General features: G+C 36.9%; 1 protein-coding gene and 1 non-coding gene across 3 annotated transcripts; both read right to left on the bottom strand.

The window, feature by feature from the left end:
- Window positions 1–12,113: 12,113 nt before the first annotated feature.
- LOC131874689 (small nucleolar RNA U3) lies at window positions 12,114–12,326 on the bottom strand. Its single transcript, XR_009372111.1, has one exon. It is a non-coding gene; the product is annotated as a small nucleolar RNA U3 (small nucleolar RNA).
- An 18,140-nt stretch (window positions 12,327–30,466) lies between these two features.
- On the bottom strand, window positions 30,467–110,212 carry LOC131048310 (RHOMBOID-like protein 10, chloroplastic). 2 transcript variants are annotated; one of them, XM_057982214.2, is made up of 9 exons: window positions 109,968–110,212; window positions 88,493–88,761; window positions 61,788–61,842; window positions 61,635–61,715; window positions 61,391–61,487; window positions 61,212–61,279; window positions 60,815–60,913; window positions 31,259–31,300; window positions 30,467–31,126 (listed from the first exon to the last, which is right to left on the bottom strand). In XM_057982214.2, the coding sequence occupies exons 1-9, from the start codon at window positions 110,121–110,123 to the stop codon at window positions 30,980–30,982; spliced, it is 1,014 nt and encodes a 337-aa protein (XP_057838197.1). In that variant the 5' UTR covers window positions 110,124–110,212; the 3' UTR covers window positions 30,467–30,979. The 2 variants fall into 2 exon arrangements, with proteins under 2 accessions (XP_057838197.1, XP_057838198.1); XM_057982215.2 differs by lacking the exon at window positions 109,968–110,212 and having other exon boundaries at window positions 88,528–88,761.
- Between the last annotated feature and the right edge of the window lie 33,967 nt (window positions 110,213–144,179).

Here is a 144,179-nt window from a genome sequence, read left to right as displayed (position 1 = left end):
AAATAAACTTCTTACTCATTTATGAGCATCTTTGAATAGATCAAGCCAATAGTAACCAACCCTTATAATATTAACCTACCAAAAGTGATAGTAGATGTTACTTTTAATTTGAGATGCCCATTTCGGGTGGGATTGATCCTTGGTTGTAGATTTGACATTGCTGCAGTGCCACAAGTTGGAGTTAGGTTCCCTGCTACTATCATAATGAATATTGTGGTCTTGTTTTTTTAGCAAGTTGGTTTGGTGATGGTCTTGAGACACCTAAGATTGTCAATGTGTTGTAGGCCAATCATAGATGCTAGTCTAGTTCTTTTGGTTTAAGTATGAACACATGGAATTAAGAGAGATAATATTGTAGGTGGATTTCATTACACAATGTCTCCATGATGGTGTGTAAATATCCAAGAGGGTTTCTTAATTGTAGCTAGGCATTTTCCTTTGCCACATTTGTTTTTATGAATGCAATTTTTGGTTAGATATATGTAATAACATTTTTAAAATGTTACAAGCCTTGTGGCGATTTTTCTCTTATTATGCATGGTATGTGTAGTTCATATCTTTCTCTTGGTATGTATTGTATGTGTAGTTCTAATATGAATTAATAAGTACACTCTAAAACAAATTCCATGATCTTTATTGTATACAAATGTATAGCTCCACACTTTGTGATTCTTGTTTGTTTTCATTTGTATGAATTGTGACCTTTTTCTCCAAGGAATAGGCATTTGTTTGGGACCATGCAAAAATATCACACCGTAAAAAAATAGAAATTGGAGTAGGAGTAGTTTTTTGCATTCACGACCTCATAATATAACTAGGGATTCATCTTCAAGAGAGCAATTCAATTGAGTTTATTTCATGTGGATCATGAATGCATAATTTTATTAGCTACATAGGAGTTTTAAGATAGCTAGTTGTATTAGGGTCAATTCAATAGGTTGGGTTTGATTATCAATTGGTTTTTATATTTTATTTGACTGTAATAGTTTTTAAGGTATACCCTTGAGAACACCCTCTTGAGTCTAGTTGAGTTCAAAGTGTAGTAAAAGAAACCCACTCTCGTAGAGTTAGAATTTAACTATACATGATCTATTGAGCTAATTTCACTTGCATGATGACAATCCTAGCCTTGTGAATGAGATTTCATTTTAGAAAATAGAACAATGGTTTGGGGACCAAACAATATCTTCTGATAATTATTTTATTTTAATATTATAATAAATATTATATATTTATATGTTATTTTTAATAGCTTGATTTTTCTTTTTTCATAAAATATTTTGAATATTTATTTTTTTTATCAACATTGTAGAGTTTTTTTTAATATGGTCACAATGCTACATTGCACCCCTTCTTATTACTATAGGATATGCCTCTTGACATAAAAATAATAGTTGCATGAAGATGGTAATTGTAGAGGATCTATTAATATTTTTAATCTTTATTTCTTTAATTTTCCACCATTCATTTCTTAGAGCATCATCAAACATATATGTCTATTTTAGATTTGATCACAATTTCCAAAATTATTTTTCTCTCAATCATTTTTTTAAAAATGCACACGAAGATATCAGAAAGGTGATCAACAACCAAAAAATCATGATTTTGTCTACACGATGAACCCCCACTTTATAATAAAAGGAAAATACAGAACCATTGTGACAAAATAAAATTGTTCCTTAATAACAATTAATAGTTTTCTCACAATTGGTAGAATTTAGATCCACTTCCAATTTCTTTTTAGACTGTTCTACTACATGAGGGAGGCGTCTTAGTAGTTTTATAAATAGGCAGTTTGTAATATATAATATTAAATGCACCAACACAATGAACATGTATAAACAATTTGATGAGATGAGCACACTTTTTCTTCTAAAATTGCAAGTCAATAATAAAGGAAATGCAATAGTCCATTTTAATTAAAATTAAAAATGCAACATAATTTATATTAAAATTGTTATAAAGTTATGTTTTAAAGTGTAATAATCATAACCATATTTATTAGGTTTGGTGAAAATGGGCATAGAAGATCAAATAAAAGAGAAGTGCAATTTTTTTTGGAATACGTATGAAGTGGATGTAGATGTTATTCATTTTGATTCATTCGATACAGCTCTTTATGGTAATTATATGTTGCAAATAAAATTTTAATGAAAAGGATAACAAATATAAGTGTTTCTAAAATGGAATTAAAGTTATCATAAATAGGCATCAAAGTAAATATAAAGTTTTAATGGTAAATTTCAATCAAGCTATCAAAATAATGCAAAAAAGAGGAGTTGTGTATTTCTACTTGATTAATAACTCTAAATTGGAAGTCTTCTAATTTTTCAAGTGTTGTATGAGCTTGAGGGATTTCCATCAACAAGGCTAGTGAAGTATGAGATTCAACTCACACCCAAAGATCCAATATAAAATATATTGTATCAAAATTCACATTTAGGAAGTAACAAGATCAAGAAAAATCCTCAAGAAATATTGAAGCAAGGGATCATTCACCTAACTACTTTTAGCATGTCGTTTTCCTATTGTGATGGTATGCAAAAAGTATAACTCTTGGAGGATGTGCAAAATTATAAGACATTAATAACATCATCAATAATAAATATCATTTCCCACATATAGATCATTTGTTGGGCCAACTAACATAAAAATTACTTCACTTTAATATAGATCTAAAGTTTGGTTATCACCAAGTTCACATGGAAGATACTTGGAAGATCACTTTAAAAAGTAGTTTTTTTAAGAATGTTCATTTCTTCTATTTGGATTATGTAATATACATATAAATTTTGATTTTAATAGTTCATGTGCTAAGGAATTTCATATATTCATGTATAATTATATATCTTGATGATATTGTAATTTTTAGTGCAAGAAGGGAAAAACTTGTCTCATAAGGAAGTCTTGTATGCCTTGAAAGAAAAATAACTTCTATCTAACATCTAAATGTGCACAAGTTTTGAAAATGGTTGTATTGATATACGCAAGACATGTAGCTGGAGGAGGGAGTTAATAATGAATCCTTCTAAGGTGAAAGCTATAAAAAATTGGTCGAGTTATCTAGTATATTATTTAGATCTCCTTCTTAGTTGGCCATTATAATATGATCATAGTTCAATTTATGATAGATGCCTAAACACGTACTAAATAATTTATTTTGGTAAGGTGTATAAGTTTAATTATTTCTCCAATTCACATTTCATTTTAAGTAAGCCTAATGTTAAACATGCCAACTTATCAAGATTTTCTAGGGTAAGGGTGATAATAAAGATAACCTAAAACCTCCTACAATGACAATTTTAGTACATAGAGAAACTCAAATGATTTTCAAGAGCCCAAATGTCTACCAACTCATAGAACTGTCAATCATTCAGTATATTTTATTCCACAATCTTCCTTGCCAAATTTTTAATGTACTATTGCACAAATTAAAAGTGTAATAATAGAGAAGAATAGAAGATCCAACCTAGCACCTCTCATTGTGGTTCTCCAACCTTTATCATTTCTTAAAAGAAAAAGGATGAGTGGAGGATGGCCATTGACTATAGAACCTTGAATTAAATCATGGTTAAGAATATACGTCCTTTACCACATATTAGCGATATTTTGGATCATATCAAGGGACCTCAATATTTTATAAAAATGGATCTTACTTTAATAAATCTAAATTGGAAGTCTTGTAAGTTTTCAATAAGTGTTCTATGAGCTCAATGAGTTGCCATCAACAAGGGTAGTGGACTAAGATTCAAATCCTACCCAAATCTCCTCTACCAAACATCAACTTGCATAAAAATTCAATTTTATAGAGTAGATAGATTAAGAAACAACTTCAAGAGTTATTGGAGCAAGTGACCATGCACCCAAGTACTGTATCATGTGGTTTTCCTATCGTGATGGTATGCAAAAGGGATAATTCTTGGAGATTGTTCATTGACTATAGGACCTCAATAGCACTTTCATGAATAGATACCTTTTACCAAGAATAGATTAAATGTTGTACCAAATATAGCATGCAAATTACCTCACAAATATTGTATCTCAATTTTAGTTATTACCAATTTCACGTAAAAAGGACACTTGGAAGATCACTTTCAAAAAATAACATTTTTATGAATGATCATTTCTTCCATTTTGATTATATAATGTACATATAAATTTTGAGTCTAATAGATGATTTGCTAAGGAATTTCATAGATTCAGGTGTAATTGTGTGTCTCTAGAGATCATATCATACGTTCTTTTACTTGCAAGGTGTGGAAAACATCTCATCAATACAAAGAAATTCTTACATCTCTAAAAGAAAAACAATTTTTTATGTAACATGAAAAACTAAATGAGTTTGGAGATCAGAAATTGATAATGCCTAAGACATGTGGTTGGAGGTGGGAGTTGATAATAAATCCTTCTAAGGTGAAATCTATCAAAAATTGGTCTATACCAAAGACTACAATAAAAACATGAGTTTTGTAGGCGTTGCTCAATAAATGAGAGAATTTATTCCAACATTTTCCTCTATCGACCGAGCTCTACACTAAGTTATAATAAATGAGAAATATTTTTCATTATGCTAAGTAACATAGTGAAGCATTTGAAATATTGAAATAAAAGATTAGCTATGCTTTTGTGTTTATGATTCCTAATTTGCAACTACATTCCAAGGTAGGAATAGATACAAGTACATATGTTAAGGGTGCCATCTTGATTAAAAAAAAAAAGCCCATTTCTTATCACCTAAAAGCTTATACTTTAGTAGTTAGAGGTTATTTATTATATGATGGAAAATTATATGATAGAGGAATGATGTTGAGATGTGAAAAAAAATCCTCTAAAACTTCCCTTTGTGTGGATATTTCACATTAATATCATAATCAATGCTCATTGAAAATATTAGTTAGCATTTGTATCAGTTGCAACAACAATTGATATAAGCCTAATAAACAGGCAAAGGTGACATACAATGCCCCTAGGGGAAGCGAACTAGTAGCCTTTATAGATAACTTCATGCATCCACATATCCTAGACAATACATCAAATATCAATGATTTGTTTTTTGTGTAAAAAACATCTCTAAAAGAAAAATAAATTTTTATGTAACATGAAAAACTACATGAGTTTGGAGATTAGGAATTGATAATACCTAATGATGCGGGAGCATCCCCGATCGATGAGCAATCTTTCATCAACCAAAAATATTTGTTTTCAGTTTTGTTCCTACTCAGTTCTGTGTTGTAGTTTCTATGTTTCCTTCAACATTCTCCAGTAGTTGTTCATTTTCCATTGCGAATCAATTTTTTGGCTTCCAGACTTGTTCTTGTTCCTTGTTCTAGATTTTCAGTTCATTTGGACCCTTTTCCAGCAATTTATCGCTTCCGAATTGTCTGTTTCTTGGTTTTCAGAACAGTTTGAGCCTAGTGGCTAGTTGGAGATTTCTTCTCTTATAGAGAATTTTCTTGACTTGTGGATCTAATTGGCACCACACACGATGTTCCCATGCCCTTGGCCAACCTTCCTTGGTGGTCTACACCTCATTCTTGTCCTTGTCGAAGGAGATCTTCACACTTTGGGTCCGACCTATTTTACACGTTTCATTTTCCTGTCTTGGAGAATGCAATCTTTTGTGGCTTACCCGGATGTGTTCTAGATGCTATATATAATGTTGCATTTGATTCTTTGGGGGATACTTAAGGGATATGATGATATCGATTCTTGATCTATAATTAGAACACCTCTTGGAGGTCCAGATGAGTTGTAGTCTGGAATGTATGTTGTACCAGGCCGGTAAGCCCGCATGTAAGGCCACATGTTGTCGGCTAATTTATGATGAATCCATGATATTGTAGATGTCTGAACTTACATTTTATCTATTTTGTGTTGGTGCTTCTGTGGCATTACTCATGTTGCATGATCTGGATTGTTCTCCTTGAGGACCCTCTGGATCATGGCTGTATCAGATGGTATCAGTGCTGATAGACTTATAAAGCAATGAGAGGGGGGGGGACCTGAATCAGTGACAACAAAAACAATACCACTTGAAACATAGACCGGTAAAGACATTTAACCAACTTACTAAATACTATGCATGCAATCCAAAATGATATTAAAGAATCCACAACAAGTAAAACATCCACCATAACACAAGTGTTTATACGTGGAAAACCCAACTGGGAAAAACCATGGTGAGATGGGACTCACAAGTTAACTATAAGCATTAATAGGTAGTTGATTTGTTAAGATCTACAAAAGTGCTCTGCTAGGATCGAATCCTGTTAAAGATCTCAAAGCCCTGTTAGGAGCTATACCCTGTTAAAGGTAGTACCTTGTTAAGAGTAACCTCGATAGAAGATTTCAAACCCAAACTAATGGATCCCCTGGTTAGAGGATTTGTACAATGAAGCTTTTTAGAGCTTACCTGGTTAGGGGATTTGACTGTTGTAGTGATTAGAAAACAACAGGTGGTGTGATCTAGAAGTAGCACATCTTGCTTGAATAGATCATCTTCCACTCACTCAAAACGGCATCACTGACATACTCTGCAACGCCTTCAGTAAATCGCAACAACTTAACACTTATATCTCGCAACATAAAAATAGTTTATCATAATGTCATTATATAGACATTAGATTTCATGTCGGCTCGGGAAATTCATCACAATTTCCTAGGTGCAGTGTATCTGGACAATCTTGCATAGCACATCACAAATTTCCACCAAATCTGTCGGTTAGGGATAACTCATCACGATCGGTGATAACTCATCACACAATCAGTGAAACTGGTTGGAACACCGATACCGGTTAAGAGTTAACCTCTTCCAACTCATAAACCAATTGTCCTCCATTTGCTTCCTTGTTGATCGTTGTTGAATCTCCAAGCTGGTGTCATGCCATTCCTACATATACTGGTTAGACACCCTCAAAACCGATTGAACTTCACTATACATATAATATTGCATTTACAATACAAAGACTTAGGAGTAATACCAGTTTGTCTTAACTAAGATGACTAAGACAATGTGAGCATATGTGTGTGTATACATTTGCCATCAATGACAACATATGAAGTCATCCATTACAATTATCATCAAGCCAACAAATGCTCGTTGTGAACCTTGAGGCATTCCTTCAGGTGAACAGATCGTTGATTTGAGGCAGGCTGCAAGTGTGTTCAATAGATCGTCGATTGTGAGGCAATTGGGAACTTTGTAGTCAGACCACCAAAATGAGGTCGTTGCATCGGATCAAAGGAGGAGATGTCACTGAGAAGGATGAACTCTAGAAGGGTAGAGCAGATGATGGAGGATTTCAGAAATGAGATCCGAAATGCAGTTAGCTAGTTTGCAGAGGAATTTGAAATCGGAGGAGGAGCATGAAGATGCAGGGGAAGAACTGGAGGTCGAAGAGGTTGAAGGACCAACAAACGAGGGAGAAGATAGATTTCTTAGAGCGGTGGCACAAGTGAGTAAAATTCATAAAGTTGAGGTTTCTTACTTTTCAGGTACATTGAATTCGGAAGACTTGATAGATTAGATTGGAGAGTTGGAGGACTACTTTGAGTTTGAAGATATTAAAGATTCATAGAGGGTTAGGTTAGCACAAACTAAGTTGAAAGGGCATGCTTCTTTACGGTGGAAAGGGCATGCTTCTTTACGGTGGAAAGAGCTACAAAGGGATAGAATGGAGAATGGTGAGATGCAAATCACCCGATGGAGGTAGATGGTTGGAAGATTGAAGGCTAAATTTATTCCGGGAGATTATGAGTTGGAATTGTTCAAGAATTTGTAGAACTTGAAGTAGAAGGACATGAGTGTGAAAGAGTATATTGAAGAATTATACAAGGTGATGATCAGATCTGGACATCGAGAGATGGATAGGGAGAAGGTGGCTAGATACATAAATGGACTTTGATTTAACATCTTGGATGAGATGAGTATGCTCAAGATTTCTATAGTTGAGGAGGCTTACCAATTTGCTCTGAAGGCCGAAGATAAAGTGAAAAGAAGACAACAAAATAACCCTAGAGGAAGAGAGATATGTAGTGACTAGAGGGCAGATGAGTGCCAGTATGGAGAAGCAGACTACTGAAGAGGAGTCAAAATATAAATGGAGTAAGGAATTGGATTAGAAGACAAAAAGAAAAGGAAATGGCAATAGCAACAGGGAATTCTTAGGTAAATGTTTCAAGTGTGGAGAAACTAGACATAGATCTTATGAGTGATCTTAGGGAACTAGTAAGAAAGGAATGGCAAGGAAATTCAAAGCACATGAGGACCAGGAAATTGGAGCTACAAATGAGAGTGTGGTAGAACCAAAGCAAGGAGAATCCCTTATGTTTAGAAGAGTCTTGGTGGAGCAAAGCAGAGAGGAGACCGAACCTACACAAAGGAAGAATCTTCTCCAAACTGTATGCAAATCAGGAGGTAAGTGTTGTAAGGTTATTGTAGATAACTTGGAAGTACTGACAATCTTTTATTTGAGGAGATGATAGAGAAAATTGGTCTGAAGAGGCTTGAGAATCCTTGTCCTTATAAGGTGAGTTGGTTGAAAGATGATCATGCGGAAGAGGTGAGAGAGAAGTGTTGGGTGAATTTTAATATTGGACCTTACAAAGATGAAGTCTTGTGTGATATCGTGCCTATGAGTGCTTGTCATGTTTTACTGGGTAGATCTTGGCAATTTGATAAAGGAGCTATCTATGATTGTAGAAGAAACCTGATCATAATTGAGAAGGATGGGTAGAAGTTTACTTTGACTTCTTTAAAGTAGAAGGATAAGGAAGTGAAGAACTTGAGTCGTGTGAAGAGTTGTTGTGCTGAGAAGCAGGATGCAGAGGATGGCATAGATTTGAAGAAGGACCTTGTGGATGGGTCTGATAGCAAGTTGGTACCAGATGACAACAAATTTTAAGTTATGGTGGCAGATAAGACGATTTCATGTGGAAGAAATAAATCAAATTTGCAGAAGAAGGAGAGTGGTGGTAAGAGACTGTGTACAGGTATGAAGCAAGGAAAGAGAGGAGAAGAGAAGAAGTTGGAGAATCTAGCCGAGGTACAGGAAGAGGTAAGGAGAAAGAGATTTGCAGACAAAGAAGACATTTGGATTAGAAATGAGCATGAGATCTATATCTTGAATCCTTCTAGATGTTCATAAGTTTCCTCTCATTGAACATCTTTTTCTACTTGGGGTGTTTGATGCAGGAGCATCCCCAGTCGATGATCAATCTTGCATCAACCAAAAATATTTGTTTTCAGTTTTGTTCATGTTCAGTTTTGTGTTGCAGTTTCTATGTTTCCTTCAACATTCTCCGGTAGTTGTTCATTTTCCATTCTGGATCAGATTTTTGGCTTCTAGACTTGTTTTTGTTCCTTGTTCTAGATTTTCAGTTCATTTGGACCCTTTTCTAGCTAGTTATCGCTTCCAGATTGTTTGTTTCTTGGTTTCCGGAATAGTTTGAGTCAAGCTGCTAGTTAGAGGTTTATTCTCTTTCCGATCAAATTGGCACCACACACGATGTTCCCAAGCCCTTGGATGACCTTCCTTGGTAGTCTGCACCTCATTCGTGTCCTTGGTGGAGGAGATCTACGCACTTTGGGTTCAACCTATTTTACACATTTCATTTTTCTGTCGTGGAGAATGTAATCTTTTGTGGCCGACCCAGATGTTTTCTGGATGCTATATATATTGTTGTATTTGATTCTTTGGGGGATAGCGAAGGGATATGATGATATCGCTTCTTGATCTGTAATTAGAACACCTCTTGGAGGTTTGAATGGGTTGTAATCTGGAATGTATGTTGTAACCAGGCCTGTAAGCCCACATGTTGTCGACTAATTTATGATGAATCCATGATATTGCGGATGTCTGAACTTGCATTTTCTCTATTTTGTGTTGGTGCTTCTGTGGCGTTACTCTTGTTGCATGATTTTGATTGTTCTCCTTGAGGACCCTCTGGATCATCGTTGCATCACCTAAGTGATGCAGGAGCATCCCTGGTCGATGGGCAATCTTGCATCAACCAAAAATATTTCCTTTCAGTTTTGTTCTTGTTTTGTTTTTTGTGCAGTTTTATGTGTTCTTGTTGGTTGGCACCGGTAGTTGTTTGTTCTTTGTGGCAGATCTTGTTTTCGGTTTCCTAGCAGTTTCATGTGGTTGATTCCAAATTTCTAGTTCATTTGGGTTCTTTTTCGATCAGTTATCACTTCCGGTTGGCTATTTCTGGGTTCTTGGGATAGTTCTTGTGCTTACCGGTTGGTTTTCCTTCTTCACCGATGCGATTCTTGGTGTGTGGATTCATTTTGGGTCTTGTCCGATGTTCTTTGGCGTGTGGCCGACCTTCCTGCTGAACCACATCACTTGGTTGTTATTTTTCAGAAAGATTTATCTAATTCTTAGGGCCGACCTAATTACACATTTCATTTTCCTGCATTGGTGAATTAATCTTATGAGGTCGACTCGGATGTGTTCCGACGGGTATAAATATGATGTTAGGTAATCATTTGTAAGGGCAGAGGAAGTAGAATGAAGAATAAGGATTAAGATTCGCATGTTGTGATTCAGTTGGTTCTTAGAGTTCCAGTTGGATTGTATCTGGCTTGAAGCCTGCATGTAACCGGTTAATTACCGAATGTTCTTGGACGATAATATAATGATTGTCAGAAGTTCTATGGCTTTAATATGATTTGTTTACGTGAATTTCTTATGTTTTCTTGCTAGTTCCGTTGTGTCTCTCTCGTTGCATAAGTCGAATGACTCTTTTGAGGGTTTTGATCGGTTATGGCCGCATCACTAAGACATGTGGTTGGAGGTGGGAGTTGATAACAAATCCTTCTAAGGTGAAATCTATCAAAAATTGGTCTATACCAAAGACTACAATAAAAAAACAAGACTTTTGTAGGTGTTGCTCAATAAATGAGGAAATTTATTCCAACATTTTCCTCTATCGACTGATCTCGACACCAAGTTGTAACAAATGGGAAATATTTTTCATTAGGCTAAGTAACATGGTAAAACATTTGAAATATTGAAATAAAATATTAGCTATACTTGTGTGTTTATGATTCCTAATTTGCAACTACGTTCCAAGGTAGGAATGGATACACGTGCATATGTTAAGGGTGTCATCTTGATTCAAAGAGATAAGCCCATTTCTTATCAACTAAAAGGTTATATTTTAGTAGTTAGAGGTTATTTATTATATGATGGAGAATTATATGATAGAGGGAATGATATTGAGATGTGAACAAAAATCCTATAAAACTTCCCTTTGTGTGGATATTTCACATTAATATCATAATCGGTGCTCATTGAAAATATTAACTAGAATTTGTATCAGTTGCAACAACAATTGATATAAGCCTAATAAACAGGCAAAGGTGAGATACGGTGCCCCTAGGGGAAGCGAACTAGTAGCCTTTATAGCTAACTTCATGCATCCACATATCCTAAACAATACATCGAATATTGATGATTTTTATTTTTTATTTTTTTGTCTCCGTAAGTGACTTAACTACTTATAGCTATTGTTTTGGCTTTTGGTTAGTAACAATGCATGTTGAGTGATTCGTCATGCATGCAAGGTCAAAAAGTACACATTGATACAAGCCTAATAAACAACAAAGGTTATGTACAATGCCCCTAGAGGAAGCATAGGAGTAGTCATTATAGCTTACTTTATGCACCTACATATCAATAGCTAACTTCATAGCTAACTGCTTATAGCTATTATCCTGGTTTCTAGGTAGGTAACAATGCACATTGTGGGGTCTTGGCTTCTCGGTAGGTAACAATGCTTACTTTATGCACCTACATATCAATAGCTAAGCCCCTAGAGGAAGCATAGGAGTAGTCATTATAGCTTACTTTATGTGCCTACATATCAATAGCTAACTTCATAGCTAACTGCTTATAGCTATTGTCCTGATTTCTAGGTAGATACAATGCACATTGTGGGATCGTACCTACTTAAAGATGTACCAATAATTGTGTAGTTTAAAATGCCAATACTTATGTACAAATACCTCTAAATAATGGTGCACAAATAGAACAAATATAATCTAAATTTTGGGACTATCACTAGATGTGCACTCATTAAAATGAGAGTCAAAAGTCAAAAGGATGGATCTGTCAGAACGCTCCCAGGCCTTCACTGCATGCTAGTAATTAGCAGGCAGGACGTTCATCGGGAGGCTAACTGCGAAACACAGTGGCCTCAGTATTCGCGCTCTGGGCTGAGAGCCATATTTCATCTTCCAGATTTGTGTGCTTGTCTGAGTTTGATACGCAGATCAAGTTGTACAACCTTCAGAACAGATCCTGTTCAAGTAAGGTCGTGCTTTATATGTTTGTGCCCTCTGTTTATAAACAAATTATGTACCAAACGCGCTATAAAGGTGGGATATTAGACACAAGACTATACGACGATGACCCAAATGCAGCAAACACTGTTAACAATGCAATGCTGGGATGTCTGATGCGCAGGACATTTGGGTATGCTACAAAACCCTTCCTTCCAATCCACGCCTAAAAAACAAGAGTCCAGTCTTCACTGTTATGTTTCAATATTCAAACAACAACCTAATTTTGAAAGGATTACGAAAATTCTCAACCACATGCATCCTGGTGATCTCCCAGGGAAAGGAGGATGAGCATAGCTGTGAAAGTCAAGGGATTGACTGAATCGCTTAGGATGTTCAGAACCATTCTCCCATTTGGGTATGCTAAAACACGTGTTGGTGTATGTTATTAAAATTATTAATTTATCTAATGTTCTTTTATCATAGTGTTGTCTCAATTATATTGAGTTACAATTTCATAAATTATATGAATATCAATTATAAAATTATTCATTTTTAATGAGCGCCAATATCATATATCAAGTAGAAGTCATAAAAAAATATTTTTTATCTTCACACTAATTCAAAATCTAATCTTACACATACAATCCAACCTGCTCTATCAATAATGACTTACAACAATAAAATTTCAATGCTACAATTTTTCCCTAGATCTATATAGACAAATCCTATAGTCTCTTCTCTAGATCTATGTATAGACCCATGCTTGTAGGACCCTTGTAGGACCCTCAATGACAACACTCTACACTATATCCCACAACCTCTCTCTCTCTCTCTACTTATTTTCCTTTCTCTACATTCTCTCTATTCCTTCCTACTACAGTAACATTACAAAAGACCACTTTTATTTTTTAAGTTAGATGATAACTACCTAGCTACATTTTCCCCCTTCATTAATTGTGCCTCTTGGTAACCTCCTGATTAAGAAAAACTATTAATGGATTCAAGGATAAGGGTGGTTGCGAAAGTTGAGGAATTGATTATATCACTTGGGAGGTTGATAGCCATTCTCCCAATAGGGTGCACTAAGACACATCGAGTGGGCGCCTCTTAGGGTATGCTATTAAAATTACTAATTTATTGAATGTTATCTTTAGAAAGTGTTGTGTCAATTGTACAATAAATTAAGTAATTATTCTTCTAAAATTCATAGTTTCACAAATTAAATGAGAATTGACTATTAAACTATTAATTTCTAGATATGTTAAGTTGAAGTCACAAGTAATAAAGTTTAGCTTCACTAGCTATAATAAGCTAATGAGAAGCCTAATGCCTACCCATACAATCTAGCATACTCTACAACAATAAAATCTCAATGCTACAATTTTTTTCAAGTTTTGTATAGACAAACCCTATAGTCCCTTCTCTAGATCTATATATAGACATATGCTTGTAGGCCCCTTCAATAACAACGCTCTACACTAAACTCTCTCTCTCTCTCTCTCTCTCTCTCTCTCTCTCTCTCTCTCTCTCTCTCTCTCTCTCTCTCTCTCTCTCTCTCTCTCTCTCTCTCTCTCTCTCTCTCTCTCTCTCTCTCTCTCTCTCTCTCTCACACACACACACACACACACACACACACACACACACACACACACAATGATCTTGTTTTCCTTTCTCTACTTTCTCTCTATTCCTTTTCACTACATTAACATGAGAAAAGACAACACTTTTATTTTGTAATTTAGACAATAACTACCCAACTATATCATTTCCCTCCCTTCATTGATTATGCCTCAACACATTCTTTTAATTATATCAAATAAAATATTAAGAATTTTAAACTAATGTAAACTAGTAATTTCTATCATTTTTTTAATAGACTCGTAGCTTAGATTTAATTTTAACACAATAAGCATATTTATATTTTATAATTTAAACTTTTAATTTTAGTGAGCATCTCTCTCTCTCTCTGTGTGTGTGTGTGTGTGTGTGTGTGTGTGAATGATCTTGTTTTCCCTTCTGTGTGTGTGTGTGTGTATGATCTTGTTTTCCCTTCTCTCTCTCTCTCTCTCTCTCTCTCTCTCTCTCTCTCTCTCTCTCTCTCTCTCTCTCTCTCTCTCTCTCTCTCTCTCTCTCTCTCTCTCTCTGTGTGTGTGTGTGAATGATCTTGTTTTCCCTTCTCTACGTTCTCTCTATTCCTTCCTACTACATTAACATGAGAAAATATATTCCCCCTCTTCATTAATTATGCCTCTAGACTACCCTTAGTAACCTCCTAATAAGATGAAAAAGAAAAAATATGACCCTTAACTAGCAGCCAACCCTGGAGCTTCATGGGGTGGAAGTCGAGTGTGATTTTTGAGGTCAAAATTTTCTCCCACCTAGTCCTTTCTATGTGAAAAACACTAGAGTTCGACGTGGAACTAAAGATAGGAGTTGAGTGCATGAAAACTTATGGTGTGCAAGCCAAAAATTGCCTTAAATTGTAGTCTTCTACTCAAAACATGTGAACAAACTGCTAGGTGTGATTAAACACTTAGAAAATTTCTCTCACTTTCCAAGATTTTATTGAGCTCCTTTGTATTGTTGAACTTGTAATAAAACATCAACATTGTCATCACAAATTAGCCACTGCACCTATAGGGATGCCTTATTGAAGGCATTGACAATTGCATTCAAATCTTCCAAGTTTGGGGTCTTAGTGTATTTGAACTTAATAGTTTGAGACCATCCCAATATTCCTAATTTCCTTTCCATTTCCTTGAGTTGAGGGAGTTTTGTTTGCATCTTCATTAATTATGCCTTAATTAACACCATTTAAGCAGTGCTTCCCTTAATACATTGCTTATGAAAACAATTTTGAAATCTACCACAATGACTTCGGCTGGATGCATCTTGATCTTTATTTCCCAAAACAAAAATGAGAGCATCCTTACAAATTCTTCTCTAATCTACAAAACTGTGGATGTCTCATAGTTTTGCAATACTTTTAGTAACAATCATCTTAATGGTCTTCAACCACTCTCTTGGCATACCTGTATTTGTTCCATCCATCATAGTATCCTAAAGCAATTGGTCTCCATTAGTGGCTTTTATTATACCCGAAATGGGGATGTAATCTTCCCACGTGAGAATATTTTCCTCTATACCTTTATTACCATCCTCTCCTGATTGCATTCACTGCAAAAGATTCAAATAGTAAGTGATTGAATGATAAATTTTAATAGCCTTTTTTCATTGTCTCTTCTCTGAAAACTTCAATTCCTTGTCTCCATTGTAGGGCATCTATGAGAAAACCATCCATATTCTTAAGTCTTTCTTTTGTGGATAAGGCTGCTTCAAGGCTTGTAGTATGGGCATCAGAATCCACTAGTCCCATAAGGTTATGGATGTAGTTCTTCAATTCATCAATTCAAGCCTTTAGTTCCTCTTTCATGGTCTCATCTTTCTGCATCCTTTGGAAGATTGTGTCCATTGGTTATTGCAATTACTATTTTTCTCCTGCCCTTGTTTGTGCCAAGGTTAATTTCTTTCATTTTGTAGTCTCCTACTTGCATTTATCCTTCAATCTTGTCTACTAAAGGAAAAATTGTCTGGGCACGTTAGTGACCTTGTTCATTTATTGTTATTGAAGATATCTTTATTTCTCTTTTCTTCTTACTCTCATGTGTTTTTAAGGTTTCCTTCAAGATGGTGAAGTCCTCATCCTTCATCACCTCTTTATGCCTCCTTTGTCTTTTTTGAATAGTCTAAGTTAACTAGATAGGATGTTGTCCATGTGTAACACTAAGTGAAGTTTCATGTCCTTTTGAGGCTTCTTCCTCTTGTTAATCAAACACCTCTTCCTCAAATACCTCTTCTTCTTCTTCTTCTTCTTCAAATATATAGTCTTCATATTGTTTTTCTTCATTGACTTGAGTCATGTCTCCTTCTACTCTCTTCTCTTCCTCTTTGTTCACCTACTCTTCGTTGTCTATTTCTTTTTCTTTCATTTCATCATGTTCATCCTCCTCCTATTATTTAAGAGCCTTTGTCTCTATATCCTCTTTACTAGGTACTTTCACTACCTCGTGCTCATTTAAGTAGCCTTTTCTTGTTCAACTTGGGTGGATGAAGGGGGAGAAACATCCTTACGTGGTAATGGTGGATTATATGGAGGCGGAGTAGGCACCTTAAGAGGTGTGGAAGGTGGCTTGTCTTTTTGAGATGAAGGGTATTCTTCAATGATGGAAGGAGATGAAGAAGGGATATCTATTTCCCACTCTAAAGTAATTGTGGTTCTTGTCCCTTTCCTTCTTTGTAATGGTTCTTCTTCTTCTTCCTCCTCCTCTGAGAAAGATTCAACTATTAGCCTCATAGCAACTCTTGTTCTCTTTTATGTTTGGGGCTTCTAAGGTTTCTTACCACTATATTTTCCTTTAGAAGGCCTTTCTTCCACTACTGTTGTTGTTGCAACTATTTGATTCCTTTTGACTAGGAGTGGCATATTTTGAGGACTCCTCAGCTTTAGATACTTTATTCATCTTACTAGGTATCTTTATTGTAGTAGGCCTTGCATGAGTGGAAGGATTTGAACTCTTATCAAGCACTTTGGAGGAAGATGATTTCTCCTTTTTAGAGGTGGTCTCTCCTCCTTTAAAAGACTTAGCTCTTAGTTCTAGAAAATCTAACAATGCATAGGGTTGTGCCACCCATTCCTAGTTCTTTGAACCACTTCCTTTTCTCTTTGATCTATATCTTCAAGTTCATATTGAATGGGATCATTATTAAATATGGCTTGGTTATATACTTTCTTGGTCTCATAAGATGGATGAAGTCTCTTTCCATTTTCTTTCAAACCCTCAGGGATCCAGATCCTTGTAGCCAAGTTTGCTAGCTTTAAGCCCTTTATGCAAAAGTATCTTATTATCATATCATAGTTATCAATGCAATTGTCCTAGTGAGCTTCTATTTTAGGCTCATGTCTAAAGCATGCCCCTGTGATTGGACTGATTTTCTCAATAGAATCAAATCTATCCTTGAGCATTGATAAGGGCTAGAGAGTGTAAGTTCTCATCTATGTTTCTATTGTCTTAGCCATTTTCATATCTAAAAAGTTGTGGGCACCTATTTCAATAGGAAATGTCAAACAATATTTATGCTTTATCAATATGTGCTTCCATGCTTCTCCCACTTGCCTACATATCTACAAGAGAGTTATCTTATCACATAGGTACCTAGGTAACAACATGGGGCGTATCTTCTCTTGTTGTTGCTCCGCTGCAACAGCCTGTTGCCGCTCTGCAACAACAGTCTAGCAGTGACTCTGCAGGGTATTCCCCGCTTGTTTCTTCTTTGAAAGTTCCTACTGATAGTGTTTCCTGGACGGTTGTTTGTCATAGGCGGAAAGGAAAATCTAACCACCTTTCCCATGCCCTCCTTTCTCAAGATTCGGGATTTTCTCCCCCCTCTTGATTTGGATTGGGTGTTGATGGTTTGACTGGTTGGTTAGGCTGGTCTGACTTTGTCCTTTTGGGGTTTGCATCCCTGCTTGGTCTTTAAATCTTGATATCCTTTGGCTTTGTAAAGGGCAAATGCCCTTCTTAACACTGCTCTATTTAAAAAACAATTAGCAATAATTTTCGCTAATTGTAGAGGGATTAAGGTCTCTTTGCTAAGGGTCAGCACCCTTGTTAACACTGCTTTTTCAATCAAAAACATGGGGCCCTTATTACATCCTACAACCCTTATGTAAAGGTTTTGAAATGAATATAATACTTTTCAAAGTTGTGAATTCTTGACGCAACATCCATTGAAATCCTCACCTTAAAATCTCCTTCTAGATGCCTAATTATTGCAAAGTGAAGGCATCATTTACAATACAATAATCAACCTTACTCATTGCCAAGTCCAATTGATAGTATCTTAGTTTCAATGGTTGAGCTTCAACAAGTAGAAAGTCAAAAGTGATAGAGTGATCACTATGTTAGTTGGTCGACTAGGTTGATGTTCCAGATTGATGCACCAAAAAATTGTAATGTGCACTACTCGAAGATAGCATGTAAATGTATATTGGGGCCAATGGAACATGCATTGCGTAACACATAGTGTGTCCCTTCTTCTAGAGTAATGTGTGGTCTTTTGGATTGCACCTAATACACGTTCAGTGTAAGGTTTATTTTGTGGCCGACTTGCAGATCCAATAATCTTGGTCTAGGTCGACATGTGAATATAATTATCATTGTAATGCATATATATAGTTATTCTAGGTTCATTCCTAGTGTGTCCATTTATGTGATATTCATAAGGAGTGGTTACTGAGCGAATATGTGAGTGATGCTAAATGAGTTGCATCTCAATCATTGTGTGGTTTCAATTGAAGATCATATGGATTGTGTGAGGAAATTCTGAAGTTGATCATATCATTAAGAAGTTGTGTGGTCAACCCTAAAGGTCCGCATTTCATTTCTTTTGTATTTTGATGAGATTAGTGTCTCACATGCTAAGTTGGTGCTCAAAGCTTGAATGAAGGGATTGGTGTTTCCTATAGGTTGGTGCCTGCAAATGTAATTAGGGATTGACATCTCTTATAGGTTGGTGCCTTCAAATGTTTATGTATTGGGGATTGGTGTCTCCAATAGGTTGGTGCCTACTTCATATTGTAAATTCATCATTACATTCTTGTTTATTATGAGGTTGGATTTGGGCAGTAGATCCAAGCAACTATTCTCACCATGGTTTTTCCCTTCGAGGTTTCCACGTATATTTGGTGTTCTCTTGTGTGGATCTGTGTTTATGTTTATCATTTGGTTAGTTATTTTAATGATAAAGTAAGATCTGAAAATGCTACTAATGATAAGTTAGATTTTAAGTTGAGAATTTGCATAGACTAATTCATGCCTCCTTGCCCCTCCACCCCACTTTGAGTATAATTGTGATCTTAACACTCAAATAAAATGTAGATGCTACAACTTCTAGGTTGCAAAAGGATAAGAAAAAGAAACAAGAACTTAAGAAGCATATCATGAAGCTTCGAAGGTATTTGCAATAGTCGACTAGGCCTTTGTAATCTATCTAAGATATTCTCATAGCTCCAATTCTCTCTCCCAAGACCAAGCCTCTTCTTTAGATAAGATGAAGAATATTAGTACACTAACAAGAGAGTGGATGAAGAAAATGATATTAAAAGGAGAGGATATACTCAAAAGGTGCTTCACAAAAGTGGGGAGGATGCAAACGATTTGGGTGAGAGAATAAGTAAACTAATATAAGATTAGGATGAAAAACTAGAACAAAATGAGATAAAATTGCCCAAGTTGTTGGTATTGGAATGTCTAAGTGACCAATTTCTCTTTAGAGGGAGAAATTTGAGAGATGAAGCAATGCCACATATTAGAAAATGGATAAAGTAGTTGAAGTGAGAAGAATGATTTCTCAAGGAATGCATTGATAGAATGAAGGAATTACAATAGTCAACATTAGATCTGAAGTTCAAAGAATTAAACATCATTGAAAAGTTGACAAGGCTATGTCGTAATCCCAATGATATTGATGAGGTAATTTTAGCAAAAATTAGAGAAGTCTACAATGACACCCTTGGCAACAAGGCTGAAAATTTTGGAAAAGTTAATGAATCAAATGGTCAAAGCTATGAATTAAATAAATACCATAGAAAAACAAGAATGAAAAATACAAAATATGCAAAAAAATCAACTACTTATCGAACCTATTGACATAGGTGAAAGTTTATGCAAGATCAATATAGAAATGAAATGAATAAATCCCTTATTGCTTTTGGAGACCACAAAAGAAAGGAGCCTATAAAAGGAGGTGAGACCACTATTGAGATAGGCAATGAAGCAAAGAGGTAAACTACAAAATAAGTGCCAAGTCTTGCATAGTTTTGACCCTCTACCAATTTTGTAGGATTTCGACATCCAACCCTCACTATGTGATCTTTACTTCTGAATTCCTTTCTATTAGCTATTTGCAAGGAATGTGTCTTCATTACGTATATGTGGACTGGTTGGTGTTGAAGAAGACTTTACCAATTGGCAAAAGAAGATTCAAATGCGTTTTTGGATATTCCCTTGAATTTTGAATTGTAGTCATCTATTCTTTGAATGTAATCTCAATCGTAGATCTGTAACTTTGGCACCTTATTTCTATAAAAGGCCACCATTCTTCAATTTTGAAGACTTGAAATTATTGATACTTATAGAGCTAATCATAAGGAATCATAATTATTTAGCTTCCTTCATGTTTTCCTTTCAACTAGATCATTAATTTTATTCACGTGTACTTACAAAATTGCAACTATGATGTCAATTGAGTCTTGTATCTTGAACATTTCAAATGATTTATAAATCTCTACTTTTAATATTATGAAATATCATAGCATTGCACTATTGTTTGGGTATGTTATGATTTCTTTTAAGGTTTGAAATTTTTCCTTTCAAGTTCACAACACTTATGTGTAACTGTGTGTGACTATAATGAAGCATAAATTGATTATGATGTCTCTTTATGATTTTGAAGAATATTTGTGCAATCTTTCTAAGAACTTAAATTCCTAACCCTTCCTCCCTTCCCTCTCCTTCAAATCTTTTAGAAGTTCATTCAGAGCATTGATAACTCTACAAATCTAATTAATATTGTTTGATCTGTAAATTCTTGGATGTAATTTTATCAAAATCTTGTAAATCTTTCATCAGTTGATCATGTTCTTATGATTCTAAAATGTAAATGCACTCTATAAAATAATACAAAACAAACATGAGTAACCTAGTAAATCAAGACCCATCAATTGAAACCTTGGAATAATTTAACTTTGTTTTGCAAGTAAAATTGCCAATCTAGAAAAGTACAATCCATTGTGGTTTAAAACATGTCAACATGAAAGTTATCTTATTTGTACAATTTGTCTTTTCAATAATGTTAGTAAACAATCTTTGCAATTATAAATTTTGTTACTTTAGGGATGAAAAAGTGATTTTCATTTTTTCATTTTTTTCTCTTCATACAATTAAATTTCTTGAACGGAATGAAATATTTTTACATCCTTGGAGGATGCTTGGTTTTAATGATAGAACTACCTCGTAAGAATCATGTGAGTATAATAATTTCAAGTGAGACTCTGCAAAATCATTTAAAGTCAATCTGTTTTCCAAACATCGACGTCATACATCACTATGTGTGGCTTGACAATGATTGACAATTTTAGTTTTTACCATACTGAGAATGAAGATTAGAGTTTCACCTTTATTTTCTATGTGGTGGATCCTCTAGTTTTTTATATATATTAATATTGAATTGTAATTTACACTTTAGTTTCTTAGTTTATGTGTTGAACACTAATATGTTGATTTTTTTTTGGAAGCGCCTTAACATTATTGTTGAAGTTTTCCAATATCCATTCAAACTTGAATTTGATGTTCTTTATCATTCTTCTCTTGAAACAACTCTTGTAGTATGTATTAATAAGGTTCTCACAATTGTCATTAATATTTTTGTAATTTATGTTTTATTTAATGCGTCAAGTTCCTACTAATAGTATGGTTAGTTTAGTGTAGTTAAAAGTAGAGACGAAGATAGAAGGAGAGAGGAAGAGGGAGAGAAATAGATAGAGATATATAGAGAGGTAGAGGGAGAGATAAATAGAGAGATAGGGATAAAAAAATAAACAGATAGAGTTCAAGAGGTAGAGGGAGAGAAATAGATGGATAAATAAATAAATAAATATATAAGGAGAGTGAGAGATAGAGAGGAAGAGATAGATATAGAGGGAGAGGGAGAGGGAGAGGGAGAAACAAAGATATATATGGGACTATGATAGAGTGATAGAGAGATAGAGATATAATGATATAAAGAGAGGGAGTGAGAGAGATAGGTAGAGAGGGATAGGGACAGAGATATGGGGAGTTCATAATTTTGACCATGATGTTGTTTGTGCAACAAAGATTTCAATGGATAAGCAATAACTTCAAATCAACTATGCACCCAATTATAGAGATCAAAACACAACCAAAAGAAAACCTCTAAATGGGGAAGATAATCAAGCTAAGTGTGTGCGAGGGATATAAAGAGTGGGGGGGAGAGAGAGAGAGAGAGAGAGAGAGAGAGAGAGAGAGAGAGAGAGAGAGAGAGGATGGGGGTGTAAGGAGATAGGAGAAATATAGAGGTAAGGAGATAGAGATAGAGAGTATTTAATGGGTAATTGTGTTAAGATCATTGATTTATGTGTATTTGAACATACTTATTTTCTATTGACTTTTAGAAGTGAAATTGATATTTGAACATTTGATCTTCTTTCAATTGGAGGATAATTATTTGTTTGAATACTTACAAATTGAAACAAAATTTGAAGCAATTTTGGTCAATACCCCATAAACACATAATAGAAAATATAAATATATAGTTTTATAATATGAACAATATTTTTAAAATATATATAAAATAAATATATTATGTTAATTTAAATAATTTTATTATTTAATTACCTCAATTTCCACCTCACATGGACAATTAAATTCAATTAAATTCTAAATTAATGCTTATACTAATTACCAATAAATATTAATATATAAATTTTAAATTTAATTTTTACTCAATACTTACCATTTTCAAATAATTCACTCACTAAATTATAAAAACTATATACAAAAGAAAATCAACTTTCATTAAAAATATAAGCTTCAAATTTAAAAAATATTTATAGTTAAATTAATTAAAAATAAAATAAAATTTTATTATATTGATTATAAAATACTTGAATTATTTCTAATTACAAAACTATCAAAAATGTTGATATCCACCTCTATTTTAGACCTAATTGTGGTATGTAACTTCTAATTAAGATATTTAAAAAAAAAATTAATGTCAACATAATTTAAATTCTCATTTATATCAACCCACAATTTGTGGAGAAAGAATAGGTGAAATTGATATTTAATCTTTAAAAAAATAAGATTTTGAAACTTTTTTATTGTGTATGGGGCCATCCATGATGTTGTGGGTCCGGTTTAGCATTATATATGTTTTTTTTAATTATTTATAGACAAAGTATATGAGCATATATCATCCATGTTTGAGAATGTAATGAGTTAAATAAATTGAAATTTGTAATATAAAAAAATAAAAAATAAAATTTTACACTCAATTTCTAATCTTGGTCTACAAAATAGAGCGAATGTCTACGATTTTTCGGACTTGATGCAATTTCTCCCTGTCGAAGGTGGAAGCATAATCGAGGTGATCAGGAGATGACGTGGGAACCTTGGCGTTAACGTGGAGGAGTTAATCTCCTCCACCCGGTTTGCGCTCTCTACCCCGTCCACTTGCTTTTCTTTAATACTTTGTGGTTTAAATGCTCTGCAACTTTAATTAAACCTAACTCCACCGCCTATCTAATCAACCGTGTGACCCAACCCTGGTTTCCGATGGAGCCAGAGTCAGATGGAGGTGCCATTAATGGCCCTAAATCTGCCACTCAAACAAACCCATCCCTAAAAAAAGCTTTTGCGGAGACTGTCGCCCTGCCTGCGAATAGAGTCCACCCGTCAATGTAATTCCTTAAGGCTCCTGAAGACAAAGGACCCAGTAAGGATGGTAAGTGCCCTCGCATTGCCTCGGACTCCTTCTGCATTTCACCAAATATTGAAATGTTGAATGAAATTGCCTCGGAAAAGCTTAGGTTATGTAACACTGCCATCTTTTTTGCGTGTGTTGATATTCAAAAATGCCCGCCTAGGAAATTCTTAGATGATTGGTTTAATAATCTTTGGAATCTGAAATTAGGGCTTAAAATATCGTTCTGTAGGCAAATACAGAGAGGTATTTTCCTTATTTTCTTTAACGCGCATGAATCCCAACTGGAAGCCCTCAAACACCAATATTGGACGGTCGGGAATACCTCCTTTCAAGCCCTAGCCTGGTCTCCGGAGGCGGTTAATGAGGAAGTTCTCGCACTGTCCTCCCCTAGATGGGTCATCCTTAAAGATGTCCCTCCCTTTCTTTGGCGTTTTCTTCCCCAATTAATGGAACCGTTTGGCATAACAATTCAGATTGATGAGACTATTCGCTTGGTGCCCAACCTTGATGCAAGAATGCTTGTATCAATTAAACCTGGAATTGACATCCCTTCGTGTTTAAACTTAAATATTAATGGAGATACCTTCATCTGTCCTATTGAAATACTTGGAGGCTTGAACGTATGTTTTCTCTACAAGAAAGAAGGGCATATTTGTAAAAATTGTCCAATCATCAATCGTAGGAAACAAAAGAATAATGTAGTCGATGCTTCGGTAAACCCTAAAACCATTAATGACCTAAACTCAACTCCCATCTCTGCTAACGAAGAGTTATCGGCACCCGGCACCAATCTTAATGAATTAAATCCAATGCATATTGACCACACACCTCTGGTCCCTAAACCTCTCATCCCTGTTTCCGACCCCTCAAAAGGTCCTAAAGAATCGCCTTCTGACTGCTTTCAAGTGGTTACTTCAAGAAAGCGAAGATGGAAAATTGCCCATCAAAACGCCCTAAACCATAGCCGCTCTAATGTCCAAAATACCAACCAATTGGCCGTTACTAGTGAATCCCCCCCCCCCCCCAGCGACTAATGACTTCCCTTCTACTTCCCAAACCCTGGTTAATTCTATGGTTAAAAAAATGGTTAAAAATTTGGAAAACCCTAATCGTGGTGCTGATGATGCTAGCATAAGTGATAACCCTACAAAGATGATACTCAGATCCGGAACCCCCAAACAAATGGTCTCCTCTTCACTTGCAGGACTTACCTCTGATGTTAGCACCACCAACCCCTCGACAGCATCTATGCTCAATGAAATTGAGGACAATCATGTTATTGAAGTTATCTATGCCAGTAAAGGTCTAGATGACATTAGGTCTAGCACGATGCTCCTTGGCTTTCCAGGCTCCCAGTTGTCTGGGTCCGACATAGGAGGAAATGCAGATAATAAAACTGAGCCATCCGAGATTAGTGAAGATGATGAGGACCTTATGAAAGGATCCTCCATGAATAAGAAGAAAGGAAGACCTATGGGCTCCAAAAACAAGAAGAAGCCTGGAGATCAACACGGTCTCCCTACCAGCCCTTCTTAATCCTCTTTTCTAATGAAGTACATATCATGGAACATTAGAGGCCTTGAGTCGCCTGACAAGAAATTTGTTATTAAAAGATTTCTGGATTATCATAAAAATTTAGATTTTCTAATGCTACAAGAACTTAAAGCTGTTGGGTTCTCTCTCGACACTACACTCGATTTCATTTGGAGAGATGCAATCAAAATTTGCACCAAGCACCTAAGAGGAAAGGGAGGAGTTGGCCTTCTTATAGCCCCTAAATGGGCAAGTTACCTCTGGGATAAGGGAACTTCCCCATGTAATAGAGTGGCCTGGGCTACATTAGATGTTAGAGGAACTTGCTTTGGCATATGCTCCATATATGCACCTAATGACTATAAGGAAAGAATGTCCCTCTAGAATTGGCTGACAGCCCTCCCAAATATCACCTGGGTCATGGCTGGAGACTTTAACATGACTGAACACCAAGATGACAAGGCTGGGGGCCTTCCTTTTGAATGGAAGAGTCTAGAAAAACCTCACTGGGACAGGTTTAAACAACAACTGTAGTTGTTTGACCCCCTGAAAGGCACCAAATCTGATACCCCTAACCTATGGTACACTTGGTGCAACTTTCGGCAAGGCACTAATCGAATCTACTCCAAACTAGATAGGTTTTATGTTAATAATGATTTCTTCTCCTTCTCTCCTAATCAATTTGGGAACGCGGTGGTTGTCCTACCAATAACCCTTTCTGATCACTTTCTTATCCTAGCCATCATTAACACTAGAAACTCCATCACCTCTAACTACTCTCGCAATAAGAAATTTTTACTCTCCACCTCCCTGCTGCAAGACAAGGAAGTCCTAAATGCCATCAAAATAGTTAGACTCTTCAACATGCAGCCTCAGCATCCCCAATCCCACATTCTCAGATGGAAGAGGAACATTTCCTCCTGGCAGAAATTATTCCAAACCATTGGCCAGAAGAAAGCCAAGGATTTTAGATGCCTAGAGAAAACCCTTACTCATCAGCTTCACTCTCTGGAACAAGAAATACAAATGCAACCCTCCTCCCCTACCTTGGCCAAACGGGTCTCCGAGGCTAGAGACATCCTCAGAAAACATCAACAGGTCAAAATCAGAGGTGCCTTCATCAGAGCCCGTAATCACTGGCTCAAATTTGGAGATAAAGGCTCCAAAATTTTATTTAATCTTCTTAAACAAAAACAGACCAAAGAGAAAATCGACAGAATAATGGTAGAAGATAAGGAACTCCTGAATATCAATGATATCAAAGATGCCTTCGAAGTGTTTTACAAGACTCTGTTTACCTCAGAGGATAATGAAGCCTCGAAAGATGCTCGGATTAAATGTAGTACCATTATTCCAAATAGAATCTCTAAGGATGAAGCTCTCCTCCTCAAAGCTAGGATCTCCGTGCAAGAAATTGATGATGCCATTAAGGCTCTCAAGGATAATAAGGCCCCAGGGCCCGATGGACTTCCTGCTAAGTTCTACAAAACCAACATTGACTGGATCACTAATGACCTCTATGGTATTTACAATGAAGCACTTGACACTGGCACCCTGGGGGAGTTCATCAATATGGTATTGTTAAACTTATCCCAAAAGATGGGGACAAAGCCCTCATTAAAAACTGGAGGCCAATTACCCTCCTCAACGTCTCCTACAAAATCTTAGCCAAAGCCTTAGCCTCCCGCCTTGAGAAGATCCTTCCCAAGTTCATCTGCTCTACCCAAACTGGATTCATTAAAGGTAGGTATATCTCGAAGAATCTTGTAACCAGCTAGGAATCCATGGAATGGGCCAGAACCTCAAACCAAGACTCAGCCATGTTCCTTGTCGACTTTGAGAAAGCCTATGACAGGGTGGAATGGGACTTCATCCTCATGATGCTCAAAGCCTTTGGCTTCCCTAGCGAATTCTGTGATTATGTTCGGATCCTCCTCAAAGATGCGTCCGCCCTGATCGAAGTCAATGAGACTCCTTCCCAGCCTATTCCTCTTTCTAGATCAATTAGGCAGGGTTGCCCCCTTGCCTCTGCTCTGTTTGTCATTGCATCAGATGCCCTATACTATCTCCTTAGAGATGACACCCTGTCCCCTAGAGTCCATGGCATTAAGATGTCGAATGACTCTGAATTGCTCGACATTCAGTTTGTCAATGATACCTCGCTATTCCTAGAGCTCTCTAGGCATAATATCGATTCCCTCAATCAAAAACTTGACACCTTTGGTAGAGCATCTAGCGCCCGGATTTCCAGCTCCAAATCCATTCTACTTGGGTGGGAAGATAAACCTCCGGACTGGCTTCAGTAGTTTGGATATGCATGGGGAGGGCCTAACAAGATAGTTAGATACCTCGGTATCCCCTTCTCTGTATCTCCCTCTCTCAGAGACATGTGGAGCTGGGTCAAAGAAAAAATTGATAGAAAGCTCAACAAGTGGGACAATAGGGTCCTCTCCCTAGCTGGTAGGATTCAAGTCTGCCAGAAAATCCTCTCCTCCTACAGTATTTACTATTCCTCTGTTTGGATGTTCAGCAACTACCAAGTGTTTGAAATCCAAAAGGCTATCAGACGATTCCTATGGTCTGATGGCAAGGGCAAAAGGAAAGCTTACGCAATAAAATGGACCTGGTGCCACTTAGACAAAAAACTTGGTGGGCTGGGCCTTAAGGATCTTAGACTGCAAGGAATCTCCCTCATGGCCAAATGGATATTCCCCGCACTGGAAGGTCAAGAACCTTGGAAGGTTCTCATCAGAAACAACATACAAAATGGTGTTCCCAAGACTGCCAAATCCTGGAAAGCCCTCCCGCTTAGTGACTTGATTGCAAGCGGTTTTTCTGTGTCTGTCCAAGGCACCTGGGTGTTTAAATCCATTTGGAAAGCCTGGGAGCATGTGTGTAGACTTATTGACAACTCTAGCATTGACTGTGATAGTACCCTCCACGGTGAAAGGTCAATATGGTGGAACCTATATCATAACTCTAAACCCCTTGCCTTAACCCAAGGATGCTCTGCTAAGTACTGGCACAATAAAGGAATTAAGTATCTTATGGATATCCTAGAACATGATAATCTTATCAGTTGGGAGAGTCTTAGCAATAAGTATGATCTCCCTGCCTCTCATAAGAGGACCTACAACATGATTAAAAATGCATGCACTCCCTTTAATCTCCCTAGGAACACGCATGTAGATGCTCATAGGTACCTTACATTCCTATGGAAGGATGGCTCCACCCTCCCCAAGATCAAAGCCAAATCTATTTATAACTTGCTCAACAATGACACCTCGGTGATCGATCATATTAATACTCTGTGGTATGTTGACCATAACCCCCACGCATGGCAGAAAACCTTTGAGAAGTTATGGCGATCCCCCATCCCCCCTAAGATCAAATGCTTCAGATGGCAACTTATACTGGACAGACTACCTATTAGGAATAAATCGGCTGCATACGACCTATGCTCTGTTTGCAGGAAACCTAAAACTGCACGCCACATTTTCTTTGACTACCCTTTTGCTAGAGAAATTTGGTTAATGTTTGGAATCTCTATCACAGAACATGCATGTACTCTTGATATAATTACTGGTTTTATTCATGGACTTAGGAAGGATGCTAATCTAGTTTGGCAAATTCTATCTTCCTTCATACTTTGGTTTATTTGGAAACTTAAGAATGAGGAGAAGTTTCAAGGTAATGAAAAGGAACTTACTGGTTTTTTTTAAAAACTCACACATTACAAAATTGTTGTTCAGGTTTGCTTTCTAATGAACATTGAAAGGAACAAACTGCTGCGATTCCTCAAAGACGGTAGAGCAACCATGTTTGTCTATAAGATGCAAGACGGCTATGAATGGGTCAGGCTCGCAGAGAACCAAACCTCCTTTGATAATGCAGTGAAGAAGTTAATCAAGGAACTACAGGACAACAAGCCTCCACCCTTCAACAAGATAGAGATGTGCTCCCAAATCCTAGAGAGAAAGAAGGTGGTCTGGATGGAAGGAGCACAAGGCTGGACCACATGGCTGGAGGATCAAGATAAGGTTCTGCAGTAGTGTCTTTTGATAATAAATTCTATATACTCTTCAGCGTCCCCCTTTTTTTGTTGTGATAGGAGATATATGTATATGCTGCTTGCTTAGTCTCACTGGTTTCACAGTTTGGTGGTTGAGGCTCTGCCTCCCGTAATCTCTTTTGTATAAACTCTCTGATTATCAGTCTCTCGATTTCTAATACAAAAAAAAAAATTACTCATTGTTTGCAATATAGAACAATAGAAAGAAAGAAAAATGAAATTTGCCTAATAATGAAAAATAAAAAATAAATATAAACAATAAAAATTGCTTTTAAAACTTTTAATTGTGATAATAATTAGTCAAGAAAACAGAAAAATTGAATGCAATGGATGCATAAGTATCCTGCCTTTGACAGAAACTAATAAGATTCTCACATTTGTTATTAATATTTTTGTAATACATCTTTAACTTCAAATTGAAATTTAATTTCTTGACTTATGAGTTGAGCACTAATTTGTTGTGGTAAAATTGTTGTATTCTTAGCTTTTTGGTCATTCATTTTTCAGATTTCCCACCATCTCTCATTTTCTAAATAGCATTTTTTCTGGATCTTTTACGTCGATCCTGCTTTTAGTTTCTTAGCATGAGCTGAGTCCCAAGTATGTTGTGGTCGATTGTCGAGGGCAACACTATTATTACTTTCACTTGTATTGCATCTTTTTCTCTATCTGGATTTTAGTTTCTTATTTTAGAAGCACACAGCACTAATATGTCAAGGTTGATTCTTCAACAAAAATCATTAGGTGCTAAAGTTTCCTGCCGTCAATCTTAATTTTGTCTTTGTAGATTTCAAGAGTTCCTCTCTTTTACAGGTGATTGTAATATGTATTCATTTTTGTTTTACATTGCAAGTTTACCCTACCTTTAGGATTCAATTCTCGTTTGGCATTGCTCTCTTGGAACAGCTGATTTTAGTATGTATCCATACTACATTACAACTTAATCCTCTGTTCAGGATTCAATTATACCACTTCAATCAATTTCTCCTTTTGGGACACAGTCATATATTTCAGTTTTGAATTAACTGCTTCTTTGGCATTCATATATAACTAATTTTTTATACATTTGTCATCACACTTTTGTATTAAATTATAACTTTACCCTCTGTTTGGGAGTCAACTCCTCCAATTGAATCCATTTCTTGTTTTAGAACGTCAGGTGTGGGTTTCAATCTGTACGCTTTTGGAGCCGCATGAGGAGGCTTGTGTCCAGCAGCTGTCATGGTGATTTGCGCCCAGGTCTTCAAAGTGACAATGCTCAGTCTCTACTACAAAATCACACCAAATGGACAAATTTCATGACTTTTAACATGATATGGGGCAGGGAAGCATTTGCCAAGTTAAATGACATATAATTGTCACAGGCATCCCCATACATATTCTTGCAATATGATGATACATTAATCAACCCAACAAATAATTGTAATTAGATACATTCTTTTCAAATGTCAATATAATGCACAATAATATGCTGAATTTTGCTCTTCGTGATGATTGATTATGTAGAAACCTCTCCACTACTTAGGGTGCCTTCCCAAACCAAGTAAGAAAGAAATGGGTGGCTTGTCTACAAGGACTCTATTTCTTCCCCCTTCTACAGACTCATATGAAAATGCAGGCCCTATTAACCATGACAAAGAAGCTCCACCAATCATCCCTCCCACCTGAAAAGAGGAAATTCTTAGCACAAACACTTAAGCCTGATGTAAGGTGTTGTAACAGAGATTACATTTCATGCAGCTATACAACGATAATTAGAATCAACAGATGTAAGAATATATAGCAAGTAAACTTACATGACCCCACTTGTCTATTCCTTGAGATAGATGTCCTAAAACCTGAAGCCAATAAGAACAATTAGAAGCCACACAGAGCGATTAGACATCTTGTCAAGGATATCAGTTTATATTAAATTCACTAGTTGCAAATAAAATGAAGCCGCAAAGAAGCCTGCTGCATGAAAATTTTTATTGATGCCAAGCCTTAACTTTCTCCAAGGGCGTTTGACTTAAGTCACCAATCCTACCCTTTTACCAAATTATTCCTCTTAAGGACATATCTAGATAAGTTCCACATGTTAGAAATCAACATCGATTCATTACACTGTCACATGGAAATTGAATTGAAAAAGCATGTATTGCAAACCGACTTGATAAACTAAGGAATGCACTTCACAACTACCAAGACAAATATATAAGATCATTACTCTACTCAAGTATGGGAAGGTGATTCAATTTGCAAATTCGCATAGTTGACTCCGTGGTACATAGTTTATTACTCATTAAATAGCAGACAGCTGAACCACCACTTGACTCTATGTGGTCAATCTGTGTTGTTTTGTAATTTGCCTGGAACGTTTTTATGGTTCTCAAATGAATACAATGTAATAACCATCACTCAGATCAGGAGGTCCCTTAATAAATAAAATATTAAGATGTAATAACCTTAAAAAAATTATTCTACTCCATAATTATTTAAAATAATAGAAACCGCCAGTACCTTTTCCAAATTAGTCACCTATTTCCACTTTTTTTAATGCATACAGATCATACCAACAGAATAGTTTGCAACCCATTGCTTGTGATCTACATGTATGTATTCGAAACAGGCTTTGTACTAATGAAGGCAATACCAATGTTTTTTTTATAGGTAAATTATGGATTCCATAGGGCCCCACACCTGAAAATATTGATATTAGAGTTAAGGCCAAACACAGCCTTAGCAAAAACCAACAGGGCAGCTAAAGAAGAACAACAATAACTCTATGTAAGACTATATATTTGTAACACAGCATCAGTCCACGACAAGAAAAATAATCACTTTCAAACCATCAATAACCAGCCAAGAGCAGACACTTCTGCCTAAACCATCACTGCACCACCAAACCACACAACAGAGCTTCACACAGCCCTAAGCTTACCATACTGACTCCAGCAAAAGCTCTCCACCACCTTTGTCTACAGACACCACAGGAATTTTTTTGGCCAGCACCCCATACTCTAGAAATTTTCTCCTCCACAGCCTTGAAACCCTCCTCCAGCAGTCCTGACATTGTGTATGCACTTGAGATTTTCAACTCACAATTCAGGCAGAAATGTGAAGATGTCAGATGTACTTTTTACATCAAGGTAAAATGCTGCCAGATCCTTGTTCTGCTCAAAGACTATTCAAATTACTAAGGGCAGGGACTTCCTTTCTTGCAGGATTCCTTATTGACACCTACCCTTCTTCCTCTTTGAACTCAGCACAAAATTCAAGCCCAGGCAGCATCAGCTCTAGGATCTCTTCTCATCATTCCATCTCATCTTTCATAGCTTGAGTTTCCTTCAAAATAGAAACTCAACTACCATCAAAATAGACATGTAAAAGAAACACCTGCTTTCCACCAGAAAAACAGAGGCCTCATCATTCCATCTCATATTTTATAGCTTGTGTTTCCTTTGTCCAGGGTGTCGCCTTTGTGATGGGTTGATATATCTTACACAAATAATATTTTGTCTATCATTTCTACTTTGTCCTCTATTTCTTCCTTGATCTTGGCTTTTTCTTGTTCTTCTTCAGACGCTGTCACAATAGATTGCCTAAACTCTATGTTCTTTCACAATCATTTATTCTTTGCAGCATTTGAAGAACAAAATGGATAAAAGCAGCAAATAATTTGATAAAATGTAGTCTTGAAACAGCCATATCATAAAAAAAAAACTTTTTTGGTGGATTAAACAACAAACAACAAAACCAGGCACCTGAGCAACATTTAACAATAGCAGAGGATAATGATTAAGGGCAGAAAACTAGAAAAAATGGCTGAAATTGAGCACTGAGATCAAATAATGGTGAAGTTTGGATGGGCATTGTAAATGGTATCAACACAACAGGAGACGATGAAGGGAAAAATGGCAAGAGTGTGTCCAAGTTCGGCCCAAGCAAAAAGTGGCAAAGTATTTTAAGTTTTCCATCTAGCAGAACCACTGAAAAATTTCACCTACATGTGAATTCAACATGGCAACCCACTAGACAATTCTACCTGACATTTAATCAAGGCTAAGTCACTGAATAGTTCTGAATCCTGATTGCTCTTGAATACTAGAAGATTGGCATGAAACTCTGCTTGGCAAGATCACTCTAAAACTATGCCTGACAATCCCGCTTTATATCTGCCACATACCTTCGAGATGGCTAAGTTTCTCCAAGTTCTACCAAGACAAAAAGTGAAAGCCATAAACAAATTGCTTCCCAGGCCATTGGTTGGGTAAACCACTTAAAAATCCTGCAACCTCATAAGTAATGTACCAGCCCAAAACTCCGCCTCATTCAAAATTGGTAGTAAAACCCAAAGTGCATACCTGACTCACTCAAACCCAATACAGAATACAACAGTGAGCACTACTTCAAGTTCGTCAACGAAGCCACAAATAGTGTGCACTTCAACAAAATTGCCTAGCATAAGCATATGAATGAAAAGAAATGATTTTAATTATTTCCACGAGACCAAAACAGTCAGTCTATGGGACTGTGGATTGCACCGGCTGCTGCAACCTATAAAGATTCATAGGATATGTGGTGTCCTTTAGAAGACTTCTTCTCTTGTTGATTTGGATTGGTATTTTTGCCAAACCTTTTAATTTGCTTTCTTCAAATAGTTCTACCATGAAGCCCACTTGTAATGTTTCGTCATATTTGTCTCAGATATCCTTGTACCTTGAGTATTCAAAGATAAAATGTTCCTCTATTTCTACTACCATTGTGGTGCAAAAAATAGAAATCCTTTCTTCCCATTCTTCTGTTGATGTTAGCCATCTTCCTATCTCACATCTGACCCTATGTTCATAAGGATCTTTTGATGTTGTCCATAGTCCTTAGTTGAGCAATGAGGATTGTTTCTGTCTATTTGATTTCAGCCCTTATATAAGCACTTTCGCAATGTTCATAAGTCGGGTTGAATCCTCTAATATAATGTTGTCGTTTTCTAGTTGTTTTCTTCCTCCAATCACCACTCTAAACTTCTCATTCACTTAGTTTTTTAGGACTTTGTTGAGACTTGGACATTTGTTTAAACCAATATTACAATACTCTGGCTCGCCTCAAATTCAGCAATGACGTTTTCACACATCGCCCCATTGCAAATGGGGACCCCCACTTTTTTTTTGCTTTCTAGGTTAGTTGTCTTAGTTTAGTTGTCTGGCTTGGTTGGCAGTAGTTTTAGTGTCTTTAACCTTTTACTTGAGGAGGCGCAGTGCCTTAGTTGTCAGGAAGTGATCAAGTCATGTCTCTCTCAGATCTCTTTAAGTTAGAATGAGGTCAGTTTAGCTCTCAAGGTCTTGGAAATGAACGATTTGTGATGATCATTTCATTTGATCATCATCATCATATGCCTTCAGGATCAGAGATTGAAATGTTGAGTGTGTGGAGAGTTGTCGGACAAAGTGGAATGCTTGAGGAGAGGGTAGTCAGAGCATAAACAATGATAAATAAACCTTGTTAATGATGAAGTTACTTCTGCAAGATGAAGGAAGAAGCCCTTGAAACGGATGAAGTAAGTGATAGAAGCAGCAAAATGGGACAAATCTAGTCACTTCCAGTGACCCCCCAAATCCACGCCTTGCTTCATTACCACTTCTAGTTGGTGCCTAAATCCCTGACCAGCTTCTTGGAGCCACTTCCAGTGACCCTCCAAATGTCCGACCACCTTGGGATGACTTCCAATTGGCTATCAAATGCCCGGCTAGGATGAGCATGTCCTCCTCCTTGGCGAGATCAGCATCTGTTCAGGTAAGTATTTGATGTTTTGAAGGATGATGTTGCTTGAGGTTGGTAAGTTTGCTGAGTTTGAGTGAAAGCGCATTGAAATGATCATTGAGCAAGTGATATTGACACACTTCCTGTGACCCTCTAAATCCACGACCAACTAGTGAGCACTTCCACTCACCCTTCAAATCCACGACCAAGCATGAATATTTCCACTTAAGGGTGAAAAGTCCAACCAGCTGCTGATCACTTTCACATGGTGGACAAATCCACGACCTGCCTGAGGTTATTTCCAGTTGCTAGTCAAATCCACGATCTACTAAGGGAGACTTCTAGTGACCTTACAAAACCACAACTAGCCCTTTGCAACTTCCAGTTAGCACTCAAAACCCCACCCAATGACATAAAGATATAATGTTGGTGCTGCTAAGAGACGACGGGTTTCAATGTTTAAGCAAAGTGATTGATCCAGATGATGAAGGAATGCAAAGGATTAGGGAGGAAGATGTTACTGTCAGTGGACTCTAAAATCCATGACCACCTTATGTTACTTCCAATGCCCCCTTAAATCCGTGACAGCTTATGGTTACTGTCAGTGACACCCTAAAAGTCCAACCTTGCTGTGACTTCCAGTAGGAACCTAAAAGTCCGATCTGCTAGTAAGCACTTCCACTTCATGGCAAAATCCCCGATCTACTATAGTGCACTTCCAGTGCCTCTTTAAGTTTAAAACCCCAACCTTCTATAGAGCACTTTCAATTGCTCCTAAAATCCACGATCATGCATGTATCTAGATAAAAATCAGGCTTCAAACACACAAAAAAAACCTCAGACTTGTAAATCAGAAATTTGACCTTCAAACATCAAAATCAGACTCAAATTGATGGAAATCGGACCAAAAGAAGAACAATCAGACATAAAATCAGAAGATTAAAGCACTTAGAATACATATCAGATTAAGAGATCCATAAAAATTTGTCTACATCATATATGATTTTATGCCATCTTTGTTTGCAGATATGACTGAAGAGAAAGATGAAGGTGCAAATTGTTGACACCATTAAGGAACTCATCAACGGATGAAGCTAGTATCAAGGTCATCAACTGATGAAGGGAGCAGGTCAAACTTCACAATTGGGATGCAGCCACATAAAGGAGTGCAACGTGCTGAAGATCATCACAACTGCAAAGTAACAAGAAAGACTTCAAGATCAACATAAGGATGGCAGCAAGTGCAAAGAACATGATCAGCACAAAAATACACTAGTGTATTCCAACTACAACATGTGACAGGAGTCATAGGACATGCATAGAAGGCTTTACCAGTGGGTAGAAGGATACAAGGAAGCTGCTCAAAAGAAAAGATCACACAAGGAGTAAGATCAAATTCAAGGCAAGAAGGAAGGATCAAGCATAAGCATCACAAGGTCTACATCAAATGCAAAACTAAGGCGGAATTCCCAAACAAGAAGATGAAAAGTGAGATGATCAAGAAGAATTACAATCACACTTGTGATGAGTTACACAAGCAAGTAGCTCAAGTGGCACCCAATCATCGATAACTCACCTTCACACATCATTCCAATTCAGGGCGTCCAGATTCAATGCACCCGACTCATCCAACGAGGCGGATAACTACCACATTTGGGCACAAAGTTCGATGACCTACCCTCATCATTTATTGGTTGGAATCCAAGGAAGGACATGTGTCCTATTTTTTTAATTTTATCATTGGTCAAGCATTAAATGCTATGTAATGGGTGTAACAAACCTTAATCAGGGTTTTTATCTTGTAATCTTGACCATTAATGTGGATTTGATCCTGGCCATTCAAATTGTATAGAGAGCACTATATAAGGCTCCACTTCCTCATTTGCTAAGGTTAATGGTCAATAGTTAGTAGGTAGCAAGCTGTTAGCAGCTAGAGTAGAGTGGAAGAAAAGGGAGATTGTTGTCAAGACTTTGTTGCAAGAAACAAGTTAATTTCATTGAAGATATGGTGAACTTCATGTGTTGATTCAACATTTTGCATGGTCTCTACTTCTCATTTATTTTCATGTTGATTAGATGGATGAAAGCTATTGTGGATGACTAATGGTGAAATTTGCATGTTCATACTACTAGTATTTTGCTGATTGTAAAGTACCTTGAGTGGTCAACTAACCTCTCTATATGAGCTTAACTTCGATTGCTACTCACTCATTGATATGCATCATCTCGATGGTGTCTATGCCGTTGGTAATAATTTGAACATCATTTTGCTCTCCTTAGAAGATCACACCAACTTTGCCTAGTTGTTCCTTGCATGGCAAAACAAAGCATGGTTGAATTTCACTAAGTCATCTATAGTCTCTTGCATTCCTGGGATAAGATTAGCTTTCTCAACCCTTCATCCTTTTGCTATTTTTTCAAATCAAGTAAAATCCTACGTTCCAGCAGCACTCAACAGCAACCATTCATGTAGAACGTAAGGCCCCCTTGTGATTACAGCAAATCACATCATAACACTAAGTCTATCCAAATATAACGTCAAGACTTGACATTTGGAACCTTCGAGTCATCCCACATGATCATGTAGTTTAGCACTTGGGAGGTCTTTGTTCAAGAGAGGATAGAATACCTTGGTATTTTATTCTGTGTATGAAGTGCATAAAAAACACATCAACGGGACTCCACACCCAAACTCCCAAATTGAAAAAAAACGTGAAAAATAGAGATTTTTAAGGATTCAAAATTTGTTCCAAGCACCCTTTAATAAATAAACTTTAACGACATAATAAACTAATCAAATAGAAGCTACGTTGACCATATACACAAGTATACATCAATTAAAAGTATAAAAATGAATTTTATTTTTTAGCTAAAGGAAACAACATTGTTGGATATGCAAATTTAAAATTATAAATATTTTTTGTATACAAATCTCATGGATTATGAAATCCATGACATCAAAACAAATATCAAAACTAAAAATTTAAGTATACCGCTTGAAGGAGCTTGCATCACTTCTCCCAACATCACAAAAAGTCATGTGTTGGCATCTAAGACATGCCTGACTAGTGTGTATTTTCAAGTGAGGGATTTATTATTAAATTTTTCTAGAAGCCTTTAGAATTAGAGTACATGTTTTGTTGTCAAGACTCAAAATCATTAACAAAGAGGAATGGTTAAGTAAAAAAATAATTGGTTATGTTCCAGTTTGGTCTTAGTGGGGATGCTAATAGATGGAATTGTTCTATGAGTTGTTTGTGCAAGGAATACATTTTTGCATTATGAAAATGGAATTTCCTACCAACTATGACTTAACTTGTATTCAGCAACATAATGATTGTAGCATGCCAACTTTGTTTATGGAAATCCTTGTATACTCAACAAGTTGTCCAATGTATGAAATAAGATAATCCTTGATTCTACCATTGACTATGAAGACTTTATGTATTTTGTAGATTTTGTGATCATATTCATCATTGGTTTATTACTTGGTTAGACTTATAGCTTGATGGGGATTCAGGGGCAATGCCCCTCATGGAGGTCTAGGGATAAGTTAGGGCAATGTTCCTAGTGGGGTCAAGATGCAACACCCTCACAAGGTCCAAGAGCAACAACCTTGGTGCATTCCCTATCATGATACGCAGCAAGGTCGAGGGGTAAAGCTCCTGCCACCAAGCCCAAATGAAGACCTTCAAAACCACACAAAACTTCATGGCGCACACCACTTTCATATTTTTTTGTAAATCCTAGATGGGCATGTCATAAACCACAAGTATTTAAAGTTGTAGGTTTATTTTTAGAAAGTAACTAAAATGTCAAATTAACACTATTTTTTTATTATTTCTTTTTAGTTTTTCCTTGACCTTGTTGTGCCCGAGTCTAGACCGGAGGACATGTCGGATCAGGCGAATTTAAAAAACTTGACGAGTCTCCAAAACTCATCATGTAACCAAGTCTCAAGGCTTCGGGACCTGTTGATGTGTTTTTCATGCACATGCGAACACAGAATAAAATACCTTAAGTATCTTATCCTCTCTTGAACAAAGATATTTGAATGCTGAAGATTTGCCTAAGGATCAATCGAAATAACTCAAAGGTTCTTATATGTAGGGTCTCTACGTGTGGATAAGCTTTGTTGGTGTGATGTGATTATGTTGGAATTCACAAAGGAGACTTACATTCGAATACCTGAGTGCTTGATTTGCTGGAACTGGATCATCTGATGTTTCAATTGGGTGATGCTCTTTGTCCTAGACTAACTTGAATTGAAAAAAAATGGCAAAAGACGAAGGGTTGAGAGAATTTATTCTAATGTAGGAAGATGAGTAAATGATCAAATGAAATCCTACTGAGTGAGGTCTCACCATCAAACTGAACAATTTGACACAAGCTCAGTGCAATCTTCTAAGGATATTTCAAAGATGTTTGAATCAATACCATCAAACATTGATCACCATTCAAGTTAATGCATAAACAATGAGTGTAGAATGATTCGAAGTTAGGCTCATATCATTCCAGTCGACCACACAAGGCGCACTTACAAGCAGCAAGAGGCTAGTGGTATGGATAAAACGGATTCCACATGAATACATTCAATATAATCAACATGAAAATAAATTGAGAAGTAGAACCATGAGGCTTGTTGAAATAACAAATCTCACCATAACTTCAATGAAAAGAGTATCTCATTTACAAGTCATACCAACAATTCTTTCCTCTCCTAATCTACTCTATTCTAATTGTTGTTCTTCTATTAAGACTATCTATTGACTATTAGCTATTCTACTCGCTATTTTCTGACTATTAACTATTAACCTTTTTAAATGAAGAGTCTGAGCTTTATATAGAGAGCTCATTACAATTCAATAACTAGGATTACAAGATGGAAACCCTAATTAGGGTTTGTTACAATAAACTCTCTTAGCCAATGAGAAAATTACATTCAATGTTTGTGAACCAATAGGAAACCGGGGTAGGTACATCGGAGTTTGTGCCTTCATGTATAAGCGTGGTTCACTGAATCTGGACATGCTGATGAGAACCTTTCTGACTGGAGGAATAGTGGCTAGGATGCCACCTTGTCTTGCGTTTGTGTTTGGTCAAGAAACGTTGAGCAATATCTCTTGATACTCGATGTGATGATGATGAGAAGAGGACTTTGATTAACTCTTCTGAAACTATTTGCTTCTTCGATCATGTTCAACGTACCCTTGTGATGTCCTTGGTTAATCCTCCTTCGTCCTTGGTGTACTTGATGAATGATGTACCTTTCCTTGACTCTCTTGTGTTTGATGAAGCTTCTCCACGATCAAGTCATCCTTCTTCTCTAGTAGCTTATCTCGCCTTGAAGTGTTTGTAAAACCTCTTTTTTTGACATCTTGTGATTTCTTCATGTGATAGAATGAGGATCTTGAAGATAGCTTGTTCTATTGCTTACAAATGTTAAACACTTGAAGTCTTTAGCACTTTGAGTCCTCTTTCATGCACTTAAGATGTCCTTGATTCTGATGAAGCATCTTGAAGATCCTCTTGGTCCTTGCTTCCTACAAAACAAACAAAAGATGGTATTAAGTATACATGAAGTTTGTATCTTTGGATAATTGAATTAACATAAAAGAACCCCTTGTGAGAACATGAGACAAGATTTTAAGGAAATTCGCTCGATAAGTGTAGCAAGGTACACGCCATTATTGAAATTTGCCTTAGTCCACGGGTAAAGTACATGAGCGAAAGTCAATTTACTTATTCTTTGAATGTTCACATCGTTTTACTTCACTTAGAAGGTTCTTGAGACAAGCTCGCTCTGGACCCCTTGTAAGGTACATGGCCTCAAGAAAATTCGCTCTTGTACCCTTGGAAGGGACATGAGTGAATTGGCCTTCTTATCTCAATTCATGCTTAAACTTGATCCTGATTTCTATGCTCCTTGATTCTCAACCTTTCTCTTAACCAAGTTGATCTCTAAAAGGGTTAAGTTTAAGTTCCATAGCAAGGTATAGGGCTTCTAAAAAGAATTCGCTCCTGTACCTTTGGAAGGTACATGAGCGAAATCCTCATTTGCACTCAAACTTCCATCATTTCTTCAAATTTGCTGGCTCAATCTTCACATTTGTGCGTGTTCAAAGGCGTGGTCAAGATGATACCTTATTAGACAAATCCTTGAAATTAAGAATTTGATCCAACCAAAGGGCAAGGCACATGCTTTAGGAAAATTTGCTCATGTACCTTTGGAAGGTACATGAGCGAATTAGGTGATGTCTCTAGATTTCTCAATTGAGTATTTCCAAGATGCTTAGTGTGTTTGCATGGTTCATGATGTAGCAAAAGCCCAAATCACCTTCAAGGAGGCTTGTCTAGATAGCAAAACACTCCTCTTCAAGAAATTTCTTAATTTATCTCTCATTTCTCCTTACTTCGTTTTAAACTTGACTTTCCAATCTTTCTTCTTATCATGATCATGTTAATTTGCCCTCAAATTCGCTCAAAACGATATCCATTCAATGCTTTAGGTGAGGAATGAAGTATTTCCAAGAGTTTCACTCCTGTCCCTCAATGAGGTACCTGAGCTAACTAGGGATATGAAGCTTAGATGCTGATTAAACGCTCACTCTCACCTTTGCTCACATTGCTTTAGTCTTGGTCCATGCTAGGAAGTCACTCTATGGGGTTTCCTTGCTCAAAAGTTGAGGTCAAACATCAAGTTTTACAAATTCGCTTGTGTACCTGTTGACGTGTATTTTGTACACCATCATACACAGAATAAAATACCTAAAGGCATCTTATCCTCTCTTGAATAAAGTCTCTAACTGCTGAAGATTCGCATGAAGGATCAGTTAGGATGACTCCAATGTTCTGGTTAGTAGGGTCTCTACGTGTGGATAAGCTCCAGCGGTATGATGTGATTTGCTGTGTTCTTAAGGGGCCTTACACTCCGAAAGTCTTACTAAACTAAAGAAGCTTTTCAAAAAAAATAACAAAAGGATAGGGTTTGCAAGAGGTTTAATCTAATCTAACCCTAAGAATGACTTCATGTGGACAAGACTTGGCAAGATTCTACCAACTTCAATTTCGCCATAAAATAACAACTCAATTGAAATTGATGCGATCTTCTAAGGTAACGAAATGATTTTCAATGCATCAAAGATCAAAGACACTACCATGAAGGTACATATCCAAGATACAATAATGATTGAAGGTTAAGTGATTCAAATATCTCCAGTTGACCACGCAAGGCGTTCCTACAATCAGCAAGAAGTTAGTGGTTTGGATTACGAATCCTACCAAAGATCAAGTCTCACACTATGTCCTTCAAATTAACACACTACTTTGATTGAGCATGATTCAAATGAATTGAACAACCATGAAGATAACCAAGAAAGTTGCAACAAAACACCATAACTTCAATATTTCATTGATTTCAAAGTCATCATGTACAACAATTGCTTGAATTCCTTTCCTCAAACTCAATCTTGCTACAAAAATAAATTACTTCTAAACTCTAATCTCTCTAATACATCAAACTCTCTCTCTAATCTCTTAACTATCTCTATTACAAATGAAATGAAAATGAGGGTATAAATAGCATCCTCAATTACAATGAATGGTCCAGATTGAAAGCAGATCAACGGTCAAGATCATGACACCTAAACCCTAATTAGGGTTTGTTACAAATGGCCTCCTTTTTACTGAACAATATTAAATGCATAGCCAAATATTAAATTTGGCACAAAAACCTAGGAGACATAAACCAATGACAATTAAGGTGCCATGTCATCTATAACAACCTCTCATCTAGAATCTTATTCCCTTTCCAATGTTCCTTTTTAGCATATGCAATGAATCTTGATACGATTCCTTCAATCTCAGCAATTGGAATCTCGGGAAGATTCTTCATACTTTCTTCCAAGTGGATGACCTGATCAAATGCATCTAGAAGAGCTGCGTCCCAAGTAGATTCAAGTTCCTTTGTTCTTTCAATCAGGAGCATGGTGGCAAACATCTGATCATATTGCTCGTCTGTGATATTAGTGTCCTTGCAAAAGATGACCTTGATTCTATCCTCTAATTCCTGCATATCCACATCTGTCTCGACCTCGATCCTTCTGCCAAGAATGGTACGAAGTACCTCAAATACTCTGTCCTGGATCGGATTGATCACCTCCTCAACTTGACTACATCTAGTACTGATGTCCTCAAAGAAAACACTCTTCATATGGAGTAAGGTTGACCACTGAAGCAAACTGTGAGGTCCTCCATCCATGATCTTTTCCTACGCTAAGACCTTCCTTGATGTGTGTCTAATTACTTTCAAGACAGGAATGATAACATCTTTAGTATGAGCAAATGCGGCTACTGTTATCATCAAATTGTGGATTATCTCAAGAACCTGGATAGCTTGATGAATAATTTTCATCATCCTTGTTACAAATTCTATGGCAACTGTATGAGATTTATCCATCCAAGTACTCGTACGCTGGACCATATTCCTGAATCTTTCTGCCTCATTAATTGATTGAAGGGGAAGTGCCTGCACTGGTGATCTAGCTGGATCCTGACGTCCCAAAGGTTCATTGAGATGACTGAAATATGTCCTCCATGCACCGACCTCTCTCTCGAGCTTTCTACTCTTCTCCATTTCTTCTCTAAGCTTGTCCTTCAATGCCTCAAAGGAATCTGTGGCATCATCTAGTGTCTGCTCAGTTGTGGATGGACCTAGCTCAAATGTCTCTACATCATATTCCTCTGCTAGGATCTCACCTTCGTACTTGTCTACTGCCGGTGTAGCTATTTGTAATTTTCTAGATCCAGTCTCATCTCTAATCATCTTGGACATCTTGGTAGCCTTTCTCTTCTCTGTCACTTCCTGGGAATGTCCAACAAGGCTCTCTAAATCGATTATATTATCTTCGTCCTCTATCACGATCACCTTGGTTAATCTTTCCTTCAACCAATCTGGGATGGCTGATCTTGTCTCTTTGACCTATATTTCCTTATGCACTATTTCTTCTTCTCTGTGAGGAGATGTTACTTCGTCATTATTCTTGTCTTCATGTAATTCATAATCTTGGAGAGATCCACTTGGTGACCCTTGAGGTACCTGTCCTTCTTTATCATTCTGAACCATCGACTCCATAGACTCTTCCACTTCAAGTGTCCTTTTCTCTTGTAGAGAAGATGTACCGGATGAACGATCTCGGCTGGCCTCTTGTTTCTTCTTGGAAGATTCTCTCTTTCCAGGTCTTTCTTTCCTCTTCGAGCCTCTTGGATGGAGATCGCCTTCACTTGCACTTCGAAGGTTACCTTCACCTGAATTTCTAGGATTAGGATTGCCTTCGCTTACACTAGCTCCACCTTCGGCTGGTTTCTCTTCCAAAGTGAAAGTCATAGTTATGCCTTGCTTTCTCAACTTCTGATGCTGTACGTCAACCCATCTGCGAGTACAAGACAAGACTAGAGCCATCAAAGCATCTAAATCCACAACCTCGGGCTCATTCCAATCTAACCTTACTGATTTACTCTCTCGATCATAGGATGACTGGATATGTCTGCCACTGTCCTGAGCTTGGTCGGCCACTCTGTAAATCCTGCATTTCCTGATGAAATCCAAAGGCAATCTAGAATGCATTTTTCGTTTCACTTCAAGATCATCTAAGAGATTCATCATAAAATCTTCAATTGGTACTCATGCTTAAACTTCCTACCGACTGTCTCTTCTAAATATCCATGTGGATCAAAGCTTTCTCTCAAAGCAAAGGATGAAAAAGAATACAAAGCTAACTCCTTCTCTGCGTCATCCATGGCTAAAGCATTAGGACATACCTCAACTGAATTGCCCAATATGATAGGTACCGGAACTCCATTTCCATGTCTGTGTCTGAATGCCTTCGCATAAGCTGCCAACTGTCTTGTTACCTCAAGTAACACTATTCTGTCTGTCGGATATCTCGGCAACATGTATGGAGGTAAAGGACATCCATGTACTCTGATATAAGTAAACTTCGGAAATTGGATAAACCAAGCACCATACCTCTTTACTAGTTCCTGTGCATCCTGAGATAATCTGTTGTGAATCCCACCTTGCAATGTCCTTGTGATGTTCATCGTGAAGGTATCATTAACTAATTTGTAGTTGCTTCCTGGCGGATGATGCAAGTGAACATAGGAATCACAAACTCTGACCTCGCCGGGTCCTCTTCCAATCACTCCTCTGTGAGGTAGTCCTGCGTACTCAAAGCTCCTAATCAAAGCATATATGACGTATGAACTCATGTGGAAGGACTTGGTAGCCTTTAGTCTCCTCAACTGTACGTCCAAGCAATGGCTAATCATTCTAGCCCAATGAATTGTTCCTTTACCCTGAACTATCACCTGGATGAAATAGAACATCCACTTTTCAAAGTAAAAAGCTTGAGGTGCACCTGTGACTCGGTTGAGCATTGTAATCAAATCCCTGTACTCCTCCTGGAAATCAATCCTGTGTGGTGTGTTCGGTACCTTACTCAGGCGAGGATGACTCTTGAGTAACCAGTTCTTGTTGATGATGCTTAGGCAAGCATCTGGATCATCTTCGTACATTGACCTGGCTCCTTCTATGCTCTTGTAGACCATATCTCTGTGCTCTGGAAGATGGAAAGCCTCACTTATAGCTTCCTCTGAAAGATACGCCAAAGTGTTTCCTTCCTTGGACACGATCGTTCTGGATTGAGGATCATAATGACGAGCACACTCGATCATCAACTCATGACACTGTACTGCTGGAGGGAAGTCGGCCGCCTTAATGATGCCACTTTCAATTATACTCCAGGCGACAGGTGATGGCTTGCCAATGTAAGGGACATCTCGGAACTTTTTCATGCTGAAGTTGCCCAAGTTAGTATCTCCAATGTTGCTCCATTTAGACACGATCTTGGTCTCCACTTCTTTGGTCTTTTGATCTTCCTTCATGAGAGCTGGACGACTGGTGGATGCTCCCGCCTTCGGGGTCGCCATACCTACACAACATTTCATAATGAGAAACTAGATCTTTCAATTCATAACATAGATTAGAGAATAAATTTTAGGAAACATCATGATAAGTCTTTGAGTTATCATTTCCTAAAAAACGATTAAGCTAGGGGAATTCAAAACTTCAAAATTCAAAATTTAAGCTATGACGATCAACAATTCAAAATTAAAACGATAAAACCATATCGCCATACCTCACTTGAGAGCTAACTCTAGAATGCAAAACAAATGGAATTCGCCTAGGCAAAATTAACGTTAGAAGCCTTCAACGTGATCTTCAAACAAACGTCCTTCTTATCAACTTCGCCACCCTTGGAGTCTTTGACGTATTCTTCAATGTCTTTCGCCTTAATTCAAACTTCACGTTCGCACTCCTTAGATGATGTTTACGCCTTCCTTTGATGAAATTCGCACCTTGAATACCACTCGCACCTCCTCTTGAATGATAATTTCGCACCACCTTTGGATACTCCAAATCACACTTGAATGTGGATGATAAAATGATAATGTGAAAATGAAAATCTTCACCACCCTTTATAAGCGCTCACACCACAATTACCTTGAGGCCGACTTTTACAAAATATAGCAATTAAAAACCAATTTTAAAATAAAAAACAAGGCCGACTTTTGTAAATAAAAGAATTTAAATTCCAAGCGCCCCATTTTATTTATTTAAAATAATAATTAATTAATTAAATGCCATCGTTTTTTAATTAAACAAATTCGATTTTTTACAAGGCAAAAATAATTAATTAACATCTTGCGCAAATTTTAAATGCTATTTTAATTGAATTTTTTAATTTATCGAATTTAGCATTTAAAATAAATTAAAAAATGTTTGTTAGCGCCAAAATTCGAAGGTGAAAAGTACAAACCTCATCGCCCTGGTCCCTGACTGAGGGACAGGAGCGAAATATCAACTTGGTCTTGGTTCTCGTGCTTTGGACGTTTAAAATCTCCATCCTTACGTTGAAACTGGCGTTTTTGCAAGGGATTTCGAACTTGAGTGACTTGACTTTGAAAATGAATGTCCTTTAGATGTGATATCGCCCTGGTCCCTTGATGAGGGACAGGAGCGAACCCTACGTTCTTACTTGAAATTCTTCGTTCTTGATTTTAACTCCTCGTTCATTACCTTTCAAACGACATTTTAAACCCTTTGCAACTTTGTTTTGACATGATCTTCGAAGGATAACAAGTGTTTTAGCAAATATCGCCCTGGTCCCTTGGTGAGGGACAGGAGCGATCCTGGTGTTTCTCTCCTTGATCTCACTTCTTTAATCACCAATCCTCTTTATATGGCAAGCAATGACATAGTTTCTCCATTCCACGCTTGTTTCACTTGACTTCCACAAGGCATATAGATGTTTGGAGGATTATCGCCCTGGTCCCTTGGTGAGGGACAGGAGCGATCTCCATGTTCTAGTCAAAACTCGCCATCTTTCAACCTTTGTTCTTCGTTCATTGCTTCCTAAATGATGTCCTTGATCTTGCCTATCCTTGCCTTGTCTTGATTTTGAAGGAAAATGAAGGATCCTGTGAAAATCGCCCTGGTCCCTGACTGAGGGACAGGAGCGAAATATCTTCCTTGGCTCAATTGATAGTCATTTGACGTTTGAAACCTTTGTATATCATCTTCTTAAGACACCTTAGACCTTTTATCATCTCACATAACCTTGACTTAACGTGATCTTTTGAAGGATTTGGTCAATATGGTAAATATCGCTCTGGTCCCTGACTGAGGGACAGGAGCGAACTTCAATGTCCTGGGCTCATGCTTGCTTTTAACAACTTGCCATTACTTTCATCGTGTAAAATGAAGTCCTTTGATCCTTCTTGGTCGCTTAATACTTGTTAAACTTTCAAAATCTAGGCCTTTATGAAAATTTCGCTCTGGTCCCTGCCTGAGGGACAGGAGCGAACTGGGTGTCTTGGTGTAATTCCTTCAACATTGGCGACGTTGGATACTTCGTTCTTCATTGAGATGCCTTAAAACGTCCTCACCACCTTGTACTTCGTCTTGTAGTGTCTTGAACTTGGAGGAAAGGCAATATAACCATCATATCGCCCTGGTCCCTGACTGAGGGACAGGAGCGATCTTGCTCTTGTAGGCTTCATCTCACTTTGCTAACTTCAAAAATTATCTTCAATGGTCTTGTAGTGCTCCGTTTCACTCATCCATGCCTTGGAATTTGCTCTTACTTGGCAAGAAATTTGTCTAAGGTAAAAAATCGCTCTGGTCCCTGATTGAGGGACAGGAGCGAACTTAGGCATTTGGGTCCCTTGTAGATGTTTTGTAATCTTCAATTTGTCTTCAACGGGTTCAATTCACCTCCTTTCTTGCCATCAAACTTAAAACTTGCTTGATCTTTGTTTAAAACATGCCTTATGAAGAATTTCGCTCTGGTCCCTGGGAGAGGGACGGGAGCTACAATGGATTTCGCCCTGGTCCCTGACTGAGGGACAGGAGCGATCTTGGCATTCTGGTCCACTTTTCTTCATGTTTGTGCCTTCAAATTATATTCATCTGGTAAAATGCACTCCCTTGGATCTCTCCAAATCGTCAAGTTGTTAAAATCCTGCAAGGACGAGGTGATGTTTGATTTTAAGCTCCAGTCCTTCACTGAGGGACAGGAGCGATTTTGCTTCCTGAGGCATTTCTGTGTTCGTGAAATTCTTCAATTTATATTCAACGGAAAGATCACGCCTTTCTTTACTACTTCCATTCGAAAAATCATCTTGATCCTGCAGAGATATTAAGATTTTTGAAAACGAGCTCCGGTCCTTCACTGAGGGACAGGAGCGATTTTGCTCCTACAGGCCAAAATATCATGATTTCACAAGTTTAATCACTTCACAAGGCAGAAACAAATCATTCCCCATGCCCAGGATCAAATATCAAAAAACTCAAAATTTAGGTCAAAATTACTCAATTGAATAAAATTCACATTTTCATCATCAACACTTAGACAAATTAAGACTCTGCACTCAAAATTCCAATTGAAAATAGACCATTCTGGCGAATTCATTCCATTCAAAATTGCATCCTACAAAAGGAAGCTTAAAAAGCTCTCAAGACTGACTGGACTCTGGCCTGAAAAAATCAAAACGGAAACCCTAAGGCTTGACCCTAATCTAGACAACTGACAAACTACCAAAACCCTAAAAAGCAAAGCGAAAGGCGAGCAAAACGAGCAAAAAGAGGGGGTCCCCATTTTAAATGGGGCGATGTGTGAAATGGTCACAACAGTACCTTAGAGAGGTTCGGAACCCCTTGTGAAATTTGCTCCTGTACCTTTGGAAGGGACAGGAGCGAATTTGGCAATGATGCTCAAATTCTTCACTTCTTGTGATCACAACTCATTCAAATACTTTGTCCAAGGGTGTATCTAAGTTATTTCCACCTCAACCAATGCTTTGGAGCATAAGTTTGATGCAAATTAGGGGCAAAATGGAGGCTTCAAGAGAATTCGCTCTTGTACCCTTGGAATAGACATGAGCGAATTTGACTTTATGGCTCAAATTCTTCACATTTCTTCAATCATATCAAGTTTAGATGCTTTGAGAAGACCTAGAGCAAGGATTCATTTCAAATTTGCTTGCAAATCAAAGATCCTACTAAGTTCGCTCGTCCCTTGGCAAGGTACGCTATCTTCAAATCAATTCACTTTACGTCCTTTGGGCGGTCAAGGTCAAGGCAAGTGTTTCGCTCCATGTCCTTAGCAAGGACGGGACCTATAATGCTGTTCACTCTCTGTCCTTGGCAGGGACAGCTTCAAATGATAAATTTCGCTCTGGATCCTTGGTAAGGTACGCAACTTGGTGAGAATTTCGCTCTGGGCCCTTGGCAAGGTACGCAACTTGGTGAGAATTTCGCTTTAGCTAGTGGCCTCTACATAGCAAGAGTTCATGGGGAAGTTGGTCAACATCATGATTTGTTGGCCTCTACATAGCAAGAGTTCATGGGGAAGTTGGTCAGCATCATTGTCCATGTTTGATTTTTTGTGTGTTTATCACAACACTAAGTGCAATAGGAGGATTTAATAGTCTGAACATTTTTTTGTTGTGTATTCTCACTAAGTCATTTGTAGAAAATAGATGCATTGACTAGTCAATATCTTTCTATTCGTCATTTGATAGTAATTTGTTTGTGCAACTCAATATTACTTCCCAATCATGTTCAATTGGTTCTACATATGTTTTGCAATGTTCAATGAAAGTTAATTTGAGTTTGAGTCACCTTGTTGATGGAAAACTGTTTGTAATGTAACAATAGTAGTGAATTGTTCTCATAGGAATTTGGCATCTAAGTTTGACCATAGTTGCACCAAGTCACCTACAAGAATGATAGATGTCACACCAAAGCACAATTGTTGTCAGTGGGGGAAAGCTTCACGTAATCTACTATCTATTTTCAATAGTAACTTTGGTCCTATGAAGCTCATCTCATTAACAATGTACTTACATGTCTCATGTCTTCTTGAAACATTGTTAGTGACTACCCCTTCAATGGTTGTGTTTATTTTGTTGGAATCTTAAGGGTTGATTGTATATTCGAGGCGTGTATGTTGAATGCAATGATTCTTGTCGGAGCAACAACATGAAGCAGGTTATTTTTTTTTATGCTAAACTCCACAACGCATGCTAGATGCAATGAATTGAATAGGATTTTCCTATACCTATTGTTCCTTGTATGATCAAGTGCAAGCATTGCTTGATGGCATTATCATTTATAGTGTTCATTAATAATGGTAAGTGTTAGTTCTTGTTTGCGAGATACTGGATATGGTGGATCGTTTAAATCTAATTTGGATTTGTCATCTTGTTGGAACATCTTGTTTGTGCTTATGAAATGTTCTACAATATCATGTAAATGTGGTGATATAGTACATTCATCACATTTGTTTATATTATCAAAGTCACCTCTACCAAGCATTTCAAGTGCATGCCAATTTGTGATATCAACATCCATTCATTCATTTTTATTGAATTTCCTATATCTTTCTCATTATCAATGGCCTCATCCTCTCCATGGCTAACCTCCAGATCAAGTAGGCACTCAACATGCCACACACAATATTTATTTATATTCATTTCCTTCCAATTTGCAACAATATCATCTTTAATGAGACCTATATCTGCAGCAATGCCACAAAAATGCTTGTAAGAAGTAGCTCACTCCAACAAAATGTTACAAAATCTTCTAAATCCTCATTTGGAATAGCATAGAATTGAAGAAAGACATTGACAATTGCCTTATTTTTCCTATGCTTCCAGTTGCACCCTTTGTGATTGCAAGAAAATGAGAATGATCAAACACATTAAATCAAAGCTATTGTTTCCATCTCAATAGTGCATTGTATGTAGGAATGTAGATAGCTCACCTATAATGTATTTTCATCTTGATTTCTTTTGATTTGGTGGAATACTTTTTGCCCAACATTTAGTGTCATTAATGGACGATTGCAAACAACAAGTGGCAATTTTTGCAATATATGCCATCTCTCTTGTGCACCTATACTGCAATCTGAAACAATCTTATTCATGAATTTTCTATATGCTGCTCGAGCCTGGCCTTTTAGCACTCGATTTCTAGATATGCATGTTAGCATATCAATACAACTCTCAAATATCCTTTCTGCCTTAGATGCATATTTGGCAATGTATTTAAGACAAGTGTTTTTGAAATGATAAGTTCGCAATCTATATTAACTCTTCATATTGAAATCATTTCTGGATTGTGTATATTTTAACCTGTCATCATTCTATGCAAGGGCATACGTTTTCTTTTTGGATTCATTGAAAGACAAAGAAAAGGTAACACAATCATTCCAAGGAGTTGTGTATCAACACTCTACAACCTAACCCTTCCTACACAAGCATGTTGTTTCTATACATTTTGTGTGCCTTTGAACGTGATTGATTAAATCTTCATAGTCATCAAACGTATTTTTAGAGAAGATCTCATTTGTATTTAGTAAGCAAGGATCATCTTGCACAAATCAATGCCGTGTGTTGTTTTTGTTAGATGGAGTACGAGGGTTCCATGCACTAACATATTTCTCAAAGAATGACTTTGCTCTTTCTACATCTACATGGTTTCCCCATTCAAGGTTGTCCATGTCCATTGCATTGTCAACCCAAATGAATCCATATACATGTGCAGACTCTCGATGTTCCCATTCATATCTATATCAATAAGTTCTTGAACAAAGGAACTTCTCTATTACTTCTTCACAAAAGACTGTGAACCACTGATGCAAGTGTAAGGATGTGGTATGTTGTAAAGTACCCGATGGCACCCCCAACCGTACGACAACCCTACCACTGAAATGAACCCGACGGCACCCCAGCCGTACGGTCAACAGCAGAGAGCACCGAGTTGGACCGCTGACACCCCAATCGTACAGCAACCTCCCCGTACGCTCGACACCCTCCTCACCGTACGGACACCCCTCCACTGTACGGACCACCCCGTACGGACAACATGACCAACATCCACCGTACGGCCAATACACCGTACGCCCAACGCAAGTGACAGTTCGGTGTTGCATAGAGAAAGGGGAAAGAATTTAAATATTCCAGTCACAAGAGATTTTACTTGCTGAAGATATAATCTGAGGATTCGCACATGCAAGAGAAATTATATTGATAATGATCTTACAACAGATTACACAGACTCCGGACAGAAGCAGAATAGGGTGAGGAGGAACTCCCACCGAAACTGCGGATGCCAAGTAGGGAGGATCTCTCACCTTCGAAATGACAGACAAGTTGAACTCCAATTGGAATTCGCACATATAAAGAACAATACCAAAATTCGCATGCCTACGACAATGACAGACTCGGCCATAAATATGGGCTCCATGAAAGTTACCGAAGGGTTACAAATGGACCGACAATACAAAAACTAAACTAATTAAATAAAAGGGCCCGAAAGATTTATTATTAAATTTGGGCCATACAATAAGGTATTTAAATTTATTATTTAATTATATCGGGGACATTACAAATCCTCGCCACCCAAAGATTGCTTGCCCTCAAGCAATCCATCATCAAACGGTTTGCCCACTGCAGAGATCCAAGGTCCCAAACCAAGCGCAGACACCGATAGCTGAAATCTCCATGCCACAACATGACCATGTGCCCACACATGAAAGTAAGTGAGAAGAGTAAACCTCCCTCCAGCTTCCACTACTCCACCCTGATATAAACGTTGCCATGCCTGGAGTCGTCAGGATCCCATTGAAACCAATCATCAAACACATCGATGCCCAGATCCCAAGCTATCATGCCATCATGCCAATCAGTCATTTTCCAATGATGGTCTGGAATCTCAAAACTCATCTGCAACAAGTTCTTCTCATGTAGATGCCGCTCTTCCTGAAAAGCAACACTCATGTCTATCGCATGTTCTTCATACCACTGTGATGTTCCAGAATCCCTGTCACTCCCTATGTTTTGCGGAAGACTATGCACGCAGAATACCTCATGGGAGAACCACTCAGCCACTTGAGCTGCTTGGTATCCGGTGGAGATGGCAAAGAAATGGGCATACTTGGTCAAACGATCTGCCACGACGAAGATGCAATCCTTTCTTTGCACTAGGGGAATCCCGGTAATGAAATCCATCGAGATGCTATCCCATTTCTGGTCGGGGATTGGCAATGGTTGCAGCAGTCCAGCGGGTAAGGTGTGCTCAGATTTGTTTTGCTGACAGGTGGAGCATTCCCGCACGTACTACAGAACGTCATTCTTAAGTCCCTTCCAGGAAAACCTCTCCCAGACCTGTCTGTAGGTTTTCAAGTATCTCGAGTGTCCGGCCAAGGGAGAATCGTGCATTTCCTTCAGAATCGTCTCCTTTATCTTGGACTCAGGCACCAGATAGATTCTATCCTTGTAGTAAATGATGTCATCAACCACCTTGTATCTGTCATCCTGCACTTGACCATCCATCAGTTCGCAGGCAAAAGTATTCTTGGAGTATTCAACCAACAGATGTTCCTTCCAATCCGCCGAAGTCTGGGATAGAGAACATATGGCAGGCCTTCTCATGAGGGTCTGGGAGAGCTTCTGCTCACCACTTCTTAACTCCCTCAACACATCTATCAATCCATCACCCGGTGCCATGATTCTCCCAACAGGCTAGCAGAATTACAAGCTCTGATACCACTATAAAGTACCCGACAGCACCCCCAGCCGTACAACAACCCTACCACTGAAATGAACCCAACGGCAGCCCAGTCGTACGACAACCCCCCTGTACGGTCAACAGCAAAGAGCACTAAATTGGACCCCTAACACCCCAATCGTATGGCAACCTCCCCGTATGGTCGACACCCTCCTCACCGTACGGACACCCTCCTCACCATACGAACAACACAACCAACGTCCACCGTACAGGCAATACACCGTACACCCAGCACAGTACGACCCTCCTTCCATACGCCCAATGCAAGTGACAGTTCGGTGTTGCATAGAGAAAGGGGAAAGAATTTAAATATTCTAGTCACAAGAGATTTTACTTGCTGAAGAAATTATCTAAGGATTCGCACATGCAAGAGAAATTATATTGATAATGATCTTAAAACATATTACACAGACTCCGAACAAAAGCAGAATAGGGTGAGGAGGAACTCCCACCGAAACTACGGATGCCAAGTAGGGAGGATCTCTCACCTCTGAAATGACAGACAAGCTAAACTCCAACTGGAATTCGCACATATAAAGAACAATACCAAAATTCGCATACCTACAACAATGACAGACTCGGCCATAAATATGGGCTCTGGGAAAGTTCTCAAAGGGTTACAAACGGGCCGACAATACAAAAACTAAACTAATTAAATAAAAGGGCCCGAAAGATTTATTATTAAATTTGGGCCAGACAATAAGGTATTTAAATTTATTATTTAATTATATCGGGGACATTACATATGTAGGTTATTAATTATGTTATCCATGTGATCATTGCTAGTTCGAGGTCTCATTGGTATGCCATTCGAAAATAGTTGTTGTAAATCTGACCATTTAGTATCTGCAGCACTTAATGTAAAGAAGAGAGTGGAGGATTTCTATTTGGTTGAACGTATTTGAAAGCTCACCATGACACTTATTCCAATATGAGCAGGTCCCTCTTAGGGAAGATCCAAAATGCATCAGTAGTTGAGCCAATTGAATGTCAAGCAATCGTTTTACATGGAGACAAAGATTATCAATGGTGGTTGGTATGCAATCCTCTGCATTTTCTTGACAAACATAGAGGCAAGTCCTTGGCTTCAATGGCATATCATAAGATTAAATACAAGATATCAAAATCTTCGATGGCTTCCAAATCTATTATCGTCAAACCTAATTAAGTGCAGCATGTATTCATGCATTTTAACTTGTCTATACTGAGGTTGCAATTGTAGTGCAACACCATTTGGGAAGAGTGTGGGAACAACTATATTTGATAGGCTCTTGGTATTGTATTCATTTATTGGATAAGAGTCAAATTGTTGCCAATGAATAAGAGTGTCATGTTCATCTATAATTTCTAAGGCTTCTTTGATGATTTCTAGCTCATGATGTCTATTTGGTAATTTAGCCATAAATGATTATGAGTAAGTTATTTCATTTTCAGGTTGATCTTCAACAATCATAGATTTAATGTCTGGTGCTAACATATATTCACTTTCAGCATTAATGGTATGAAGTGTGTTTAAAATGTATGTACTTGTATCAGGTAGTTGTAATGAGTCAACATCCATTTCAACATCTTAGTATGGGTCCTATGTGATCTTGTACTATAGTGCAGCCCACACACAACTTATACTTACATAGCAATCATAATGGTTCTCTTGTTTATGAAATCTTCAAACTATTAAGACATCCAAGTTTGTAATTTGATGTGTAAAATATTTTGCTATTGTTTTATATATATATATATATATATATATAAGGAAAACAACAAGATACATATCCACCACGAAGGTCCAAAGAGATTAGAGGCAGAGTTAAGTACCTGCCTCCAACCCTAGGAGAAGTCACAGTCTAGGACACTAACTATCATATACCAGATATACAACATATATGACAAATGTACAAAATGAGACCATCTGTGCAACTATATACATGACAAAATGTCTCCCAAGTAACTAAGTATATCTCCAAAGAGAAACATATCCAGCAAAAGAGAGGCGGGGAGTGGCTAACAGTCCATCCACACTGTCCATCCCATCGGGCCCTCCATCCATACAATCCTCTTATCATCTCTCATCTGAAACATCTGAATTATCTGTTGCCACACCACATCTCTATTCCCTTGGATTTAATCCATGAGTGCATCTAGAGTGTTGACAAACAGGGTCCTCTCCAAATTGGCTCTCCCCCTTGCTATTGTTTTGATAGCTTGTGCAAAACTAATTGTGTGACCACTATATTTATATTGTCCTCCATGAGCATGGATCACTTACAATATTGAATTCACTTGTCCTATGAGCATCTCTTCGACCTAGGCAAGATTTTTTAACTTGACCAGTTGTTTCCCTAAGTCAATATTATTAGATGCTGAGAATCGATGTCTTCCTTTCTAATGAAAGAATCTAATACAAATTGGGTCACTATTTGTTGAACTGGTGTACATTCTAGGGTAGCATTCATCGGATATTGTGCATGTTTGATAGTGCATCCATTCTATTGTGAAATCTTCTAAAATCTATTATGAAGTCATTGTTGGATTTTGGTAAGGTTGTGGTTTGATTGTGAAGATGTTGCATTATTTGTTGTGAACTCATTGATGCACTTTTGGCATAAGAGTCTTCAAGTTGGGATGTTGTTGAAAGGAAAAGGGCATCCCAAAAAGACCTTTGAGAATCATTATGAGCCTTCAGTATCCTTTGTTTCTTTTAATTAAATGTTTAATGTCATGATACATGAACACACTCGTAGGATCATAGCCTTAACATGGAGAATACATCTTGCTCTTCTCTGGAAAAAATCTAATAGCAGAACAATAGCTCTATAATAATCACCCTCCCATCCTTCTACAATAAATAATACAACAAATATTCAATAATATATAAGCTAAGTGCCAAAGAAAGCAACTCCATCTTCAACAAAGCAAAAAAGCTGAATAAAGCACATCATCTATGGCTCTAAATTCATCATGCATATCCAACGAAAGCTATCCTCTTCCTTGGTTATAAATCTTCAAAGAAAGCATTTCAATCCTTAACTTTGCCTCCAAGAAAAGATGAAAGCAAAATATTACTTTCTTTGCTTTTCCTAAAATAAAACATGCACAACAAGTCTCTCTTCTAAACATAGGAGATTGTCGCAACCCTCTTTTATTTGTCTCTTATCCATTATATTGTTACAACATAATAGTTATGTAGATAGTTAAGAGATTTAGATCCTGATTAGATTTCATTATATGAACTTTATTTTATTTGTATTTAATAACTGTTAGGAAAGTTTGTGTGTGTGTTTGTGTATATGTATATACTCTTTTTATTTTCCCATAACCATTGCACAAGTGCCATTAAGGCACACTACATTAATAATTTAATAATGACTAAAAATAACAAGCATGAAGGGACTGGAGAGAGAGACACGGCATTAAAAGAATTTCAACACACTACATTGTTAGTGACTAAAAATAACCAGCATGAAGGGACTGGAGAGAGAGACAGAGCATTAAAAGAATTTCAACTATTTCATATAAGAAGAGGTGAGAGAGTAATGAAGTTTAGCAAGTATATTAATAAGAACATATGTTTGTTTTTTTGTTTTCTTTTTAAGAACCTAATCATATTAGATAGAAATCAAGGTGTACATATTCACCCATTCCAAGCCTGAAAGCTATTAGTCCAAGCCTGGGCCATATAGAGAGAAGGATAACTAATACAATACATTGGGATAAATTACAATCCAAAATCTAGCTCAAATCCTCTTGAAGCTTGGTCGACCACCAATGGGGGGGCGAACCATAACAAATAAGGTTGTAGTGTCAAGAGCTCAATTGGCTAGCCCATCAGCTACTTGATTGCACTCTCTGGGAACAAGGCTGAATTTAACCTCTTAGAACTTGTCCTGCAACATATTATTTGGTTTTGAGGACATATTTTGGTTTTTCATTTTTCAGATATGAAGAAAAAGGGTGTGGTTCATTGGAAGCAACATAGATGAAAAGCTCTGCAAGTACTCACAAAACTTGAAAGTGCTCCCACCACAAAAATAGCAACAAGTTACTAGCTGAATAACTCGTTGCCGATTTTTCATAAAAACTAGGGTCAATTTTTTCATAAAAAATTGCACAGCCAGAAATTCATCAAAAACTTGTTCCAACACAAAATATAATTGTGTAGTGTCCCCATTTAATAAAATAATTCAATAAAATGGCTAAGGAGGTGTGCGAACCAGGAAGTCACTTTGTTTATAAAAAGTGAAATACTACTTTTTATTAAAAAGTAGTATATTATAAAAGTGACTTTATTAGAAATGAAAAGGGGAAAAAGAAATTAAAAATAAAAATTAAATTTATTTTCCCTCATATGGGGCGGCCAGCTTATGGAAGTAGAAAATTATTTAAAAACAGTAAATGTTTCCTTTTTCTCTATAAGGACTTTATCTTCATTTTGGAGGGTATCATTGAGTTTATTTATTCTTGTGGAAATTTTCCTATTGGCTATAGCTTGGTTTCAGCTTCATTCCAAGGACGAAAACCCAAAGCATTATTGTTCTTGGTGGAAGATTTAAAACCTAAACCCCCTTCCTGTTTAGATTAACAAAGAATTTCCCCTTTAACAAGGGACTATTTTCTTTTTTCTCGCATTTTTCTTCTCTTCTTGAGGATGAAAACCTTCTAGAATTCATAAGATTCGAGGACAAAAACCCTTGTAGTTTTCAGTGCATTTCCACACAAAGATTGCACGTGCTTCATCTAATGAAGATTTTCAGCAACCAATTATTGTTTCCAGTTTGATAATTTCTATATTTTCTGTGAGAGGTTTTGTGGTCACTATTGTTTGTTTTGGTGAGAAATTTCAATGATTTGTTCAAGCTTTCAGTTGTGTTGCAGCTTATGGTTAATATATATTTTATTAATGCATATTTTCAAAAGTTTTTGGAGGTTTTAACTTCCATTTGTAGGCTGTACTGTTTGTGATCATGCCATTCCAATCTCTATGGCTAGCTATTCTAGTTTGCTTGCTGATTTATGCTGATTAGAACTTGTTGCAAGCCATACGCCTGCATATATTTTGGTTATTTTCTGCTGATTGTTTTATGACTGCTGGGAGTTGAATATAAGGTTGTTTTGATTATTAAAACCTGGTTGTACCTCATCAATACGAGGCCATGCTGCATCAGTTTGAGGTATATATTTTGTTGGTAATTATTTTGGATCTAGACATTGGAAATAACTACTATTTTTGTTTCAGAAAATACTTATGTGGCCGGCCATACTCCATTGTGCTACATCATACCAAATGAATACTAGCAGCACCATGTGAAAGTTCTTCAATTGAGCAGAGATTCTTGTTGTATGTGAGTTGGGTGTTGACATTATGGTACCATGTGAAAGTTTTCAGACTATGCTATTATGAGGGAGAATATATTTGCTACTCCAATTTCCACCTAAATTTATCCAATCAACCCTATCCAATAAAACAAACCTGCTAATTGCCCCTAGATAATTTAGCTTATTAACAATACTTTTAAGCTTGGTTCAACCAAACTACAACCTATTACATAACAACATAAGATATTGAAGCATAGTTATAATTCACACTAATATCACAAAGCTTGATGATTGAAAAAAGATAAAAACGGAAATGGTGCTTGGAGACTGTTTTCTGGTGTAGCATACTAACGCATTAATTAGGTTATGTCTAAACAAAAACACCCTCAAATCTTGATGAGGAGAAACTACTTACTTAATAATTGATCGACATGCTAAAAATAAAATTTGATTGCTGTTGCAGCTAAAAATACTAGAATCTGCCATCCAGCAAATGTTAAGCAAGTAAATTTGGAACCTCAAGTTTAAATTTTATAAGGGAACTAGGACCTTTGTTTCATCCATATACTCAAAAATCATCATCATCATGATAAAACAAACCATATCTCTATGACAAAAGTTTAAACACATTAAAAGGGTCAACACATAGGCATATTATCCACAACCAGAACCATAGATGTCAACTTTTACGTCTGCTCATTAACTAAGATTGTTATGAAATGGTTCCTCCTCTAGTTTGATGTAGGGCTAAATTCATAAGTTTAATTAGCTAACTTTGAACCTATGTATAAGATTCCATTGTAAAGGTGTCTTGTTTTAACAATATACTAGTGATTGAGGTCCAGGGCCTTGGATAGATATTGGTTCATAAATTTCTGTATTTTATAAAAATTGACAAAGGATAGGTGTAAAACTAAATGAGATGGAGGCATGAAACAATTGAGAGTTTGTGTCACATGAAATGGGATCAAATTGGGATCAAATTGTGTAACTCTATAGGTTTTCTTTTGAGCTCACTTCACCCACCTTCTATAGACATGCTTATTTAGTCTCACATCTGCCCCAATGTTAGTATACAACTAAAAGAAGAAAATGCAAAGATGTTTACCATGTTTGCTGCAATGTTTAAAGCAATTTCAATTAAACTTTCCCATCCACGACTTGAGAGATTTTTGTGTCTAAAATTAAAAACAGCCAAAGAGCCAACCTGTTAAGGAAACAAGACAAAGTAATCCTACATTAGATCAGCATTATCCCACTATATATTATCAACCAAATACAAGTCAAAGGATTCAAAAGAAAAGTAAGATCATTGTATCAAATGTAAACACACACATAATCACAAAATGTTCCTTCAAAGAACTACAGGAACCATTCCATTAAAGGATATCACAGGGAGCAAGTGCTAAAAAATCCAAAAGTTTTGGATCCATTCATCAAAATCACATTTGAGAAATCATAAACTAGGGTCAAAAGAGCCGAGCATGGTTATTCAGCTTACTTACAAGACCAAAAATTGCTCCTGAAGCACCTAGAGAAGATGCCTTGTTGAGATAGTAACTCATCGTTGCACCTGATTAATGCTCACATGCAAAGTGTTATACCGATTGAAAAAGCTTGAAAAGATTTCATATAAATTCAGAGTGATTTAGATTTCACAGCAAGATTTTTGTTAAATGATTACTTGTGATGGCAGAAGCCATATAAACTGCAAAAAATCTCTTAGGCCCAAGTAATTCCTCCACCATTGGACCAACTGAATTCAGAGAAAAACAGTTAACCTGCATAGATTATAGCTAAGAATTTATTCTCATCCAAAATAACTTTACAATAAAAATCTGATATGTTGAATAAATTTGACCTATTTATAGTGTTTTTCCTTGCCTTTAAATTCAGGAAAAGAAAATAAAAATCCAAACAACACAAACCAAGAGATGGACAACATTTGCATGAAGAAATGATGAAGTCACAAGTCTCCACGTTTGACCATCATTTATCAAACTATTAACCTGCATGCATAATATTACAGTTCAATTATATGAAAGCAAAATACCACGCTACAATTGAGATAGAATCTCTACCTTAGCTCCCCAAAAGGTGACCTTTCCTCGAGATACAATCTGACCAACATAAAGCCTGTAATGCCACCATAGAAAGACATCAAAGGTTAAGATATATATGACTGAATTCTGCAAGCAACATAAAGGGAAAGAGGCCAGTAAACTAAACAAAGTCAAGTTATGTCAAACCTATGTACCAAAATCATGTTAGAATATGTTGTAAAGATAGTACCAGCTCTAACAGAAAAATATGCAGAAGTTCATATGTGTGTGATAAGTTAGCACCGGATTATAGATCCAGCTATTGTTAGCATTTTCTTAAATATGTGTATTATTGGTTGAAAAGGGTTACATCAATCATGATCAACATGTAATAGATACTTTCAGGTATTGCTAGTTGTTAATATGTGTTTTCCCAATGTCCAAATTTAGAGGATCGCCACAGAACTAAGAAGGAAGGAAGCCCAGGCAATTACAAAGACAGTAAAAGTACTTGAATGAATGTCACACCATTGATGTAAGCAATGTCCAAAGATAGAAAGTGAAAAGAAAGCACTCAAGTGAGAACCTCGATGCCCACTCTATGATGTTCGAGTTTATAATCTTGTCTAGGACCTGGTAATATTCTCTTTATATATTTTAGGCAGTCATTTACTCAGGTCAGTCTCCTTTGTTACGTATATATACACAGCCAAACCCAGTATTTTATCATTAATTTTATAAAATGCTGTAGCTTATTGGCACCATCACATTTTTTATCTCTTTTATCATATTGTACTCGTCTTAATAAAGTTTATTCTTTTCTTTCCTAAAGGTGCATACCTATTAATTGCTAGCTATCATGTTATCACCCAATCATGATCTCAATTCAAGTGGGAGTGTGGCAGCCTTGATACATCCTCAATTAGATAGTAGCTAAAAAATAATAATTTATACATAAGAAGTTCAGATAGGTAATTGTATATTATATTTATAATGATTGTAGCATGAAGACATTATGGAGCAAAATTGTCTTATTCCATAAGACCTCACGATTTTCCTGTCAAGGATCCAAGCGAAGCATAGAGAGGAAGATGTAGTGATGAAGACCAGAAATTTGATATGCTATTCCCCATTCTCATATCAAGGGATGATGACTTAATAGCATAAAATATACTGAGTTACACAGTTCATACTGAAACAGTGATCATCTCTTATGCATTGATCTATAACATCTGTCATACAGAGGAAAGACGATGGAAATAATGAGTAGCATATTCCATCATCATCATCAAGACAGCTGATTGCCTCATGGATACAGTTGTGAGCAATATATATTATCAAGAAGCAGATCACTGGTTGAGAAGAAGCCGATAATCCATATCAATAAGGGAGTTTGAGTATATCATCTGACAATATCGATCGATTAAAGCATCAACTACAAGTATCAATTGAAGGATAAACATATCCAACCATTCTCTATTATCACTAATAGAAAGAGTAAGTATCAGCATTGTGTGACCCCGATCCTTTAAACAGAAGACCATTACTTTGGCCATCAATCATTATCACAGGAAGAAGACTTATCATATCTTAAGATAAGACATATTAGCCTCACATGGAAGGAAGGGATTAGCCGGTTAAAGAACATACTTTTCTTTAAACAATCCAACTACACTAACTAATCAATGGGTTGATTAAACCATGATTAATCATCAAGTTCAATCAGTCATCTAACTAGTTGTTAAACAGCAAAGTAATCAAGAGGCACGATTTGTCTAAAAGAAAAGGTGCGATCAAGGAAAAGGTTGTATCCATCACCAAACAAAGGGGTGCAACCATTCAACTGTTCAAAGATATATTTAATGAGGATCACATACTCATTTCAGATGATAGAATCTTTTCTCTTTTATATATCCTATTTGGATCGCTCAATCGGAGCATTTAGCCAAGTGTCAAGAATCGGTTGCTTATAGAACAAATTCAATATCAGAGAGAGCACCACCATTGTTGCAACTTGCAAGCACATCAAGTCAAATCAGAAACAGCATCATCTACCATTGCTGCAAGCATATAAATTCAGATCAGAGACAGCAACCAATTGATATAAGCGATACCCTCTTATTTGCATATCCATATCGTCACATCAGGCACAGCAACATATTGCTGCAAGCGATATCATACCTATTGCATATCCATATCGTCACATCAGGCACAGCAACATATAGCTGCAAGCGATATCATACCTATTGCATATCCATATCGACATAGCAGACACAGCAACATATCTTTATACATAATTGCATATTCGTATAAGACATATCTGAAGCAGCAAATCATTCATCGCTATAAGCGACAGGAAGACATAATTTGGAGCATACTTCATATTGCTATAGCATAAACAGCTACTGATCATCATAGCATAATTTCCAATTGTCATATCAGAGAAGGCTAATATCTTTTAGCAGCGAGACACGTCGTTATTAAGATCATCTTTGCATATTTGTCAATCATATATATCTGAGCTAGCAAGATAATCTTATCATTATTGCAGTGAGTATTGATATATAGACCAAATCATCTTGCATATACTAAATTGATTGAATCAGAGATAGCAGTGATATTGCCTCATATATCCTATCATTTTTATAGCATAAATATTAGAAATGGTATCATTGATTATCATCCTTAAGTGTTATTTGAGACTTTGCGGAAAGAAGTCTCTTGCAATTGATTTTTGCAAGTTAATTGTCCCAATTTTATAAGTTCTAACAAAGGGGACATTACAGGGAGCCTATCATTGATTATTATCCTTAGTGTTATTTGAGACTTAATGGTTCTTGTACAATCACAAACATGTGTAGCCACTTCTTAGAACTAGTTTTATTATGTCAAGTGTTTTATTGATTACAATGCACATTTTGTTTGGTGTATACATAATACTAAGACCTTTTTCTTATTTGCATAATAGTAGAAAAACCTGACCAAGAAAATATAACAGATATACAAACTAAGACCACTCGAAATAAGTGTTAAATCTATGTTACCAGCTTGCTCCCCTGCAACCCTAGATTCAAACCTGATTCATTTTGGATGCAGATTCAAAGTACAATTCCCTATGGGTGCCGACAAGGTTTAGCAATCAAAGAACAAAATCATCTAGGTAGATCCATTTGTGTGGCATTTTGGTGTAAGCATCGGATCTTGCCCAAGCTAGAAGGATGCACTTATGCCAAAATCTATTGTGTTGGAATTTATTCGAGAGAGAAAAACCAGATAAAGCAATTACCCTTAGAGCAGGTCTTTATTTGCAAAGAGAGGACCATGATTGAAAAATCCCCCTATTTTCCCATCACTTAGTATTCCTGAAGATGTGTTAGAAAGCCAACCATATTTGGCCACACATGAAGAAGAGCACACTGCACATAAGAAAAAAAGACACCATGGGAAGCATTTCAAAATGAATCCTTAGTGATTGCTAATCAACACATTGTAAGATGTGTATATGCAAATGGCTTGTCTTTAAATGATGTTTAGTCACCATACTGGCAAGAAATGGTATAAAAAAATAATGATGCTCTAAAAGGATATGAGGGCTTGGGTTTTGAGAGTGCAATACCTAGTGGCAACAGAGGTGAAACTTGTAGAAGATTTATTGCAGCCACTAGGGATTGGTTGATTGAAATAGGGTTGTCCACTATTTTGATGGAAGGAAAGATGCCAAAAATCAGCCCTTGATCAATGCGATGTGGTCTTCCCTAAAGGAGCAATATTTTTGCACGCCAAAATTGTAATGAGCAAGTGAAGGGTTTACAATTTATTTTTGCCGTCCTCGTACAAGCCATTGAGTAAGTAGGGCTTGACAATGTTGTCTAAGTCATACACAAACAACACAAAAAATTACAAAGAGGCTTTTTTGTTGCTTGAGGCATGATATTCACATATTTTGGACACCTTGATCCATCCACCTACTTAACCAAATGCTACAAAATTTTGGCAACAAAATTGATTGGATCAAATAGGTGTATGCTAAGGCCAAAGAGATCTAAATGGGCATCACCAACCACCACATTTGCAAAGCATATTCATGTCATTCTCAAAATTGTAGCTACTAACAGTGTGACAGGTACAATTTTATGTTTCAATTTAGTATCTTTTTTAATTTAAGCATGTTTTCTTTTATCTTTATTTTTCATTTTTTTATTTATACTTTTAAATAGGTAGCTAAGACTTGATTTGTCTCCAACACAATAGTCTTGAGATGACTTGTGAAGGTGCAAATGACAATTTTTAGCATGGTCATCAGAAAACTTTGGTATGTATGGAGGCAATCCAATAGTGACAAGGCAATGAATGTTAAGCAAATGATCCTGGATGACTCTTGGTGGGATCATGTGAAATATCTTTTTGTTTCAACGAGCCCATTTTGAGTATGATTTCTTTTACTGGCATGGATAAGCCATGCTTGGGGGAAGTATATGATGCCATCAACTCAATGATTAAGAAAATAAAGACCATCATAAATGAAAGAGCAAGATCCTAGAGAAATTTTCTTCAAAAATGTGCAAACAATTCTTATTGAGTGATGGAAAATAATGACCACCCCACCACATCTTCTTACCTTTGCATTGACTCCAAAATATCATATCACTAAGATCCTTTCTTTGCTACAAGAATTGAAATAGGGTCTTTTATTGCATTTTTCAAATCTGAAAAGGATATAGCTTTAATTCTCTATGAAAAGATGTGGTAGGGGGTGAATCATTCTCTCCTGATGAAAACATGGTTTCTAACCTTTAAGTGACTCCTATTAAGATTGGGCTTCCTAATCTCCCTCTTCAGTTTTGGATTGAATATTGTTTACAAGCTATTAGTAAATCCCTTGGTGAGTATATGTCTACTTATCCTAAAACCTTTGCCTACTCCCACAGCACTTCTGCTAGAATTTAGGTGGATGGATATTTCAAAACAACTCTTGCAAAAGTAAGGCTCCAAGTGGAGAATTGAATGTCAAATATATTATGAAAATTTAACCTCAATGTCAAAAATGTTTTGCAACAAGACACGTGGCTTTAGATTGTTTAAGCAAGAAGCATAAATCAATTGGTTATTCAGCCTGGTGGAAAGATGTTGAACCCTACCACTTAATAGTTTTGGGTGCGTTGGGAGAGCAAGTCCCAACTAAGCCTTCTAAAAAAGGTTCTTTAAGTTTCGAAGTCTTCTTTGGTACCTGACATGGGTGAAAAGATGCTTCATGAATCTTCATTAGCTCAAAGTGTAGATTCTTTAGGGAAGAAATTGTTTTGCCATGTGGGAGCTAAACTGGCTCCATTTTCCCCTCTTTCTAAGGCAGGAAATTCATCTAGTGATGATGCCCTATTTTCAAGGGAATTGATGGAAAATGAGAAATTATTGTAGCCTATGCAGCTACATGTAGATTTTCAATAGTGTAGATTGTAATTTGGTTTCCAATCACAAAAGAGGAAAATCTAAGAAAGTTTCCCCTCAGATGTTTATAAGATCTCATAGCAAAAAGCCAACAGACGAATGGTTACTTTTCTTGTTTCTCAAACACCTTAATTTTATATTTGTGACTCTTTGCCCTTTATTTTAGATTTATCTAAGGGATTGAACCTTAATAGAACCCAGAACTAATCAATCAAAAAAACATCTCGCAATGTTAGTTTACCACCCCATGGCATCAAGTGCATGAATAATCGATCTTCAACTAAAGAGACAATGTATGAGGGGCCCCCAAACCACCAAATTTCTCTGAGGCACAATCCCAACCTCATCCCTTTGTTTGGTATCAAGCTCAAGTACTCAAGACTTAGTCCCTGGTAAGCTCTTTTTTAGCCATTCAACTTCATGAATTGACAAAGGGCCACTTGAAATTACTTTTTTTTTTAATATAAGAATTAGTCTCTTGAAAGAATTAAAAAGATACTTATAAATCATATATATTTACAACGTTTACATGTTCCAATTTTAACTAAATGTAAATAAAACATAAGAAACAACAAAAATTGTGGTCATGTTGTTTCAGAATTGAAGGGGACTTGCATGAAATAGACCCACCCATTATTTAAAGTTTCCTTTAGATACAAATTAAATAAAAGCTTAAAAAAAAGCAAATTAAATTCAATGTAAATCAAGTTAAAAGAATATGGTAAACCTTGAAAATAATGATGTAATACCATGTTTTGATTATGGTAAACACTTTTGACCGAAGCAATGAACCAAAAACGGTTTTGAAAGGCCCCCAGAACCTCTTACATCAACAACCAAAAGAAACATGGGACCACGACCAACAAAGAACCGAATCAAAGCAAACCTCGAACAACAAGCTACCAATCAATTATTCAAGGAGGTTTGAATCCAAACCTCACCAAAAAGGCTTTGAAGAGGCATCAGACCAAAAATTTCAGGATTTCTTTTTTCCTTGCACGGGAAAACTTCACCAGTGTGGTCCCCTACAATGGTATGAAACACCATCCTTTGTTCAAAGACTGAGGACATTCCACATCAAGCGACTTGTCTTGAAGGAAAGGCCAAAAAAAAGAAACTTTCCTTCAAGCATCCTCTTGGAGAGCTCTTTTTCATTATGATAGTATTGAACCAGCAAGGACTCATAAAAAAATTTGTTGCTCCCAAATACCAAACTTCGAACACAATTTAATATTGTTTGGTAGCTCCTTATCATTTTCAACAATAAGACAAAATCTAGGAAAAAAGGAACCTTCTCCTACATTTTGTAACATTGTCAGTGGCCACAATATTAGCAGTTCCTTGAATGATACAATCATCCCAGAATTCCAAAGGGAGATCCAAGATTCTAACCCAAATAGAAACTAGGTTAACCTCGGAGGAATCAAAACCAGTAGTCCATCTTTTTTAAAGAAGATGTTCCTTACCAAAAAACCAAGGACCTCCCAAAAGTACTCTATTGAAGTCCTCAATGGATTGAAAAGAGAAAAGGAGGAAACCATTTAACAAGACTACCATACTAGGAAGATCTCAAACATTCCAACTATCAAGCACCCAGCTGTGAATAACATCAATGTTTGGCCTAAAAACAGAAAATATACCAACAAGGGTAGATTGCAGGCTAGCAAAACCTCTGTGATGAGTACAAGCATATACTAAGAGGGGGGGCTGAATCAATATAAGACAATATTTTACTTTTTCAAGTTAAGAACCACAATAATATCAATTGCACATCACAATTAAGAACACAAGATTTACATGGAAATCCTTTCGGGAAAAAACCACAAAAAAAAATTTGCTTATATAAAAACTTCTCTTACAAACTTCATAGGTATGAACCTATTGGGAAATCCAATTCTTGCTTATCTTTGTAGGCACCAACCCATTGGAGACACCGATCCCCACTTATCTTTGTCGGCACCAACCCATTGGAGACATCGATCCCCACTTGTCTTTGTAGACACCAACCCATTGGAGACACCAATCCCCACAACTAAGCATCAATTTAGTAAAAGACACCAATTTCTTCTATGGAAAGGCACCAACCTCTAAAACATCAAAATCTTAGTCTTCTTAAAAATAAATCTCCTTCAAAATCTGCTCCTCAAAACAATTTTCTGCTCAAAATAATTTTTTGCTCTTCAAATCTGCTTGTGCTTGTATGATATAACTTTATTCAACATACACTCTTCACCACAAAACACAAACTTCATTTATGCATGCTTGAGACAGGGCAACTTCTTGAAAGGACATCACATTTACAAAGGGAGGCAACACTTCATTTATATGCTACCTTTCATTACAACTCTTGGGCAATCGCATGAATGGCAGGCCCCTTAAATAAACATAAATTCATCTATTTTTAAGTTCCAAGAAGGGCAACACAATAAAGGGGGTTGGCCCAAAATTAAATATTAATTTATTTTTTAATTTTTATGTTCCAAAGAAGGTTGGCCAGCATAGGTATTAATTTAAATCTGTCTTGGGCACCAATATGAGGGAGGTTGGCCAGCATTCTTCAAAGATAATAAAATTGCCTTGAAAGAGGTGTGATATGCCCTTGAATATAGAGATTCAAATCTGATTTTGTTTGGTCTTTGAAAATCTGAATCCGGCCTTGACAGTATGTCCTCCTTTGACATCAAAAACAATAATTCTAACAATTTCCCCTTTTGTCATTGATGGCAACCTCTCGTGGAAATAATTTGTGAATATATAATGCTCCCCCTTTCTCTACATCAATGGCAAAGGAATCTTTAGAGTTGTAAGATTATGCAGTGATAAGCTCCCTCTAAATAATGTATCTCCTTAGTGACTAGATGAAAAGGATATCAGCCCCAACTTCTGTCTAAGATACTCAAAAGTTTCTTTTGATAGGAGCTTTGTGAAGATATCTTTAATTTGTTCTTGTGTAGCAATATACTCCAACTTAACCTACTAATTTGCAACATGCTCTCTTAAGAAATGACATTTGATTGGAATGTGCTTTGTTCAAGAGTGCATAACAAGATTCTTTGAGATGTTAACTACACTTGTGTTATCACAAAATATTGATATTGAATGATTGTATTCCACCTTAATGTCCTTCAACGTTTGCCTCATCCAAAGAACTTGAGTGCAACAAGATGTTGCTGCAATGTATTCAGCCTCTTTTGTGGATAGAGAAACGAAAGTTTGTTTCTTACTCAACCAAGATACAATATTGTTACAAAGGAAAAATGCTCCTCCACATGTACTCTTTATGTCATCAATGTTGTTGGCCCAATCTACATCAGTATATGCTGCTAAGGTGAAATCTTCACCTCTTGGATACCTGTTGACGTGTATTTTGTACACAATCATACACAGAATAAAATACCCAAGGGTACCTTATCCTCTCTTGAATAAAGCCTCTGATTGCTGAAGATGTCGCAAAAAAGGATCAATCAGGGTGACTCCAATGTTCTTTTATGTAGGGTCTCTACGTGTGGATAAGCACCAGTGGTCGTTGTGAATGCTGTTTCATCAAGGGGCCTTACGTCCTCTGAGCTGTAGGAACAAGATTTCCCTAAACTAATAAGTTCTCAAAAAGATCAAAAGGTAGAGTTTGCAAGGGATAAATTCTAATCTAATCCTAAGAATGACCTAATGTAGGCTAGACTTGGTAAGATTCTACCAATTTCAATATTGCCATGAAATAACAACCCAACTGAAATTGATGCGATCTTCTAAGGTAACAAATGATTTTTTCAATTCATCAAGGATCATAGACACTACCACAAAGGCACATATCCAAAGCTCAATGACGATTGAAGGTTTAAGTAATTCAAGTCTCTCCAGTTGACCACACAAGGCGTTCTTACAATCAGTAAGAAGCTAGTGGTTTGGGAACGTGAATCTCACCAAAATCAAGCCCAACACTTAGTCCTTCAAACTTAAATACTACTTCGACTGAGAATGATTCAAGAAAACAAACAACCATGAAGATAGCCACAAGAAATGCAATAAAACACCATAACTTCAATATTTTATTGATCTCAAAGCCAAAATAGACAACAATTGCTTGAAATTCTTTCTTCAAAACTCAATCTTGCTACAAAATAACTTTCTTCTCTCCAAAAACTCTAATCTTCTAACTATTTCTTATTGCTCACTATTTCTAATTACAAAATGAAAATGAATGAGGGTATATATAGCATCCTCAATTACAATGAACGGCCCAGATCAAAAGAAGATCGACGGCTGAGATTCTGACACCTAAACCCTAATTAGGGTTTTATTACAAAAGTTCCCTTTTTATTGAACAATATTAAATGCATAGCCAAATATTTAATTGGCACAAAAATCTAGGAAACATGGACCAATGATAATTAAGGTGCCACATCATCTACAACAACCTCTCTTCTAGAACCTTATTCCCTTTCCAATGCTCCTTTTTAGCATATGCAATGAATCTGGACACGATTCCCTCAATCTCAGCAATAGGAATCTCGGGAAGATTCCTCATTCGTTCCTCCAAGTGAATAATCTGATCAAAGGCCTTGAGAAGAGCTGCGTCCCATTCAGGTTCGAGTTCCTTGATTTTCTCAATCAAGAGCATAGTAGCAAACATTTGATCTCTTTGCTCATCTGAAATAACATTCTCATCTTTGCAAAAGATGACCTTGACCCTCTCTTCCAACTCTTGAAGATCCACATCTGTCTCAACTTCGATCCTTCTGCCAAGAATAGTACATAAAACCCCAAACACCCTGTCCTGGATTGGATGGATGACCTCCTCCACTTAATTGCATTTGGCGCTGGTGTCCTCGAAAAGAACTTCCTTCATCTGGAGTAAAGTAGACCACTGGAGTAAATTATGAGCTCCTCCATCCATTATCTTTTCTTGTGCTAAGGTCTTCCTTGGTGTTTGCCTGATTACTTGAAGAACAGGAATGATAACATCTTTAGTATGAGCAAAGGCGGCTACTGTTATCATTAGGTTGTGGATGATCTCAAGGACCTGGATAGCCCGATGAATGGTCTGCATCATTCTTGTTGCAAACTCAACGGCAACTGTATGGGATTTGTCAATCCAAGAGCTCATAAGCTGGACCAAGCTCTTAACTCTCTCTGCCTCACCAACTGATTCAAGGGGAAGTGCTTGCAAAGGAGATACTGCTGGATCCTGACGTCCCAAAGGCTGACTGAGGTGGCTAAAGTAGCCTCTCCAAGCACCAACCTCTCTCTCAAGTTTTCTATTCTTTTCCATTTCTTCTCTAAGCTTGTCTTTAAGTGCCTCAAATGAATCAGTGGCCTCATCTAGTGTCTGCTCGGCTGTGAGTGGACCAAGCTCAAATGTTTCTACATCATATTCTTCTTGAAGGATTTCACCTTCATACTTGTCCACTGCCGGTGTAGCTATCTGCAACTTCCTGGATCCTGTCTCATCTCTGATCATCTTGGACATCTTGGTAGCCTTCCTTCTTTCTGTCACTTCCTGAGAATTTCCAACAAGGCTTTCTAAATCAATTACATTATCTTCATCTTCGATCACAATCACCCTTGTTAGCCTCTCCTTCAACCAATTTGGAATGGCGGACCTTGTCTCTCTAACTTGTATTTCTTTAGGTAGTGGCTCTTCTTTCCGGAGAGGAGAGGTCGCTTCATCATCATTCTTGTCTTCATGTAGCTCATTGACCTGGGGAGATCGACTTGATGAACGTTGAGATGCCTGTCCTTCTTCATGTTTATCATTCCGAACCATTGATTCCATAGATTCCTCCACTTCAAGTGTCCTCTTCTCTTGTCGAGAAGATGTGCCGGATGAGCGATCTCGATTGGCCTCTTGCTTCTTCTTGGAAGATTCTCTTTTCTCAGGTCTTTCCTTCCTCTTCGCACCTCTAGGATGAGGATTGCCTTCACTTACGCTTCTGGGGTGAGGATTGCCTTCGCTTGTGCTTCTAGGATGAGGATGACCTTCACTCGCGCTTGCTCCTCCCTCTGCCGACCTTTCCTCCAAAGTAAAAGTCATAGGTATGTTTTGCTCTCTCAACTTTTGATGTTGCACATCAACCCATCTGCGAGTACAGGACAAAACTGGGGCCATCAAAGTTTTTAAGTCCACAACCTCAGGTTCATTCCAATCTATCATTACTGCCTTGTCCTCTCTATCATAGGATGACTGGAGGTGCCTGCCACTGTCCTAAGCTTGATCGGCCACTCTGTAAACTTTGCATTTCCTGATGAAATCCAAAGGCAATCTAGAATGCATCTTTCTTTTCACTTCTAAATCATCTGAGAGATTCATCCAAAAGTCCTCTACCTGACATTCATGCTTGTATTTTCTACCAACTGTCTCTTCTATATACCCATAAGGATCAAAATTCTCCCTCAATGAAAAGAATGAAAATGAATATAAGGCCAACTCTCTTTCTGCATCATCTAAAGTTGGAGCATTAGGACATACCTCAACTGAATTTCCTAGTATGATAGGTACAGGAATTCCATTTCCATGCCTATGTCTGAATGCCTTCGCATAAGCTGCCAATTGCCTAGTTACCTCAAGTAGTACTATCCAGTCTGTCGGATATCTTGGCAACATATATGGAGGTGAAGGACACCCATGAACTCTAATATATGTAAACTTCTGAAATTGAGTAAACCAGGCACCATATCTTTTTACAAGTTCCTGTGCCTCTTGAGATAACCGATTGTGAATCCCGCCTTGCAATGTCCTGGTGATGTTCATTGTGAAGGTATCATTGACTAACTTGTAGTTACTTCCTGGTGGATGATGCAAATGAACATAAGAGTCACAAACTCTGACTTCTCCAGGTCCTCTTCCAATCGCTCCTCTGTGAGGTAGTCCTGCATATTCAAAACTCCTGATCAAGGCATACATGATGTACGAGCTCATGTGGAAGGATTTAGTAGCCTTCAATCTTCTCAACTGCATGTCCAAGCAATGGCTAATAATTCTAGCCCAATGAATTGTTCCTTTTCCTTGAACTATCACTTGGATGAAGAAGAACATCCACTTCTCAAAATAGAAGGCTTGAGGAGCCCCTGTAACTCGATTAAGTAAGGTTATCAAATCTCTGTACTCCTCCTGGAAGTCGATCCTATGTGGTGTGTTGGGAATCTTGCTCAGGCGAGGACGACTTTTGAGTAACCAATTCTTGTTGATGATGCTCAAGCAAGTGTCTGGATCATCTTCGTACATGGATCTAGCTCCTTCCAAGCTTTTGTAAATCATATCTTTATGTTCTGGTAGATGAAGAGCTTCACTAATAGCCTCATCTGAAAGATAAGCCAAAGTGTTTCCTTCCTTGGACACGATCGATCTTGACTGTGGGTCGTAATGGCGGGCACACTCGATCATCAGCTCATGGCACTGGATTGCTGGAGGGAAGCCGGCCGCCTTGATAATGCCACTTTCAATTATTCTCCTTGCGACAGGTGATGGCTTTCCAATGTAAGGGACCTCTCAAAACTTCTTCACACTGAAGTTTCCCAGGTTGGTATCTCCAATGTTACTCCATTTTGACACGATCTTGGTCTCCATTTCTTCATTCCTTTGATCTTCCTTCATGAGGGCTGGACGACTGGTGGATGCTCCTGCCTTTGGGGTCGCCATCTTGACACCTATACAACATTTCATAATGAGCAATATACCTTGGAACGTAGAAATATAGATTGGATTTAAGCTTTAAATTTAGGAAACTTCATGATAAATCTTGGAATTATCATTTCCTAAATACGATTACGCAATTGGAAATTCAAAATTTCAAAATTTGAACAAGGGAGATCTTGCCATACCTCTCTTTGAGAACTAGCTCTACAAAATGATGCAAAAATTAAGAAATTCGCTAGGCAAAATGAAGATCGAAGTCCTCTAGCAAATGCGCCTCCTTTATCAACTTCAACACCCTTTGGGTCTTCAACACCTTGAGGAAAACTCGCTCCACCTCTAACCTCCAACAAAGTTCGCACTCCTTCTTGGATCAAAATTCGCACTTCTACTTGGATGAGATTTCGCTCCTTTATTACTTCTTCAAAATCTCATTTAAACAATGATTGAATGATGGATTAAAATGCTTCAAAATACCTTTCTTATATAGGCGCTCATGCATTGCAATTCCCATAGGCCGACTTGGAAAATAAGCCTAAAATAAATAAAAATTAAATAAAAGAGGAGGCCGACCTTTATTAAAATAAAATCCCAAGCGCTCTCTTTTTTTATTTAATTTAATAATAATTAATTTAAATACCTTTGCAATTAAAAATTTCGATTTTTTTAAAGGCCTAAATTAATTATTAAATGCCTTATGCGAACCTATTAAATGCCAATTTAATTAAAATATTTTAAGTCTTAGCGGATTTAGCATTTAATGCAATTTGAAAAATATTGGCACCTAAGCATGGGAGGTATTTGGGACATCAACAACATCGCTCTGGTCCCTGGGAGAGGGACAGGAGCGCCCCTTTATTTTGGCCTTATATTTCTCGCTTTTCACATTCAAAAACTTATATTGGACGTCCAAAATGGCCCTTTCGCTTGGAATCTTGAGTTTGATTTACTCCATCTTTGGAAGGAGTGTATCTTAAAACATTTTCGCCCTAGTCCCTTGGTGAGGGACAGGAGCGCCCATGCATTTTAGCCTTGGTCCTTGTCTTTTCCAATCGCCAATTCATGTTGCAGGACAATCAATGATCTTCCTTGTTTGTTCTATGCATGCCTAACTCGCTTCTCCAAGACAAAACGAGCTCTTCCAAGGATATTCGCCCTGGTCCTTCAGTGAAGGACAGGAGCGATTTTTTGCTTTTGAGCTTAAAATTGTCGATTTTGAGGTTAACTCCTTGTTCATCGCCTTCCTAAAGACATTTTTGACTTTGCATGACCTCGCCTTGACATGGTTTTGGAAAGGAATGATTGATTCTATAGAAATCGCCCTGGTCCTCCAGTGAAGGACAGGAGCGATCTTTAGTCCATGGCACAAATCCTTAATCATACCAATATCTAATTATCTTCAAGGCGTAAAACATTGTTCCTTAATCCATCTTGAGTCTTGCAAACGAAAGTAGCACTCCAAAATGTTAGGCAATCAGGCAAATTTGAAGATTTCGCTCTGGTCCCTTGGTGAGGGACAGGAGCGCCTTAGCCCATTTCATCAAGTTTTGTGGTTTTTTGTAACTTCGTTCTTCTTTGAAGCATTCCAAATATCATCGCCATCATGTGCCTTGGCCTGGATTCAACCAAATTTGGAAGGGAAGACTTGATAATGCATTTTTCACTTGGTCCCTGGGAGAGGGACAGGAGCGCCTTGGCCAATTTGGACTCCACTTGTGTTTTGCAATCTTTCAAAATTATCTTCAATGGATCGATTATGCCTTCCTTTACTCCTCTCAAACGAAAAACTTGCTTTTCCTTTGCCAAAAATTTGTCTTGAGGGAGAATCACTCTGGTCCCTGGGAGAGGGACAGGAGCTTCCTTTAAAAATCGCCTTGGTCCCTGAGAGAGGGACAGGAGCGCCTTAGCCAATTTGGATCCATTTTCTCCATTGTGGTCCATTCAAGTTATATTCAATGAGTAAAACATACTTTCCTTGTCCTTCTCAAATCGCGAAATCATTTAAATCTTGCAAGGATAAGGCAAACTTGGAATTCAAGCTCCGGTCCTTCAGTGAGAGACAGGAGCGATTTTGCAAATCCAAGCCTATTTGTCCTTTGTTAGGCTTCCAAACTATCTTCAACGGGCTAAGAATACCTTCTTTCATTCGTTTCAATCACAAAACTACTTCGTCCTTGTAAGAAAATTGCACCTTTTAGAAAATCGCTTTGGTCCTTCAGCAAGGGACAGGAGCGCCTTAGCCAATTTGGTATATTTCCTTGCTTGTCGACTACTCAAATTATATTCAATGGACAAAACATGCCCTCCTTGATCTCTTCCAATCAAAAAATTGTCTTGGTCCTACAAGGACAGTGCAAATTTGAAAGTCAAGCTCCAGTCCTTCAGTGAAGGACAGGAGCGATTTTGGTCCTTAAGGTCAAATCTTCATAATTTTCATCTCAAATTTCCTTTGCTGGGGAAAATACCATCATTTTGCAAGCTATGAACAAGAGCCCAAATCCAAAAACGTCCAAGAAGGTGTGCTTTGAAGAAAATCGCTCTGGTCCCTGGGTGAGGGACAGGAGCGAACTTGTCTTGCTAGGCCCAAAGTTCAATATTTCGTTGCCGACGACGAAGTCTGGATACTCCTTTATGCTCATTTCATCCTTCATTGCGTCCTTGACGCTTCAATTCGATCAACCAAGGCCCAAAATGATCTAAGAAAACCATTTCGCCCTGGTCCTTCAGTGAAGGACAGGAGCGATTTGGTCTTAAACTTTAAAAACTTGTCATTTTTGAGTCTTCAAAATCTTCAAAACCTTCGATTCACGTTCGATCATATCCCCTGGCGACCCTGCACAAAACAATTAAGACAAGTCAATAACCAAGATGCACAAAATATTAATTTCGCCCTGGTCCCTGAGAGAGGGACAGGAGCGATTTTGCCCTTATAAGCCAAAATATCAAAAAATTAGGTCTTCAAATCACTTCATCATGCAGGGCTAAGTCATCTTCAAGTCCAGGAATCAGTTACCTTGCTTCCAAAATTTGGTTAAAGTTTGCCCAGACAAAATGTATAATTTAATCATTAAAATGCTAACACTTAGACCTAACTTGAATTTGCTCTCAAAATCCTGACTGGACCCATCCTGAGACACTCAACTTCCTAACAGACTCAAGCTATTTCAAAAATTGCAATCTCCGTGAGGATGCTTAATAATCTTTCAAAATTAGATTGGACTCGGCTTGAAAATATCAAAAGGCAACTCCTAAAGCTTAACCTTAGTCCAGATGACTCACTCACTCACTCAAAATCCTAAAAGCAGAGAGAAGAACAGGCAAAACAAAAGCAAAAAGAGGGGGTCCCCATTTTAATGGGGCAATGTGTGAAATGGTCACAACAATACCACAAGCCAAATTCCAAAATGCCTTTCAGATATCTAAATATCCTTTAATTGCCTGCACATGGGTTTCTTTTGGAGTTGCTTGAAATCATGCCAACATGCCTATTGCTTGTATAATATCAGGTCTTCAAGTTGTCACATACAATAGGCTCCCAATCATTGACCTATAGAGTGATTGAATGGCTTTTGGGGAGTCATCTTTACTTAACTTGCAATATGTGACCAAGAGTGTACTTAATGATTTACAATCCTCCATTTTGAACTTCTTCAACATCTCTTTGATATACTTGGTTTGGGAGATGACTGTGCCTTTAATGGATTAAAAAATTTGTAAGCCAAGGGAAAAGGATAATTCACCAAGCATGGACATCTCAAACTCCTTTTGCATGTTCGTAGCAAATTCTTAACACATTTTATCACTACTACCACCAAAAATGATATCATCTACATACACTACAACAATCAACTGATCATCGCCTTTGATCTTGATATAAAGTTGCTATTAGCAATTCCCTTTTTAAAAACTTATTGTTGTAGATATTGCCTAATCTTGAGTACCATGCTGGAGGGGCTTGTTTCAACCCATAAAGTGTCTTCTTTAACCTGCATATATAATCCTTATTTTCTGATAGGAGAAACCCTTCAGGCTGTTCAATATACATTTCTTCCAAGTTTCCATTTAAAAAGGCTGACTTGACATACATTTGATAGACTTTAAAGTTTTTAAAGAAAACGGATGCCAAAAACATTATAGCAGCCTCTAGTCATGCAACAAGGGCAAAAGTTTCTTCAAAATCAATTCATTTTACTAGAGCATACCCTTTGCATACTAACCTTGCATTATTTCTCAAAACTTGGCCATCTTCATTCAAATTGTTCTTGAAAACCCACTTAATGCTAATCACATTTTATCCTTTGGTCTTGGGACAAGTTCCCAAGTTGCAATCTTTCCAATTTGGTTTAACTCTTCTTCCATGGCACTAACCCAGTGCTTGTCTTCACTTGCTTCTGTAAAGTTCTTAGGTTCTGTTTTAGAGAGCAAGGGCAAGTTTGCATGTTCTGATGTATTCATGTATTCGCCAATTACCTTCTTGTCTAAATTTCAGTATCTTTGTCACCAATGATTAAATCTTTTGGATGATTCCTTCTAACAAATTTGATGGTGTCTTTGTGTCTTTTCATTTAATGACCTCATTTTCAACTTCTTCCTCTTCTTCCTCTTCCTTGCAATTTGCTTTCTTTGGGTAATCAGCTTCACGTGCTATTTCCTTTTGATGCCTTTCACTTTCCTCATCCACTTTTACATTTGCACTTTCAACAATTTTGTGCAATCTTTTATTGTAACACCTATAGGCCTTGCTTCTTGAAGAGTAACCAAGCAAGACACCCTCATCAGATCTAGAGTCAAATTTTCCTAAATCTTCATCATCTTTCCTTTTATAGCATTTACTCCCAAAAAAATTGAAATACTTAACCATTGTAGATCTACCCTTCCATAGTTCATCAGGAGTTTTACTATTGTAACCCTAATTTGTCCTCGACTCAAAATGTAGGTTGTTGTACGTACCGCCTCTCTCCAAAAAGTGTCCAATAGCTTGGACTCATTCAACATACTTCTTGTTGATTCTTGAATTGTTCTTTTCTTTTTTTCAACAACTCCATTTTGTTGTGGAGTCTTTGCAGCTAAAAGATGTCTATTTATTCCATGAAGTTTACAAAATTCTCCAAATTCAGTTGACGTGAACTCACCTCCTCTATCCAATTTTAGGCACTTGATTTTCAAACCAGTTTCATTTTCAAGTAAGGCCTTGAATGCCTTAAACTTCTCAAAATCTTCAAACTTCTCTATTAAAAAGTAAGCCATGTCATCCCAGAATAATCATTGATTACTAGCATAAAATAGCTCTCACCTTGCAAACTTTTCATTCTTATTGGCCCACAAAGGTCTATAGGGATAAGTTCCAAGGGTTTTAATCTATGTTGCAGGGTTTGCCCCCCTAGACTCTTGGTACAGGTCCGGTCTGGTCTTGGTCTAAGGTCCTGGTCCGGTCCGGACAAGGTCTATGATTCACAAGCCTGATTTGGACCAGGTTGAACCCAAGAGGACCCAGGTCGAGCCCGAGGGTCTGATGGCCCAAAAATGGTGTTTTTTTTTGGTTTTTTGTAAATCCACCACATTAAAAATTAAAATATAACCCTAAAAATGAGTTTTAAAACATTAACTTGGCTCATTTCACACAAGCAACATGACAACAAGCAAGGGGAAAGTTGAAACAATGATACTTGAATATTAATAAACTAAACTAATAATTGTTGGAAAAATAATAATAATAATAATAAACTAAACTACTAATTTTTGAAAGTTGAAACAATGATACTTGAATATTTTGTCATTTTGATATTAAACTTGATGTATGTGATGCTGTTATGGTATGAACATTATGCTATGATTACAAGTTTATGTTGGTTTTGTTGTTTATATGATGCTATGTGACATGCTAATCTTAATTCATGCTTATAGGCTGCATATATATATATACATGTTTTTGTACTAACGAACCCAAACCCCTTTTCAAAATTTTGCCGTGCTAGTGTACCGGTTCTTCGAACCCGAACCGGTAACTTAGGTTTTAATGTTTCAATTTGAAATTCGTCCTTGTTTGTTTTCCATGTTGACACTACTTGCAAATAGTATTTGAAAGCTTTGCAATCTTTAACATATCCTCACTGCTTGCTTAATGCTGATTTTTACTAGATTGTCAAAGTTTATATGCCCCATCCTTCTGTGCCATAACCAGCTCTCATCTTCTTGTGTCATGTATCGTTTTTCTCCTTTTATTTCACTAAGAATATAAAGATTATTGATTGTTCTACTTGCATCTACAACTAGTTTCCCTGCACTTGTTTTTCTCATTTCAGAACCTCCAGCATGAAATGTGAGTGTATCCTTGGTCACACATTTGACTCACACTTAGAAGATTATGCTTAAACCCTTCAACATATAATACATTTTCTGTTTTTGCTTTTCCATTGTAAAGGCTAAGAGTCTTTTCTTGTTATCCTAGTTGTAGCATTGTCCCCAAATTTTACTGTCCCTTCATTTACCTTTTTCAAGGTGAGGAATTTGCTTTAGTCTCCTGTTATATGACTAGAACAACCACCATCAATATACCATTGGTTTCCCTCATCTTGAGCATAAAAGGTTGCTTGCAAAAGAATGGACTTGTCCTTTTTCTTTTCTTGCTCCTACTTTTTCCATACATTTGTATCTTCCTTCTTTTGTTTGACCATAGTATCCTCCTTATTCTATCTAGGTGGTTTCACAAAACCAAAACTGCAAAAAACGTGTTGTATGTCCAAAATTGTTGCACTTATAGCATATAACATTATAATCCATTAAAGGAGCAAATGAGTTATAGTTTCTATTTGAAAATTCATGAGGACTTCTATTCTTGTTCCAACCAAAATTTCTTGTACACATCCTACAATCTATAGCTTTATGAACAAAGTGATTACACAAAAAGCAATAACCAAAGAAAGAATGTTGAAAACTGGTCATGTGTGCTTACCTTGGAGGGAAAGACTTTCTGAATTTGTCCTTGGTAGGTTTTGGAGGAGTGTTTGATTTTGTGCAACATGATTCTCCTTCTTACTACTTTCATTTTTTATAGGACTTCTGATAGCCCTTTGGTTTTTCCTCATTTACCTTCTTTGATGGCTCCTTGGGATCTTGATCTTCTTTAGTAGTCTTTTGATTTTCATCATAACCAAGCCTTGTCTTGATAAATGGTGACCTTTGTCTATTGATGATATCATTTAGGATCTTGATACTCTTCTCAAACTTGAGACTTCTATTTAACTTAGACGTGGTTTTTTCAAGTTCCTTCTTTTACGAAACAATTTCACATTCTAACCTCTCACAATTTCTTCTTTTTTTTTCAATTGAATTCTTACCTCATCTTCAATCCTTTTTGTTTCTTCAATTTGAACTTTAAGACCGATGATCACCCTTTCGAACTTTCCAAGACTTTGTGATAACCTAGCCTTAGATTCACTATCCTCTTGAAGTTGTAGTTTTTGTTTCAAGTTTATCTTCTTAAGTTTCTTAATTTCACTTAGGACACATATGTAATGTCCCCTTCTTGAGCACTCAGCATGGTGGACCGTTAGCCTGTTCAGTGGGTTCCCGTAGGCTAATGAATTAGGATTAGGAGACTCATGATGACAGTTGGATCCATCTTTTGGCAGTGACCGGTGTTTCATTGAGCTCAAGCAGTTGAGATTTGCATAATGTTCTTTTCTAGAGTGGTCTTGGACAGTCTTCCCATACTATTTTTAGTAAGTGTCATGTTGGACACCAACTTCGTCATTTGACAGTATTTCTATTTTGGGAATTTCGATGGATGCATTGGATGTTGATATTTTGGGTTTTAATATGGTCCAATGTATTTGATTTAAATAATGATTAATTTATAGTTAAATTAAATATTTAACTTTATCGTTATTTAGTTTATTTAATAATTTGACTATATGGTGCCCAAGTGATAAATTAAAAGTGCAAGTGACAGATATTAAATAAAAGGACTTTATTGGAGTGAGCACCAACTTTCAGGATAGATAAAGAGTTTTCAAATAAATTAAAAAGTAACCTCTTGGCTGGGCGTGGGGTTTTGGAGGTCTATAAAAGACTGTTTTTGAGTTCATTTGCTTATGCTTGGATTTGATATTTTGAGGATACATTCGCTGGTTGAACTTGCTCATCCTATGGCTTTGTGAGGATGAAAACCCTAGGAAGGAACATCTTCTACGTTGGTGAGAGATCCAATCTAGAGGATTCGTTGGTGATTTCATTTGAGAATCACATTTGGGATTCAAAGTTGATTTATTCTTCAGTTTCTGAGCAGCAAATTTGCAGAGAAAATTTGAGAGACATTTAGAAGGAAGACTGAGGAGAATACTTGCAAATTTTGGGCAGATTTGTCTCTCTTTGGTGTTGGTGTTGGAAATAAGCCACACCCGGACCGACAATGGACTGGTCCAAGAGGGGCCAGTAGCTCAGTGGTAGAGCACTCCAACGGCGTATGGAAGGTCCTAGGTTCGAGTCCTAGCTGGTCCATGTCTCAACATGGTATTAGAGCCAAGTCCAGGCTAGGAGCCCCAAGCACACGAGAGGTGTGGCTTAAGGGGGGGTGTTGGTGTTGGTGTTGGAAATAAGCCACACCCAGACCGACGACGGACTGGTCCAAGAGGGGCCAATAGCTCAGTGGTAGAGCACTCCAACAGCGTATGGAAGGTCCTAAGTTCGAGTCCTAGCTGGGCCATGTCTCAACATTTGGCTGGCCGTACACTTACCTTTTGCTGGTCATATGGCTGCAACAAGGGCGTGAGGTTTTGTGAAGTGCAATTGGGGTTTGGCGAGTTTAGTTGCAGATTTGTGGCATCCAAACTTGCATGAGGGTGGTATTTAGGGTTTCTATGTACTAGTTCATTGGATTTCCTATCATTCATCAATATTATATGTAATCAGCAAATGGGTGAGTATGATATTTTATTGTAATGAGATTCCATCATCTGGTCATCTTTAGCTTTGATGATAAATTGTACTTTAAGTTTCTTTCATATTGTGGGTATTTGAAAATATTGCATTTGGAGAGTTAATTCAGTTGTTAATTTATTGCAAATATATCTATTGTGAAACGTGACTTCTACATCTCCCTCTATTTCTATAAACAACTCAAAACAAAAAAACTAACAAACAAACAAAAACAAGGTTGTATGTTATAACAAATGAGTTCTTCCTCCAAATCTACTTCAGCATTCTCTTCCCCTTCTAGCTCTTCTTTTTCTCTGTCTTCATTTTTCAAGATGTCATCTTTTGTTTCTATTGCCATGAATAGAATCTTTTCTCTAACACTAGTGAAGAGACTATCTTTGGATGAACTACTTTCCTCTTTTGAATAGAAGCTTTTCTTGTGCTTGTGAAAGCTTCTTTTTTTCTCATTTTTGCCCTATTTGTAGCCCCTTTTATGTTGATGATGTTTTCTATCTTTATGATCTTCCTCATCATCACTACTTCTAATTTATATGGAAATTTAGCAGCGAAGTGTCCTACTTTTCCACAATTAAAATATTTAAAAAGCAACTTACCTTTATACTTGTCGGAACCTTTCTTTAGCTTCCTCACAAAATGAGCTTCCTCTTTATTTGATTCATCATTGGAGCTATCACTTGGCTCAGATTCCTTATTCTTCATCTTCTTTGAGGCTCTAAAGGCTGCCTCTTGCTTAGATGATTTATCTTTTCCGGTCCTCATTTCATATCTCATAAGGATCACCTGCAACTCATCCTTTGCCAATTTGTCTAGATCCTTCATCTCTTCAATAGCGGAAATTTTGGCGTCAAATCTCAAGGGGGGAGACCTGAATACCTTAGGCACAATTAAAGAATCTTCAAAATTTTCACCAAGACCTCTTATGGTGTTGACAATTCCATCCATGCAAAGTAGATAGGAAGCAATGTTTTCTCCATCCTTCATATTCAAACTCTCAAATTGTCTTCTATGTGTTTGAAGCTTAGTTTTCTTCACCTTATCATCTCCTTCATAGGTATACTTTAGTTTATCCCAAATTTATTTTGTTGATACACAGTGCATCACCTTGATGAACCCTAACTCAGATAGACCACACAAAATTGCATTCATAGCTTTTGCATTATTTTCACTTGCCCCCTTTCCAACTTGATCTGTTGGTGGATAATTCAGAGCAACATAACCATCCACTACCTATTGCCAAATATCAAAACCAAGGGCCATTAGGTAAGTGCATATCGTGATGCTCCAAAAAGCATAGTTGGTTCCATTGAACAATGAGGCCCTATTTGAGGAGAATCCTTCCTGACCGGCCATGTGTGCTCTTTAAGATCTACCTTCTAGCTGTTAGACTGTACTCGAAGGAACTAGCTCTGATACCAATTGATGAGTACAAGCTTATACTAATGTAATGCCCCCTTATGTATATTTTTAGGAAATAAGGGAACAATTAACTAATAAATCAATTGCAAGAGACTTCTTCTTGACAAACTCTAAATCCTTATAAATCTTAAAAGGTTGATAACAATTTATAATCTTCTATACATATATATTAAATCTGAAACATATAATATATCAAATGTGTAATATGTAATACAAGAATGATGGGATGAAATGAACAACTTTGATATTCAAACCGGCAATAGAGATATCTTGCTATCTCTGATATAGATTGAGGGAATTATGCAAGGATTAATCTCTGTTATATGCTGATCTGCAATTGTGAGATTTACTCCGCTCTTCCTGATATGTCAATGTATATAATGCTGCAAGTTATCTTTCAATTGCTTCAATCAGTTTCTAATATAGCAATAATAAGATGCTGATAGTCTTTCTCCTATCGCTTATAGCAATAAAAGGAATGATTGTTGTTTCTGATAAAAACTTTGGAAAGTATGCAAATGTTGGTGCTGTTTCTGAAAGCAACTTGAATATATGCAACCTGTTTTGATGCCAAAAGGCTATGCTCAATCAAACAGATCCAATACTGGATATAAATATAAAATGAAGAAAAAATCTGATGATGCCTTGGAATGAGTTCATTCCTCGTTATATCTTGTGGGATTGAAGAGTTGCATCCTTGGACTGGGAATAGACATACCTTTCCCTAAATCACATCTCTTCCTTATTCTTTAATCACGTCCTTTGATAAGGATTTATTAATCCTTTAGTGATCACCTCTTATCTAATCATTTGCTGATCGGATTTGTTTAATTAATGATATATTCATCGACCTGCTAATCCTTCTTCCACCGTGAGGATAACATGTTATTTATGCATTATCGATATGATGATATCAATATGAATTGTGCTCATATATGATAAATCTTCCTCCCACAATAATGAATGATAGCCGATTATGATGGTCTTCTGTTTATGTGATCGGGATCATTACACAGTGATAATAATGGATAGATGTTATGGTGATGATACCAATAAGGATTTGTCTTCATATATGATTGACACACATAAGAGTTCCTCATGAACTGCTGCTACGATATTTATGCTTGTGTGGCATTAATATTATGATCCTTGGGTATTGCTATATCCATACTACCATACGTACTTCATGCTGTCTTGATGATGACAAGATACCATCAATGGACATATCAGATTATGGATTTACTGTCTGTTATTTTGATCACATTGGTTTCACTGCAATTGATGATAAGGTCATGATCTATGGGTTATCAGCAAGGTTGTCATAATTGACATCATGTGGGCTCAATATATTGTATGCTTGATCTTGATGAAACCAAATACTCTTAAAGTCTTCATTCCTTGATCATGAGAATGGATGGATAGCATGTCAAACCTCTTGTGCTTTACTTCTGCATCTTTATCTTGATGCTTGATAAGAAAATCGTGAAGTCTTATGAATAAGACGATTTTACTCAATAAGGTCTTCATGGTTCAGTCTTTATTGATATGATATGCAAAGCTACCTACCTGAACTTCTTAAATACTATGTATAAATTGTAATTTCCTACTACTAACTAGTTGAAAGTGTTTCAAGACTGCCACCCTTGATCACATATATGTTTTATTGCTTCCATGGGTGGGGACATCACAACTAAGAAGGGTGGGTAAATCAATATAAGACAATATTTTACTTTTTCAAGTTAAAAAACACAATAATATCAATTGCACAACATCAACAATTAAGAACACAAGATTTACGTGGAAATCCTTTTGAAAAAAAACCACGGCAAAAATATTTGTTTATATAAAAACTTCTCTTACAAACTTTATACAAATAAACCTACTGGAGACACCAATCCCCGCTTATCTTTGTAGGCACAAACCCACTGGAGACACCAATCCCCACAACTATGCACCAACTTAGTAAGAGACACCAATCTCTTCTAGGGAAAGGCACCAAACTCTGAAACATCAGAATCTTGGTCTTCTTGAAAATAAATCTCCATCAAAATCTGCTCCTCAAAATATTTTTCTGCCCTTCAATATGCTTGTGCTTGTATGATATAACTTGTATTCAACACGCACTCAAAAAAATCGAACAAAAGACCCTTCTAAAAATTTCTGACAAAATTCAAGAAAAAACTACAATTTTTTTGTCAAAACTTCTAAAAAAACTTTCAGGTAACAACATAAATGTTTGGAAATAAATTCCAGGTAACCACGAATTTTTTTTAAAATTAGTCAAAAGTTCTTTCCCTGCTCTAGTACCATGAAATGATAATTGATTATTCAATAATTACAAAAGGAGATGAAAGCTCCTTAAATAGAGATTACAAGGGAATCTTTCCATAACAGAAACGATCAAGAATAGAAACATGAAAGATAGAAAGGAAACTTCCTAAAACTAACTAAAGACGAAAGACATGAAAGGAAGTTTCTAAATACTAACTATATGACTAAGATGACCATTATATCAATATTACAATATTATTTTAATAAGTTCACACACACATTGTGATCAAAGTCAACGAGTCAGACGCTAGTCTCATATTCGTTGTTCATCACAAACCAAAACAGTGGTCAACTAATCATTGTTTGTCAAATGCAATGTTTTGCCAGTCCATTTATCATCTCCTTCATGGAATCATTGATTGTCATATTATATTAGGTGATCTTATAGAATGAGACATTTTACACCAAGCAGTCAATACAGAACACATGCTCCATTGATTCTCTCTTTTTTACTATATGCATGCCAAGCCAAGGTCATAGCTATGTGCATGTGTATGGCAATAACACTTAATCAAAATACCCTGAGAAGGAATCACATATATAAGATATTGACTTAAATTTCTTCTAACATATAGCCATCTCCTTGTTGAAATCTTATGATATCCATATATCTATCTCAAAAGTCTTAGCATCACTAGAATGCAAAACATAGAATGTAATGAAGTCCACTCAAGACAAGGAAATTAATCTCAAAGAAAATAAATATGAATTGTCAAAACAACATGTATAGAGAAGAAATTTTTGAAACATCCTTCACAAACATATCAATAATTACACAAAAAATCACTCGAAATAAATTGGGATTTCATGAATTTAACTTTTATGCATCTGATGATACAATTATTGAGGAAAGTAAATGGTGAATCATCTTTTAAAAAGATAATGAAAGGTAAGTTTTATTGTTAACAATATAGGAATACTGAAAAACACAAAGAAATACTAATATATCATAAATATCCTACCATTGCACTGGATGCTAACTTACAATATATTCAAAGCAAGAAGGATGTTAGTACAAACTCTTCCACTTGGACGATGTTCAGTAGAAGATTGCATTGAACCAGGTATTCCACCCCTTGCTTTCTGCAAGCTTCTCTGATGTGCTTTATTGCAAAGATTTGGCATACACCGTGAAGGAAAAAATAGGTAAGTTCTTGAGAACCTATCCAAAATCCCGAACTCCTTGTACAAACCATTGCCATTTTTGTTGCACAATGTGGTGTTTTTGGTGTCAATTTGAAAACTGTAAGATTCCTGCAAGTTTCAGATATAAAACACTCAAAATGTGTGTAGAACCTAAGTATCTTAAAATTTGGTATTAAGGGTTATTGCATTGTTCTTCAAGAAATGAAGGAATAGTACATTGGCCAAGACCAATCTTAATCTTTCAAAACAATAAACAACTTTCTTTAGCAATAAATTCTAATATTTTACCAAGATGAGTTTATGTTATTCCTTAGGGAGTTGGCTATGCAACTTATAGATTCCTTGAAAGTAGGTTTGACAGCATTTGTGCATGCGCAAGCTAAATGTAATGATATTTGATTTTCCTTAGAAGTTGGAAATCTAATCTTTTCTGAAACATGTCTTAAGTCAGTCTGTAATACAAATTTTTCCTCCTCCATTTCAAAACCTTGAGATTATTGTGTTGTTTATTATGCAATCTATTAACCAAATACAACTACATTTGCAAATTCATGCAATTTTTTATTGGAGTAAACCTATTTTGGCACACCATTGTTTTGCAAGAAATTCTATAACCCTTTTATTTTTCCTTGTATAAAAGGAAAAAATTTATTTAATAACAAAAAATGTTACAACAAGACAATAATTATTCCTACAGGCATCCTAGGATTGGTGTATGATAATATCATGCAAGCAAGAAAGGAAAGAAATATCCATACTAAAGGTATCCATAGGCACCAAAGGAAAAAAAAAGTAGAAGTTAATAATAATTCAAATCTAACAAAGATAAACCCCAAGTTGTGTAACCTGAAAGTATAAACATGAATTTATCATGGGAAAACAATATAAATAACAAGAATAACTATGTTGGTTTCGCTCATCCTCATAATATAATACAAGCAAGTGGTATACATACACCAATGCATGAAAATCGAACAAAGTTGAGATAATTATGATGTTATTTGTGTTAATGAAGCAAAAAATATGCTGAGGAAGATCATGATGTAAAGAGATACTTAAGAGAGGCTATAGAAATTGTGCTACGTGATAACAATATTAACAAGGATGGACGACAAATGATTAGAAATCCTTGGAAGCCTCTAACGCATAAAATTAAAAATTAAAGTTATTTTTAATATTCTAAATAAACCTTTCCTTAAATAGATGCATCTTAAGGCCAACTCTCCTCAAAAATACCTAAACAACCCGTTAGATATGTATGTAAGGAACAATGATAGAAATCTACCAACCGTAGCATTAATTGATTATTTGCTTGATAAGGCATCTTGAAGGAGACGTGAAACATTCTAAACGAAAGCCACCACAAAGTGAATACTCGAAAAAAAAAACATATGAAATTTACCTCTGAAAATCTCAAATGTTTTGTATTTCATTATGATGCTATCACCATAATTAGTCATGGATTGTGCAAGCGTAGTTTATCAAATATTGGAAGTTGGAAACATCTACTTACCACCCTTCTATAGTGTGTTCAGTCACATCCTGGCCTTCCATAAAAAATTATTTTAAGGAGAAGAGAATCAACAAGTTAGTGTACAAAAGGACACTTCCTAGTGGGAAACCTTGATTTTTTATCTTTTTGTGAGGAGCATTTGTTTGGAGAGCAGCGACTTCATTTTGGTCCTCAAGTCCAAGTTTTGGTCTATACAAGATTTTGGAGATTGGTACTACAACCCTTGTTACATGGAAAACATTTTCAGATCTAATTACGTATTTGTATTCCTTGCAAAAATATATCAAGTCAAAGTTCAAATTTTTTTCAAGTTCTACCATTTAGAGGTTGAAACAACAAAGCTAAATTTGACATCCAACAAAAGTGTGCACAGAAATTCGACAAATGACAAGACATTAAATTGTCTCATTTAAAACCAAAAAGTAACATCCTTTTCTCTTCCATGGAATACTTTTGAAGTGGATATAGATGATGTCTTTTTAAAATAAAATATACCATATATTTGGTTTGTTGCTTCAAAGTCTTTGTAATCTAAATTGTTGATGTTGCTAACATTTCATGGCATATATACTATGTTACCGGATTCTCCTGTTGGAGGTCTTGTGCCCACTCCAAAATGGTTCAAGAGCAGGAGTGGCAACAAGAGCACCCCAATAGTCATGGGTTCCCTGTGGGTACATGACACGCGTACCCATAGGGAACCCAAAGGCAGCCAAGGTGCTTCCAAGCACTCCCACAAACGCCAACAAGTCACGGGTATGATTTTTTATTTAAAATACACTTTTACAATGCAAAACGTAAACAAAAAATCTGGAAAGAACCATTTACCTAAAATATGCCTCCTTATCGTGAATGCAACCTCATTTCTCTCAAAGACACCCTTGCTAAGCTATTTTTTGCATTTTGAAAGGTAGCTGACTTTTTTCAAGGAGATCAATCACAAAGGCCAAAGGGGTGAAGATAACTTGTACAAAGGAGACAAAATGGTCCAAGGTAAGCATTTTAACTGATTCTTTTAGCTTTTTCACAAATTGTTTCAAGTTTTTGATGGATTTTTAAGATTTTGATGAAATTTTTCAAGTTTTTTAAATTAGAAAAAAAGAAACAAGTTTCAAAATAAAATTAAAATGTTTTTTGGTGTTTGTTTTTAACTTTCACTAGTTTATACATATTGTAGGATCTCATTTATTTATTTATTTTCTACTTTAGAATTTTCTTATATCTTATAACATCAAAATCAATTTGCAATCTATTTGGAATGACCACTAGTTCAAACAAACAAACAATTCAAATATGATCAAGCATCTCTATTATGGAAATACGTTACAATGCTTGATCAACTTCCAAAAGGTGATGCTTTCATTTGGCACTGTAGTGAGTGCAGAGTCCAATTTAAGAGCTTGTATAGTTGAGTGAAAGCTCACTTATGTGTTATAAGTGGGCGTGGGATTACAATATTTGAAGGGCGAAATGGAAAGGAGTGTTAGATTAATTGTCATCGATGTCAAAGGTGTGTGTTGTTGTGGGCAAAATCAAATGAAGTATACAATGGACAAGAACTCGGGTTACCTGTTAACGTGTTTTTTATGACAGCGTCTAACACAGAATAAAGTCACCAATGGTCGCCTTATCCTCTCTTGATCAAGATTAGTCCGTATGCTAGGATTGCTTAAAGTTCAAACGGCTAATCCCAAGGTTCCTTCAATGCATGGACGTGACTCAGATGTTTGATGGGTTTGCTGGTAACCCAAGGGGCCTTATGCGTGTTCAATTGGAGAAGACTCATGCAAGCTCAAAGATTTCTGCACGGATGATTTGCAATAAAAATCCTGGTTTTGGATCTTTTAGATTTTGAATCATGCGAAAAGTAAATAGGAGTACGGTAGAGAAAAACTAGGCTAAGGCTAATTTAATCCTAAGAACAGGCGACGAGATTACTTATGCAAAATCAAACCACTCTTCGTTTCACCAGCAAAGCACAACTACACGAAAGCGGTGCAATCTTCAAAGGGTGCGTGGAGGCTTTTCAGATCATCAATACAGACCATCGGATCGAACAATCTCTACTGATGACCGAAGTTAAACGCATACACATCAACAAGCTCAAGCTAACTTTGCACGGCATACAACAATCAACTACACACCAAAAGTATGAGCTCGAATTCTGCAACAAGTTCTCCTATCAAATCCAGTTCTTCTAACAACTCATAAGCAAATCTAATCTAATTGAAGAGAGCAAGACCATGCAGATTGCCAAAGTAGAACAAGAATACACCATCAAAATTGAACAATGCATTAAGTTAGCTACTTCACAATCCTGATGTAACAATCTTAGACAATAATCTCTCCTCCCTTACAAATGAGGGGGGCACCCCCTTATATAGGCCTCAGGCCATGCAAACCCTAATTAGGGTTTCCCCAAAAGATTCCCCACTCAAGGTGCAACAAGGTGGGAATCGATAATAAATAACCCGTTATGCCAATGTACAATTAATTCAAAGAGCCTAAAATAGCGCCCACTAGCACATTAAATGTGCCCCATGATGTTGATTATGCCCAGAATATAGCAAACACCCATGCAAGGAATAAATGCCCACCATTCTCCATATGACGGCGACATGCACGAAGAATAAAACAATAAATGAGGAGGCGACATGCAGGAAGATTCCCTCTTTGATGGTGACGTGCATTGACTGGACCCACGTCTAGTCAAAATACCTTTAGTAATAAATACGCCACCACTATTCAACCAAAAGATTCTCATCCAAAAATGGACGACCATTATCCCATTCATTTATGGCGTATGCAATGAATCTGTTGATGATAGCTTCCAGCTCTCCGATGGAGACAATTGGCACATTTTCAATGTAAAATTCCATCAAGGCAATTTCTTCCTCGCTCTTGGAAAAGAAGCTCTCCCACTCCGTCATGACTTCCTGCGTCTTCTTCATTATACCGGAGAATGAAGAAACATTTGCAAAATGTTCCTTAGGGAATGAACCTACGAAGAAGAAATCGTGCAGTTGAGATTTCAGGGAGTTCACGGTTATTCCTCCGTCATTGAGTTTCCTCGCAAACAATGCTTCTATTGCACTAAGGATTTCCTCTTGTACCCCTCTGATAGACTCCTTCAAGGTGACAGAGTCAACGCTGAATTTGTCAAAGGTGTTCTTTCCTGAGTGGATGGTGTAGAACCATCGGGGAAAGTCATAAGCTTCATTTTCTTGGATCACTTTCCCATCCACCAGAGTTTGCCTCGGAGTCTTCGTCAGAGCCTTGAGTCGCGGAATGGTTAAGTCTTGGTAAATGTCTACATCCTCCCATAATCCTTCTGTTGTCTCCAATTTGTTTAGGAGGGCCACGAGCTTCGAATGAAGCTGAGCTAGATCCTCAATGAATTTTCCTGCCTCAGCATAAACGTCCTCTACCCATTCTCGGGAATTTTGCGCCATTGCTCTGATAAGCTCTGCATCATCAACCACTTCCTTGGGAAGGGAGGGAGGAGGAGTGAATGAAGGACTTGCCTCCCTAAGGGGTCTTTTGAAACTCTTGACGTATTCGCATAGGACTCTATTTTCTTCCCTCAGCCGCTTACATTTCGCCTTTGATTTCAGCAACTTCTCCTTCATGGCTAAGGAAGATTCTTCAAAGTCTCCCACTACTTGACCTGTGGAAGCATGGCCAAGATCAATTTGTTTGATGACGTAATCCTCCTGCCTAATCTCACTTCTATCTTTATCCACTGCAGGCTCAGCAATATGCAAGGTCCAGGATCCAAATTCTTCCCTGACCACCTTGGAAAACTTTCGAGGAGCCTTTCTTTCCATTGGCCGATCCATCCTCTTCAATAATTCTTCCAACTCTTGAGCAGGATTGGTTTCTCCTTCTGCTTCATTCCCAAGCCTGCCTATCAACCAGTCTGGAGCGGGGATGGAGTGGCTATGATATTCTACATGCTCATCTTCCTAAGATTCTTCCTCCATTTCACCAAGGATAGCCTCCATGAAGCTATCTTGGCGAGCTTCCTCTTGGTGTGGGTGACTTTCTTGCCTCTGACTTCTCGGTTGACGGTGTTCTTGTGAAGCATTGATGCTGAGTATATCGGGTGCTGGAATGTTCCCTGGAAGTGAGCCCGTGGTATGTAGAAACATTTCAACTTCCTACACACTCGAGGAACTAACTGGCGAATGTTCCCTTTCGGTCCTTGCTCTCTTTTGTGGAGGTTCTTCTTGCTGGACTTCTGGTTGTACCTCCTGTGGGATTTCCTGCTGGATATCTTTCTTCTTTGTTGTCCTTGGCCTCTTTGGGGCATTTTTCCCTTTGTCCATCTGGGCTTCCCTTCCTGCCTGAACCTGTGAAGAGCTTTCAGTTGCCTCACTGTGGGAATCTAGACTTCCCATTAGCTGGTATGTTAGATGGACATTTTCTTCCACCAACTTCCTTATCTACCTGTCAATCCAGTGCTTAGTGAATTTCAGCACTGGTCTAGCCAAGATATTCAAATCATCCATCTCGGGCTCTGACCAATCCGGCGACTAAATAGGTTGATCCTTTACTTTTTCGAATTCAGGTTGTATCAAATCTGCATCTTCCTTCACTTGATCTAGCACCTGATACATTTCACTTATCCTGATGATGTCGAGGGGCAATCTGGAATGCATTCTTCTCCAGACTTCAAGGTCATCCTTGGCACTTGCCCAGTAATCCTCTAAGTGAAACTTGTGTATGAATTTGACGCTAGCAACCTTCCTAATTTGGCTGTAAGGATCATATTGGGCCCTGGATGTATAAAATGGCAGGCGATAGAATGCCAATTCCCCTGCTGCACTTTCAACGGCTTCCAAGCCTGGGCATATTTCCATGAAGTCACCCAGAACAACTGGAAATTCAATTGATTGCTTCTTCTTCTTCTTCTTCTTCTTCTTCTTCTTCTTCTTCTGCAGCTGATCATAGGTCGGTAACTGCCTCATGAGCTCTAGCAATACAAGCTTGTCTGGTGGATATCTGGGCAACTTGTATGTAGGTGAATTTAGGGAATTGTAAGAATGCAGCTCTATACCTCCGGACCAAGGCACTTGCTTGAGGTGACATCCTTACGTGCAACTTCTTCTGCATAAGCCGCGTCAAGTACATGGTGAAGGTGTCATTCGCCAACCTGTAAGAATTAACATTGTGGAGATGCAGTTGGGAATAACATTCATGTACTTTTAACTGAGCTGGTCCGCAACCCATGATTCCTCTTGCTGGCAGCCCATCGAATCCTCCTCTTCGCGCAAGCATATAGATTAGGTAGGAGCTCATAAAAAAGGACTGGGATCTTTTCTCTTTTAGGTTCTTCAACTGCTCATGCAAGTAGTGACTGATCAATCTGGCCCAGTCAATCAGCGTATTTGAATTCATGATCTCGTCTATGTAGAAGAACATCCAGGCCTCAAAGTTCACAGAATGTGGGCATCCCATTACTCTGCTTAGCATTTTTACCAGGTCTACATACTCCTGCTTGAACTCAAAGATGGTGAGAGTTTTGGGCATCTTGGAAATGTGCACTCTAGGCTTCAGCAACCACTGTTTATTAATCAAATCAGCACACCTGGCAGGACCTGCTTCATATACTGCCTAAGCTCCGCTGCTGGTTCTGTACGTCATGGAATAATGTGAAGGAATTCTGAAAGCCTCACCAATTGACTCCGGAGTCAATGTTGCCAGCAGCTTGCCATCTGGCATTGAGATTATTTTTCGCTCTAGATTGTAATGTGTTGCACATTCCAAGACCAGGTCTGGGCATTGAATAGTAGGAGGAAAACCAGCTGCCGCAACAATTCCACTTTTCACAATTCTGACAGCTGTCGGGGATGGATTGTGCCCTGCTGTTCCGAACATTCGGATCTTGAATGCAGCCAGGTTGAATGTGTCTAGATTAGTATCGTTGATTTCATCCCATCTTGAATTCAACCGCGAATGAGGGAGAAAACTTTTCATTTCCGCCTTGATCAATGCCTGCCTGGAGACAGTAGCTGCCTTGCTTGATTCCGTCATCCTGGAAGCACCTTGGAAATGATAAAAACAAAGACTAAGTATGACTATTCTTCACTTCTCCACTTCTTCTTTCCTGAATCTTGCACGTGAGAAATGAAATGCCTTTCCAAACTTATATAGAATTCTTAAGAGGCATTAAATTAGCAATTGCATTCATGATGCGTCATACTTTCCTCAATTAATACACCATGGAGAGGCAACTTCCCATGCGAATGAGTTTGAATTTAGAACTTTCTTTAAATGCTCCAAGTCATGCATCATACTTGGAAGATTCCCTTCGCCAACTCGTTGATTCTCATTCTTTCCAATTTTGGAGGGAATTCAAAGGAATCTCTCAGGATTTGCTTGATTCCATTCTAACTTGTCGTCTCTTGCTTTTGACGGAACTTCCATGTCTCTTTTCAACATCCCTGTTTTTTAGGGATCCTCCTAAAATTTAGGAGTCAAGTTCATTGGATGGAGAATTTCACCCCGATTCCGAATCTATAAAATTTTCCACACTCCGTCGAGATTCGGTGTCTAAAAATAGCAAATTCAAAAATTTGCCCGAGGAGAATTTTGCTTTTTATTCCTCCTTGACTCCTTGGATTCCATGCCTTAGGCAAAAATTCAACTTTTTAGCTTGGGCGTTGAATTCACTATGCCTTGGAATTTTTTCATTTTTTACACCTTCCATGGGTATACCATTTTGGCGCCCAATCACTCCCTTGGGCGGAATTTTCACTATGTAGAGGATTCATGAAATTTTTCCATCTATCCTTGCCTTCCTCAGTTTGGCGCCCAACTGCATCCTTGGGCGTTGTTTTCACTCTGCCATGGATTCACGGAAATTGTCCATCCATCCTTGCCTGACCCATTTTGGCGCCCAACTGCATCCTTGGGCGCTGCTTTCACTCTGCCATGGATTCATGGAATTTGTCCATCCATCCTTGCCTGACCCATTTTGGCGCCCAACTGCATCCTTGGGCGTTGTTTTCACTCTGCCATGGATTCATGGAATTTGTCCATCCATCCTTGTCTGACCCATTTTGGCGCCCAACTACATCCTTGGGCATTGTTTTCATTCTGCCATGGATTCATGGAATTTGTCCATCCATCCTTGCCTGACCCATTTTGGCGCCCAACTGCATCCTTGGGCATTGTTTTCACTCTGCCATGGATTCATGGAATTTGTCCATCCATCCTTGCCTGACCCATTTTGGCGCCCAACTGCATCCTTGGGCGTTGTTTTCACTCTGCCATGGATTCATGGAATTGTCCGCTTTGCAATTTTGGAATGACTTCCTGAAACTTGGTGAATTTTTGAGCTTTCCATTTTAGGCATAGGCTTCCAGCACTTGATCAATTTCTGGCTTTCTCTGTCTGCTATCTGACTTTCCGAAACTAGAAATGTCTGTGAACGTCTGATCCTTGTCGCCTTGTCTGACTGACCCTGCCAGTACTGACTTTCCAAAAATAGAAACCTTCAAAGTGTCAGCGTTAGACCCCTAGACAGGGTGCAGGAATGACTTACTATAAATAGAAACTTACTAAAAATAGAAATTACTAAAAATAGTAAGTTTGATTTTTGGCAAAATGACGACATTCTGGGACCCAGAAAAATCCCTAAAAAATAGGGACTTTCTAAAAATAGAAAGTCGCTTCGTTTGGGCTCAAATTTTACTGGGAGGTTCCTTGAAGAGTCCTGATTCCAGTTGTATGTTCAGTTTTCCCAAAACCCTAACAGAAACCCCCTAAAATCTAGGACAGAAGACAGAAACCCTAAAAAGGGACAAAACAGGCCCTAGACTTCATAGAACTCACTCGACAGAGAAGCAGATCAACTCTAACTGACCCCCGAACATCCACAAAGCAAAGAGATTGACGAGATTGCCACCAAAACACACAAAGAACCAAGACCAAACGATCGAAAGAACCTAAAAGCTAGGGGGTCCCTATCTGGGATGGGGTGATGTGTGATTAGGTCACAACATTACCAACAGCAAATTGCTTGGAATCAAATAAGATTGCTGATAAATGTTGATCATGTATCCATGAATATACTGAAGAGAACTTGAAAAGGCCTAGTCACTGAAGTAACCATAATGGGCTGACCATCATCTTTGTTTGGCATCCAACAAAAAATCATTTGAAGTTTAATGCTGGCCAACCTCTTTGTGAAGTAGCCTACATTGGAGGAAGTGCCTCCCTTCATGTTTAGTGCCCAAATTGGAGTTTTAAAAAAGGTGCAAATAAATTGATAAATCGGGCCAACCCCCTTGTTATGTTCGCCCTATTGGGGAATGAAGAATTAGAAATAAAATTAAATAAACTAAATTTGTCTTGGGCCAAACTCATGTAGATGAGTGTCTATAATGCTTGGCTAGAAAGATTCCCCCTTGAGTGGTTCTCCAAATATGATTTCCTATGGAGGGGCCCCAACAAGCAGGTCAGATACTTGGGAATTCCATTTGCGGTAAACCCATGCTTATAGGATATGTGGGTATGGATTAAGAAAAAATTGATAAAAAATTGGATAGTTGAAATAAGCAATATCTGTCCTTAGCAAGTAGACTCCAAGTTTGTCAAAAGATCCTATCTTCCTACAATGTTTATTACTCTTCAGTTTGGCTGTTCAACAACTATCAAATAAGTGAGATTCAAAAGAAAATCAAATAGTTTTTACGGTCTAATGGAAAAGATAAAAAGAAAAACATTCAGTTAGGTAAGAATGGTGCTGCCTTGAGAAACCTCATGGAGGCTTAGGGCTGAAGGACCTTAGAAAGCATAGCATAGCTTTGGTTGTCAAACGGATTATTAAAACCTTAAGGGTAATGAACCAAGGAAAGTTCTTATCAGAAATAATATTCATTTAGTTGTGTAATGTCCCCTATTTGGGATTGCCCTAAATTTTGCCCTAGAATCACAAGTTCAATATTAACAAGAAATGTAATTTAGTTAAAGACATAACTTTAACAAAAAATGTTTAAGCAAGATAGATCCTGGTTGAGATCATGTGATCATGTTAGACAATTACTGTAAAAATATTTCATAAAATCAATCATTTCTACTAGGGTTAAAGAACATGTGTTCATAACAATCTTAATTGAAATAAATCATATAATATCTATAATTCATTAATGGGATTCAACCATAACAGGACTTGGATAAGGAGACATGATAGGGTGCCCGAAGCAATCCTCACACTAAGCCCAAGAGCATATATACCATCCCTCTTGGCCTCATGTGGTATTCTGCCATCCATCCCTCACGAGGTGGTGTACTTAGTGGAAGAAGCTTGTATCTACCCTCCCTATTCGTGCCAAATTATTCACCCTTCTATGATTGAGACTTCTTTGAATCCATTCCAACAATCAACCATTCTAGAGGTTGGAGAGGAAACCACAATAGGGTGCTTGGAGCATCCTTCCCATCCAAGCCCAGGTGCGGGATACACCTTGCCCTACTTGGCCTTGTGGCAGACCGCCAGCCATCCACTATGAGGTGGTGCACTTAGAAGAGGAGCTCATAGCAGTTCTCCTTGCTTGTATTCCCTTACTAACGTCCTCATCCATCCACTATGAGGTGGTGTACTTAGAAGAGGACCCCATAGCAGTTCTCCCTCCTTGTATTCCCTTACCTGGTCATGATTGATTGCAGCAATTTAATGAATAGACTAGGAATCTAGATATTCCACATTATTGCCTATATCCAATATATGAACTGTTATGTATCAAATGCATTATTATGCTGCATACATATTATGGCCTATATCAATATGTGAGGAATTATACATAAAAACATTATCATGCTGCATACATTAAGCATACATATCAAGCATATATCCATGCATACCATAATATTTACTAGATCAAGTATGACTATATTCTGAATTCCAAATCTCTTCCCTCATCAATCTGTTATCATCTCCTTGTTATTCGATTAATTTGCTTGGTTGTTGATCCTCCTTAAATGCCAATCTTCCATATTTAACTCTTCCTTGGGATGGAGGAGCCATGTCCATATAATTCACATCCCTTCTCTCTATGGTGGTGTCTCCCTCTTGGTGACCGTTACCTCTTACCACCACTGATTGTTATTAACTTAATTGTTCTTAACTTAATAAATTCCTTTCCTCACTCGTGTCTCTTTAAGTAAGACCTGCAGCTGTTTATATGTAATCGCACCTTCTTTGTCATGTCCCCTATTAAGAGACTGCCAATTCCTAAAGAGCAACATACTTTACTACTTATTATGCTACATTAATTACATATAAAATAACTATGGTTGCTCATAGTACAACTGATATTTTCTTTATTCAAGCTCTCATCTTAATCCCTTCTAATTCTCAACCTTGGATGGGGATTTACTTGTCTAGAGCGAATGACACCACCTCCATAATGCAGCCCAGATTTCAGGAACATCAATCCATTCACCCTTGGGGCTCATAATGCAGCCCAGATTTCAGGATCATCAATCCATTCACCCTTGGGACTCGTCTATTTTTGGGATGGATTTACTCCCCCTTCCCTAACAACACCATGCCTCTCCTTATGGGGGGAGAATTAGAATTGATTAAGTACTTAGAATGTGAATATGCGAGTATCTTCTATATTATGAATATATATGTGCATAAATGAAATTAAGTATAAATCTGATCTATTAATATGATCAAATGCAATCTTATTGACAATACTTATTTCTGATTCCTTCGATACTGATGCAATATACTGCTGTACGTGTCTTACTGCTGATTGTATTCAATTGGTTCAATCTGTGATGCTTATCAGATTTTATGTTTTTCTTATGTTTTCTCCCTCACACAATTCTTCCCTATCTCCATCAATATCCTTATCTCTAACTGAAAAGAGATATCTTTTCATAATGGTGCATTCTTCCCAACAGAAGCATCTTTCCATTAAGGATCGCAGCCCTTAGTTATTACCTTCCTAATCCTCTCATTCTTTATTAATCACTGCACCATATGTAATCACTGCATACAATATGATTTCGCTGCATGTAATATCATTTCTATATGTATTTCTACTGTTCTTCTTCCATAATCACTGCTTTTCTACTTAACATATTCATTGTTCTTCTTCTTAATATATTCACTGCCTTTTATCTTCTGAGTCTGCAATTCTCATTGGATTGAATTCTTATCCTTGTCCTTCAATTCAAAATGGATTCTTCCTTTTACATTATCGGTGAAAGGGTCACCACCTTTCATAAGAATCGAGTCACCATTTTCCCTTGAGAATAATATAATATTCCCCAAATTGATCTCCCTCAGATGATCCCCTCAAATGAAACCTTCTCCCCTTTATATCTTCCAACATGAGGGAGAGTCACACTACCCCTTTGAAAGAGTCGCAACCTTCCATAATTACTATCCTTTGGAAGAGTCACAACCCCTTAATCATTTTTGCTTATTAAAGGGAACCATTTTCTTATTTTCTTCTCATTCCTCTTACACATCTTCCATTCTTTCTTTCTTCCTCCATCCTTCTCCCCCTTTCAAATGTTCTCTTCCCCCTTTTATATCACATGTTAGAGGGAGTCACAACTTTTCATCTTATGCCTTTTGATCATTCATGGTTATGTTTATTTTATTCTTTTAAATTTTCTTTATTTAATTTGTTTATTCTTTTACAATTTAATTTTATTATTATTGTATTATTAAATCCTATTGCAAAATGGGGACATTACAGTCCGCCCTACCCAAAATTACTTGTCCTCAAGCAATGTTCACGGGGTCTTAATTGTAATTCACCTTCCGCTGCGCTACTCTGACATTAACCAAGGCATTGAGAACTTGCAGGGTTTGCAATTTTAAGGCAAGTTTTCTCTCATCACTATGAGAGAAGAAACCTGGTCATCTTCTAATAGCATCAAAACTGATTTGGATTGACCCGACGTTTGCATGATAGTATGACTCACATTTATGACTTCAAATGTAATAAATCCCTATCCTTTGATTCACTCTAATTATTCTCCCATTCTAGATTAACTAAAAATATAGAACCAAAAATGAATCATACACTAGAAAACACAAAGTATACACATGAATATATGCAAGCACGGAGCATACACTCAAATACTTGTATTGTTAGATTCCATCTTATCGACTGGAATGATTCATTGATTCATCTTTAACCTGCAGGACGGCAGGATCATAGCTCTAATACCATTTGTAATGTCCCCTATTAAGAGACTGTCAATTCCTAAAAAGCAACATACATTACTACTTATTGTGCTACATTAATTACATATTAAATAACTATGGTTGCTCATAGTACAACTGATATTATCTTTATTCAAGCTCTAATCTTAATCCCTTCTAATTCTCAACCCTAGATGGGGATTTACTTGTCTAGCGCACGATGACGCCACCTCCATAATGCAGCCCAGGTTTCAGGAACATCAGTCCATTCACCCTTGGGGCTCATACTGCAGCCCAGATTTCATGATCATCAGTCCATTCACACTTGGGGCTCATCCATTTTTGGGATGGATTTACTCCGCCTCTCCCTAACAACACCACACCTCTCCTTATGGGAGAAAGAATTAGAATTGATTAAGTTCTTAGACTGTGAATATGCTAGCATCTTCTATATTATGAATATATATGTACATAAATGAAATTAAGTATAAATCTGATCTATTATTATGATCAAAAGAAATCTTATTGACAATGCTTATTTCTGATTCCTTCGATGCTGAGGTAATATACTACTGTATGTGTCTAAGGACTGCTGACTGCATTCAATTGGTTCAATCTGTAATGCTTATGAGATTTTATGGTTTTCTTATGTTTTCTCCCTCACACAATCCTTCCCTATCTCCATGAATATCCTTATCTCTAACTGGAAAGAGATGCCTTTTCGTATGGTGTATTCTTCCCAAGAGAAGCACCTTTCCATTAAGGATCGCACCCTTAGTTATTACCTTCCTAATCCTCTCATTCTTTATTAATCGCTGCATATATTGTAATCGCTGCATACAGTATGAATGAGATCACTGCATGTAATATCATTTCTATATGTATTTCTGCTGTTCTTCTTCCATAATCGCTGCTTTTCTACTTAGCAAATTCACTGTTCTTCTTCTTAATATATTCACTGTCTTTTATCTTCTAAGTCTGCAATTCTCATTGGATTGAATTCTTATCCTTTGTTGAAACATGGACCAGCTAGGACTCAAACCTAGGACCTTCCATACGCTGCTGGAGTGCTCTACCACTGAGCTACTGGCCCCTCTTGGACCAGTCCATCGTCGGTCCGGGTGTGGCTTATTTCCAGCACCAACAACCCCCCTTAAGCCACACCTCTCATGTGCTTGGGGCTCCTAGCCTAGACCTGGCTCTGATACCATGTTGAGACATGGATCAGCTAGGACTCGAACCTAGGACCTTCCATACACTGCTGGAGTGCTCTACCACTGAGCTACTGGCCCCTCTTGGACCAGTCCATCGTCGGTCCGGGTGTGGCTTATTTCGGGTGAAAAACCCCACACTCTGTATATGGATGCCCATCTTACAGACAAAAAATCAGAATTAAAATAGCTAGATAATATTTGAAAAGTAGACTATATCTAAAGTAAGGGGCGGTTACAGGAAGAACTAGAGTAGCTTGTGTTTTTTACCCTAATCTTCATTGTCTCCCATCAGCAGCAAAGCAGTGAATTTATTCTTAGCATGTAGCAGGTGATTCTGTCATATCAGCATGTTTTAAGATAAAACGCGAGATTTTAGCAGATTAAGAACAGTAATCAGAGTATTACATTTATTGTTCCAGCAGTGATCCTCATCAAAAACACTTAACATCGGCAGCTTTGACAGCAGGGATATTAATTATACAGCTGTTTTCATCATTGAAGAAGGTTCTGATATCAGATTTCAGCAGTAAGTTTAACTCAGCTTTTCCCATTTCAGCAAGATAGTGTTCAGTCAATTACAGTGGGTGATCCTAGATATCAAAAACATTAGTGGATTTGAATGCATTATACACTTCAACTGTTTGGGGCACAGTTTTAAAACCAGAACAGTGATATTCTTTACGTATTATTTATAAGAGAAGCATGGAAATGATCTTCAATTACATTTCAATCAAACCAACAAAAAACAATGAGAAGTTGATATTCCTTCCATCATTCTTTTATTCAAGTATTTTAATAGAATAATTTTATCTTCATCAAGAATATCGCTGAAGAAGTTTGGTGCTGCAAAGTTGACAAGGGATAGATTCTTGAAATCACAAAGATAGGTTTAGATTGAAGACATCAAAATTGAATTGTTAGGGTTTCAAAGTTTGGTCAAAGGATTCACCATCTTCAAAACAAAGAAAATCTTCATCAAAATTGTCTCCAAAGCCATCTATAGCGATTGTCTATTTTTAGCCCACACTATTTTACTTTTCACCATTTCCAGACAAATAAGCATATTCTAAGAAGGCTATTTCTCATATAACATTCTAAAAGGTCTATTTTCATAGTTTGTTGTAATCTTTATGAAGAGTCCAAATAGAGATTGACTAAGCTCATATTTAGTCTTAGTGCTTTATATTTTGTAATAAAGCTTGCATTGAATCTAATCAGATTATTTTAAGGGTAAAAGTTGTAGTCATTTTTTTTTAACATTTTGTCATGTTACACATTGTAAACATTTATAGAAAAGTGATTTGGCAATCAGTTTAGAATTTAGAATTCAATATTCATTCAATGGAATTTAGTATGTCTATTTTGCTTCTCAAATTGTCATTTAAGTGTTACATCTATCTTATTAAAGAAAGTGTCTTACTACAAAAGATATTTAAGTTAGTTGTTGTTTTGAATGCAATCATCATATTTAGCTTGTAACATCTTGTATATGTTGGAATATCAGACCACTGCGAAGAGGGGGGGAGGGGAGGGGGGTGAATCAGTGGTCACTAAAATAACACTTGAAAGTAATAAAACTTTAAGTTTTATGTCTTCAAACAATAAGAGTGCCTATCAACCATCTTTTCCTTCACAATCAAATAAGATGTATCATATCAAATCACTTGACTAATAAATAGCAACATCATGAAGCATGAGAGACAAGAATCATATACATATGAAATACAACACAAGGATTTGAGTGGAAAACCCTTAAAGGGTAAAAAAACCACAATGAAAGATGTCTATATTAGGTCTCACTAACCAAATCTCACTGCTTACAAGTATGCCTCACTGGCAAAAGATATCGCTGATCAAACCCTCACTGGGTACAATTTAGAGCACCAACTCTAGGAGCATCAACTCCTGCACATTACTTTCAGAAGGAATAAACAAACTACAGAGGATTACTCTGTTTCTCTACAACACCAAAAACACTACCTTTTGTTTCTAAGAATCTGAAACACTACAGCCTTCTTATGTATCTTTGAAGTTCACAAAAGATCAAATACTGTAACTTAACATTTCTGCATATTGAACTTCATTTCAACAAAGTCGTACAATAAGCTTTATTGAATTAACTTCTGCAACAGCATCTCAAAAATGCCAATTTTTTGTAGCAGAAGATACATACGTTTCAATCTCCAATTTACACTTATGTCGTTGAAAAAAGCCAGTTATATCTGCACAACTAAAAACAGTAACCGACTGTACAACTTCTGTCTGGTTAAGAAATTAACCGTTGGATTTTGAAAATACAAAACTAATGCTTCATACCCATGCATACGAATGGACACATAATGTAAACATTAGAATATAAATATGAAGATCAAAATAGTGTGTAAGAAAATTAGTAATTAAGACCACGATATTTAAAACAAATATCAAAGTTCCTATCACCATACTGCTATGTTCTGTACAAACTGTTGTGTTCTTGTCGCCAAGATGACAAAAATAAAAAGAACTTACATTATGCTCTTGATTTCATCTTTAACGAGCAAATCTATAAAAAGACTTTCATGAGCTTCAACCAGCAAATCAAGCTCAGCAAATCTATACACAATGACTTTCATGAGAGCATAACACAAAGTGATACACCTTAACTATCATTCATTAACCACAACTCAATTCTCAACCTCTCATTCTTCGTAAGAATGTTCTATATTCATACCAAACATGTAATGTCCTCAACCAAATATTTATCAATAATTTCAGATCTGAAAATAAATTAACAATATATTCTGCAAATAACATTGAAAACTATCTAAACTAGATAGCTAGTCTTGCATTGAAGAGGCCAATTTAAATGAAACCTTAGAGAACGTTATTGAAACTGATTTTCCTGATACGGGCATCATATAATCAGGTCTGAAACTGATTAATAACAGCAGCATCATAAAATCTCCCAAACTCCAAAGTATTAAACAAAACCCACAAACTATCACTCCCACAATTTACCTGAATCACTTAAAATGCCACAAATGTCACTGTTTCACTTCCAAATGCAAAATAGAGAATATATAGTTTGTTACAAACATTATAACAGCAGCATACTACTGTAATTGCACCCACAAATAACTCACAACAACAACAAACACACAATTATGCTCATTAAACCACTCCAAACAACTCCATTAAGTCCTGCAAACTGAAATGAAGAAACTAACAAATCTCCTATCTTCCTTCAGCCCAAATGCAAACTCTAGATGAGATTACTCATCGTGAACAAAGGGTTTCCATCCTCTAACCACCTACTGCTCATGGGTTTTCATCCACAAGCCTTCTACCCCAACAGGTTTCCATCCTCTAACCACCTACTGCTCATGGGTTTTCATCCACAAGCCTTCTACCCCAACGGAGTTTCATCCATTGAAGAATCTTCTTGCAAATCTGCAAATATGAGAGAAAAAGTGATATCAAGAATACCCTCCAAATGACCAAACTTACAATATTTGTATCCATCCTACATGCAAGATTTTGGTGCCCAAATTCAACTTCCTTCTTGGGAATTCTTGCTAACTTGGTTATGACAATTGCCAAATGTCATCATTGAGTTGTCCAAGATTCTTCTCCACTTGTAACAGTGGAAACTTTCTAAAATTCATCAAGCAACAACTTCCCACTCCCCTTTTGCTTGCCAAATTTGCTTGTGGTGGGAAAATCATTTATTAGAAATATTTCAATTTTCCATTATACTCTTCCTTACCAAATTTGCTCTTGGTGGGAAAATAATTAATTAGAAATATTTCAATTTCCCACTCCGCTCTTGGTGGGAAAGTCATTAATTAGAAATATTTGAAACTTCTCATTATGGCACAAAATCCAATGCCCTGCTAAGTGTTCCCAAATATTTAATTTAATATTTAAATGTTCTTTGATATTGAGAATATTTGGACATTCATAAATATTAAATTACCGCCTAAGCTTGTCAAATTAACCCATGGAAGAATAAAATGGGTTAATATTGACCAAAATCCAATTTTTAACAGAAGGAGACATGACAAAACATATATCCTGCAAAACAAAGTATCAACATCTGCATTAATCTTTATTGTAACAACTTTTGTTGATCTCCTCATGAACTCTCAACAATCACACTGATACGAACCATCATCTCATCTCTAATAACTGCAACATCTCATTGTCTAAACATATTGACATCAATGACAAATCAAATGCCAACAGTATATGCATGTTGAGGTGGATTAAATTGTTTTTAATGAGTTTTGAATAATGTAACTGAAGAGTACACAGGAAATACTGAGAGGGGGAGATGGGGTGAATCAGTATTTCAAATTTTTAAACTTTTAAATGCACGAAAACACATAAAACATAAAGAGAGCAAGCATCAAGACGCAAACACCAATTTTCACGGGAAAACCGTTTTGGGTTAAAAACCACGGCACAATAGCTTTCATTAACAAATGGGCAGCAACCCAAATTACAAAATTGAGCACCTACTCCCCTTGAAGCACCTACTATACTCAAAAATTACTGAAACCTTTTGAAAGATCTTCACATAAACTCTATCACATCCACATATGCAGCTTCATTAAGTATTTTTCAAACATAGGCTCCACACCCTCCTTATTTTCACAACTTCACAAACTCGGGCATCTTTCACAGAGCACATATATCCTTCACTTGCAAAAACTAGTCTGTAATGGCTTAAATATTGCTTGAAAATTACGCATAATAATCTACCATTGAGAATGTAATACTCAAAAAACATACAGCAGCAACTATGACATACATTAAGCTCCAAACATTCTTTATCTCTATCCACGTACAGGTCTACAGCCAAGTCTAATAGCAAGAAGGGAAATAAGCAGAGTATCCTTTAAATATGAATGTCAGTCATGGCTGAATACAATTACAGATATATCGAGCGTGAACAGCACTATGATGAGCTTCTTTTTTAATCCCAACAACCTTCTTTCTATGTTTTTAATCCAAAAACAAGAGCTCTGAAAAAAGCATAAGACGTGAAGAACAACAAATATGCACCACTCATGTAGTGCCCAAAGTTCAACTCCATGAAGTCTGCAAGAAAGACGTGGAGCTGACAATCAAAACATCCCACTTTCATACGATAAAAGCTTCTGACATCATCGCACCAAAATAGACTGGACAAATAAATAAAGCGGTCAAAACCGTCTATATTTAAATTTTAAACCCATCTATATTCCTTGCTTTTGCCTGTGCGAAGCAACGTTACCAATCAAACTGACACAGGCAACAAATGGGGATATGGGAATATTTAAACGGTTACTCATGAAAATCCACGCCACCATGCCAAGACTTTCAATAAATATTTTCCAATGAAATACAATCTTCTATTGTAAATAATAAACTCGGAAGTTCAAAAATTTGCCAATACTTCGATTCAAATAAGCACCGTAATGAATATTCAAATAGTGATGTGTCAATCTGAAGTAGACAGACTAGTAGATGATGTGGACAACCAGCCAGCTCAAGCTGACACCCAAGAAGCTCAAACACACAACCAAGCAGCTCAAGCAAGCAGCCAAGTAGCTCAAACAAATAATTACTAGACAATCTTGATCAACATCCTTTGACATCAATGACAAAATATCCAACAGTAACTGTGTATTAATTCTTTAATTCAATTTACCAAAATGTTCATGTTCTTGTATTTAAGTTTATTCAAATTCTTACATATACATTCAGCTTCTAGATTTTGCTGAACAGCTTAAACATGATAGTTGTATTGCTTTTTATTCAATCAAAATGTAGAAAAACTTGTTTGCTTTCAAATGAAGAGCATATCAATCTTTTACTATGTAAATCCAAAAAGATACACCTTTAGTTTGAGCATATGAACCACCCCAAAATACTGTATAATGGTAAATAGCAAGTACATATTATTCAAATTAAGTTAGTTTTTGTTTTCATAGAGTTTCCCCTTCAATTCAAACAGTAATCTTACTACAGATCTATTCTATTTTAAGTCACACTCAAGATGCCAATTAAAACGCCATTATACATATATTCTTAAAAAGCCAATCCACACTTTCCAAAGCACAAGTAGGGCAGCTCATCAAAGATTTGATGCATATTGATACAGCACTGGATGGTGTAGATGAATAATAGGTTTGAGTCCTAACCCACCCATTCACATTAGAGCCCTAAATTCATGGTAGCTAACAGTTATTTGAAGTTTTGAAACCTTGGGTTATCTTTTTCAAAATTGAAGTAATTGAATAGACATGGCGTGCCATCAAATAATGAAAAATAAGTTTATAAATTATGAACCTTATATTGGCAACACATTGTTTCAACAATATCGGGATTAGGACTAAATTAAAGGGCAAATTCACATCAGCAGAAAAAGAATGAAAGGGATGACCTGAAAACTTGCAAAAATATGCGAATACTTCACTTGAAATCGAGCTGCGTGCAATTCAATGGCAGAGGCCATTCTTAACAAGCTGCGAGAGCCATGTGGGCAGACGGAATTAGGTGGACCTGCCCATCCCCATTGAAAACTAGAGAACATGGCCATCTCCTCTATCTGCCCGCAGCACCTGTGCCTTTCATGCTGTTATTTTATTTTAAAATGCCCACAGAAACCCGTCGACGGCCCACGCCCGCCGCAAAAAGGGAATGATGCTAATATGGTCCCACCGACGGGACCCATCTAAAATTTGTAAGGAAGGAAGGAATGTTTTTAATAACCTCCTCGAGGCCAAACAGTTTATGGGACCTATGGATAGCTAGCAAAGAAGGCATGCAAAGTCTGAACAAATTCAAATTGTTAAACCTCTTTCTCCTTCTCCTTCTGCATTCTGGATCTTCTCTTATGTAACTTGAGTAGGAAATCGGCAACTCTTGGTATCTTTTCTTCGTCAAATAGACTACTTAAGGTGTTCACATTTAGTGTCTCAACATACTTACTCCAGATGTCAGTGTAGGCTAGGCACTCCATAATGTAATGTGATTCAATCTCCACCACCCCTTGCGTGCAATATCTACACCTTCTATCTTCCCATTCCTCTTTGGGTATCATCCATCTCCCAATTTCGCATCTAAGTTGATGTGAGTTGGTCCTTGTTTGAGCAATTAGCATTTTTGTCTTCCACTTTATGTCCATTCCTATTTAGTTCTTTTGTGTATGGTCATGTGTAGGATTGAAGTGTTTGTGTAAGATTGAATGAGTGTTTTAATGGCGTTCAAGAGATCATTTTTCGGATTGTAATTGAAAAGATTTAGAATTTTCTATAACTAGCATATCTATATTTTATAAATAAAATTTATGTAGAGAAGGGGAGAGATAACAAATTTAAAAACTCTTTAGCATAGATTAATAAATTTCATATGATTAATATTTATTAAAATTTAATTTTTAGAATATGAAATGATTTGCATGAAAAAAAATAAAAGTTTCTTCTAATTTTTTTAAATCTAGATTTAAAAATATAATTTTTTTACATTTAATAAACAATAACAATAGAAAGTTGATTTTTAATTTACATTTGTTTCTTTTAAATGTAGATTTAAATTTATTTTTTTTGTATTTTAATAAATAATAATAATAGAAAGTTTCTTTTTAATTTAGATTATAGTCTTCAACTTATTTTAAATTATCCGTTGTTTAGTCATAATAAATATTAATAATAGAAAGTTGCTTTTTAATTTAGATTTTAGTCTGTAACTTATTTTTAAATTATCCATTATTTATCATTAAAATTACACGGATAAAAAAGTTGGGTGGGTGTCATTGTAGTGTTATGCCTCTCGGCGTAATTAGGTTTTCATTAAATTTTAGAGGAACAATTATTAGTAAATTATTAAGTAATGATTTATTTCAAAACTGCAATCTTTTTAGTATCATAAAAGCAATTGCATTTTAGTGTGCAATGGGTACATCAAGAGGTGTGGAAAGTCTAAAAGGAAAACTTTTGGTTTATATTTTGCATACTTTTTTGTAACACGTAAGGTCAATTGGTGGGTCATTTAGTAAATGTTATTCTTGTTGCAAGAAAAAATCTGCAAAAATGACATTAACATAAATGAAACAAAATCTCTTGATGCAAAAGATGATCAAACTCTATTGTCAATAGGCTCATTTGGAGATGGAGAGGGAAAATAGATGGGGGAAGGGTGTGTGTGTGTGTGAGAGAGAGAGGGGGGGGGTGAAATAAATATAGAGATATAGAGATAAAAAGGCATAGACATAGAGGTCTAGGAAGAGGGAGAGGGAGAGAAAGAGAGAGAGGAATAGTAATGGATGAATAGAGGAAAACATATAGAGATAGAGGGAGAGGGGAAGATAGAAGAAGATAGGGAGGAGAGCAATAGATTGAGAGAGGGAGAGAGGGAGAGAGAGAGAGATGGAGAGATAGGGAGATAAATAGGGGTAAAAGAGAGGAAGGGATAGAGATGTATAGAGGAAGAGAGTATATATATATATATATATATATATATATATATATACTTGGACAATCGAGGGCCCCTATCCACCTATCCGACTGAAACCTTTTGACTATAGACTCTCTCCCCTCTAGAAAGTTAACCCTAGCAGAGTAGCCCAAGAGCGAAACTAGCAACCAAAAACCACTCTATCTATATAGCCCATTTCACTTGCCCACCCACAACCCCCCCCCCTGGGGTAATTAATCAACTTACTACCCCCTTAGAATAGTAGGGCAACTAATCTACCTCTTGATTATTTAACTCATAAAGTAGAAAATTTAATCAGTTCATAACTATGCAAGTGGGAGTATATATGTATATAAGGAGATATCACCATATATATGGTGATGTAGAGTGAAAGAGAGATATAAGGAGATATAGAGAGATGGAGAAGAAGATGTGGATAGAGATTTTGACAAACAAAGAGTAGATATAGACAAATAGACATGGATAGGGGGAAATATAAAGAGGTGTTGGGATTAAGGTGTCTCAACCATAGAGAGTTCCATGGTGGAATAATTAATTTAGTAGTCCCTTTGTTGCTGATTTTATTAAATAAATGATAAAATATAAGTTTCCAAGTTGCTAAGGCACTTTGTAGGATCTAATGGGAAGTTGTCTTCCTACAAGTAATGTGTGGAGAGAAAGAAAAGGGCGCTAATTTAGTGAGAGGCAATTATGAAAACCTCTCAAATGAACATCATGGTGGCATATCACAATCCTTTTAAAGTTATCTCTTGGTAGGATTTGGAAAGTTGCTAAACAAGACTATGTTGACCACTTGGATAGACTTGAAGTCAAAAGAAAAGTTCTAAATTGGGCAGTGGGATAGATTTTCTCTTTTGGGACACCTTGCATGTGAGGATTAGTTATTATTTGCATAACTATGGAGTTTGGAGCCTTCCATGTGGTTGCATGATTGGCAGGTTGCCTTATGGGTCAGTTTGGACCTATGCATGTTATCGATTTCAATTTGGTTGCTTGCACTAGAGACTGTGGAGATGACACATGGCATTCCTAGGTGCACATGTTAAAGGATTATAAATATGTACAATTTTTTGTATTTGATGAGATGATTTTGTATTATTCTAAGAAGTCATCATGTTGTCGGATTCATTCTAGACCTATAATCACAGTGTTGCAACTTATGAGAGCACGGCTCTAATATTTTATTGTAAGTGTTCTTGTTATTGAAAAATAAATTTCAACTTGCTTTAGGGTGTGGGTTTTCTCTCGAAAGGGTTTACCCACATAAATTTGTGTCTTATGGTTTATGTGATTTATATCTAAAATTTAAATAAATGAAAGTGCATCTTAAATGAAATTGTAATTGTTTAAGATTTGTAAAAAAAATTGCAACCTTCTCCTACTTAGATCCATGTTTGGAAGCTACTTCCGCTACCTAGCTTCCTTTCAGTTGGTATCAAAGTTTGGCCAACATTGGTCTTCGTTGTTTGATTAAAGAGTTTTTTATATTGTTCTTTCTTTCAGTGGGAGCTTTGCAAGAAAATCTTTTGTAATCTTATTGCAAGTTTAAGGTGGCAAGCACGTCTGAAAGAATGGAGATGGATAAATTCAAAGGAACCTCAAGAATACTCAAATAACAACAACTGTCATGAAGAAAGATAACTTGTGGGGCACTAAAACACAAACCATCTAAAATGAAGATACACAAGACCATCCGAAACAATATCTCAAAAGCTCAGATCAAGATATGATCACGCCGAAATATACTGGAGGAAATACTAAACTCTGTAAAGCACTGATCAGAAAAAAACAAAAAAAAAACAAAACAAAACAAAACAACAAAAACAAAAACAAAACAAAAATAAACCAATCGGATGATATGATATGATCAATTAAGCTTTCTAGATCACCAAAACCAATACAGAAATATATACTGATACTAAAGATACTTCATACACCAAAACATAATCCCAATAGACCAATCTGCAATCACCAGAGCAATAAATCACAGGAATATGTGGACATCAATGACAACAACATATCCTAGCAGCAACAATGTCGAACAATCTCCCCCTTTGGCATTGATGGCAACATATGAATGTGAAAAACAATCAATGCAAATAAAGAAAACATCTCCAACAGACTCCCCCTAAGATCAAGTAGATAAAACAGTTTTTCACATGTTTCTCTCCCCCTTTGACAACAATGCCAAATATCTCAAAACAAAAAACCAAACTCACTCTCCCCCTTAGATAAACAAATCATGATTATCTCCATCATAAATAGATAACCAATTCAACAGACTACCCCACCAAAGGAGCAGCACCAACTCATCAATACGGATAAAGAAATAAGATTGAGAAGTCCACCGGATTGATGCACCTCAATGCATCTAGTTCTCATCAGGAGGGGTAGATACCCCTAACTTATTTCTCAAATAGACAAATGTATCTGCAGGCAAAGGCTTAGTGAAAATATCAGCAATATGTTCTTTGTAGATACATACTCTAACTTTACTTTTTCTTCACTGACCTTTTCTCTTAGGAAAAAATATTTGATTGACACATGTTTAGTCTTTGAATGTTGCACCAGATTATTTGACATATTAATAGCACTGGAATTATCACAATATATGACAGTAAGCTCATCATAGATAACTTTGATATCTTTCAACATTTGCTTCATCCAAACTGCCTGAGTGTAGCTATCAGCAGTAGCAATGTACTCAGCTTCAGCAGTAGATAAGGACACTGAATCTTGTTTCTTACTAGCCCATGAAACCAATTTCTTACCTAAAAAGAATGCACCACCGAAGGTACTCTTCCGGTCATCAACATCACCATCCCAATCAGCATTAGTGTAAGCACATAACATGAAATCATCATTTCTCGAATACCACAAACCATAATCCACAGTCCCCTTCAAGTATCTGAATATCCTCTTCATAGTAGTGACATGACTCTCTTTCGGATCAACTTGATATCTAGCAACCATGCACACAACATGCATAATGTTCGGTCTAGTCTGAGTAAGATATAGTCATCCATCAACCATAGATCTATACAAAGTCTGATTAGCTTTCGAAGATTCATCATTTTTAGATAATTTGCAGCCAGTCACCATAGGAGTTCCAACAGATTTTGAATCATCTAACACAAACTTCTTTGACAATTCCTTCACATATTTAGTTTAAGATATAAAAATACCTTTTCCAGTCTATGAAATCTGCAAAACTAAAAAATTTCATCTCTGATCATAGACATCTCAAATTCTTTCTTCATATCACCGGCAAACTTCATACTCAAGTCATCATCTCCTCCAAAGATAATATCATCAACAAAGACTTCAACAATCAAGATGTTATCATTCTCAATCTTAAAATACAGATTAATGTCAGCAATACCTTTATTAAATCCCAATTTTAGAAAATACTTATATCCAATCTAGCATACCATGATCTAGGGGCTTGTTTCAATCCATAAAGAGCTTTCTTCAATTTGCATACCATGTTTCCATCCTGATAATGAAAATCCATCAGGTTGCTCAATGTAGACTTCTTCCTCAAGATCACCATTCAAAAAAGTTGACTTGACATCCATCTAATACACCTTGAAATATTTATAAGCAACATATGCAAGCAACAATCTAATAGCTTCAAGTCTAGCTACCGGAGCAAAAGTCTCATCGTAATCAATTCCTTCTTTCTGTGAATATCCTTTGCATATCAGTCTTGCTTTATTTCTAACAACTTCACCGACTTCATTCAATTTGTTCCTGAATACCCATCTAGTACCAATAACATTATTATATTTAGGTCTAGGCACAAGTTCCCATGTGTTATTCTTTTCAATCTGATTCAACTCTTCTTCCATAGCTCTCATCCAATTTTTATTTTTGCAAGCTTCAACAATATCTTTAGGTTCAATTTTAGAAATCAAACATACCTCTTCAATAGCTAGCCTTCTTCTAGTCATTACACCTTTATTTTTTATCTCCAATAATCTGATTTTCAGAATGATTCAATCTTACATACCTAGGAGTATTTTGATTATTCTAATTTTCAGGTTCCTGCATCTCTCCATTGACAGCAACAACATCTGGATTAATTGTCTCTACTGGATCATTCTGCTTCAATTCTTCAGTTTGAATAGGCGTTAGAACAACATGTTGACCATCATCATATCCGCAAGCTCTGATATCTTTATCATAGTTCTCATCAACCTTCACATTTGCACTTTCCACTATCTTTCTCAATCTCTTATTGTAGCATCGGTAGGCTTTGTTCTTTGTTGAATATCCCAAGAAAATTCCTTCATCACTTCTTCCATCAAACTTTCTTATATCCTCATCTCTCTTTATATAACACTTGCTACCAAAATTTCTGAAATATCACACAGAAGGAAGATGACCAAACCATAGCTCATAAGGAGTCTTTGTTAGCAACAATCAAGAAGGAATACTAAGAGGGAGGGTGAATCAATCTTCACCTGATCTCAACAAATTAAACTTCAAAACACAAACTGACAAGCAAATTAACAGCACAACAAATAACACCAATATTTTGACATGGAAAACCCAGTTAAGGGAAAAACTACGGTGGGAACCTACCCACAGTAAGATGATACTCTACAGTAGTATGTGAAAATATTACAATGGGGAATGCACATGCATTCAGGCACACTGCCTAGAGCTCACTGCTCAAAAGATATTTGCCTGGAAGGCTACAACCCTCAGGGAAGTCTCAGTGACTTACAATATGATTCAGACTATAATCTGGAAGGAATGAACTGCAATGATAACATCTACAAATTCCTGATGACAGTTCTGATTAAGCACAGTCGTTTGCTCCACAACACCAATCTCACCTCAACACTTCACCAAATGATAACTTGTGTTCATACAATCACCTCTCTCTGATAATGCAGACACAATACTGACACCTAAATTACATAAGCATCTCACCTATATATACAAATCATCAACCTTGATAACAAGGTTGGCTAAACCATCAACCCTCAACTCACAATTACAAAAATTATATTGCACAATACAAAGATTGACCACCAGACCAATATTATTATTTACATTACATAGCATGGACCTAATTCAAATTCCCAAACCATTACATCCACCGGAAATCCTGCCAAGATCAATCGCAACACACTACACCACCATAACTACTGCATAACACACAAATCATCACCGGTTCATAGAAATCACCAAAAATCACACAAGGATCAATGTGAATCGCCAAAACAAATAGGACATGACTAGGAAACACCAGCAAGCACGTTAGAATCATCTAGAACAGTTGCACCAACACCTCTTTTCAAATCTTCATCGGTCAACGTCTCAAAGCTCAAGAACACAACCAATTAGCAACTGTCACAAGGAAAGATAACTTGTGGAGCACCAAATCATGAACCATCTGAAATGAACATACACAAGATCATCCCAAACAATAATCCAAAGTCTCAGCACAAGATCTAATCACACTGGAATATACTGGAGGAAATATCAAATTTTGCAAAGCAGTGATCAGCACAACCAAACTACAAAACCGGATCAAAAAATCTTCCTAAACTCACTAGAATAACACACAGGAATATGTTGACATCAATGACAACAACATATCCTAGCAGCAACAATGAACAACCAAATCCAACAATCTCCCCCTTTGGCATTGATGGCAACATATGAATGTGAAAAACAATCAATGCAAAGAAAGAAGATATCACCAGCAAACTCCCCCTAAGATCAAGATAGATAAAGCAGTTTTTCACATGATCTCTCTCCCCCCTTGACAACAATGCCAAGGATCACCAAAACATAAAATCAAATTCTCTCCCAAAAACAAAAACATGAATCTCTCTCCCCCTGGGACACAACCAAATCAACAAACTACTTCAGCAGAGGAGCAGCACCAACTCATCAATCTGGATAAAAGAATAAGGCTTTTAATTCCACTGGATTGATGTTACTCAATGCATCTAATTCTCATCGGGAGGGGTGGAGACCCCTAAGTTGTCTCTCAAATAGACAAATGTATCTGCAAGCAAAGGCTTAGTGAAAATATCAATAATTTATTCCTTTGTAGATACATATTCCAGCTTCACCTTCTGTTCACTGACTTGCTCTCTCAAGTAATTATATTTAATTGATATATGCTTAGTCTTTGAATATTGCACTAGATTCTTAGACATGTTTATAGCATTGGAATTATCATAGTATATAACAGTAGGCTCATCATAAATAACTCTAATATCTTTCAACATTTGCTTCATCCAAACTATCTGAGTGCAATTACTAGCAACAACAATGTACTCAGTTTCAGTAGTAGATAAAGATATTGAATCTTGTTTCTTGCTAGCCCATGAGACCAACTTCTTACCTAAAAAAAATGCTCCACCAATAGTACTCTTTCGGTCATCAACATCACCTACCTAATCTGCATTAGTGTAAGCACACAACATGAAAGCATCATTCTTTGGATGCCATAAACCATAATCCTCGGTTCCCTTTAGATATCTGAATATTCTTTTAACAACGGTGACATGACTTTCCTTCGTATCAGCTTGATAGCTAGCAATGATACACACAACATGCAAAATGTCAAGCCTAGTCTGAGTAAGATATAGCAGTCCACCAACCATAGATCTGTACAAACTCTTATTAGCTTTAGGAGATTCATCATTTTTAGACAATTTACAACCAGTCACCATAGGAGTTCCAACCGGTTTGGAATCATCTAGTCCAAACTTCTTCAACAATTCCTTCACATACTTAGTTTGAGATATAAAGATACCTTTTCTTGTCTGTGCAATCTACAAACCTAAGAATTTTTTTATCTCACCAATCATAGACATCTCAAATTCTTTTTGCATATCACCGACAAACTTCATACTCATGTCATCATCACCATCAAAGATAATGTCATCAACAAAGACTTCAACAATCAAAATGTTATCATTTTCAATCTTAAAGTACAGATTACTAGCAACAACACCTTTGATAAATCCCAATTTTAGCAAATATTTGTCTAACCTAGCATACCAGGCTCTAGGAGCTTGTTTCAATCCATAAAGTGATTTCTTCAACTTACATACCATGTCTCCATCATCTGACAATGAAAATCTATCAGGTTGTTCAATGTAAACTTCTTCTTTTAGATCACCATTCAAAAATGCATATTTGACATCCATCCGATATACCTTAAATCTTTATAAGAAGCATAAGCGAGCACCAATCTAACAACTTCAATTCTAGCAACCGGAGCAAAGGTTTCTTGATAATCAATCCCTTCTTGTTGTGAATATCCTTTGCAAACTAGTCTGGCTTTCTTTCTAACTACTTCACTGGCTTCATTCAATTTATTCCTAAAAACCCATTTAGTACCAATAACATTTTTATCCTTAGGTCTAGGCACAAGTTCCCAAGTGTTGTTCTTTTCACTCTGATCTAACTCTTCTTCCATGGCTCTAATCCAGTTATCATCTTTACAAGCTTCAACAACATCTTTAGGTTCAACTTTAGAGATCAAACATATTTCTTTTGCAGCTAACCTTCTTCTAGTCATCACACCTTTATTCTTATCACCAATAATTTGATTCTCAGAATGATTCAATCTTACATACCTCAGAGTCTTCTGATTATTTTGATCTTCAGGTTCTTGAACATCATCACTAGCAGCAGCAACATCCAGATTCACAATCTCTACTGAATCATTCTGCTTAGGCTCTTTAGGCTAAATAGGAGCTAAAACAACATGTTGACCTTCATCATAAGCTCTAATCTCCTTTCCAAGGTTTTAATCCACCTTCACACTTGCACTCTCAACTATCTTTCTTAGTCTCTTGTTATAGCACCGATAGGCTTTTCTATTTGTAGAATATCCCAAAAAGACACTTTCATCACTTCTAGCATCAAAATTTCCAATATCCTCATCTCTCTTGATATAGCATTTGCTACCAAAAACTTTGAAATATTTCACAGTAGGAACATCACCAAACCAAAGCTCATAAGGGGTCTTATCGATATCACCTTTGATATGAACTCTATTGAATGCATAGATTGCAGTGCTAATAGCTTCTCTCCAATAGACCTTTGGAACATTTCCTTCAATCAACATAGTTCTTGCAACATCTAAAACTGTACGGTTCTTCCTTTCTGCAATCTCATTCTGTTGTGGGGTTTCTAGGAGTAGATAGTTATCTTCTGATTCCATTCATCTCACAAAAAGAATTGAACTAACCGGAACAAAATTGTCCACCTCTATCAGATCGTAAACACTTAAGCTTCAATCCGGACTCAGTTTCAACTTTAGCTTTGAATATCTTGAATTTCTCAAATGCTTTTGATTTTTCCTTCAAAAAGATAACCCACATCATTTTGGAATAATCATCAATTAGCAGCATAAAATATCTATCACCCTACACACTTCTAAAATTTGTAGGTCCACACAAGTCAGTATGCACAAGATCTAATAATCCATCTGATGTATACCATTTACTCTTGAATGAAATCCTTGTTTGCTTACCCAACTGACATTCCTTGCATACCAGATTAACAGGTTTAACAATCTTAGGCAGATCTTTAACAACTTGTATAGAACTGATTTTGATAAATGAATCAAAGTTTACATGACACGTTCTTTTATGCCACAACCAACTCTCATCTATCTTAGCAACCAAACAACTTTTCTCACTAGCATACAAATGAAAAATGTTACCTTCAGTCTTAGTCCCAGATGCAATCTCTATACCAGAGGCATTCAAGATCTTGCATTTACCATCTTTGAATTGTAGATCATAACCCTTATCAACCATTTTTCCAACACTCAAAATATTATGCTTCAAACCTTCAAAATACAAGACATCATCAGTGTTATGCTTACCATCAAAAGAAATAGAACCTCTCCCACGGATTACACAAGCTTTATCATCACCAAATCTAACTATTCCACCATCATACCTTTCCATGCTTACAAATTTGCTTTTATCACCGGTCATATGATGTGAACAACCGTTGTCAATCACCCACTCACCCTTTTCTTCTACCTTTACAGCCAAAGCTTTCTCCTCAACATAATAGCTCATGGAATCAATAAGCATGGGTCTATCTTCTTTAATGGCAATAAACACAACTTCATCTCCTTCTGATTCATCATCTATAACACCTTCATCTACAGTGTAATAATAGTTCTTCTAGTTCTTAAACTTCTGGTTAGACTTATAAGGCTTATCATACTTTTCATGATTCTCATATCTATCATTCCTATCAGACTTATCATGTATGTCATACTTAGCCATTCTCTTCGGACATCTAGAAGAAAAATATCACATCTTATTACAAGAAAAACATTTCAAGGGCAACTTTCCATCATACTTACCGACAGCTTTAGGAAATCAATGCTTCAAGCTCATCAAGCTCTCTTTCTTGCTTTGTTATCTCTCTTCTTTCTCTTTCATATCTGGATATCTTGCATTCATCAGGATCATATTTTTGTTTACTAGATATAGATGTTGATGCTTTGAATGGTGTCTTAGACTTTCCATGCGATTCTCCAAATTCGCTCAGCTCAAATGCAGCAAGTTTTCTAACCAAGACATCTCTTGTCACTGTAGTTACAGATCTCATCAATAGCAGCAACCTTATGTTTATAAGCAAGAGGCAAAGATATCAACACCTTAGCAACAATCTCATCTTCTTCAATCTTTCCACTGGCAGATCTAATACCGAGGACAAGCTCGTTCACCTTATTCGTGTATGATTGTATGTTCTCATCATCTCCCATCTTCAATGTCTCATACTCTTCTTTTGAACTCTGCAACTTAGCAACTTTTACTTTACTATCCTTCATACAAGATTTCAAGCTTCACCCAGACCTCATGTGCGATCTGAAGTTCCATAACATTTGTCATTTCAGAATCAATCAAGGCACTGAGCAATGCTTCCTTCACTCTGATGTTATATTTATCTTCCTTAACCTCATCAGGAGTGGATGATCCATTCTGAGGAACAACATAGGCATTCTTAGTGATCTTCCAATAATCTTCTCCAAGACATTTCAAATGCACCTCCATCCGTCTCTTCCACATAGTATAGTTGCTTCCATCAGACATCAGACTGTCTTTCTTGAAAAGAATACCTTGAGCCACCATCTCAGATCTCCTCAAGTGATTAAGCTTCTATCAGAGGATCTTGTGTTAGTTAGATGAGAGGTGGGGTGAATCAGATAACCTCAATAATAATTACTCTAATTAGATTCAACCTCGATAGCATTTACTTGATATGCAACTTATGACTGTAAATCATTCAAACTCATAAATAGATAAACATTAAACATTAAATCAAATTTGACACCAGATTTAACATGGAAACCCTAATAGGGAAAAACCACTGTGGGATTTCGGACCCACAAGAAAATATACTCTTCTAGAGTATGCTTGGTTAAAAGCAAATCCTGTTAAAGATTACATACACATTGCTAGATGTGACCCGATCAAGGGATTTCCCTCAGATCTGTTAGAATCTTCACTTTGTTAGAAGTGACCATGTCAAAGGATTTCAAACACTCATTCAGAATGTGACCTTCCAAGAGGATTTACAAATAAGACTATTAAGTCCACTCGGTAAAGAGATTTCCTGTCACTTACAAACATAAATAACAGTAATAAAATATATCTGCAACTTCACATCTAAAATGTTAAAGCAGATTCTATGTGCTCAATATGCTCAAGATAATCTTGTCATAAGACTTATCTTTCTCCTTGCTGGGCTTCTCAATCTGTTCTTCAATCAAATCTTCAATCTTCTGTACTCGGTAATCACCTTTGTAGCATCACCGTGCTTCATTTTGCCCGCTATCTTGTTCAACAACATTACTTTATTTATAAGCAATTCCCAACAGCTTAATCTCCCCAATCACATTTCCCATGATTAATCTTAGCCATCAGATCTTCAAACTTGACTAGGTTCATTGTATCCTTCGATCTGAAAAACGTTTTATCTTGCCTTGAAACTTGTATACCTTTCTTGGTACTTGTGCTTGGTTAGGACCGTTCAATCTGTGCTGTAGATCTTACTCTTGAATTTTAATTGCCATTGATCCTTAACAAAATTCTTGCATGACATTTTTATCTTCAATAAACCTCCAGCTCATTGGCATCCTTCATTAAGTAATGTATACACTTTATTTAAAGCATTGTGTTACTGCTCGGTTGATACTCGGTTAATACTGAACTTTACTCAGTAGACATTCTCTTCTCGGTGACTTTTTCATTCATTAACCGACATCGGTAACCTTGGAGTTTACCGATTAGCTCCTTGCTCGGTAAAATAGAATAGTATCAAACCTTTACTCATTCTATTACATCAAATCTTTTCCCCTTCTTGTTCAGTCTTTGAATACATATATATAGGACATCAAAACAATCAAAACATCATAATCTCATCACTGTCAAACTCGGTAATAGTTGCCCATTGAATAACTTATTACTCCCCTTCATTTGCACATTCTTTCTGTGTCACTTACTGACATCTTTATACTCATCAAAACATAATTTTTAAGATATGGCAACATCATATTGAATCAAAAAATCAATTGCTTGACATCAATGACAAAATAATAATATTAAGACAGTAATCATCCTTTATCAATTATAGCATTCATCTCCAACAACCTTCTCAATATCATCAGCCATCAAACTTATTGTAATGCCAACAATATCCCAACTTATTGTAATGCCAACAATCTCCCCCTTTGGCATTGATGGCAATACCAACTTGATTTATTCCAATTGATTCAAACTGCTATTCTTCTCCCATTATCCTTGAGCTGTAAACAATCATCTGCCCCTTTGACAACAATGCCAAAAGTAAGACTGATCCATAATTACTCCCCCTGTGAAGTAATTTCCTTGTAGTTCAAACATATACAAATGTATCTCAGTCAAAGCAGCTTGTCTTCATTCACTATATCCTGCACAACTTTAGACATCCTTCTAAAGTGTGTAAATCAACATCAACTTACAAATAGTATTCTTTGGAGTCATAGAATTGATGTTGTCACCGAACTTTGTCAGTGAGTGCTAGATAGGGGTAGGACCCCTAACTTACTTCTGAGATACTCAAAAGTGTCCCTTGGCGGTGGCTTTGTGAAGATGTTTGTGATTTGTTCCTTTGTGCTAACATATTCCAGTGCGACATTCTTTTCTTGAACTTCTTCTCTAAGATAATGATACTTTATAGAGATATGTTTTGTCTTAGAGTGCATTTCTGGATTCTTTGAAATGTTAATAGCACTTGTATTATCACAAAATATAGTTACTGGCCCGGTAACTGTCTCATTCATTCCTTCCAATAGTTATTTGATCCATGCTATATTGGTACAATTCAATGCTGCAACGACATGTTCAGCTTCAGCTGTTGACTGTGAAATGCATCCTTGTTTCTTGCTAAGCCAAATTACTAGTCTTTCTCCCAAAAAGAAAGCTCCACCGCTTGTGCTTTTCCTGTCATCAATATTTCCTGCCCAATCAGCATCAATATAGACTTTTAAGTCAAAATCATTCCTCTTTTCATATAGTAGACCATAATCTTCAGTGCCTCTCAAATATCTGAAAAATTCTCTTGACTGTTGTCATATGAGTTTCTTTGGGATCGACAGAAAATCTTGTAGCTATACCTACTGCATGTGCTATATCAAGCCTTTTGTGAACTACATATTGCAACTTCCCAAGCATAGATCGGTAAAGTGTCTCATCAACAGATGCAGATTCATCATTCTTTGATAGTTTACAATTAGTAGTCATAGGAGTACTTACAAGTTTAGAATCCTCCATCCCAAATTTCTTCAAGATTTCCTTTATATACTTGGATTGAGTAATAAAAATCCCATTTTTCATTTGCAGTATTTGTAAACCTATAAAATACTTTATCTCACCGATTAATGACATCTCAAATTCTTTGCACATTTCATTTCCAAAGTTCTTACATAAAGAATCATTTCCACAAAAAATAATATCATCAAAAAATATGGCTGACATCAATATTCCATTCTCATCATTCTTCATATACATGTTGTTGTTCTCACTAGTCCTTATAAATCCAATCTTTAATAAGTAAGAGTGCAACCTTTCATACCATGCTCTAGGTGCTTGCTTTAGACCATATAAAGCTTTGTTCAACTTACATACCTGATCTCTATTCTTCTCTTCAATAAAGTTTTCGGGTTGTTCAATATAGACTTCTTCTTCTAGTATACCATTCAAAAATGCAGATTTAACATCCATTTGATATACCTTGAAATTTTTGTAAGCAGCATATGCCAACAATGTTCTTACTCCTTCAAGTCTTGCTACAGGTGCAAAAGTTTCTCCATAGTCTATTCCTTCCTCTTGAGCATAACCTTTGCAAACTAGCCTTGCTTTATTCCGAATGACCTCACCTTTTTCATTTAGCTTATTCTTGAAAATCCACTTTGTACCGATTACATTTTTCTCTTTTGGTCTTGGGACCAGTGTCTATGTTTCATTTTTCTTGATTTGATCAATCTCTTCTGTCATAGCATTTACCCAATCTTCATTGCTTAATGCCTCTTTTACTATCCTCAGTTCAAATTCGGATATCAGACATGTGTTGTGTCTCAGTTTGTTCCTTGTCATCACTGGAGCATCCTTATCTCCTCTAATCTGACTTGATGCATGATTTCTTCTGACATATTTTGCTAATATAGGCTCAATAGGCTCTGGATGATCTTCTTCATCACTCGGTAACTGAGTAATTTCTTCATTGGCTTTTTCTCGGTAAAACTTGTCGGTTGTACATATACAAACTCTTCATAATCTTCTGGTTCTTTGGAGTTTCCTTCATCATTCCTTTTTGCAAATTCATCAATTTTCACATTTGCACTTTCCACAATTTTGTTAGATGATTTGATCAGACATTTAAATGCTTTACTCCTAGAGGAATAACCAAGAAATGTTCCTTCCTCGCTTTTCTGATCAATTTTTCCATTTCTATCATCTTTGTGAACATAACATCTACTTCCAAATATTTTAAAATAACTTACATTTGGTTTCTTGTCATTCCAGATTTCATAAGGTGTCTTCATAGTTCCTTTCTTTAGTTGTACTCAGTTCAAGGTGTAAATTACGATGCTTATTGCTTCTCTCCAAAATATTTGCGGTACTCTCTTTTCTATCATCAAAGTTCTGGCACAATCTACAATTGATCTGTTTCTTCTTTCGGCTATTCCATTTTGTTGTGGTGTCCTTGGTGCTGACACTTGTTTCTTTATACCATGATCATTGCAAAATAAGTTAAATTCATCATAAATGAATTCTCCTCCTCTATCAGATCTAAGACATTTCAATTGTCTTCCTATTTCTTTTTCAACTCTTGCCTTATACCATTTGAACATTTGAAAAGCTTCCGATTTCTCTTTTAGAAACATAACTGAGATCATCAATCATCCACAAATAATATGAAGTATTTATCACCATAGTAACTTTGAACTTTCATAGGACCACAAAGATTAGTGTGTACAAGATCTAAAATTCCTTTAGAAGTGTAAGACTTACTTATAAAGCTTGATTTTGTCATCTTACCCATCTGGCATCCTCGGCATATTGTATTCTCAGGTTTTTCCAAGCTCGCTAGACCTCTTACATGATGCTTCTTACTTATTTTGATCAGATTATCAAAATTTACATGACAAAACCTTTTATGCTATAACCAGGTATCTTCTATTTTTGCATACAAACAATTGTTCCTAGTTGAGTCAAGGTGAAATGTATTACCTCTTGTTTGAGTCCCGGTAGCAGCCAACTTTCCATGTTTGTCACGAACTTTGACAATTCCTTTCTGAAATTCTATTCGGTATCCTATATTATTTAGCTGTGCTACACTCAACAAATTGTATTTCAGACCTTCAACCCAATATACATCATCACATTTAGCATTGTCAAGAAGTGTGATTGTACCTTTACCTTTCATAGGACATGGTGCATCATTACCAAATCTTACATGACCTCCATCATAATCTTCTAATTTAACAAACTTGTGTTTATCACCTGTCATGTGATGTGAGCATCCACTATCTATGATCCAAGAATCATTTTTATTTATGTGTGATATTAAGGCTTTTTCTTCATACCTTTCTTCATTTGATCCATCTTTGATAGCCACATATACAACTTCCTCTGTCTCAGTCTCATCAAATTTATCATCATTGGATTCCTCATCAGCTACTAGGCATGTCTTTCTTTCTCTCCTTCTGAAGTCTCAATGTCTTCTGTATTGGTTGTCTTTTTGTCTGTCATCTTGGTAATCTTTCTTTTCATCATCTTTGTCAGGACAGTTAGAAGCCATATGTCCAATTTTATCACAGTTAAAACATTTTAAAGGTAACTTCCCTTTATACTTACCTTTGCCTCTCGGTAACCTTCTGGCCAATAATGCTTCAAACTCTTCTTGTTTTTTGATTTCCTCATATAGTTTGTGTACTTCTTCCATGTTTTTGTGAAATCTCTCACTTGCTCCACTGTGATTTCCTTCAGCATACTTAGACATTCTATCATTGTAATCTTCAGATTCACTGAGATGAAAAGAACTGAATGCAGATTCAACTTTGTTTACCAAAGACCCACTGTTATCAAAATTACTTAACTCAAAAGCATGTAGCTTACCGATAGTAGCATCCAAAGAGACTGGCATGTTTGGTACATACCTTAATTTATTAATTGCAGAGACTCTAATGGCATAAATAGGTAGAAGTGTTCTCGGCAACTTACTTGTTACATCCTTTTCTTCAATAGTTCCTCCTGCTCCTTTGATTTGATTGACAGTTTCCTTTAACCTTGTACTGTATTGGATTATGTTCTCACCTTCATTCATTCTCATGGATTCAAGTTGTCCTCTTAGATTGTCTTCTTTTTCTCTTTGGACATATTCATCTCCACCATACACAGATGTGAGCTTATTCCACATTTCTTTGGCATCATTACAACCTTCTAGATCATTAAACTTTGAGTCGGTCAAAGCTGATGTTATATCTATCATTGCTTGAATGTGTTCTTGCTTTGCATTTATTTCTTCCATTGTCATAGGGTAGGTGCTAGGTGCAATGTAATCATTCTCCAGATAATATGTTGCATATTCTCCAATTCCTGATAAGTGCAACTTCATCCTTTTCTGCCATGTGGTGAAACTTGACTTGTTAAGCTTTGGTGCATCCCTTTTATACATCTTTGGATCTTGCCTCAAGTACCTTTAAAATTTTTCTTCCGAAGTCCTAGCTCTGATACCAATTGTTAGTTAGATGAGAGGGGGGGTGAATCAGATAACCTCAATAATAATTACTCTAATCAGATTCAACCTCGGTAGCATTTACTTGATATGCAACTTATGACTGTAAATCATTCAAACTCATAAATAGATAAACATAAAACATTAAATCACATTTGACACCAGATTTAATGTGGAAACCCTAATAGGGAAAAACCACTGTGGGATTTCGGACCCACAAGAAAATATACTCTTCTAGAGTATGCTCAGTTAAAAACAAATCATGTTAAAGATTACATACACATTGCTAGATGTGACCCGGTTAAGGGATTTCCCTTAGATCTGTTAGAATCTTCACTTTTTTAGAAGTGACCTTGTCAAAGGATTTCAAACACTCATTCAGAATGTTACCTTCCAAGAGGATTTACAAATAAGACTGTTAAGTCCACTCGGTTAAGAAATTTCCTGTCACTTACAAACATAAATAACAGTAATAAAATATATATGCAACTTCACATCTAAAATGTTAAAGCAGATTCTATGTGCTCAATATGCTCAAGATAATCTTGTCATAAGACTTATCTTTCTCCTTGCTGGGCTTCTCAATCTGTTCTTCAATCAGATCTTCAATCTTCTGTACTCGGTAATCACCTTTGTAGCATCATTGTGCTTCAGTTTGCCCGCTATCTTGTTCAACAACATTACTTTATTTATAAGCAATTCCCAACCGCTTAATCTCCTTAATCACATTTCCCGTGATTAATCTTAGCCATCAGATCTTCAAACTTGACTAGGTTCATTGTATCCTTCGATCTGAAAAACGTTTTATATTGCCTTGAAACTTGTATACCTTTCTTGGTACTTGTGCTCGGTTAGGACCGTTCAATCTGTGTTGTAGATCTTACTCTTGAATTTTAATTGTCGTTGATCCTTAACAAAATTCTTGCACGACATTTTTATCTTCAATAAACCTCCAGCTCATCGGCATCCTTCATTAAATAAGGTATACACTTTATTTAATGCATTATGTTACTGCTCGGTTGATACTCGGTTAATACTGAACTTTACTTGGTAGATATTCTCTTCTCGGTGACTTTTTCATTCATTAACCGACATCGGTAACCTTGGAGTTTATCGACTAGCTCCTTGCTCGGTAAAATAGAATAGTATCAAACCTTTACTCATTCTATTACATCAAATCTTTTCCCCTTCTTGTTCAGTCTTTGAATACATATATATAGGATATCAAAACAATCAAAACATCATAATCTCATCACTGTCAAACTCAGTAATAGTTGCCCATTGAATAACTTATTACTCCCCTTCATTTTCACATTCTTTCTGTGTCACTTACTGACATCTTTATACTCATCAAAACATACTTTTTAAGATATGGCAACATCATACTGAATCAGAAAATCAATTGCTTGACATTAATGACAAAATAATAATATTAAGATAGTAATCATCCTTTATCAATTATATCATTCATCTCCAACAACCTTCTCAATATCATCAACCATCAAACTTATTGTAATGTCAACAATCTCCCAACTTATTGTAATGCCAACATCTTGCTCTGATACCAATTATTTGCAGCAATCAAGAAGGAGGATTGAGAGGGGGGATGAATCAATATTCATCGGATCTCAACAAATTAAACTTCAAAACACCAATTGATAAGCAAATTAACAGCACAACACATAACACCAAGATTTTGACGTGGAAAACTCAGTTAAGGGAAAAACCACGGTAGGAACCTACCCATAATAAGATGATACTCTGCAGTAGTATGTTAAAATATTACAATGGGGAATTCACATGCATTTAGGTACACTGCCTAGAGCTCATTTCTCAAAATATATTTTCTCGGAAGGCTACAACCCTTAGGGAAATCTTACTGAATTACAATATGATTCGGACTATGATCCGGAAGGAATGAACTGCAATGATAGCATCTACAAAAGTCTGATGACAGTTTTGGTTAAGCACAGTTGTCTGCTCTGCAACACCAATCTCACCTCAACACTTCACCAAATGATAACTCTCTTGTTCACACAATCACCTCTCTCTGATAATGCAGACATAATACTGACACCTAAATTACATAAGCATCTCACCTATATATACAAATCATCAACCTTGATAACAAGGTCGACTAAACCCTCAACCCTCAACTCACAATTATAAAAATTACATTGCACGATACAAAGATCGACCACCGAACCAATATTATGATTTACATTACATAGCTTGGACCTAATTCAAATTCCCAAATGATTACATCCACCAGAAACCCCGCCAAGATCAACCACAACACACTACACCACCAGAAATACTGCATAACACATAAATCATCACCGGTTCATAGAAATCACCAAAACTAGCACAACAATCAATGTGGATTGCCAAAATAAATAGGACACGACTAGGAAACACCAACAAGCATGTTAGAATCATCTAGAACAGTTGCACCAACACCTATTTTCAAATCTTCATTGGTCAATGTCTCAAAGCTCAAGAACATAACCAATCAACAACTATCACGAGGAAAGCTAACTTACGAAGCACCAAATCAGAAACCATCCGAAATAAAGATACACAAGATCATCCCAAACAATAATCCAAAGTCTCAGCACGAGATCTGATCACACCAGAATATACCAGAGGAAATACCGGATTCTGCAAAGCAATGATCAACACAACCAAATTGCAAAACCGGATCAAAAACTCTTCCCAAACTCACCGGAATAACACACATGAATATGTTGACATCAATGAAAACAACATATCCTAGTAGCGAAAATGAATAACCAAATCCAATAGTCTTACTAGTATCACCTTTAATATGCAATCGGTTGAATGTGTAAACAACAATACTAACAAGTTCTTTCCAATAGATCTTCGAAACATTCCCTTCAATCAACATAGTCCTTGCAACATCCAAGACTGTTATGTTCTTTCTTTCAACAACTCCATTTTGCTGAGGGGTTCTAGGAGCAAATAATTTTCTTCTAATCCCAGGCATCTCACTGAATGAATCAAACTCACCAGAACATAATTCTCCTCCTCTGTCAGATCTTACACGTTTCACCTTTAGTCCTATCTCAGTCTCAACCTTTTCTTTGAATATCTTGAATTTATCTAATGCTTCTTATTTCTCCTTCAAAAAGAGAACCCACATCATCTTGGAATAATCATCAATTAGCAACATAAAATATTTGTCACCCTGCACACTTCTAACATTTGTAGGTCCACATAGGTTAGTATGCACAAGATCTAGCAATCCATTAGATGTATACTGCTTGCTCTTGAAATAAGTTCTTGTTTGCTTACCCAACTAACATTCTTTACATACCATATTAGTAGGCTTAACAATTTTAGGTAGATCTCTAATAGCCTGAATATAACTGATCTCAATCATTGAATCAAAGTTAACATGACACATTATCCTATGCCACAACCAACTTTCATCAATTTGAGCAATCAAACAACTTTTCTCACTAGCATTCAAATGAAAGATATTACCTTCAGTCTTAGTTCCAAATGCAATCTCTATATTGGAGACATTTAGGATCTTACATTTTCCATTCTTGAATTGTAAATCATAACCTTTGTCAACCATCTGTCCAACACTCAAAAGATTATGCTTCAAACCTTCAACATATATAACATCATCAGTGTTATGCTTACCATCAAAGAAAATAGAACCTCTACCACGGATCACACAAGCTTTGTCATTTCCAAATCTTACTATTCCACCATCATACATTTCCATACTCACAAATTTTCTTTTATCACCGATCATATGATGTGAACAACCACTGTCAATCACCCATTCATTTTTTTCTTCAACTTTAGTAGCTAAAGGTTTCTCCTCAATAGTGCAGCTTGTGGAATCAATAGGTACCGGTCCATCTTCTTTAATATAAATAAACACAACTTCATCTCCTTATGATTCTTCATTTGTAACACCTTCATTATCATCATACTAATAGTTCTTCTGATGCTTATAGTTCCACTTAGACTTGAAAGGCTTAGCATACTTCTCACGCTTCTCATATCTATCATTCCTATCATGCTTATCAAATTTATCATGTCTATCATATTTAGCCATTCTCTTCGGGCACCTATAAGAAAAATGTCCTATCTTATTGCAAGAGAAACATTTAAAGGGCGATTTTCCATCATACTTACCATCTCCCTTAGGTAAGCTCCAGGAAATCAATGCTTCAAGCTCATCCAATTCTCTTTCTTGCTCTTCCATTTCTCTTCTCTCTCTTTCATATCTGGATATTTTGCATTCTTCGGGATCATACTTCTGCTTGCCATATACAAATGCTCTAAATGTTGTCTTAGACTTTCAATGTGATTCACCAAACTCGCTCAGTTCAAATGTAGCAATCTTTCCAACCAACATATCTCTTGTTATAGTAGTCACACTCTGGATCTCATCAATAGCAGCTACCTTGTGTTTGTAAGCAGCAGGCAATGATCTCAACACCTTAGCAACGATTTCATCTTCTTGTATGGTTCCACCGATACATCTGATACCTAGGACAAGGTCATTTACCTTTTCCATGAAAGTGTTTATGTTCTCATCTTCTCCCATCTTCAACATCTCATACTTCCCTTTCAAACTCTGCAACCTAGCAACTTTTACTTGTTTATCTCCTTCATATAAGGTTTCAAGCTTCTCCCAGATCTCATGTGCAGTCTGAAGTCCCATTACGTTAGTCATCTCTAAATCAATCAGGGTGCTTAGCAATGCTTCCTTCGCTCTAATGTTATTTTTAGCTTCCTTGATTTCATCAGCAGTAACCAGTCCATTATGAGGAACAAAATATACATTCTTTGTAATCTTCTAGTAATCTTCTCCAAGACATCTCAAGTTTACCTCCATCTGGTTCTTCCATATAGCATAATTACTTCCATCAAATCTCAGACTCTCCTTCTTAAAGATAACACCTCCAGTTTCCATCTCGGATCTCCTCAAACGGTGAAACTTCTTCCAGAGGATCTAGCTCTGATACCAATTGTTGGCAACAACAACGAAGGAAAACTAAGAGGGGGAGGTGAATCAATTTTCACCAGATCTACAAACTTAATTACAAATATGCATATGATAAACTGCAACAACAACAAAGATAAGAAAATTGATAGCACAACATACAACACCAAGATTTTGACATGGAAAACCTGGTTAAGGGAAAAAACACGATGGAAACCTACCCACAATAAGATGATACTCTATAGTGGTATGTGAAAATATTACAATTGGGAATTCACATGCATTCAGGCATACTGCCTAGAGCTCACTGCTCAAAAGATAATAACCCAGAAGGCTACAACCCTTAGGGAAGTCTCACTGACTTACAACAAGATTCAGACTACAATCCAGAAGAAATGAACTAAAAGAATAACATCTCTAAATGCTTGATGGCAGTTCCGGTTAAGCACTTTTGTCTACTTTGCAACACCAAGCTCTGCTCAATCACAATGTTGAAGGATGAATCACTTTTTCACACATACACCGCTCTCTGATAATGCAGACACAACCACGACACCCAAGTTACATGACAATAACACCTATTTATACAAATCATCAACCTTCACAACAAGGCCAGCTAAACCCTCAACTCACAATTATAAAATTACATCACACAATACAAAGATTGATCATCGAACCAATATAATGATATACATGACATAACATGGACCTAAATCAAATTCTCCAAACACGCAACACCACTGGAAATCTCGCCAAGATCAACTGCAACACACTACACCACCAAGAAAATGCATAACACAAAAAACATCACCGGTTCAATAAAATCACCAAAAACTCGCACAACGATCAATGTGAATTGTCAAGACAAATAGGACGCAATTAGTAAACATCAACAAGCACGTTAGAATCATCAGTAATAGTTGCACCAACACCACTTATCAAATCTTCATCAATCAACATCTGAACCTGAAGAATACTCAAACAACAACAACTGTCACAAAGAAAGATAACTTGTGGGGAACAAAATCATGAACCATGTGAAATGAAGATACAGAAGACCATCCCAAACAATATCTCAAAAACTCATATCAAGATCTAATCACACTGAAATATACCGAAGAAAATACTGAACTCTGTAAAGCACTGATAAGAAAAACAAACTACCAACCGAATGATATGATATGATCAATTAAGCTTTCCGGATCACCTAAACCAATGCAGAAAGATATACCGATACTAGAGATACTCCATACACAAAAACATAAACCCACTAGACCAATCTACAATCACTAGAGCAATAAATCATAGGAATACATTGACATCAATGACAACAACATATCATAGCAGCAACAATGTCCAATAGTTGCTTCATTGTTATATTGTAGAGGAGGGGATTTTCTACCTCTAAGATGATGAATTCTAGAGAGCAAATCAATCTATCACTACCTCACTTAAACTGGCACTAAGGGTGAGCCAGGGGATAACAAAATAAGAGCTTATGTTAAAAGATGAATGATTGAACGATTAAAGTGTAGAAACAATAAAATATTAAAATCTAAATTAACAGAGTGATGCAAAATTCAAAGTATATTATACTAGAGAGCCAAGAAGGTCTTAGGTTTTGGACACCAGTGTGGTGTGCTGTCACCTGTACGACTCAAAAACACAAAACTATCCCAAGAGCCAACAACGACTCTTCTCAACTGTGTTGAACCTGTTTGTCACCTGCACACACGGAGACAAGGAAAATGTTAGGGATGTATACGGGCCTGCCTCAGTCATACCCCCGCTTAGATGTTTCCACCGGCACAGACAACCAGATAGATAGATTAGAATAAAAGATAATTGGTAAATATGCAAATAGAAACTATATCCACTTAATGGAAGCAAACCCCTATTGCAAATAGATAAAATGATAAATTGGTCAGTTAAATGCACCTAGATAATAGATACATTCAAAAATATGATAAATAGATATTACATGCGATGATAAATTGTAGATAAATGATAAATAGAAGACAAGGCATGCAACCAAACCCTCCTTTTTGAGATGTGAGTGTGATGAAGCTTGAGATGTGTGCTTGTTGTAAGATAATTGCAAGCTCATTGTAGATAGAGATAGAGATAGCTTGATAATTTGGTAAGGCATTCAAGAGAGAATTAAGAGATCAATATGAGAGACAAGAGAGCCACCGAGAGAGAGATGAGATAAGAACCCAAAAGGGAACCCCTCAAAATAAGCAAAGAAAGGTTTTTAAACCCGAAAAGAAGTGTAGAGAGTCATTATAGCCAAAAATGAGCTTAGAGACGTGTAAGAAGGCACCTAATTAGCTGTGACACGTGAGATTCCATGAACTTATCGGGATGTTAGCACGACGCGCAGACATCTACGTGACACGTTCACATCTTGCCAAAGATAAGCCCAAATGGGGTTTTAGGGAAAACAGAGACACTTTGTCTACGGGGCCCATGATGTCAAAATGATGAAATTTTGATCATGGTACTACCATTAATGCACTGGGCACTATGCGTAAGTGTCATAAATGCACTAGGGGCAATTTAGGACACTAAATTTTGCCCCCACTTTAGTGGATTGTTTGACTCAAGGGATCAAGTCAACTAAAGTAGTTTTAGAAGGATGAATTCATTAAGCCAACACAATACAACAAATGCAATAAGTGCAATAAATACTTATCCCAAAAGGATATTGTAGAGGTCGCAGAGGCCGAGTCAGTGATCACAAACGATGCCCCCAAGTCTCCACGAGAAACCATATTATTCAACATGATAAATTCCATACTGCAAAATTTGAAAGTTAGCATGAAAAACAAAGGAATCTACTTCGACACAAAGAATGCTTAAGAAGCGTTAGTACAGATCTAAAAGAGAAATATGATAAAGGTGATTATATGCCCACTCATGTTTTTCCCCCAACAAATTGGGGGAAAACATAAAGGAAAATGAGACAAAATTGTCCCAAAATGGTCAAGAAAAAATTTGGGCAAAAATTAGGCTATATATGCGAAAATGGATCCCAGGAAGGGTCATTTTCACTATTCACCATGGGCATTTGCGCTGAGATTTGAATAGAGTCAAAGCAAAAATGCCACTCAAATGAGAGCATAGAGCGAGTAGGATTGAGGAGCTATGAACCGTAATGGAGCAGGGCGATGAGCCCGAGAAAGTATGCCTCGAATCACACTCTTATGCATAATTTTATGCATTTGTTTAGCATAATTATTTTTAGTATTGTGCAAGCATCCAGGGGACGCATCCGGGTCCTAGCATCACGCTTTCATCTAGGATGCACGTTGTCATCCAAGGACCGCGTTGTTGTCCTTCCTAGATGCTAGTATCCAGAAAATGTGTTGTCGTCTTAGGGACGCACTAGCATCTAAAGCAAATCATGGATAGAGTGATGAATAATTTTATCTTTTATGTAGACTTTGCCTAAGATGCAGGAGCATACATCGATCCATCTACTTTAGACATTAGGGGACCGAGCGGAGGAGTTGTCAGATGCAATTAAATGGCTACTTTGGAGAGTAGGATTTTGGTGGACTTTCTGTCTACCAGAGTTCCAATTCGATGCACCGATGTTGTGAGCCCTCATGGAGAGATGGGATGCATATACTATGTCATTCCATCTTCCCACAGGGGAGATGACTATTACGCTGATCGATGTCTACTGCATTCTTCGACTGCCCATTCAGGGACAACAAGTATCTCCCGCCATTTTGTCAAGAGTAGAGCTGAGCAGACAGCAAGGGTGGGCCCTTGGTTGGAGGATCAATGCAACCAACCATGTTTATTTGCGAGCACTAGGCCAACGCCGAGTTTCAATTCCCTTGGTACAACACATCATGATAGCGACCGTGGCATGATGGTAATTACAAATGGTCATCGATCAGAGTTGACTGTTGGGTTCGTGCCACTGATATAGTAGATGGAGGAGCACATGACAGTGTATGCATGGGGGTGGAGCATACTCTCTACTACAAGCTATCTTGGTACGTGCATCATGAGTACCAGAGCATTACAATGTTTACTCTGTTACAAGTGTGGATATTTGAGCACATTACATGCATGTGACCAGTCAAATTCCTAGTGCCGATGTCGCTCGATGTGCCAAGGGCACACTGTTATCTGTTATGGCGTGGTGAGTGGTGGACCGATGACCTTACCTATTAGAGGGTCACCTTGATCAAGTCGGGATTGTAGATGTTGTCTGGTAGTCATTCTAGGGTATGGGGATCTCACAACTCCCACAGATGCAACACAACTGGTTCCTACTCGGGTGTAGGACCACATCATTATGTCATACTACTGGCAACAGTGCATGTGGTAGTTTGAGAAGGTGCAAACCATCCCACCCATTGCATCAACATATGTTCAGTTAGCTAGGAGCACAGTATGACCTTAGGACCTACCTCACCCTACCCTCGAAGATGTCTGGGATAGCTTTGAGGGCAGTAACAATGATGACATCATGCCACAGTTAGATATAGATGATGTCGGAGTTACCTCGGGCTTCACGGATTGGTGGGACAATGTAGGGCCTGCTTCAATCTTCCCATCAGATGAAGCAGGAGGAGACATCGAAACTTTAGGAGGAGGCAGTGATGACTAACCCTCCTTGAGCGATGAGGGTGAGAGATCAGCGCAGAGACAACGAGTTGGGAGCCCGAGCCTAGAGAGATGAGTGCTTACAACGAGGGGGCTCCCACCATCGCCTATTGCACCACCATCGCCTATTGCACTACCATCGTGCTCATCAGTACCAGTAGCCACCAAGGAGGGATCCTCGAGTAGGGTGCCTCCATGAGACCCAGACTAGCAGAGGGGTGATCCTGGTATGTACTTTAATTTCAATTGGTGTATTTCATCTTTTTCTCATACATGCTTTCACATATGCATATACATGCATATATTTTGATACCATGGATACTGATAGAGATATTTTGTGTTTGCAAAGGGTATCGCCAAGTGGCTGAGTTTCGTCCATCAGGCACTCGCAAAGATTGTCCCCGTTGTGCAGATTTGGGGCCCAGTGTTGGATGCCTACCGACCCCTCTAGAAAACAAGGAGACATGCTCACCTGTTCAAGCCTATAGCATGACTATAGAAAACATATGAGGAGGGGAAGGTGGAGTTGGTGTAGGGAGAAGCATAGTTGGCCACTGTGATAGGGCAGAGGGATCAGGCTCTCCTAGAGGTGTGATTTGTCCTTGAAGAGAGACAAGGAGGTGATGCAAGCTGAGAGTGCCAAGAGGGCATGTGACACTTTGCAGAGCTAGGTCAATGACCTCTGATGGTGAGTGAATCTCTCCCAGCAGGTGGATGTCGCCCAACAAGTGGATGTCACCCAGTAGGGCACAAAAGGTCACATTGATCACCCCTGAGTGCACCAGTTGATGAAGGACCTAGAGGAGGCACATCCAAGGGAGGCCGCACTATGAGAAGACCTTATGACATAGAGGGAGACTATGACAGAGATGTTGGGAGAGCTGAGGGGCTTGCAATCATGGAACACCACTGCATCAAGATCGCAGTCCACCTCAATGAGACAGTCCCCACACCGAGACCAAGATCCCTTAGAGCTCGCGACTTCAGGGACCCATCCTCCTTAGGGGTCATGAGATCTTCAGACTTATACAGATGGACTCATTTTTTATCTTATCAAATGTGTAGCATTATATATATATATATATATATATATATATATATATATATATATATGGATGTATTTATGTAGCTCAGAGACACATATGCCAACATCATGTATTTTTGTAGTGATGTGATACATTTACATTGATACTGACATTATTCACACACACACACACACAAACATATGAGACTCATCATCCCGATCTTATCTTGTGTTATTATGGATGGATGCACTTTTTTTTTATATGCTCATGTGATGGATGGTTTAGATTAGATGTACATCATGATTTAATTTGCATATTATTGTATATATGCATGATTAAATTATATGATGATCATTATATAGATGTTTTTGAGATATATATAGAACATGTATATGTGCGCACGCACACACACACACACACATGAAGATGTAAATATGCACAGTCACTTGATAACACAGAAATAAGTTAATGTCGTGTTGATGAAGATATATATATATATGTGTGTGTGTGTGTGTGTGTGTGTGTGTGTGTGTGTGTGTGTGTGTGTGTGTGTGTGTGTGTGTGTGTGTGTGTGTGTGTGTGTGTGTGTGTGTGTGTGTGTGTGTGTGTGTGTGTGTGTGTGTGCACATGATACATACAACTTGTCTCCTATGTATAATATTGATGCAGGTGTGTGTCATTGACAGGTCCTTTGAAAGGTGTGCCATCCATGTAAGATAAACCATAGGCACCTGAACCATAAACAAAGGTGACGATGTAAGGACCCAACCAATTCAGGCTAAATTTCTCTTTTATCGGGTGATGTATTGACATTTCTCTGATTCTCACAAAGAACGAGGTCATCTATCTTAAAGACTTGGGGTAGCACACTTTAGTTATATTTCTTAGATAGAGATTTTTGATAAGCTTGGATGTGTTGAAGGGCCTTCAGACAACACTCATCCAACAATTCAAGTCAGTTGAAATGAAGAGAATGATAGGAATCATCGTCGATAACCCCTTTCGGGGAGACATGCAATGATGGAATCTCCAACTCAAGAGGCATGATAGCGTTAGCACCATACATGAGGTTGTAAGGCGTTGTCCCCATAGTCATACCGATGCTCGCGTGATAGGCCCATAATTCATATACTAGCTGAATATGCCAATCTTTATCGTGTTTGGTAATGGTCTTATGTAAGATCTTCTTTAGTCTTGTTAGATGCGTTCGCTTGATCGTTAGATTGAGGATAATAAGGTGTAGAAAAGCGGTGCTAGATGTGAAATTTCACGAGGAAATGTTTAACCTCTTTGTTCTTAGATGGTGTACCATTATCAAAAATAAGGGTAGCATGTAAGCCAAAATGAGAAATGATATTATTCATGATGAAGCCACAAATCATGTCAGCAGTGGTGGATCTCAATGGTATAGCTTCGACCCACTTTGTGAAATAATTTGTAGCAGTGATGATAAAGACATGACCCTTAGAAGAAGGGGGAGATATCTTGTCAATGATATCCAACACCCATGTTTGAAAAGGCCATGGAGAAGCTTGAGTTCAGAGCTCCTGTGCAAGGGCCCGAATCAAATTACTGTGTTGTTAACATTGGGGGCATTTCTTAACAAAGGCAAAGGAATATTGTTCCATTGTTTTCCAATAATACCCCATATGAATTAGTTTGTGGATCAAAGCTTTGCCCCCAAAGTGCCCACCTCCAAAGCCTGAATGGGCTTCCTGGAGGGCAAGGGGTATCTCAACTATTGTCAAACAACATAAAAGAAGGCCATTATATGATCTTTGATAAAGAACATTAGATAAGAGAATATAGTCAGCAATCAAATTCTAAATGTGCACACACAAGCCCTTGTTGGCATCATCAAGAAAGCTTTTGGTTTTGAGGTAATCATAGATGCATGCAAACCATTCTCTCGAATCGATATAAGCACACATGAAACCATCAAATTGGGCTTGATCAGTCACAGCTAGAGAATGAAGGACTTGTACCATGAAATGATACTCATCTTGACCAAAGTTCGGGCCTACAAGGGAAGCAACACTTGCCATTGCATCCACATGATGTTTTTATCTCCGTGAAATACTATCAATCGTATAAGTAGAGAAATTTTTTAGTATGGTTGTAACCAAATCCTTATACTGAGATAACTTCATCTTCTTAACACGATATACGCCTCTAACTTGATTTATAATAAGCTCAGAGTCTCTATGGATACAACTGTTTTTCACACCCATGGCAATCATGACACACAACCCAACAATTAAGGCTTTGTGCTTGACAATGTTGTTAGTGCAGCGAAATTCTAAATGGAATGAGAGAGGGATTATTTTTCTTTTAGGTGAGATGAAGACCATACCTACTCCTCAACCAGTCTGATATCTTGATCCGTCAAAATACATGTCCCATATGGATTCATGATTAATGGTTAATACATCTTCATTAGGGAAGATATCTAGGGTAGGAAAAGATTTTTTTGGATGGGGCATCAGTTAACTGATCAACGATGACCTTCCCTTTGATTGACTTCTGAGTTATAAAATTCAAGTCAAACTTAGAGAGTAACATCATCCATTTAGAAAACCTTCCAGAAAGATAAGACTTTGAAAAGAGATACTTAAGGATATCGTTCTTAGCTATAACTCGTGTTTCTACATGGAGAATGTAATGCCTTAACTTTTGCATCGCAAAGATGAGAGCTAGACATTGCTTTTCCATAATGGAATATCGAGTCTCATATTCTATCAAAGTGCAACTAATATAATAGATTGCCCTCTCTCAGCCTTCATCATTGCGATGATCTAACAAAGTTGCTAAAGCGTGAGAGGAGGTTGAGATATACAAAAATAAGGGTCTATCAGATTTAGCCAACATTAGAATAGGAGGGTTACCCAAGTAATTCTTAATAGAGTTAAAAGATTCTTGGCATTCCTTATTCCATTTGAAATAAACATCTTTCTTCAACAACCGCGTGAAATAAAGGGTACAATTAGCCAATTGCACCATGAATCTGTGAATGACCTGAAATCTTTCCTTGCAAACTACGAAGCTGAGAGATGTTTCTAGATGAAGGCATGTTTACATTGCATCGATTTTATCACTATCTATCTCAATTTCTCGGTGAGAGACAATGAATCCCAAGAGTTTCCCAGCATTAACATTGAAAACACACTTAAGGGGATTTAGTCTCATCTTGTATAATTGAAGCCTTTCAAAGACCAATCAAAGATTTTTAATATGCATTTGATGAGCAATAGATTTTACCAAGATATCATTGACATAATCTTCCAAGATTTTATGGATGAAAGCATGGAATATCAAGGTCATAGCTCGTTGATAGGTTTCCCCTACATTTTTCAACCCAAACGACATGACAACATAGCAGAAAGTTCCCCAAGGATTCGTGCAAGCAATTTTATACTAATCTTCTGGGTTAATATGAATCTGGTTGTAACCCAAGAAACCGTGCATGAAATAGAGCAACGCATAACTCGTGATTGAATCTAAATTCATGTCAATGTTCAAGAGTGGAAAGTCATCCTTGAGGGAATCCTTATTCAAGTTTTAAAAATCAATACAGATGCGGATTCGACAATCAAGTTTGCTAACAAGAACAATTTTCAATATCTAAGGTGAATAGTCAATAGGATGGATAAAACTACCTTTTAGAAGCTTTTCTATCTTTGTCTTGACTAATAAGGCCACCTAAAGATTCATTTTTTGAATATTTTGTTTCACTGGTTTTGTGTCGGGACTAAGTACAATATTGTGTACCACAATTGACTAATCTATGCATGGCGTTTATTCATAAGACCAAGAAAAGATGTCAGGGAATTGATGTAGAAAATTGAAATATTCCTTAAAATCCTTAGAAGATAAACACTTCTTGACCTTGATGGTTCTGTCAACAATTTTATCACTCATAATGACATTAGTAGGTTTCTCCATTAAGGAGCGTACTACAGTCTTCTGGATGAGATGTGGGTATATGCTCTTTATTGTAAAATAAGGGCATCCCTTGCTCAATGAAATCCCCAAAATATGCTTGGGTATTTAAACAATAAGGGAATTGATGTTTATGGTGATAAGAGGGAAAATCATTATACGCACCTAGAAATTCCTTCAAGTATTCTCTTGAAGGAAAGAGGGCCAAGGGAATTTCATTAGGTGGCGCAATGCTATCAATGGGTTTTGGATGAGTAATCTTAAGAGGAAGAGAGTTGGCCAAAATAATGTTAATATTTAACCATGGCTTCATCCTTCAACTCATATGGCGATATCCTAATCTGGTGTTGTGGTGATGAGGTTCGACTTCCAAAGAAATTCAAATGCCTTATTCATTAGGTCCACAACCTTTCCCGTCATAGCCAAGTTATGATATGGGCTTATATCTAGGATCATAATTATCATGCAATCCCTTAAATGAAGGAGGTTTCATTTAAAAAATATGATCAACATGATAAGAATCTCCTGGCTTTATGAATGCATAATCATTTTTTGTAGCCGAAGTGAACGCAATTTTAGGAGATTTCAGATGGATGAGGTCAACCTTCTATTCACTAACATGAGAGTCAATGAAATATAAGGAACCCCAATCATCACCCAAGCATGCATTTGTCTTTGATAAAGAGGGTGATTTAGCTAAGGAAATCTTAATAGGAGTAGAATCCAAGGCCTTTACCTCGGGGAGATCTATTTTTGGGGAGTCTTCTTTTAGAGAATCCTACTGGGTGATTTTTCCTCGACGAGATCTTGTTTCCTGGGACTTCCTCCTTCTTCTTCTCTTCCTTTTTAGGGGAGGAAATAAAGGTCAGAACCGTCATCGAAGAGGACAAGGTGGGTACATAATTTTGAAAAGAAGGCGCAACCAAGGCTTGACTGACTGCTGCTATTTGACAAAGGTGCATAGCCTCAGGGCCAGCCTTAATTGTGACAACTTGGTTATTAGCTACAAACTTCATAAATACATGAAGTGTGGATGATATAGCTCCCAAAGCATGAAGCCATGGTCTATCCAAAAGGAGATTATAAGACAAAGGACTTGGAATGAAATGCACAAGGGTTGGGATAGTAACAGGCCCAACCTTCAAGGATGATATGATGATCCCTACAACGGTTTTACCATTGTTGTCAAATCTTCAGATAAATAAGGAAGAGGCTACCAAATAATTTGGGTCAACCTTGATTTTTGGTAACAAATCCAGGCCACAAACATTGAGTGCAAATATTTTATCAA

The sequence above is a fragment of the Cryptomeria japonica genome, chromosome 3 (genome assembly GCF_030272615.1).
Source record: "Cryptomeria japonica chromosome 3, Sugi_1.0, whole genome shotgun sequence".
NCBI lineage: Eukaryota > Viridiplantae > Streptophyta > Pinopsida > Cupressales > Cupressaceae > Cryptomeria > Cryptomeria japonica.
The sequence above is the reverse complement of the archived record's forward strand: the minus strand, read 5'-3'. Positions and strand labels throughout refer to the sequence as shown.

What these genes read in the sequence shown, in the direction of transcription:
- LOC131048310 (XM_057982214.2), bottom strand. Translation starts at nt 110,123, where the DNA reads ATGGCCATGTTCTCTAGTTTTCAATGGGGATGGGCAGGTCCACCTAAT. An exon ending in TCACCTTTTGGGGAGCTAAG is followed by an intron (nt 61,716 to 61,787) that starts GTAGAGATTCTA and finishes TTATGCATGCAG; the next exon opens with GTTAATAGTTTGATAAATGA. An exon ending in GAATAGACAAGTGGGGTCAT is followed by an intron (nt 31,127 to 31,258) that starts GTAAGTTTACTT and finishes TCCTCTTTTCAG; the next exon opens with GTGGGAGGGATGATTGGTGG.